Here is a 144,179-nt window from a genome sequence, read left to right as displayed (position 1 = left end):
GTTAGATTATTGACAATTCACATTGCGTATCCGAAGTCATCATGCATCTACACTCTTGAAACAGGTGTTAAAAACAACTATTGTGTTATTTTTAACACATCTGTGTGTCTAGTTAGGGATGACGCATGTTGTGTTACTTTTAACACAATCAACGTGTTGGCACTTTTAACACATTATTTTTCACCACAGTCATTATGTTAAAACGAACAACATGTGTCATCCCTAACTAGACACACAGATTTTTTAAAAAGTTATTTTTTTTTTTTACACATTGTGTTGTATTCCAATTAAATCCACTTTAAAATTCTGTAAATTACTGGGGAAGACGAGTAGAAAAAAAGTAGCTATTTATTTTATTACTACAGTGCTCCATATACAAAATCTTACTTGAAACAAAGTTTGTACATGCAAAATACTTTATTGAAAGATTTCAAACGTGTTAGTAAGATATTCAGTCCAGGGAAATCAACTCAGAAAATGTCGTACCTGAGATACAGGAGAATGGACTGGTTGAAGGATTACAGATTTCCTGCTTATTCCCTCCCATTAGCAGGAAGTTTCCAACTGGGATTTCTGGTTATTCAGGGACATTTACCATAATTTTTGCAACCCTACCTGGAAGTCACATTATACTGGCTTGCAACGTAAAGTGTAATTCCTAATGTAATCCAGCCAGTGTTAGGATATCCAACAGTTGGATTTTTTTTATTCACCTGCATTTAGAATGGCTGCCAGGGTTAGGAATGTTGTGAGGGGACTACCTAAGGCATTTAAACTAGAACAACCATTTCAGTAACATGGGCCCCCATCTAACTAATTGATTGGATTAGTTTAGCATAAAATTAATCAATCAATTTACATTCAAAAACAGATATTAAAACCAATTTAAAAAAAAGTAATCTACCTGCAGTAGAGCATGCTGGGAAATGATTATTGTAGAAACTAGCCTAACTTCTTGAAAACTTGTCTGAGACATTAAGTTTTTATAAAATCAGGGCTAAAATGTTGCCATGTCCACTCCGCATTAGCCTAAAATGGTCACCTCATTCAAATAAAGAGTAAATTGACCTTGTTTGTTTCGTATTCCTCCTGCTCACTCCACACTGTCAATTGTCACTTCACTTTTCAGAGCCAGGTTGTGGGGCCATGGCATAGATGCAAATGACTTCGGATCCACAATGTGATTGGTCAATAATCTTTCACATGTAAGGTGTGTTGTATGGTTTTCAGGAATTTACACAAAATGTGTTGAAAATGTACACAAGTCATGTTGTCAACATGGCAATTGTGTTTAAAGTAACACAACATGTCGTCCCTGACTATACACATGGGATGTGTTAAAAAATAATTTTTTCTAAGAGTGTAGATGATACTACTTTACACTGAGTGTACAACACATTAAGAACACCTGCTCTTTCCCTGACAGACTGACCAGGTGAAAGCTATGATCCCTTGTTGATGTCACTTGTTAAATCCACTTAAAATCAGTACAGATTAAGTGGAGGAGACAGGTTAAAGAAGGATTGTTAAGCCTCGATGGATTGTATATATGTGCCATTCAAAGGATGAATGGGCACGACAAAAGATTTAGAACGTGGTATGGTAGTAGGTGCCAGGCGCACCGGTTTGTGTAAAGAACTGCAACGCTGCTGGGTTTTTCACTCTTAGCAGTTTCCTGTGTGTATCAAGGATGGTCGACCACCAAAAAGGACATCCATCCAACTTGACAACTGTGGGAAGCATTGGAGTCAACATGGGCCATCATCCCTGTGGAACACTTTCGACACCTTGTAGAGTCCATGCCCAACGAATTGAGGCTGTTCTCAATATTAGGAAGGTGTTCTTATTGTTTTGTGCACTCAGTGCCCAGCATCTTAAAAGCAATAGCATGTCCTTTCCAGAAGATGGTGCCACATACTGGGTAATGCTTCCTTTCTTATTGGTCCATTCTTATAGCCATATTGCCACACTCTGTAAGATGTTTATAGGCCTACCTACTATTAGAAATACCTAATATTACTTAGTGAGATTAGTACAGTATAACGGTGTTACCTTACCATAATGAAGACACTAAGGAAAAGACAGCTTTAATATTTCAGATAGATTGTAACTTCCATCAATGTAATTGTCTGTATCACTTCCACTTTTTTTCTCGCATATATATATATATATATATATATATATATATATATATATATATATATATATATATACACACACACACATATATACATACATATATACATACATCCATACACACACACATATCCTTTTTTAAATTCTATTTCCCTTCATTACTTTCCAACCCAACCACCCCTTCCCCTATTGGAGTAAACTAGTGAACAACAACGCTTACGCCTCTATTTCCAGCCCATACATACTATATACATTTTATGGACACAGTCAAATTCTACAAGAATTATATTTTGTTTGTTTTTACTCCTGAACTTCCTCCGATCATTTTCATGATGTCCATCTGGTTTGCTTCTATATGACATATTTTTCTAACTGTGCTCTTTCACAAAAGCTTTCAACCCTTAACCTACATACTTATTATGGACACAGTATGCTTTGCATTAGTTATCTTGTTGTTATTAGTTGTTGTTATTAGTCCCATCCTTCAGCTCCATTCAACACCTCCCATCTATCTCTTAACACCATCCATATTGGATTTCTATTTGCCATATATTTTTCAACTGTACGGTGATGCTTTCCAAATGTTCTGAACCTTTTTATTCTCATTGTTTCTACAGATAGTAAATTGAAAATAAACATTTTTGCTAAAAGTATTATTATATTATTGATCGATTGACTATGACTTTTCAGATCATCCAGTAGTGCTATCAGCAGGGTTAGCTCCAGGTAAATATTGCAATCCTTTAGCCATTCCTGGACCTGTGTCCAAAAACAAGCTACAAATGGACAGTACCAAAACAAATGATCTAATGATTCTGGCTCTTCACAGCAAAATCTGCAGAGCTGGGAAGATTGTATCCCCCATATAAATAACATTCTATTGGTAGCAATAATTTTATATAATAATTGAAATAAAAAAATTCTAAGTTTTGAATCCGCCGTCGTTTTGCGTATCAGTTCATAAACACCATGCCATGGAATCGGTACGTCAAAATTCTCTTCCCAACTATTTTGCAATCTATATGGGACGGCTGTCAATCCTTTGGTCCTTAAATGAAACTTGTATACTTTTTTATTCATCACAATTTTCTTTAACCAATTATAGTCTTTAATGCAAGGCTGACAGAGAAGTTCCTTACTTCTTCCCCCTTCCACTTTCCTTTTCCATTTTTGCGGTAATGCTGCAATTATTTGGTTGTAATTTTGGGTAGAGCAGACATTTCCAAATGTTTTTGTTAGCTGCATGTGCGATTTAACTCCACCAGTCCTACCGATAATATAATTTACGAAGATTATATAGGTTTTTATCATTTAGTATATTTGAGGTTAACCACAATATTTGTTGCATTATTTGTTCTGTCGTTTCTGGAGGATTAAACTGAAATTGCAACCAATTTTCTATGGCTTGTTTTAGAAATAGTGATATTTGGGAGATTATTTCCTTTTCAAATAACTTAAAGTGAGAGGTTGTAATATGAAAAAAGGGAAAAAGGCCATTCTTGAACATTGGGTGAGACAATCTTACTAATTTGCTAGAGAACCAGTTCGGATTTAAGTATAATGTCAATGGGTGCTGAAGGTGGGTGTGGTGTATGAATCAGGCGCAGGACGCAGAGGATCAGTCCAAAAGACTTTAGTGCAATATTCAACAAATGAAATAAGCACAATAAGCCCGAAGGCGGATACACGGCGCACACAGGCGTCAAAACAAACGGCGCACTAACATGTGCAAAAGAACCTCTCCAAAACACTGGAGGGAAAATAGTAGCTCCAACACGAAACAGAAGAGCAATCACACACAAAGACACACACAACCAACGAGAACTAAATAGGACACTAACGAGGACTAACAAGACACAGGTGTACAACATCAAGACAAAACCAAACGAACATGAAACATAGATCGGTGGCAGCTAGTACTCCGGGGACGACGACCGCCGAAGCCTGCCCGAACCAGGAGGAGGAGCAGCCTCGGCCGAAACCGTGACATATAACTTCTGGATGACTGAAGCTTTTAGTGATAGGTCTAATGCTTTAATATTTAATAATTTCTGTCCTCCGAATTCATATTCATTATATAAATAGGCCACTTTAATTTTGTCTGGCTTGCCGTTCCAAATAAAATTGAATATTTTTTTTCTCACATAATTAAAAAAACTGTTTTCTAGGCATAGGCAAGACCATAAGCAAATAGGTAAACTGGGATAATACTAAAGAGTTAATCAGGGTGATTTGTCCACAAATTGACTGGTATTTAACTTTCCATGGTAGCAAGATCTTATTACATTTACATTTTAGTCATTTAGCAGACGCTCTTATCCAGAACGACTTACAGTTAGTGAGTGCATACATTTTCATACTGCCCCCCCGTGAGAAACGAACCCACAACCCTGGTATTGCAGGCGCCATGCTCTACCAACTGAGCTACAGGGGACATTGTTGCTAACTTTCTATTAAAATTCATTGGAGTGAGATAATTTTTTTCATTTGGGATATGTATTCCGAGTATATCGACATCACCATCAGACCATTTTATTGGTAAACTACATGGTAATGTAAAAATTGTATTTTTTAGTGATCCAATACATAATATAGTACATTTATCATAATTTTGTTGTAATCCAGAGAGGTTAGATCATTTATCTAGATCCTCTATGAGGCTGTGGAGGGATTCAAGTTGTGGATTTAAAAGAAAACATAAATCATCAGCGTACAATGACACCTTTGTTTTTAAGCCCTGGATTTCTAATCCCTTGATATTATTGTTGGATCTGATTTTAATAGCTAACATCTCGATGGCAAAAATAAATAGATATGCCGATAGTGGACAACCTTGTTTCACTCCTCTTGACAGTTTCTGAGAAAACTTTCTGAGAAATAGCCATTATTTATTATTTTACACCTAGCGTTACTATACATGATTTTAATACAATTTATAAGAGACTTTCTAAAATTGAAATGCTCCAGGCATTTATATATAAACCCCAGTCATACTTTATCAAATGCCTTTTTGAAGTCTGCTGTGAATAGTAGGCCTGGTTTCTCAGATTTGTCATAGTGTTCTATTGTTTCCAGTACTTGCCTTATATTATCTCCAATGTAATGCCCATGTAAAAAAAACCTGTCTGATTAGAATAAATAATGTCTGACAATACCTTTTTAATTCTATGCGCTATACATTTTGCTCGAATTTTTGCATCACAACACTGAAGTGTAAGGGGCCTCCAATTTTTTTAATGGACTGGATCTTTATATTTTCACTTGTATCCTGTTTCAGTAATAATGAAATCAGACATTTTTCTTGAGTGTCTGATAATCTACCATTTACATAGGAGTGGTTAAAACATGCTAATAACGGTCCTCTGAGTATATCAAAAAAGGTTTGGTATACCTTGACTGGTACGCCATCCAACCCTGGAGTTTTCCCGGACTTAAAGTCTTTAATTGCATCCAGAAGTTCCTCCTCTGTAATTTCATCTTCACATGTCTTTCTGTATGGCTGTTAATTTTACATTATCAATAGAAATAAAATCTCTACAATATGCTTCAACCCTGATTCTTTGCTGGGCACACAATATCAAGTGTGCCTAGTGTGGTCTCAATCAAATGATCCTAGGCTATACTGATGTACTGTTCAGTTTGAGAAGGAGGATTGTAGGTAAGCTTGCTACTGCTATAATTGATTTTAATAAAAACAAAACATTTCGTTACCCATAATGAAGCTATTTATCAGAGTTATTGACCTCACAATAAGCCATTTTCGAGTAATTTATATAACTTACATTACTATGAAGCAGCCACAGAGATGGACTGGCATGGGTGCTGAATGTAGGCTAATTCAAGAAGGCCTGAATAATTTAAGGAGTCTTCATTTTAATTTGACTTTAGGCTACTAACAACAAGAGGGCTTTGTGTTGGAGCCTATTTCTTCCTATTCAAGAAAATAAGAGGTAGGGCTACCTGTTTGACAGACAAAATTATAGTTTACTATCCATAGATTGCACCTGCGAATTCATTCAGTCACCATGCACTACTTAAATAGCTCAGTGTCAGTGAAGGGCTTGGTGTGTTAAGTTAATACCAGGGCTCAAATTGAGGGGGTATGTGAGGGTAAATGGCTAACATCATAGGCCTACCCCTTGTTAGCTTGTCACGACTCCCTCCGAAGCTGCAGGCTTCGGCATTTGTCGTCACCCACCTTCTAGCTAAACAAGCTGTGAAATGAAGAGGAAAGTAGTGACGATGCATATGGGATATCTTTGGTTTGTCTCCATGACATTCAGAGGCTGCGCTTCAACTTTCTAAATCCAAGGAGACAAAACATGTACTTTGCTTGGGAAGTAATGTGTGATTGTCACTATCAATTGACATTCAACATTTCATCATTCAATTGGTTTTGTCTTGTTCATTACACACACCTGGTTCATATCCCCTCATCAGTACCTGTATAAGTGTTCACTTTGCCCCCTTGTCTTGGTGTGTGATTGATTATTGTGAGGATGGTGAAGCTCGGTGGAGCTCTTTGTATTTTGTATCGCCGGGTTATGTTCCCCGTGTGCCTTGTTTCTATTACTGCCAGGACCGGCCGGGGGAGTGGTCAGTGTTCTTGAACTGTTTCGCGCACTGGAATGTTTTGACGCATTACTGCGTAACTCTGTTTTCCGGAATAAATCCAGTCATTCTGTGATTTACACTCCTGCGCCTGACTCCTTCAACTCACCCATCACATAGCTTAAGATTTTGGACCCAAAAAAAATGGACCTGATTATATAAGAGATCTATAATGACACTTTAGTCTACAATGCTTAATGCTAGAAACAAGCTGTGAAATGAAGAGGAAAGTAGTGACGATGCATATGGGATATCTTTGGTTTGTCTCCATGACATTCAGAGGCTGCGCTTCAACTTTCTAAATCCAAGGAGACAAAACATGTACTTTGCTTGGGAAGTAATGTGTGATTGTCACTATCAATTGACATTCAACATTTCAACAGGCTATTAAACATACTAACTAAATCAGTCAGGAGTAAGCCAGGTAGCCTAACGAGGAATGAAAATAAATTATTTAGGCTATATTATTATTTCAAGGCTATAGCCTGCCATTTAAGAAATACATTGAAGCATTTGTGGCACGCTACAGGCTGGCAGGAGTGCTCAGCATTTCAACACACCTCCTCCCATGAGTGAACTTTGATCCTGATGTTTCCTGTCATGAACTCAGATACCTCCTGCGCCTCAACCTGTTGCTTCGGCCTGTTGTTTCTGAAGTTTTACTTTGTTTTATTTTGTGCTTCGCCTGGAATAGCTAACTAACGTTTCCAGCGCTGCAGAAGCTGTGTTTATTACGCTCTGGTCCGGGACAATGTTTACAACCCGGAGTTCCAATGCAGCAATTGTTTGCTAGTGGAGGATTACAGGAATGAGGTGGCTATGCTTAGCAAGCAAATCTCAATTCTGCACAAACTTATGGGGAAAATGTAAATTGGAACTTTCTCGTTCTCACTCCTATGCTGGATCCCGCTCGGGCCTGATGGATGTTTCCCCGCCTTGTCATCAATCCCTATCCGTATGGCCTGTGCTACCTGGAACTTGCCTGCCAATGAAGTCGTATCCATCTGCTTCTCCTCCTCCTCCATCCTGTAGTGAAGTAGACAGAGAACAGCAAGAAGATTGTTCCAATCAGCGCTGGTCCCATGTCACAAGTTGAGGAAACCGAAGGCAGTGGCATGCTGCTAAGTGGATGGGAGTGACTGCGAGACGTTCGGAGCAGATTGACATGTGGAATAGCTTCGCTGCACTGGTGCCTGTTCTACCTGCGCCTTCGGTCCCATGTGTCTGCAACGGCGGTGCTGACTCCAACTACTCTGACTCCAGCAGGGGCTTCGTCATCGAGTTTGGCTCCTTTCCCTCTCTCTGGATTTGACGGGGCACTGCCTGCTGTGGGAGGTCTGGACCTATCTCCGGGAGCAGCGGGTGTATGCTATCCTGCTTCTTGTGTGCCCGTGAAAGGTTCAACGAATTGTGTGAGGGGTAGGAATGGGCGGATTTCTCCATTCCCTTGTATGCAGTAATCATGTGCCTATGAACTAGACTTATACTGTTAGCACTGAGGCGGTGTGCCCTAGTAGGAAGTCCACTGTGTGCAGCTCACCCTGCACTAACATAAATGACATGAGCATGTCTACTTCTGCTAAGCTTCCCAGTAAAGCATTGAAATTGATTAAAAACAATCAAGTATCTCTGAAAAGTGCCCACGTTAACATATGTAGCTTAAGAAACAAGGTTAATGAAATCAATAATTTGCTCGTAACAGATGACATTCATATTCTGACAATCTCTGAAACTCACTTAGCCTTTGATGATACAGTGGTAGCAATACATGGTTATAACATCTACAGAAAATACAGAAATACCAACGGTGGAGGTGTTTCCATTTATATTCAGAACAGCAATCCTGTAAAGCTTAGAGAGGATCTCTTGTTAAATACTGTTGAAGTAATATGGCTACAGGTTCATCTGCCTCACCTAAAGCCCATTCTGCTGGGAAGCTGCTATAGACCACCAAGTGCTAAGAGTCAGTATCTGGAAATGCTTGATAATGTACAGTGAGGGAAAAAAGTATTTGATCCCCTGCTGATTTTGTACGTTTGCCCACTGACAAAGAAATGATCAGTCTATAATTTTAATGGTAGGTTTATTTGAACAGTGAGAGACAGAATAACAACAAAAAAATCCAGAAAAACGCATGTAAAAAATTTTATAAATTGATTTGCATTTTAATGAGGGAAATAAGTATTTGACCCCCTCTCAATCAGAAAGATTTCTGGCTCCCAGGTGCAGGTAACGAGCTGAGATTAGGAGCACACTCTTAAAGGGAGTGCTCCTAATCTCAGTTTGTTACCTGTATAAAAGACACCTGTCCACAGAAGCAATCAATCAATCAGATTCCAAACTCTCCACCATGGCCAAGACCAAAGAGCTCTCCAAGGATGTCAGGGACAAGATTGTAGACCTGGGTCGTGGATGGGTATTCCAGCATGACAATGACCCAAAACACACGGCCAAAGCAACAAAGGAGTGGCTCAAGAAGAAGTACATTAAGGTCCTGGAGTGGCCTAGCCAGTCTCCAGACCTTAATCCCATAGAAAATATGTGGAGGGAGCTGAATGTTCGAGTTGCCAAACGTCAGCCTCGAAACCTTAATGACTTGGAGAAGATCTGCAAAGAGGAGTGGAACAAAATCCTTCCTGAGATGTGTGCAAACCTGGTGGCCAACTACAAGAAACGTCTGACCTCTGTGATTGCCAACAAGGGTTTTGCCACCAAGTACTAAGTCGTGTTTTGCAGAGGGGTCAAATAATTATTTCCCTCATTAAAATGCAAATCAATTTATAACATTTTTGACATGCGTTTTTCTGGATTTTTTTGTTGTTATTCTGTCTCTCACTGTTCAAATAAACCTACCATTAAAATTATAGACTGATCATGTCTTTGTCAGTGGGCAAACGTACAAAATCAGCAGGGGATCAAATACTTTTTTCCCTCACTGTATACTTCATCCAAAGTAACCCCACTATGTGCCCTAGCAAATATCTTCCCCAACAAGTCAGCTTTTTCTTGATCAGTTACGGACATTTTTTGACCCACAACCAAAACTGGAATTTGAGTGGACTTGCTTCTTCCAGTCATCTTCTTCAACATAGACCATACATCCCCCAGCTCAGTACCCCTACCTATTGTAGAGCAGAACTGTCTCCATGCATTTCTGTTGACAGACTTAATGACCCTATGTACTAAAGCTCTCTTCCTTTGGAAATCAAGTAGATTCTCAGGAGTCGTATATCTACGCAACACTCTGTAAGCCCTATTTCTTTCTCGAATAGCCGCAGTGCACTCTTCAGTCCACCAAGGAACCACCTTCCTGTTCTGACCCACTTCACTCACTGGTACATATACATTTGAAGCACAAAAAATCAGAGAGGTCACAGAGGCAGCACATACATCAACCGGCCTCTCTAAAGACAACTCTCTAACAGAATTTAAGCAATGATCACCAAACTTTTCTCAGTCTGCTTTATGAAAGCACAATCTTCTGAATGGTAACCTATCTGGAAAAGTAACATAAAAGTTCATGGTACACCAAATCGGGAAATAACCACTTCCAACAGTAGAATCAATCATTACATTCAACTCACACATAGATGTAATAGAGTTAGAAGCTAGTGTGAGGTCCAAGCAGGATGTAAGCCCTCTAACATCATCAACTCTTGCACCACATCCATCGATAAGACATACTAATGCTCTTGTTTCCATCATATCTTCTACAATAGTACCATTAGCATCTGTATGTGTGCTTCCCATAAACTATTATGTGCATTATTGTTGCTGCACCACATCTCTCTAGATCCCAATTCTCCTGATATTTCATCAAACATCGCTACAGATAGTTGACAACAAGGGTTGTAAAAATGGTGTAACTTAATATTACTACCTGCACTGTAGATTTCCACCATCACACATTCATATTCAGATGGGACAGGTACAGTGCATTCGGAAAGTATTCAGACACCTTAACATTTTCCACATTTTGTTACGTTACAGCCTTATTCTAAAATTAATTAAATTGTTTTTTTCCCTCATCAATCTACACACATTTCCCCATAATGACAAAGCAAAAACTGAACATTTTGCAAATGTATTAAAAATTAAAAACTTGCATATCACATTTACATGAGTATTCAGACCCTTTACTCAGTACTTTGCTGAAGCACTTTTGTCAGCGATTACAGCCTCGAGTCTTCTTGGGTATGACGCTACAAGCTTGGCACACCTGTATTTGGGGGAGTTTCTCCCATTCTTCTCTGCAGTTCCTCTCAAGCTCTGTCAGGTTGGATGGGGAGCGTCGCTGCACAGCTATTTTCAGGTCTCTCCAGAGATGTTAGATTGAAGTCCGGGCTCTGGCTGGGCCACTCAAGGACATTCCGAGACTTGTCCCGAAGCCACTCCTGCATTGTCTTTGCTGTGTGCTTAGGGTCATTGTCCTGTTGGAGGGTGAACCTTTGCCCCAATCTGAGGTCCTTAGCGCTCTGGAGGAAGTTTTCATCAAGGAACTCTCTGTACTTTGCTCCGTTCATCTTTCCCTCGATCCTGACTAGTCTCCCAGTCTCTGCCGCTAAAAAAAATCCCCAAAGCATGATGCTGCCAACACCATGCTTCATCGTAGGGATGGTGCCAGGTTTCCTCCAGATGTGACGTTTGGCATTTAGGTCAAAGAGTCCGATCTTGGTTTCATCAGACAAGAGAGTCTTGTTTCTCATGGTCTGAGAGTCTTTAGGTGCCTTTTGGCAAACTCTAAGCGGGCTGTCATGTGCCTTTTACTGAGGAATGGCTTCCGTCTGGCCACTCTACTATAAAGGCCTTATTGGTGGAGTGCTGCAGAGATTTTTTTTTATTATTATTATTATTATTTTATTTTTTGTCATTTAGCAGACGCTCTTATCCAGAGCGACTTACAGTTAGTGAATACATTTTTAGTTTTAATTTTTTCATACTGGCCCCCCGTGGGAATCTAACCCACAACCCTGGCATTGCAAATGCCATGCTCTACCAACTGAGCTACATCCCTGCCGGCCATTCCCTCCCCTACCCTGGACGACGCTGGGCCAATTTTGCGCCGCCCCATGGGTCTCCCGGTCGCGGCCGGCTGCGACAGAGCCTGGATTCGAACCAGGATCTCTAGTGGCACAGCTAGCACTGCGATGCAGTGCCTTAGACCACTGCGCCACTCGGGAGACCTTCTGGAAGTTTCTCCCAGATCAACAGAGGAACTCAGGAGCTCTGTCAGAGTGACCATCGGGTTCTTGGTCACCTCCCTGACCAAGGCTCTTCTTCCCCAATTGCTCAGTTTGGCTGGGCAGCCAGCTCTAGGAAAAGTCTTGGTTGTTCCAAACTTCTTCCATTTAAGAATGATGGAGGCCACTGTGTTCTTGGGGACCTTTAATGCTGCAGAAATGTTTTGGTACCTTTCCTCAGATCTGTGCCTCGACACAATCCTGTCTCGGAGGTCTACGGACAATTCTTTCGACCTCATTGCTAGGTTTTTGCTCTGACATGCACTGTCAACTGTGGGACCTTATATAGACAGGTTTGTGCCTTTCCAAATCATGTCCAATCAATTGATTTTACCACAGGTGGACTCCAATCAAGTTGTAGAAACATTTCAAGGATGATCAATGGAAACAGGATGCACCTGAGTACAATTTCTTGTCTCATAGCAAAGGGTCTGTATGTAAATAAGGTATTTCTGTTTTTTATTATTAATACATTTGCAAAAATGTCTAAAAACCTGTTTTCACCTTGTCATTATGGGGAAATGTGTGTAGATTGATGAGGGGAAAAAGTATTTACCGGTAATAGATTTTAGAATAAGGCTGTAACGTAACAAAATGTGGAAAAGGTCAAGGGGTCTGAATACTTTCCAAATGCACTGTATTTTACAATATAACTTCCCTTATGAACGTAGCACAACCACCACCCTGTCCAATTGATCTATCAGATCTGATTGAACAATAACCAGGAATAATAAAATCAAGATGTGGTCTAAGCCACATTTCTTGAACACATATCACATCAGGTTTGATCTCTAAATCAATTACATATTTCTTAAACTCCTGACCATTATCAATAAGGCTTCTGGCATTCCACTGAAGGATAACAAAAACCATAACTCTAACCAGTTTAACTCCCAGGGGCACTAGTAGTTCTTAAAGGGCCAGTACACCATTTTGGCCTTTGCAGCACAGGCTCTGCTGAGCCTTTTGTACAATGGATGTTTCTCAATATGCATACTACAGTGCTACGAGCATGCAAATTGGAGCATGCATCAGAGTATGAGTCCAAATCAAATGATCAAAATGGAGCATGGAGGACACTCCTCGGATGCGTATTCCGCTTGTACACATTTCAAAGCATGCATTAATGCAAGTTCAACAGAAAGTATGCACATAAATATGACGCAACCATGTAAAAAAAAACGATGCAACATTTATTTTTTGGAGCTGAATATTTATTTATGGCAATCCTCTCTCCCTATAATTTGACATTTGCGCTGCACCTGATCATAAGCTGTACAGCAAATCAGCAATCTGTTCGCTAGCTCAATGGTTTTCAAACTTTTTGCCCCGCGAACCCCAGAATGGAGTGGTTCAAAGCTTGCATGCATGCACGCATAGGGCGAACACATGCGTTGTGCGCAAATGTAGCCTGTCATTACAGCCATAAATGTGGTCCTCTGTAGCTCAATTGGTAGAGCATGGCGCTTGTAACGCCAGGGTAGTGGGTTCGATCCCCGGGACCACCCATACGTAAAAATGTATGCACACATGACTGTAAGTCGCTTTGGATAAAAGTGTCTGCTAAATGGCATATTATTATTATTATTATAAACGGTGATGTATTTTCTAAATGCAAGATACGGAAATAAGCTGCATTTTAGACCTGCATTTTGAGCTCAAAGTCATTCATGTTAGCAGTCAATATCAACTAGGGATATCATGTCACATTGTCACTTCTCTGGTGTCTAGAGCAAGCAGGATCATAAGGCCTACCAGTATGCAGCGGGGGTTGCAGGATGGAAAGCATGATCTGTCTGTATCCTTTTTCTTCCTCACAAATATTATAATTAATTTGCCAGAATATGCATCCTGGTCTCATAGACTAGACGTAACATAGTAATAGTAAATCAGCACAATCAAATTAGTATTATATGTTACGTTTGGTATGGTTACATAAGACAGATGGTTACTTAAGTCAAAAACGAAAGTAGGGTGGATGGGTGGGCGTATAATGCTTAAGTCTAGCAAACCAAAGGTATTTAGCTAATTAGCAACTTTTCAACTACTTTACTACTTTTTAGCTACTTTGCAACTACTTAGCATGTTAGCTAACCATAACCTTAACCCTTTTAGCTAACCCTTCCCCTAACCCTAACGCCAACCTTAACCCTTTAACCTAACTCCTAAACTTAACCCTAACCTTAACCCTAACCCCTAAACCCTAGCGTAGCTAACATAAGCCAGCTAGCTAATGTTAGCCACCTAGCTAGAATTTGTAACAAATTGTATTTTTTGCTAATTCATAACATATTGTATGATTTACAAATTCGTATCATATACAGTGGCTTGCGAAAGTATTCACCCCCCTTCGCATTTTTCCTATTTTGTTGCCTTATAACCTGGAATTAAATGGATTTTTTGGGGGGTTTGTATCATTTGATTTACACAACATGCCTACCACTTTGAAGATGCAAAATACTTTTTATTGTGGGGTACGTCTCTATAAGCTTGGCACGTCTAGCCACTGGGATTTTTGCCCATTCTTCAAGGCAAAACTGCTCCAGCTCCTTCAAGTTCGAAGGATTCTGCTGGTGTACAGCAATATTTAAGTCATACACCAGATTCTCAATTGGATTGAGGTCTGGGCTTTGACTAGGCCACTCCAAGACATTTAAATGTTTCCCCTTAACCCCCTCGAGTGTTGCTTTAGTAGTATGCTTAGGGTCATTGTCCTGCTGAAAGGTGAACCTCCATCCCAAATCTCTGGAAGACTGAAACAGGTTTCCCGCAAGAATTTCCCTGTATTTAGCGCCATCTATCATTCCTTCAATTCTGACCAGTTTCCCAGTCCCTGCCGATGAAAAACATCCCCACAGCATGATGCTGCTACCACCATATTTCACTGTGGGGATGGTGTTCTCGGGGTGATGAGAGGTGTTGGTTCTGTGCCAGACATAGCGTTTTCCTTGATGGCCAAAAAGCTAAATTTTAGTCTCATCTGACCAGAGTACCTTCTTCCATATGTTTGGGGAGTCTCCCACATGCATTTTGGCGAACACCAAATGTGTTTGCTTATTTATTTCTTTAAGCAATGGCTTTTTTTCTGTAAAGCCCAGCTCTGTGGAGTGTACGACTTAAAGTGGTCCTATGGACAGATATTCCTTCAGGCTCATCTTTGGTCTCTTTGTTGCCTCTCTGATTAATGCCCTCCTTGCCTGGTCCGTGAGTTTTGGTGGGCGGCCCTGTCTTGGCAGGTTTGTTGTGGTGCCATATTCTTTCAATTTTTTAATAATGGATTTAATGGTGATCCGTGGGATGTTCAAAGTTTGGGATATTTTTTTATAACCCAACCCTGACCCGTACTTCTCCACAACTTTGTCCCTGACCTGTTTGGAGAGCTCCTTGGTCTTCCTGGTGCCGCTTGCTTGGTGGTGCCCCTTCCTTAGTGGTGTTGCAGACTCTGGGGCCTTTCAGAACAGGTGTATATATACTGAGATCATGTGACAGATCATGTGACACTTAGATTGCACACAGGTGGACTTTCTTTAACCAATTATGTGACTCCTGAAGGTAATTGGTTGCACCAGATCTTATTTAGGGGCTTCATAGCAAAGGGGGTGAATACATATGCACGCACCACTTTTCCATTATTTATTTTGTAGAATTTTTTGAAACAAGTTATTCATTTAATTTCACTTCACCAATATGGACCATTTTGTGTATTTCCATTACATGAAATCCAAATAAAAATCAATTTAAATTACAGGTTGTAATGCAGCAAAATAGGAAAAACGCCAAGGCACTGTAATACAAATAGTAATTCGTTACATATCGTATGAAATGGGTGATGGACATCCACAAATCAATGCATACCATATGAAAAGTAACATATCATACTAAATGGAGTGTCTCGGATTTACATACAGAATAATGAAAAATACTCTGAGACCTTTACTGACTTTATTGTCCCCATAGGGACATTTTTTTGCAGTATCATATCCACGTTTAAAGTGGTGTTTAAATACAGTAGAAAACAAATTGACAATACAACATTCATAACAGTTACATACCAAAAAAAAGAGACTAGCCTGCCGGCCGTACTGGGTCGATAGGAACATTAGCTTGAGTTGCTTAGGAAGGATATCACAGCTGGCACAAATTATTGTCTCGTTCTGTTTTTCCTGCTGGGGGGTGCCCTATACCTGCACCCAGATGGGAGTAGTTCAAAGTCCGGGTGCAGGGGGTGGCTTGGGTCAAAAATGATTTTGTGAGCCTTGCTGAGGGCCCTGACCTTAAAGATCTCATCCAAGCCTGTCTGTTTGACTCCAAGTACCTTGCTTGCTGTGGTGATAATCCTTCTCAGCATATTTTTCTGGCTGACGGTGGTATTGCCAAACCAACAAACAATACAAAAAGTGAAAATACTCTCAATGAAATATTTGTAAAACAGACTCAGTATAGTACAGTCAACATTAAAAGATCCCAGTCTTTTGAGAAAGTACAGTCTCTGTTGACTCTTTTGGTATATCAGGTCTGTACATTTACTCCACTGAAGCTTATTGTCCAAGAGGACACCCAGATATTTATATTCCTCTACAATCTCTATGTTCTGACCTCTGATAGATGTTGCAGAGGTAGGTGTTGTTCGCTTCCTGAAGTCTATGCTCATCTCTTTGGTCTTGTTGGTATTGAGGACCACGTTTGATTCATCACACCACTCTACAAAGTGGCCATGGTGTTCCTCGTCATTATGCAACAGGCTGATCAAGGCAGTGTCATCAGCGAATTTAACTAGGTATCTGTCCGGATGGGAACTAGTACAACTATTAGTGTACAGGAGTTGTGACAAAACACATCCCTGTGGGAAGCCTATGTTGGTGGTGTGTATGTCCGACACGTGGGGACCCACCTTGACCCGCTGTGACCGCTGGCTCAGGAAGTCCAACAGCCACAAAACCAGCCCCCCATCTAAGGAGAAGTCCCTTATGAGTCTCTGTGCCAGAATGTAAGGCTGTATTGTGTTGAAGTCAGAAGACAAGTCAACAAACAGAACCCTGACATGGGATTTGGCGCCCTCTAGATGTCTATAGACCATGTTGAAGAGAGTAAGACTGGCATCATCAAGTCCTCTGCAAAGCATTTCATTACTAAGGATGTCAAGGTGACAGGGCGGTAGTCATTCAGCACAGAGGGATTAGACGCTTTAGGAATGGGTATAATTATTGAGTTTTTCCACAATACCGACACGTGCTGCTGGTCGAGCGAGGATTGGAAAAACACCAGCTAATTGTTCAGCACAGTGCTTTAACACATGTCCACTTATTTTGTCTGGGCCTGGGCTTTTGTGTGCATTACATCCCCTGAACAACTTCAAAACATCAGCCTTTTTAACAACAACCCTCGCAAACATTTGTAATGATGCTTCCATTTGTTTTACCTCCGACACAAAGTCGTCTGATTCTAATTTTGAGAAGAGCCATGTTCTGGCCTTCATGTCTCCCAAGGTCAGAATAGATTTTTCCCCTGCCTATGTGGGAGGGCACTAGCTATGGATTTAATCCCTTGCCAGGCCACCCTTGAGTTTCCTGAGGAGAGGGTCCTCTCCACCCTTTGCTTGTATGCCTCCTTGTCCACCAGTATCTGTCTTTTGATCTGACGTTGTACATCTCTTAAAGCCTGTCTATCACCCTCAGCATAAACTGCCTTCTTCCTATTAATGATGTGATTTTAGATTTTTTGATACCCAAGGCTTATTGTTAGGGAATATTTTACAGGTTTTAGTAGATACAATTGACTCAACACAGACGTTTACATCTGTCTGAAACAACACTAGGTTGGAATATGTTACATCTTCATCCCATAAGTAGTGATGGTAGCGGATGTTACAACTATCTTTAGACATATATCCAGTACCACTGTTGAGGTATATAATTATAACCCACCCAAACTAGGCCTATCTAAAAAATGAAAATGATCAATGAAATCACCAGGTCGCCTATTGTTCTGGCAAAGATGTGTCTGTAGCAGATTGCTAAACTGTATTTTATATGAATGAAATATTAACCTAGGTAGGTTACTCTGTTTTGTCAGGCAAAACCAGAGCCTGGCGCTTTCTGATCACTAATCAGGATATGTGAGCCCACCTTTGCCCGTCAATGCCTATGACTGGTCATTGGTCAACAGTCAAGACACACAACTTTTGGTTCTGAAGCACAGATTAAATGTTTTTGAAAGAAGAATTTGGTGCAATGACATAGGCCTATGTTAGTGACCTGATCGAATAAGGAAAGGTATAAATATCAAATACAAATGGTAGGCTATATGTAGCCTACTAACATATGTATGAATAACTGTTTTTAAATGATGATTCAGTTTCACACTCGCGACCCTCAAAATCCTTCTCACTGCGCTAGCTCAACCGACTTGTGTTGATTGACAGTTGGTCCAATCAGAGGGCCGAATGTGTGTTTCACTAGCCAATCTGTTTTTTTACTGTCTCTAGCTGCATGGAGAGTAGTCTAATCCATGGAGACTCTGTGCCACAAAAGGAGTGACAAACAGTTACAGATAATTTCAAGTCACCAGTCTCAAGTCAAAGTCGAGTCCCGAGTTTTGAGGCTCCAAGTCGAAGTTAGGTCTCAGGTTATTTTCTATCAAGTCGAGTCTCAAGTCATCAAATTTGTGACTTAAGTCATGTGACTCGAGTCCACACCTCTTCTGTGAGGAAAGCACATCTCGAGTCTCCCGACTCTTGATATGGATCAGAGGCAAGCCAGGATATGTTGTTGGAGAATGTTTATTTGTAGCATAGCTAGTACCAGGTTATAATGGCATGTTTTCCTAGGGTTGACTACTTGCAGGGTTGACTGAGTACTTGCAGGCTGTGTAGTAGCCCATGTAATGTTAGCCATGGATCATGACGAGTGATAGCTTAGCTAGCCAGCTAACTTGGGCAGCTTACTAAATAACCATGGATCATGATGAGAGATAACCTATAGTTACAGCACTAGCAAGTTACCTTTTGCTAGTAGACAAGTAGGGTCATTATCTATACTAATGTTAACATTATGTTCAAGTGTGTTGCAAGCTAATGCATATAATGTAAGCATAAGTTGTCTCTGCTAGCTTAGCTAGCTAGCTACTCCCATTAACAAAATGTCTATGTAGCTAAATAATACAATACACAAACGGATTAACAGTTGCAATGCAATATTAAACAAACATATATAACATTAGTTACAGAGAGTAGTTGTGATCCATGAAAGTCCAGCATAGATGAGCAGCTGACATGTTGATGATGCAATATACAGTCGTGGTCAAACGTTTTGAGAATGACACAAATATTAATTTTCACAAAGTCTGCTGCCTCAGTTTTTATGATGGCAATTTGCATATACTCCAGAATGTTATGAAGAGTGATCAGATGAATTGCAATTAATTGCAAAGTCCCTCTTTGCCATGAAAACTTAATCCCAAAAAAACATTTCCACTGCATTTCAGCCCTGCCACAAAAGGACCAGCTGACATCATGTCAGTGATTCTCTCATTACACAGGTGAGAGTGTTGACGAGGACAAGGCTGGAGATCACTCTGTCATGCTGATTGAGTTAGAACAACAGACTGGAAGCTTTAAAAGGAGGGTGGTGCTTGAAATCATTGTTCTTCCTCTGTTAACCATGGTTACCGGCAAGGAAACACGTGCCATCATCATTGCTTTGCACAAAAAGGGCTTCACAGGCAAGGATATTGCTGCTAGTAAGATTGCACCTAAATCAACCATTCATCGGATCATCAAGAACTTCAAGGAGAGAGGTGCAATTGTTGTGAAGAAGGCTTCAGGGCGCCCAAGAAAGTCCAGCAAGCGCCAGGACCGTCTCCTAAAGTTGATTCAGCTGCGGGAACGGGGCACCACCAGTGCAGAGCTTGCTCAGGAATGGCAGCAGGCAGGTGTGAGTGCATCTGCATGCACAGTGAGGCGAATACTTTTGGAGGATGGCCTGGTGTCAAGAAGGGCAGCGAGGAAGCCACTTCTCTCCAGGAAAAACCTCAGGGACAGACTGATATTGTGCAAAAGGTACAGGGATTGGAGTAAAGTCATTTTCTCTGATGAATACCCTTTCCGATTGTTTGGGGCATCCGGAAAAAAGCTTGTCCGGAGAAGACAAGGTGAGAGCTACCATCAGTCCTGTGTCATGCCACCAGTAAATCATCCTGAGACCATTCATGTGTGGGGTTGCTTCTCAGCCAAGGGAGTGGGCTCACTCACAATTTTGCCTAAGAACACAGCCATCAATGAAGAATGGTACCAACACATCCTCCGAGAGCAACTTCTCCCAACCATCCAATAACAGTTTGGTGACGAACAATGCCTTTTCCAGTATGATGGAGCACCTTGCCAGAAGGCAAAGGTGATAACTAAGTGGCTCGGGGAACAAAACATTGACATTTTGGGTCCATGGCCAGGAAACTTCCCAGACCTTAATCGCATTGAGAGCTTGTGGTCAATCCTCAAGAGGCGGGTGGACAAACAAAAACCCACAAATTCTGACAAACTCCAAGCATTGGGCTCCCGAGTGACGCAGCGGTCTAAGGCACTGCATCTCAGTGCTTGAGGCGACACTACAGACCCCCTGGTTCGATTCCAGGCTGTATCACAACCGGCCGTGATTGGGAGTCCCATAGGGCGGTGCACAATTGGCCCAGCGTCATCCAGGTTTGGCCGGTGTAGGCCATCATTGTAAATTAGAATTTGTTCTTAACTGACTTGCCTAGTTAAATAAAGGTAAAATAAAAATGCAAGAATGGGCTGCCAACAGTCAGGATGTGGCCCAGAAGTTAATTGACAGCATGCCAGGGCGGATTGCAGAGGTCTTGAAAAACAAGGGTCAACACTGCAAATATTGACTCTTTGCATAAACTTAATGTAATTGTCAATAAAAGCCTTTGACACTTATGGAATGCTTCTAATTATACTTCAGCATACCATAGTAACATCTGACAAAAATATCTAAAAACACTGAAGCAGCAAACTTTGTGAAGACCAATAAATGTGTCATTCTCAAAACTTTTGACCACGACTGTACTCTAAACGGTCAAAGGTAATGCAGTAGCACGGGAGTGTGCAGTGCTTCTCAAATGTAAAATGTATGTGTTCTCCACACATGTGGTAAATGGTCCTAGAGCCAACACAGATGCCAAACAGCACTCTGTCCTTGTACTCTTGGATTTAAGTGCTGCGTTCAACACTGTTGACCATTATGTCCTTCTGGACAGACTGGAGAGGTCGAGAGTTTTTTGTCACTCTTGATGAACATAACTCAGAGAAAATAGATATCACATGTGGCGTCCCAAAAGGTTTGATTTTGGGTCCGGTATTGTCAGTTTACAGTATATGTGTTACCCATTGGCAGCGTTATCAGAAAGCACGACATTGATTTTCACTGCTACGCAGCTGTACATTTCTGTGTCACCAGAGGATTTTAGCTCCACAGATAAATTATTAGACTGTATTGGTGATTTAAATACTTGGATGGTGCACAACTTCCTCCAGGTTTGTATCATTTGATTTAAACAACATGCCTACCACTTTGAAGATCCAAAATAAAATAAAAATTGTGAAACAAACAAGAAATAAGACACAAAAACAGAAAACTTGAGCGTGCATAACTATTCACCCCCCAAAGTCAATACTTTGCAGAGCCACCTTTTGCAGTAATTACAGCTGCAAGCCTCTTGGGGTATGTCTCTATAAGCTTGGCACGTCTAGCCACTGGGATTTTTGCCTATTCTTCAAGGCAAAACTGCTCCAGCTCCTTCAAGTTGGATTGGTTCCGCTGGTGTACAGCAATCTATAAGTCATACCACAGATTCTCAATTGGATTGAGGTCTGGGCTTTGACTTGGCCATTCCAAAACATTTAAATGTTTCCCCTTAAACCACTTGAGTGTTGCTTTAGCAGTATGCTTAGGGTTATTGTCCTGCTGGAAGGTGAACCTCCGTCCCAGTCTGAAATCTCTGGAAGACTGAATTAGGTTTCCCGCAATAATTTCCCTGTATTTCGCGCCATCCATCATTCCTTAAATTCTGACCAGTTTCCCAGTCCCTGCCGATGAATAACACACTGTGGGTATGGTGTTCTCGGGGTGATGAGAGGTGTTGGGTTTGCACCAGACATAGCGTTTTCCTTGATGGCCAAAAAGCTCAATTCTAGTCTCATCTGACCAGAGTACATTCTTCCATATGTTTGGGGAGTCTCACACATGCCTTTTCGCGAACACCAAACGTGTTGTCTGGCTTATTTTTTTCTGTAAGCAATGGCTTTTTTCTGGCCACTCTTCTGTAAAGCCCAGCTATGTGGAGTGTATGGCTTAAAGTGGTCCTACGGACAGATACTCCAATCTCCGCTGTGGAGCTTTGCAGCTCCTTCAGGCTTATCTTTGGTCTCTTTGTTGCCTCTCTGATTAATGCCCTCCTTGCCTGGGCCGTGAGTTTTGGTGGGCGGCCCTGTCTTGGCAGGTTTGTTGTGGTGCCATATTCTTTCCATTTTTTAACAATGGATTTAATGGTGCTCCGTGGGATGTTCAAAGTTTGGGATATTTTTTTATAACCCAACCCTGATCTGTACTTCTCCACAACTTTGTCCCTGACCTGTTTGGAGAGCTCCTTGGTCTTCATGGTGCCGCTTGCATGGTGGTGCCCCTTGCTTAGTGGTGTTGCAGACTCTGGGGCCTTTCAGACAGGTGTATATAAACCGAGATCATGTGACAGATCATGTGACACTTAGATTGCATACAGGTGGACTCTATTTAACTAATTATGTGACTTCTGAAGGTATTTGGTTGCACCAGATCTGATTTAGGGGCTTCAAAGCAAAGGGGTGAATACATGTTTATGTACCACTTTTTCGTTATTTATTTTGTAGACATTTTTGAAACAAGTTATTTTTTTCATTTCACTTCACCAATTTGGACTATTTTCTGTATGTCCATAACATGAAATCCAAATATTAATCCACATTTTAATGAAAGGTTGTAATGCAACAAAATAGGAAAAACGCCAAGGGGGATGAATACTTTTGCAACGCACTGTAAGTAACCAGTGTATAATTGGCCTTGCAATTTAGGTTATTGTCCTGCTGAAAGGTGGATTTGTCTCCCAGTGTCTGTTGGAAAGCAAAATTAACCAGATGTTCTATTATTTTTCTTTTTATCCTGAAAAAATCCCTAGTCCTTGCCGAAGACAAGCATACCCATAACATGATGCTGCCACCACCATGCTTGAAAATATGAAGAGTGGTACTCAGTGATGTGTTATTGGATTTGCCCCAAACATAATGCTTTGTATTCAGAAAGTTCATTTCTTTGCCACATTTTTTGCCATATTATTTGCCTTATTGCAAACAGGAGGCATGTTTTGGAATATTTTTATTCTGTACAGGCTTCCTTCTTTCCACTCTGTCATTTAGGACACCTGCATCTTTGTAGTGACTGGGTGTATTGATACACCATCTAAAGTGTAATTAATACCTTCACCATGCTGAAAGGGATATTCAATGTCTCCTTTTTTTCATTTTTTACCCATCTACCAACAGGTGCCCTTCTACCAATTGGTACTTGTAATTCACTGCTCGACTAAGAAACCTTACAGATAATTGTATGTGTCGGATACAGAGATTGGGTAGTCAATAAAAAATCATGTTTAACACTATTATTGCACACAGAGTTAGTCTATGCAACGTATTTGACTTGTTATGCAAATGTTTACTCCTGAAGTTATTTAGCCTTGCCATAACAAAGTTGTTGAATACTTATTGAGTCAAGAAATTACAGCTTTTAATTTTTTATTAATTAGTAAAAAATTCTAAAACATAAATCCACTTTGACATTATGAAGTATTGTGTGTAGATCAGTGACACAACATCTAAATGTAATACATTTTAAATTAAGGCTGTAACACAACACATTGTGTCGAGGGGTGTGAATACTTTCTGAAGGCACTGTACGTAGTCCTAAGCCAGTTGTACAGTTAACTGCCAAAATAAAGTAAATTGATTAAATGAGGGATAGAGATTATATTGAAAGCATGTGCTTCCACACAGGTGTGGTTCCTGAATTAATTAAGCCATTAACATCCAATCATGCTTAGGGTCATGTATAAAAATGCCCAGTTGCCCATTATTATGGCTACCATGGCTAGAAAGAGATCTCAGTGACTTTGAAAGAGCGGTCGCAAAGCAGCATAGGAGGTTTAAATGGTTGTGGTGTGTGCGTGTGCGTGTGTTTCTCAACCCGATTGAACACTTATGGGAGATTCTGGAGTGGCCCCTGAGACAGCATTTTCCACCACCATCAACAAAACACCAAATTATGGAATTTATTGTGGAAGAATAATCTCGCATCCCTCTAATAGAGTTCCAGACACTTGTAGAATCTATACCGCGGTGCATTGAAGCTGTTCTGGCAGCTCGTGGTGGCCCCAATGCCCTATTAAGGCGGTTTATCTTGGTGTTACCTACCATTTCTTTGGATTCCTCATGTCTAACTCATTGTTCTAAAAAAATGTTGGTCCAAATCTACTATATTTATGGAATATTATATGAATCATATAAATAAAAATGGCCAATTTGGGTGCAATCATTTAGCTTAATTTCTCAGAGATCAAATTATATTTCAACAAAATAATGTTGCTGGAATGCTAATCTTATCTGTTTCTAACAGCAGAAACTACTTCAGAACAATCTGAGATGGTTGATGTCAAAATCCTCTTTCTTGTGCTTTTGAGGTGGAACGACCCAGCATTCCTCTCCCTGGTTTTTATGATTTAGGAGGCAGAGCACTATTAGAGTTGAACCTACATACATTTGCAAGTACCTTCTTATAGTAAAAACGTATAGTAAAAACGTAGGTATAGTAGAGTTCCAGCTGATGATGCTCAGTATCTTCTCCCTGGTGTGTCCTGTCCTGGCACAGATTCAGTCTTCAGCTCTCTCACATCGTAAAATGCGAAAAGTGACAGTAGAATTGCTGGGGCTATTTTTCATTGGGACACTTTGAGTATCTTCATCCTGACTGTGCAAGCCTGGGTCTTAGAAAATTGGCTTAGCTGAGTCATGGGGTAGCTTCTATGAAGTGAAAAGCACTGAGAAGGCACTGTCAAGTTTAGAGGGGTAGCTTTAGGCAAGCGACAATATGTCTAGCCAATATTTTACTAGTCTGATACATCCCTAAAATGTGACAGTTTACAAGTGGAAAGTATAAAGGACTACCTCAGAGCTGCAAATAGACAAATAAAATGGCCTATTCACGGGAAATTGAAAACCATAGACAATGTAAAATGCAGTAAGGAGAGATTAGACTATCCACCAAACTGATAGCTAATGCCTGTGCCCGTTGCTTGCAAAAATGCCCCCTTCCTTGTAAACCAAACGCTTACTCTTACCTTGACTGGTCCTTCTAAAAACCAACCAATCTCAGAAAAGCCCATAACTCAACATTCCCAATGACTAGCACAACATCGCCTTTAAGAATGTTTTTATTTTTTATTAACAGATGAGTATTGCGTTTAATGGGGCCATCGGCATCCATGATGACTCAATTGAATCATCATTACTTTCCTCCTCCAGGACGCATCGCCGGACGCACCTTAGCTCCACTCAAGTACGAGTTCAACCTCAACACAGATCACGTCCCAAATGACACCCTATTCTCTATATAGTGCACTACTTTCGACCATATCCCTATGGCCCCTGGTCAAAAGTAATGCACTAAATAGATGTAATTTTTGACGCAACTACTGTGACAGAGAGAGCCATTCCCACTCCCCTAGGACCCCTCCATGCCTCAGGTGGTCCGCCTTACCTGACACATCCCATCCACATGCCAATACTTTACCTGAATTATTGATCAATATGGCCTAGCGGGACCTTACCCCTCTCTGAAAACATTCTTCCCCTCTACCATTCTTGAACCTGATGTATTATACAATGTGACATGCAACCCGCCAATCGCCTCTTCTCGTCATCTTCACAGGGGGTACAATAACACCCCAAATAAATACAGTTTTGGATGTAGTTATTTCAACGTGCCTGTGGTCGATTATTTACGCTGCGTAGAGAAGTGCATATTCAAACTGTGAGAATAACACAGGGGAGGATAACACAGAAGAAGAATACCTATGCTGTTCATCGACATTGCCTACAGCTCAGCTTTAAACACCCTAGTATCCTCCAAGCTCGTCACTATAAGCTCAGGGCTCTGGGTCTGAACTCCTCACTGTGCAACTGGGTCCTAGACTTCCTGACAGGCCGACCCCTGACAGCTCGAACCCAGGTGGTGAGGGTACGCAACAACATCTCCGCCACACTGATCCTCAACATGAGGGCCCGCCAGGGGTGCGAGGAACGACGAGACAGTGGTGCCAGGAAAATAACCTCCCTCAAAGTCAACAAGGAGCTGATCGTGCCTACAGGAGACAGAAGAGGGAGCACGCCCCCATCCACATCGACGGGGCCGCAGTGCACATCACTGAGGACCTGAAATAGTCCCACCCCGACACTGTGGTGAAGAAGGCACAACAGCTCTTCTTCAACCTCAGGTGGCTGAAGAAATTTGCATTGGCCCCTAAGACCATCACAAACTTCTACAGATGCACCATTGAGAGCATTCTGTCGGGCTGCATCACTGCCTGGTATGGCAACTGCACTGCCCTCAACCGCATGGCTTTCCAGAGGGTGGTTCGGCCAGGCCAACTCATCACCGGGGGCACACTGCATGCCCTCCAGGACATTTACAGCAACCGGTGGCAAAGGAAGGCCTCTGTAGCTCAATTGGTAGAGCATGGCTCTTGTAACGCCAGGGTAGTGGGTTCGATCCCCGGGACCACCCATACGTAAAAATGTATGCACACATGACTGTAAGTCGCTTTGGATAAAAGCGTCTGCTAAATGGCATATTATTATTATATTATTAAGATCGTTAATGACATCAGCCACCCGAGCCTCGGTCTGTTCACTCTGCTACCATGTAGTGGACAGAGACGGTACAGGTGCATCAGAGCCGGGACCGCAAGCCAGAGGAACAGCTTCTATCACCAGGCCATCAGACTGTTGAAAAGCCATCACTAGCAACCTGCCCAGTACTCTGCCCTGCACCTTGAGACTAATGCCCCATGTATATAGAGCAGTGGTTTCCAAACAGTGGGGGCATGGAGTTCCCCCTCCCCCCTTTTTAAAGGAACCCAGTCGGGCTTTCAACTTACTCTTGAAAGTTGTAATAGTAGAATGCACAAGGTGATGGAAGCAGGGCCCGAGTGAAAACGTTTGGGAACCACTGATAGAGACATTGAACACTGGTCACTTCATATGCTGTTTATATACTGTTGTTTACACACTGTGTATGCACAGTATGTACTGTATTCTTGACATAGCTCATCCTAATATACCTACTACTGTACACAAAGTACCATTTTCTTTTCAAAATTATATACTGTCTATACACACCATGTACTGTATTTATATTCTGGATTCTGACACTGCTCACTAATATACCCGTGTCTACTTTGATTGTTAATTGGACTCGTTCTGACATTTTCTGACATTTCTGTTTAGATTTTTTAATTAATTGTGTATTTGTTTTGTATGTATTTGCCAGACATTCTACTGCACTGTTGGAGCTAGTAGCATAAGCATTTCGCTGCACCTGCTATAACACCTCAATTTGATTTTGATTTGATTTGTGAGAAATACATTACTGAGTTCTCTTCTATCATATCTGAGAGAACTTCACCTAAAGGAAAGGAAAAACCTTTTCTCAGAGTTGCTGATGTGACTATTTCAAGTAATGACAGATATCAAAGATATTCAAAGTCAATAGATGGGGTGTTACAAAACCTAGGATGCAAAACTCTATACTCCCACCACACACACACACACACACACACACACACACACACACACACACACACACACACACAATCAGCGATTGTCATCTGCCACTTTGCACTTGAAGTGCAATGTTCTTACCCTGGGAAACCTCTCACCATAATAAGGTACAGTATCTATTATTCCATATGACATGCAAATGGTTTTAATACATCAGACAGGATAAGCATATCGGAATCACTAACTAACACCATACTGCCACATGTGAGGAAGGGAGGTGGGAGATGTGAGTTCTTCCCATCTGTGGTGTTTTAATAAGCATCCCAAAGGGCCCTATGGGCTGTGGTCAAAAGTAGTGCACCATAAGGACTAAGGATCCGTTTGGAATGCAGCCTTAGGAACCCTGTGGAGATCCCAACGTTTCCCACAGTTCAGTGCCCCACACGGGCCTTTGCTCTTGGATGAGCACACCACGTGAAACCAACTCCTGATGCACCATTTACAGTTGAAGTCGGAAGTTTACACACACCTCAGCCAACTACACTGCTCAAAAAAATAAAGGGAACACTAAAATAACACATCCTAGATCTGAATGAATGAAATAATCTTAATGAATACTTTTTTCTTTACATAGTTGAATGTGCTGACAACAAAATCACACAGAAATTATCAATGGAAATCAAATTTATCAACCCGTGGAGGTCTGGATTTGGAGTCACCCTCAAAATTAAAGTGGAAAACCACACTACAGGCTGATCCAACTTTGATGTAATGTCCTTAAAACAAGTCAAAAGGAGGCTCAGTAGTGTGTGTGTGGCCTCCACGTGCCTGTATGACCTCCCTACAACGCCTGGGCATGCTCCTGATGAGGTGGCGGATGGTCTCCTGAGGGATCTCCTCCCAGACCTGGACTAAAGCATCCGCCAACTCCTGGACAGTCTGTGGTGCAACGTGGCGTTGGTGGATGGAGCGAGACATGATGTCCCAGATGTGCTCAATTGGATTCAGGTCTGGGGAACGGGCGGGCCAGTCCATAGCATCAATGCCTTCCTCTTGCAGGAACTGCTGACACACTCCAGCCACATGAGGTCTAGCATTGTCTTGCATTAGGAGGAACCCAGGGCCAACCGCACCAGCATATTGTCTCACAAGGGGTCTGAGGATCTCATCTCGGTACCTAATGGCAGTCAGGCTACCTCTGGCGAGCACATGGAGGGCTGTGCAGCCCCCCAAAGAAATGCCACCCCACACCATGACTGACCCACCGCCAAACCGGTCATGCTGAAGGATGTTGCAGGCAGCAGAACGTTCTCCACGGCGTCTCCAGACTCTGTCACGTCTGTCACGTGCTCAGTGTGAACCTGCTTTCATCTGTGAAGAGCACAGGGCGCCAGTGGCGAATTTGCCAATCTTGGTGGTCTCTGGCAAATGCCAAACGTCCTGCACGGTGTTGGGCTGTAAGCACAACCCCCACCTGTGGACGTCGGGCCCTCATACCACCCTCATGGAGTCTGTTTCTGACCGTTTGAGCAGACACATGCACATTTGTGGCCTGCTGGAGGTCATTTTGCAGGGCTCTGGCAGTGCTCCTCCTGCTCCTACTTGCACAAAGGCGGAGGTAGCAGTCCTGCTGCTGGGTTTTTGCCCTCCTACGGCCTCCTCCACGTCTCCTGATGTACTGGCCTGTCTCCTGGTAGCGCCTCGATGCTCTGGACACTACGCTGACAGACTCAGCAAACCTTCTTGCCACAGCTCGCATTGATGTGCCATCCTGGATGAGCTGCACTACCTGAGCCACTTGTGTGGGTTGTAGACTCCGTCTCATGCTACCACTAGAGTGATTTCACAGAAGTGTGATTGACTTGGAGTTACATTGTGTTGTTTAAGTGTTCCCTTTATTTTTTTTGAGCAGTGTACTTTCCTGGATAAAGCAGTCATCAATTCAATTTAAAAGGGAAAGGTAGAATGTTACTTGATTTTTACTCACTGTGGAAAGGGGTGTGATATTTATTGGTAAATGGCATACATTATATATTACATTTTTTAAGCATACTATTACTCCCATAGACTCCCACAAGGTCCATAGCAGTCAACATGTGTATCATAAATCAATATACCATCTTGCTGGAGGAATAGTATTAGCATGAGATGAGAATGTTAGCTACCCATGGAAACTTTATGAGTAACCATGTTGTGTTGCCATAAGCGATAGCACTTCAATAACATTACAAATTATTCTATTGTGAAACTAACCATGACCATCCCCACAGGTATCCTTCAAAGTTTGGACTGTGGCTTGTGTAAGTGGATGATTGAGTTTGTTACTGGAGTGATTTATGTTTGTAACTCTGAGTGCTATGCATTGTTAGCATCCCAAATGGCACCCTATTCTCTATACACATTAGTACCCTACATTTGACCTGGGCCCATAGGGCTCTGGTCAAAAGTAGTGCACTATGTAGGGAATATGGTGCCATTTTGGGTCACAGCCATTGGCTGTATTGGATTTCATTCCACTCGTCTCAAAATATGCATACAGATACATTATCCATAATTGGGCAAAGAAAAAGTCCACAAAAGGGAAAGTCAAGAGCTATTGATCATACAGTATATGTAAAGTGGAACCTCCCTAGCAATACTCATATTGCTGATATACAGTGGGGGAAAAAAGTATTTAGTCAGCCACCAATTGTGCAAGTTCTCCAACTTAAAAAGATGAGAGAGGCCTGTAATTTTCATCATAGGTACACGTCAACTTTGACCGACAAATTTAGATTTTTTTTCCCAGAAAATCACATTGTAGGATTTTTTATGAATTTATTTGCAAATTATGGTGGAAAACAAGTATTTGGTTACCTACAAACAAGCAACATTTCTGGCTCTCACAGACCTGTAACTTCTTCTTTAAGAGGCTCCTCTGTCCTCCACTCGTTACCTGTATTAATGGCACCTGTTTGAACTTGTTATCAGTATAAAAGACACCTGTCCACAACCTCAAACAGTCACACTCCAAACTCCACTATGGCCAAGACCAAAGAGCTGTCAAAGGACACCAGAAACACAATTGTAGACCTGCACCAGGCTGGGAAGACTGAATCTGCAATGGGTAAGCAGCTTGGTTTGAAGAAATCAACTGTGGGAGCAATTATTAGGAAATGGAAGACATACAAGACCACTGATAATCTCCCTCGATCTGGGGCTCCACGCAAGATCTCACCCCGTGGGGTCAAAATGATCACAAGAACGGTGAGCAAAAATCCCAGAACCACACGGGGGGACCTAGTGAATGACCTGCAGAGAGCTGGGACCAAAGTAACAAAGCCTACCATCAGTAACACACTACGCCGCCAGGGACTCAAATCCTGCAGTGCCAGACGTGTCCCCCTGCTTAAGCCAGTACATGTCCAGGCCCGTCTGAAGTTTGCTAGAGTGCATTTGGATGATCCAGATTGGGAGAATGTCATATGGTCAAATGAAACCAAAATAGAACTTTTTGGTAAAAACTCAACTCGTCGTGTTTGGAGGACAAAGAATGCTGAGTTGCATCCAAAGAACACCATACCTACTGTGAAGCATGGGGGTGGAAACATCATGCTTTGGGGCTGTTTTTCTGCAAAGGGACCAGGACGACTGATCCGTGTAAAGGAAAGAATGAATGGGGCCATGTATCGTGAGATTTTGAGTGAAAACCTCCTTCCATCAGCAAGGGCATTGAAGATGAAACGTGGCTGGGTCTTTCAGCATGAGAATGATCCCAAACACACCGCCCGGGCAACGAAGGAGTGGCTTCGTAAGAAGCATTTCAAGGTCCTGGAGTGGCCTAGCCAGTCTCCAGATCTCAACCCCATAGAAAATCTGGAGGGAATTGAAAGTCTGTGTTGCCCAGCGACAGCCCCAAAACATCACTGCTCTAGAGGAGATCTGCATGGAGGAATGGGCCAAAATACCAGCAACAGTGTGTGAAAACCTTGTGAAGACTTACAGAAAACGTTTGACCTGTGTCATTGCCAACAAATGGTATATAACAAAGTATTGAGAAACTTTTGTTATTGACCAAATACTTATTTTCGACCATAATTTGCAAATAAATTGCAAATAAATTCATTAAAAATCCTACAATGTGATTTTCTGGATTTCTCATTTTGTCTGTCATAGTTGATGTGTACCTATGATGAAAATTACAGGCCTCTCTCATCTTTTTAAGTGGGAGAACTTGCACAATTGGTGGCTGACTAAATACTTTCCACTGTATTACTGCTAGCTGATTTACATTGCACCATAGTGGCTAACAATACATTTAGGTGGTGGTTGCAGCTCATGCCTAGTTTCCTGTAGTTCAGATGTGGCCACGTTAGATTTACAATGTGTTTCGTCAGCTGAATATTATGAAACTTCTATATTATCAAATTCCACTGATATGATGTATCAACTTGTATTTTATAGAGGCCAAGGCATTAACTATGCAATTAATAAAATACAACTAATACAACTTGAAACTCTGAAAAAATATTGAAAATGTTTTTATTTTATTTTTTATTGTTAATAAAAGAAGTATAAAAATATAAATATAAAACAATATGACTTGGCATTCAAACAACATGAATTCAGTGTGTGACTGTTACCCTACAACATACACATCCTTATTACATTGTACACCTACAGTATATGATGAAATGGCTCCACAGTTTGACGAATAAACCTAACCAACCATTCACATGAACATTGCTTGCCAAACAAAGATGGCGAATATGATATAGTATGTCCATCATGGAAAAGCAGTTCATACATATATCTATTTCAAATTTACTTTGCAGGAAAAGCTATTTTTTTCTCCAATAAACATTGATAGTATACAAGACTACTATCTCACTCCTCAGTTACAAAACACATTGTCCACACCATTGTTCACAAAATGTCCTAAAATTCAAAGGCATCTTTACTGATTATAACCAAAAACAGTAAAACAGTAAGAAATGTCACCACCAGTAGTGAGTTTAATGTTTAAGTCATGAATTCTACTTGACCAGCCATATGAATCAATGGATGGGTGGCAGGATAATGTGTGAGAGAGATTATCAATACATGTCGTTGATGATGAGCTCCTGTAGTATAGGCCTAACCGTGATCTAGGTTTCTCTCTCCGTGTCCTTCCCTATATACATGTCCGCTAGTTTTTTGAACGGCGGCCCCCAGTTGCTGAGGTAATCGTACTCCTGGTCCCCCTCCGTAGCTCCTGACTCCAGAGAGCTGAGGGACTCGGCTAGCGAGCCGCTCCCCTCATAGGCGTAGGTGGCAAGGGAGTCATACGGGGGCGCGGTGGGGTCTGAGTCGTTCTCATGGAGCCTCCCGTGAATGAAGTCTCTGACGTCGGCGTTATCCTTTATAGGTGATGTCCTCCCGAAGGGAAACAGCATCTCTGGGATGATGTCCCTGCGCAGCTTGTTAGCGTCCATCACCTCCGGGTTGCGCAGCGTGCCGATATCAAAGGCCTGGGTGTCCTCCTCTCCGCCCCCTTCATCGTTGTAGCTGACGACGTTGTCTCTCACATCCTCTTTGGAGATGATCAGAGGCTCCTTCTTCCTCTGTTGCCTCCTCAGGGCAGTGAACAGCACCACGATTACTACAGACACACACAGACAGACAGAAAAACTTGAGTATGAGATGGGAGAGGAGAGGAGTGTGCTTCGATACATGTGCCATTCATTAAGTAAACTAAGGAATACACACCGGAGAGAAAGACATTTGCTCTCAGTGACAAATACGCTGCACTGCCCCGGGCACTCACCTCCTTTAAATAAAGATTGAGCAGAACAAGCTTTTCTTTCTCTTTTCCCCTGAACATCACATTCACTGTAGAACATCTGTAGCACTTGAAAGAGCCCTTTATTTCCCTCTCTCTCAAGTCAGACTACCCGTACTCACATAATTAAATACATTTTATTCTATTTTCATTTCTGAGCAGGACTTTAAAGCCAAACTTTCCAGCTCAAGCAGGAATTTGCATCCAGAGAGTGGCGCTCTGAAAGCGTGGGATTTGTGTTGTTGATGGTACAGCTCATAATTTTCATGAAAAAGGAGCAAATGAGAATACAACTAATTCTCTCACATTGGGGCCTCCTCCTCATCCCCCTCCTCCTCTTTCTCACCTCTCAGCAGGTGCTGTAGTGCTCTACCTGCCTCCCACCCAGGTGTTAATTACAAAGCTCTTTCTGCAGGAGTGGCTCTTTAGAGGCCCAGTTACCAGGCCTTTCTGACTGATACCCTAGTGTTAGGCGGTGTGGGGTGGCATGGAGCAGTGTGATGCAGCGTGGAGGAGGAGGAGGAGGAGCGCAAACCGTTCCAGCTCAGCGTCAACTGCCTGCCTGTCTGTCTGCCTGTCTGTCAGAGGCGTAGTAGAGGTGAATTAGACAGCCTGTCAGAGGGGTTCAAGCGAGAAAACCATTGGATAATGAGCAGATGTCATGATATTTCGCTCAAGAGGCGAGCATGGGGTTCAACCTTCAGCACTTCCAATCTGCGTGAGCCAGAAGCCAGAGCTACAGTAGAGCTCTCTCCAGTGTCAGACAGACAAGTGAAGGGGGACTGTGAGGAGGAACAAGCACACCATGCAGTGGAATAAATGTAAATACTTTATTTGCTAGCGAGGGATCAGTGGCTAGGCGAGGATGCGAGCTAGATTCAAGTCGGGCGGAGATTATGGAACAAGTGTTTGTGAAAGGAAGAGAGCACACATGAACAGGTGAACACATCAACATATGAGCTGGGTCTAAGCAGTATTGAGTGAGGAGGATGAATAGCATACACACTCATTTAAGCAATAAAAACATGAGAACCTGTGCATTATCATGAATAACACAGGGCTAAGGGCTGTTCTTAGCCACGACGCGAAGCAGAGTACACAAACAAAACTCAACATCCTTAATAGGATCACGGATGATGCTGTTTAGGTAGCACTGGGGTTATGCTTGGCCAAGTGCAATACCAGGTTCAAAGTCCTTATGCCCTTGAACATAAGGACTACATATTTACTGCTTTTTGCTGGGGAAAAGACATGCACACTTGCTGTTTTGCACTTTGTGCTTTTACATACTGCATTAGCTCACAAAGGAGGCTGAAGTGGTGCTTTAGGATGCCAGGAAATAGCATGTGACCTACTTTAGCAAGGGAAAACACAAATACCTTTTTGTCAAGTGGATATAACCAATAATAAAAGCTTTCATCCCGCTGCACCATATTCATGAGGAAACACACTATTCACACATGCAGCCAGCAAAATAATGTCTCAGTGAGTGGCCCTACTTTCAACTTTCTTTAGTTGAAGAAGTTTGATGATGAAAGGAATAACACAAAGCAATAACACAAAGCAATAACACAGAAGTAGCACAGAGGATTTAAGTGCTGTCGAAGGAGCTAGCTAGTACCTGAAGCAAATGAAGTCCCTTCTCGCTCAGTAGGGTTCTATCACATTATGATCCAGGATATTTGTGGCTACAGACCAGTTCATTACACATGCAGTATAGTTTATTGTGGTAGAGTCCGACACAGCCTAGAATAATTGCTTCAGCTTTGTAATAAGTGACTTGGATTGCTGTGTCTTACTGTACTGTATGTTCAGACTTAAGAATACTACTTAAGTGCTCTGACTCTGTTTGATTTGGGCTTCTCCCAAATGGCACCATATTCCCTATATAGTGAGGGAAAAAAGTATTTGATCCCCTGCTGATTTTGTACGTTTGCCCACTGACAAAGAAATGATCAGTCTATAATTTTAATGGTAGGTTTATTTGAACAGTGAGAGACAGAATAACAACAAAAAAATCCAGTGATTGCCAACAAGGGTTTTGCCACCAAGTACTAAGTCATGTTTTGCAGAGGGGTCAAATACTTATTTCCCTCATTAAAATGCAAATCAATTTATAACATTTTTGACATGCGTTTTTCTGGATTTTTTTGTTGTTATTCTGTCTCTCACTGTTCAAATAGACCTACCATAAAAATTATAGTCTGATCATTTCTTTGTCAGTGGGCAAACGTACAAAATCAGCATGGGATCAAATACTTTTTTCCCTCACTGTATTGTGCACTACATTTGACCAGAGCCTTATGGGCTCTACACAGGGAATAGGGTGTCATTTGTTATGCGCCCATTGACTGTACCAGTGTGATTGATTGTGATACTTACTCAAGAGGATGATGACACAGAGCAGGATAGCCACCAGTGCTCCAGTGCTCAGCCCGGCAGACAGCAGAGCCTCTGTGTTGCAGGACTGCACGTTCCCCCGGCTGTCACAGGCACACACGTTCACAGTCAAAGTGCTGGTGCTGCTCTGGATAGGGTAGTCGTTGTCTGAGATCACCACGGGCAGTAGGTATGTATTCATCTCACGCCGGCTAAATCCTCCCCTTCGAGTGAGGATCCTGGCTGTGTTATCTAAGGGGTGGATCGCAGAGGGAAGGAAGAGGGGATATGAGAAATTAAAGGTTGTTTTTCATGTTTAGAACAAATGTTCTCTGTACTGATTGTAACATTGCAGCTCCATAGGTTACAAAAAAGTACATTTGTTAATACCATTCACACCACTAAGACCAGATAATGGCCAGATAAAAAGCATAAGGCTAACATTTAGCTACCTTCATTGTCAATGATAGTGAAATTTGGATTGGAGGAACTTATACTGAAGACAAACTTATGTCCAACAAGGGGCTCATCGGTGTCAACTGCACTTATCGTCTGAATCAGCTGTGGATAGTGAAACAAAAAGGCATTAGAAAACATATGTTTCTTCAGGCTTTTCTTCAGCATTTGTAGTATTATAATGTCATACATCTAATGTACCTGTCCAGACTTGACATTTTCACAGACAAATGTCTCGTAATACATGGCAAATTCAGGTGCATTGTCATTTACGTCCAGGACCCGTATGAACACTGGGACTCGAGTGGTTTGGCGAGGGTTATCTAAACAAGATGTTTGAAAACGTGTTAGTAGGCCCATACAGTAGACCCCTCAAATTAAAATCTGGACCTTGAAGCCAGTTCCACTGCTTTTTTTATTTCTTCCCCTCTAATCAGGGACTGATTTAGACCTGGGACACCAGGTGGGTGCAATTAATTATCAGGTAGAACAGAAAAACAGCAGTAGTCTGGACCTCATAGGGTAAGATTTGAATACACCTGCAGTAGACATTAGCAGATTCATTTTAAAAATAACATACAGTGCAGACCCCTTGACTTTTTCACATTTTGTTACGTTACAGCCTTATTCCCCTCATCAATCTACACACAATACCCCATAATGACAAAGCAAAAACAGTTTTTTAGTAATGTTTGCAACCCCCCACCACAAAAAAGGGAAATATCACATTTACATAAGTATTCAGAGCCTTTACTCAGTACTTTGTTGAAGCACCTTTGGCAGCGATTACAGCCTCGAGTCTTGGGTACGATTCTACAAGCTTGGCACACCTGTATTTGGGGAGTTTCTCCCATTGTTCTCTGCAGATCCTCTCAAACTCTGTCAGGTTGGATGGGGAGCGTCACTGCACAGCTATTTTCAGGTCTCTCCAGAGATGTTTGATCGGGTTCAAGTACGGGCTCTGGCTGGGCCACTCAAGAACATTCAGAGACTTGTCCCGAAGCCACTGCTGCGTTGTCTTGCCTGTGTGCTTAGGGTCATTGTCCTGTTGGAAGGTGAACCGTTGCCCCAATCTGAGGTCCTGAGCGCTCTGGAGCAGGATTTGATCAAGGATTTCTCTATACTTTGCTCTGTTCATCTTTCTCTCCATCCTGACTAGTGTCCCAGTCCCAGCCGCTGAAAAACATCCCCACAGCATGATGCTGCCACCACCAAGATTCAACGTAGGGATGGTATTGGCCAGATGATGAGCGGTGCCAGAGTTCAATCTTGGTTTCATCAGACCAGAGAATGTTGTTTCTCATGGTCTGAGAGTCCTTTTGGTGCCTTTTGGCAAACTCCAAGCAGGCTGCTATGTGCCTTTTACTGAGGAGTGGCTTCAGTCTGGCCACTCTACCAAAAAGGTCTGATTGGTGGAGTGCTGCAGAGACGGTTGTCCTTCTGGAAGGTTGTCCTTCTGAAGCTCTGTCAGAGTGACCAATGGGTTCTTGTTCACCTCCCTGACCAAGGTCCTTCTCCCCCGATTGCTCAGTTTGGCCAGGCAGCCAGCTCTAGGAAGAGTCTTGGTGGTTTCAAACTTCTTCCATTTAAGAATGATGGAGGCCACTGTGTTCTTGGGGACCTTCAATGCTGCAGACATTTTTTGGTAACCTTCCCCAAATCTGTGCCTTGACACAATCCTGTCTCGGAGCTCTACGGACAATTCCATCAACCTCATAGCTTGGTTTTTGCTCCATGCACTGTCAACTGTGGGACCTTATATAGACAGGTGTGTGGCTTTCCAAATCATGTCTAATCAATTGAATTTACCACAGGTGGACTCCAATCAGTTGTAGAAACATCTCAAGGATGATCAATGGAAACAGGATGCGCCTGAGCTCAATTTCAAACAGTGCTCCACGGTGGGGTTATGGTATGGGAAGGCATAAGCTACGGACAACGAACACAATTGCATTTTATCGATGGCAATTTGAATGCACAGAGATACCGTGAAGAGATACTGAGGCCCATTGTAGTGCCATTCCTCCACCGCCATCACCTCATATTTCAGCATGATAATGCACGGTCCCATGTCGCAAGGATCTGTACACAATTCCTGGAAGCTGAAAATCTTCCAGTTCTTCCATGGCCTGCATACTCAACAGACATGTCACCCACTGAGCATGTTTGGGATGCTCTGAATCGACGTGTACGACAGCGTGTTACAGTTCCTGCCAATGTCCAGCAACTTTGCACAGCCATTGAAGAGGAGTGGGACAACATTCCACAGGCCACAATAAACAGCTTGATCAACTGTATGCGAAAGAGGTCGCGCTGCATGAGGCAAATGGTGGTAACACCAGATACAGACTGGTTTTCTGATCCATGCCCCTACCATTTTTTAAAAAGGAATCTGCGACCAACGGAAGCATATATGTATTCCCAGTCATGTGAAATCCATATTTTAGGGCCTGATTGAATTTATTTCAATTGATTTATTTCCTTATAAGAACTGTAACTCAATAAAATCTTTGAAATTGTTGCAAGTTGCGTTTTATATATTTGTTCAGTGTATGCCCCGACTGAACACAATCTACGGGAACAGTTCCTCTTGGGTCTTGAAGAGGGTGCCCTAACTCGTGACCTGATGACCTATGCCCGCTGTAACTTGGGACTGTGCTTTGACGACTTACGCCTGAAGGCCATGCTACTGCAAGAGGAACATGGTAGCAAAAAGTGGGCTGAGATAAAATGTTCTGCTGTTGCAGAGTCTCGTTCGCACGAATCTGACTGAAAGCAGGCCCTTAAACACTTGGGATGCCGAAGGTAATCCAATCTGCTATCGCCGCAAACAGGCTGGAAACATAGCTAGGTTCTGTAGGGGGCTCTCAGAATCTGGGCCGGCTTTAAACTAGCCAGCCCTGCTGCTAAGGTCCGAGCGGTAGGGTCAGCTGGTTTTGCCAACTCAACTTTTATTGGAGACTGTCCAACAGTGGACATTTGTATAGATGGAGTTAAGCTCACTGGGCTATTAGATACTAGCTCTTAGGTCACCCTTATGCAACAGCAACTATTGAACAAACACTTCCCTAACAGCAAGATAGGGGTGGGAGAGGCTTCTTCAATTCTGACCCTCAAAGCTGCAAATGGCCTAGACATTCCATATGTAGGTTATGCAATCATGGATTTTTTAATTGAAGGTGTCAAGATACCAAACCTTGGAGTTGTGTCAAAGACTAATGTTCAACTAACCCCCTGATCGGGGGCATGAACGATGAACGTTTTTAATGCATGTTGGGATACTTTATTTCAAAGCCAAGAGTGGCCAGTGTCTTTGTCCTGCCAGAACCCCAAGTCCCAACAGACCTGGAGACAAGCCTTTGCCACCTGCCAACAGACCATCGGCACCAGTGGAGGGGATGAGTCCCTGGGTTACGTCTGGCCCGCCAACCGACGAGGAATCCGTGTTCCAGCCAGGAACGAAGTTGTGCTATCGGGATGTGCCCGGATGGGCCCGCAGGGCAGTGACTCTGTGGGCTTGTGGAGGCCTTACCGGACCCAGATGCTGTAGGGGTGGCAAGAACACTGGCTGTGGTAAAAAATGGGAGAGTTCCAGTTCGTATTTTCAATCTGCACCCTTTCAGTCTGTCTATAGGCCACTACCGGAATCTGCAGAGTGTCAGTCGTGTTGATGAGGTGGATGTACATGGACCTGGAGATCTGAGCCTGATGCTGGAGGGTGTAGTCCAGGTGGGCGTCGTGGAGCCCTGCACAGTCCTAGAAGATGTGGAGTCCAGCTTTGATGTGAGCAGCCTGATGGACAGACCAGACCTCGCTGAATAACAGCAAGCAGAACTCAGTGCTCTGCTGCAGAAGTGGGAGAAGGTTTTTGCTGCTAATGCTGAAGATTTTGGAAGGACTGACATTGTTCAACACAGAATACCTTAAGGTTTCGGCCCTTAAATTGTATAATCTGCAAAAGCTCCAGTCCTTGGGTTGCTTAAATAGCTGAAGTGAGTAAGGTATACTTTGAGCGCAATAAACCTTTTGACCACTAGTGGGGGAAGTTGGCATTTTTGTGTAGATTAAAGTAAGTGGAACTTTGTGACTCACAAGGATTATTTTTCCCTTCCCAGAGACTCACCACACTCAACAAAGCAGAGTGGTTCACGACCCTAGACCTAGCCAGCGGATATTGCCAGGTGGAGATGGACCCACAGGACCGCAAAAAGACGGACTTCACCACACATGTAGGGCTCTATGAGTTTGACAGGGTGCCCTTTGGGCTTTGTAATGCACCTGCCACCTTTGATAAAACAATGTCTCTGTGGGCAGATCACAGAGTCCCATTTAGTCTATCTTGATGAGATCATTGTCTATACTTCTGACTTCTCATCCCACTTGCAGCACCTTGACAGGGTCTTTGAGAGACTTGAGACATGGACTGAAGCTGAAACCTAGAAAGTGTAAGTTTCAACAGCAGGTAAAATTCCTGATGCATGTGGTAGACAGGAGTGGAGTCATGCCTGACCCAGACAAGATGTATTCTGTTACTGACAGGGCCACCTCGACCACGGTCAAACAGGTCAAGGCTTTCCTTTCCTTTCCTAGGCCTAGCGGGGTACTACAGACGTTTTGTATAAGGATTTGCTAAGATTGCACGCCCCTTCCTGCTGACAAGAGGTCAGGGATCAATAAGGTCAATTGGTCGCCAGCCTGTCAATCCTCGTTTGAGCAACTGAAGGCAGCCCTAACCCAGGACCCAGTCTTGTCTTTTTCCTACTCTTTGTAGTTTACACTGATGCCAGTAACCAAGGGCTTGGGGCAGTCCTAGCTCAAATGCAAGATGGCCGTGAGCGTGTGATAGCCTACACTAGTCGCAGCCTGCACCCAACTGAATGTAATGATGCTAACTACAGCTCTTTCAAGTTAGAACTCCGGGCCTTGAAATGGGCCATCACAGAGAAATTTCAGCACTACCTGACGGGGACTAAGTTAACTGTTTTTAACAGATAATAACCCAGTTGCTCATCTACAAACTGCCCAGCTGGGTGTCGTGGAGCAAAGGTGGGTTGCCCAACTCCCCTCTTTTGATTTCACTGTGAAGTGTCGTTCTGAGTAAGAGAACACTAACGCTGATGCCCTGTCTAGGTTCCCTCCAGTCTCCTTGCCCACAGGAAATGTGACCAGCTGCATGCCGGCCGGCATGAACCTGACCACTGCTGTGACAGCACGAGGTCCACAGGAGGACTCTGAGCTGCCGTGGGACGATTGAAAAACCTGGCAAGAAGGTGTCCCTGATGTTCAGAAAGTCAAGTGGTATGTTGGAATGGGATTGATGCCAGGGAGCCTAGAGAGGAGAGCTGTGCCCCAAAAAGTAAAATGTCTGTTCCAACAACAGAGGAAACTAAAGATCTGTAAAGATGTGCTGTGCCATGAAGTAATTAACTCTAACACCCATGAGCAACTCTCCCAGATTGTCTGCCCAGCATCTAGGTGCAGAGAGGTGTGGAGGAAGTACCATGTGACTGCCGACCCAGGAGTGGAGCGGACCTTGTCCAGCATTCGGCGACACTTCTACTGGCCATGCATGGAGGAGGAGGTATGGCGTTTCCACTCTGGATGTGTTGTCTGTAGCCTGCAGAGAGACAGGGTACAGGCCAGGGCCGCCTTAAACCCCATTCCAGTGTCCTTCCCCCTGGAAGTGGTTGCCCTAGACTACCCCTCCCTCAGTAGGCCCCTAGATAGTTATCAAAATATCTCAGTCATGATTGACATGTTTACCTGATATGCATGGGCTGTCCCTACTCGTGATCAGACAGCAAAAACCACAGTCGGAGCAGTGTGGTCCCATGCAGTCCAGACATTTTGGGTGCCCCTCCCATTTCCACTCTGATATGAGCCCAAATTTTGTGTCAGCTTTGATGCAACAAGTCTGTGAAATGTATGGCATCTCTAAGAGTAGTATGACCCCATACAATCCAGCAGGGAATGGCAGGGTTGAACGGATGAACAAAACATTGTTGAACATGTTGCGCACCTTGGAGGCAGAGAAGTGGAGTAGGTGGCCAGAGCACATCCCAAGCTATTTCAAGGCTACAACAACACTATGCATAGCTCCACAGGCTATGTACCGACGTATCTCATGTTTGGTTGCCACTTATGACTCCCAGTAGATGTTAGGCGTAAATCCCCCTAAGCCAAAGCACAACCCCAGTGAGTGGGTTAGTGACCATCACCAAAGGTTGACCTTTGCTTATGACCTAGCCAAAAATAAAATGGGGGACACAGCTGAGCAACACAAGAAGGACTATGACTGCAAAGCACAGGCTTTATCCGTACTTCCGGGTGAGCGGGTGTGGGTGCGAGACAGGAACAGGCAGGGACAGGGTGAGCTGCACAGCTGGTGGAATCCAGAACCCCACGTAGTTGTAGGTCAAGTAGCCGACACCGGGGTCGTATACAAAGTCCGACCAGAGAAGGATGGGAAAGAGAGAACCCTACACAGAAATGCCCTTAAACATTGTATTGCCCCAGAAGGTGAAACCCCTGAACAGGAACTTACACCCATAGTTGAGGCAGAGGCTGGAGTAGACCCCCCATTCTATGTTTTTTTATGTTGTCCCTGCTGCTGAGCCCCATGAAGCAGATGTTATACCCCTGCGCTCCACTTGGGCTAGCCTTGGACAACCACCAGCTCATTAAAGTTTGGGGATGTCACGCTGCTGTGGACACTAAACTTTGATTTAATTGGAAAGGCTCACATTGTTGCAGACTGATTTTCCTACACGATTGCCTGAAACATTGATTATTCCATTATATTGTATTTTCATGTTTATTTGAGTTTTCTTCCTAATACTCACTCCCGCCGTGAATGCTGAACTTCCTAATGAGGACAATTCGGTCTGATAAGCGGCCCTTTGAGCCAACCGAAACTGTGGGCGCTACCCGTGTGGACCTATGGGGCTGGGACAGTGGTTGTCCATCCTGGTTGTGACCAGATATATGCAGATGTGGAATGACTGGAGCGGAACGCTGTGGATATCACGCAGGAAGATTGTAAGTAGACTTGGTCTATTTTATGTAGTGGAAGATGCACCGATTATAGTGCCGGCTATGGGTCCTCGCTGGATTTGCTGCTGTGCTCGGTTGGTCAGCTATAATGGCTAATATTAGTTAAGTTATGTGGTGATTTAGCGTTATTTGCACATTGCACCGTTTATACTTGAATATTACACAGATTCCTTGGTTTGAGATTTTATACATTTAAAACTCTTGCCAATTTTGCACATTCTTGCCAGAGTGCACGTATCTGTGGGACAAGGCTCTGTGTTTTAGAGAACTCCAACGCTTCTGGGCTGCAGATGTTTTATTCTAACTTATCTGAGTTCCTCATAACCACACCTAGGTGGCGTAGTTCAGCTACATTACATATACCCTTTGGCTGCCTGACACATGCATAGACATTTTTTTGCAAAACAAGGTAAAGAAAAGGGATTATAATCTTACTTATTTCAGTTGCAACAACAGAGATGTTATGCCATTTGGACATCTCCCTGTCGAGGGCTTTCAGTGTTGTAATGGTGCCATTTACAGAATCAATGTTGAATAGTCTCTCCAGATCGGTATGGCGGTCAATGGAGTATCTGCAGAGAGTAATACAAATACATAATTTGATTGTGTAAAAATATCCACATTTTTTATATACCCATATCTACACATTAAACAAATTAAAGAATCTGGACATTATTTATTTCCCCCGACAGTAGGCCATTTGCACAAGGCTGTCCCTGTTTCTTGTAATCAATTCCATCAAGTCCCCTGTAGCTCAGTTGGTAGAGCATGGCGCTTGCAACGCCAGGGTTGGGGTTCGTTTCCCACGTGGGGCCAGTATGAAAATGTATGCACTCACTAACTGTAAGTCGCTCTGGATAAGAGCGTCTGCTAAATGACTTAAACGTAAATACCATTACATTAGAGCATAATAACACACGCCTCTATGAGAAAATACATTACAAATCACCCATTGTTGGTCCCCACATTCCTCTATTTCCTTTGTCAGGAAATGATGAATCCTTCTATACTACTGTCTCATTCATCACTGTCAACTTACATATTCCACTGACATTTCATGATTTGCAACACAATCCTCCCATGCTGCACAAGCAGAGACTGGCATGTCTCCATGTTGGAGACAGACAGACAGATACACAGACATATACACAGACAGAAAAAGACACAAACAGACAGGCACCATATGTGTGGAATGGCAGAACAGAGCAGTGTGAATCGATAGAGCAAATGAGGCTCTTTCACTTTGACTTTGTGCCGCTACCGCACTGGGCTAGTTTACATAATTATGTGGATATAAACAGGGTCTGTATTCTCTTCACAGTGCCACAAACTTCCGCTGGGAAATCACCAGGAGGGACCCATGAATAATTTGCTTTTCTTCAAACCTCCCTTCCCCTCTCCCTCCCTCACTCCACACTGACACTAGGATAAACTGATGGATTAGATTTAGCCAAGCTAACCATATTTCCACCCCCCCAAAAAAACAGATTAGAGGAAACTTTGAATTGTTGTTATAGACTTGATACCACACCAAGAATCATTTGTTTCTCTTGCTGCGTTTATTCTTACACCATAACCGTCCATTAGGTCATAAAACAATCAAATTACCTCAAACGGCTTTATTCAGCAGGAGAACATAAAATCAAATCAATCTAATTTTATTTGTCACATACACCGAATACAACAATGAACTGCTTACTTACGAGCCCTTACCCGACAATGCAAAGTAAAATAGTACAAAAAGTAGCAAATAAAAACAGTAACACAATAGATAACAAAAACAAGGCTATATACAACAAGTACCGGTACAGAACCAATGTGCAGTGGTATGAGGTAATACAGTTGAAGTCGGAAGTTTACATACACTTAGGTTTTTCAACCACTCCACAAATGTATTGTTAACAAACTATAGTTTTGGCAAGTCGGTTAGGACATATACCTTGTGCATGACACAAGTAATTTTTCCAACAATTGTTTACAGACAGATTATTTATAATTTTAAGTTGTGCTTTGCTGCAGGAGGGACTGTTGCACTTCACAAAATTGATGGCATCATGAGGAAGGAAAATGATGTGGATATATTGAAGCAACATCTCAAGACATCAGTCAGGAATCTTTTTTTTATTTTACCTTTATTTAACCAGGTAAGCCAGTTGAGAACAAGTTCTCATTTACAACTGCGAGCTGGCCAAGATAAAGTAAAGCAGTGCGATAAAAACAACAACACAGAGTTACATATGGGGTAAAACAAAACATAAAGTCAAAAATACCACAGAAAATACACTGCTCAAAAAAATAAAAGGAACACTTAAACAACACAATGTAACTCCAAGTCAATCACACTTCTGTGAAATCAAACTGTCCACTTAGGAAGCAACACTGATTGACAATACATTTCACATGCTGTTGTGCAAATGGAATAGACAACAGGTGGAAATTATAGGCAATTAGCAAGACACCCCCAATAAAGGACTGGTTTTGCAGGTGGTGACCACAGACCACTTCTCAGTTCCTATGCTTCCTGGCTGATGTTTTGGTCACTTTTGAATGCTGGCGGTGCTTTCACTCTAGTGGTAGCATGAGACGGAGTCTACAACCCACACAAGTGGCTCAGGTAGTGCAGCTCATCCAGGATGGCACATCAATGCGAGCTGTGGCAAGAAGGTTTGCTGTGTCTGTCAGCGTAGTGTCCAGAGCATGGAGGCGCTACCAGGAGACAGGCCAGTACATCAGGAGATGTGGAGGAGGCCGTAGGAGGGCAACAACCCAGCAGCAGGACTGCTACCTCCGCCTTTGTGCAAGGAGGAGCAGGAGGAGCACTGCCAGAGCCCTGCAAAATGATCTCCATAGTCAGAAACAGACTCCATGAGGGTGGTATGAGGACCCGACGTCCACAGGTGGAGGTTGTCCTTACAGCCCAACACCATGCAGGACATTCGGCATTTGCCAGAGAACACCAAGATTGGCAAATTCACCACTGGCGCCCTGTGCTCTTCACAGATGAAAGCAGGTTCACACTGAGCACGTGACAGACGTGACAGAGTCTGGAGACGCCGTGGAGAACGTTCTGCTGCCTGCAACATCCTCCAGCATGACCGGTTTGGCGGTGGGTCAGTCATGTCAGGAGACCATCCACCACCTCATCAGGAGCATGCCCAGGCATTGTAGGGAGGTCATACAGGCACGTGGAGGCCACACACACTACTGAGCCTCATTTTGACTAGTTTTAAGGACATTACATCAAAGTTGGATCAACCTGTAGTGTGGTTTTCCACTTTAATTTTGAGGGTGACTCCAAATCCAGACCTCATGGGTTGATACATTTGATTTCCATTGATACTTTTTGTGTGATTTTGTTGTCAGCACATTCAACTATGTAAAGAAAAAAGTATTTAATAAGATTATTTCATTCATTCAGATCTAGGATGTGTTATTTTAGTGTTCCCTTTATTTTTTTGAGCAGTGTATATATATAGTGTGTGCAATTGTAGCAAGTTATTAGGCAATACATAGGCCATAGTGCAAAATAATTACAATTAGTATTAACACTGGAATGATAGATGTGCAAGAGATGATGTGCAAATAGAGATACTGGGGTGCAAATTAGCAAAAATAAATAACAATATGGGGATGAGGTAGTTGAGTGGGCTAATTTCAGAAGGGCTGTGTACAGGTGCAGTGATCGGTAAGGTGCTCTGACAACTGATGCTTAAAGTTAGTGAGGGAGATAAGAGTCTCCAGCTTCAGAGATTTTTGCAGTTCGTTCCAGTCATTGGCAGCAGAGAACTGGAGGGCATGGCAGCAAAGGAGGTGTTGGCTTTGGGGATGACCAGTGAGATATACAGTGGGGGAAAAAGTATTTAGTCAGCCACCAATTGTGCAAGTTCTCCCACTTAAAAAGATGAGAGCGGCCTGTAATTTTCATCATAGGTACACGTCAACTATGACAGACAAATTGAGAAAAAAACATCCTGAAAATCACATTGTAGGATTTTTAATGAATTTATTTGCAAATTATGGTGGAAAATAAGTATTTGGTCACCTACAAACAAGCAAGATTTCTGGCTCTCACAGACCTGTAACTTCTTCTTTAAGAGGCTCCTCTGTCCTCCACTCGTTACCTGTATTAATGGCACCTGTTTGAACTTGTTATCAGTATAAAAGACACCTGTCCACAACCTCAAACAGTCACACTCCAAACTCCACTATGGCCAAGACCAAAGAGCTGTCAAAGGACACCAGAAACAAAATTGTAGACCTGCACCAGGCTGGGAAGACTGAATCTGCAATAGGTAAGCAGCTTGGTTTGAAGAAATCAACTGTGGGAGCAATTATTAGCAAATGGAAGACATACAAGACCACTGATAATCTCCCTCGATCTGGGGCTCCACGCAAGATCTCACCCCGTGGGGTCAAAATGATCACAAGAACGGTGAGCAAAAATCCCAGAACCACACGGGGGGACCTAGTGAATGACCTGCAGAGAGCTGGGACCAAAGTAACAAAGCCTACCATCAGTAACACACTACGCCGCCAGGGACTCAAATCCTGCAGTGCAAGATGTGTCCCCCTGCTTAAGCCAGTACATGTCCAGGCCCGTCTGAAGTTTGCTAGAGTGCATTTGGATGATCCAGAAGAGGATTGGGAGAATGTCATATGGTCAGATGAAACCAAAATATAACTTTTTGGTAAAAACTCAACTCGTCGTGTTTGGAGGACAAAGAATGCTGAGTTGCATCCAAAGAACACCATATCTACTGTGAAGCATGGGAGTGGAAACATCAGGATGCAAATTTCTGTTTGAAAAAGCTAGCCTTTGCTTTCCTAACTGCTTGTGTATATTGGTTCCTAACTTCCCTGAAAAGTTGCATATCGCGGGGGCTATTCGATGCTAAAGCAGTACGCCACAGGATGTTTTTGTGCTGGTCAAGGGCAGTCAAGTCAGATTAGAACCAGGGGCTATATCTGTTCTTAGTTCTGCATTTTTTGAATGGGGCATGCTTATTTAAGATTGAGAGGAAAGCACTTTTAAAGAACAACCAGGCATCCTCTACTGACGGAATGAGATCGATATCCATCCAGGATACCTGGGCCAGGTCGATTAGGAAGGCCTGCTCGCTAAAGTGTTTTAGGGAGCGTTTGACAGTGATGAGGGGTGGTCGTTTGACCGCGGACCCGTTACGGACGCTGGCAATAAGGCAGTGATCGCTGAGATCCTGGTTGAAGACAGCGGAGGTATATTTAGAGGGTAAGTTAGTCAGGATGATGTCTATGAGGGTTCCCATGTTTACGGATTTAAGGTTGTACTTGGTAGGTTCCTTGATAATTTGTGTGAGATTGAGGGCATCTAGTTTAGATTGTAGGATGGCCGGGGTGTTAAGCATATCCCAAATGGGTCTTCCAAATGGACAATGACCCCAAGTTGTGGCAAAATGGCTTAAGGACAACAAAGTCAAGGTATTGGAGTGGCCATCACAAAGCCCTGACATCAATCCTATTGAAGATTTGTGGGCAGAACTGAAAAAGCCTGTGCGAGCAAGGAGGCCTGTAAACCTGACTCAGTTACACCAGCTCTGTCAGGAGGAATGGGCCAAAATTCACCCAACTTATTGTGGGAAGCTTGTGGAAGGCTACCCGAAACGTTTGACCCAAGTTAAACAATTTAAAGGCAATGCTACCAAATACTAATTGAATGTAAGTAAACTTCTGACCCACTGGTAATGTGATGAAAGAAATAAAAGCTGAAATAAATAATTCTCTCTACTATTATTCTGACATTTCACATTCTTAAAATAAAGTGGTGATCCTAACTGACCTAAAACAGGGGATTTTTACTAGGATTAAATGTCAGGAATTGTGAAAAACTGAGTTTAAATGTATTTGGCTAAGGTGTATGTAAACGTCCGACTTCAACTGTATGTACATGTAGGTAGTGGTAAAAGTAACTAGGCAATTAGGATAGATAACAAACAGAGTAGCAGCAGTGTATGTGAAGAGTGTGTGTGTGTGTGTGTTTGTGTGTGTGGCGTCAATTTGATATGTCTCTGTGTGAGTATGTTTTGGAGTGTCAGTGTAAGTATGTGTGAGTAGAATCCAGTGAGTGTGCATCGTCAGTGCAAGAGAGTTAGTGCAAAAAAGGGTCAATGCAAATAGTCCGGGTAATCATTTGATTAACTGTTCAGCAGTCATGGCTTGGAGGTACATTTTACATTTACATTTCATTTAGCAGACGCTCTTATCCAGAGCGACTTACAGGAGCAATTAGGGTTAAGTGCCTTGCTTAAGGGCACATCGACAGATTTTTCACCTAGTCGGCTCGGGGATTAGAACCAGCGACCTTTCGGTTACTGGCACAACGCTCTTACCCACTAAGCTACCTGCCGCCCCCGAGATAGGTAGAAACTGTTCAGGAGCCTTTTGGTCCCAGACTTGGCGCTTGCCATATAAACAATCAGTAAGTCAACTAATCACCAATCACACATAGTCAATCAATCAACCACATCCTCTGGATGAACATAATCTATAAAAAAGATGAGACAGATTAGTTCAGTGTATGTATGTGTAACCGAGTTGGATTAGTAACCTCGCTCCTCAGGATGACATTCCACCACACGTGCCATTGAATTGTTAACTTTATACTGTTACGCAAGCAGTGTGACCCTCGTCACATGATCACTTACTTGACTGGGTTGTTGTCAGCATCGGGGTCCCTGGCTGACACCACACCAACAAAGCTGCCAGCGGCTGTATCCTCGTGCACCTCGATGATGTAAGGGTTCCTGCTGAACACTGGCGGCTCATCCACATCCTCTATTGTCACCCGCACCATGGCGTCATCTTTGAACGGAGGGTTGGGACTGTACATGAACCTGGGGTCCAGATAGGTGTTGGTAACCTCCACTTTAAATGAGAATGTCTTTTTTTTCTCGTAATCCAGTTGCTATTAAGAAAATGAAACAGATACATGATCAATAATTATTCAATATAATTAATATACTATCATAACTGTACGTCCTTTCATAACTGTAGGTTTAATTGATAAACTTGGTGGATTCTTGGTTGAAGTAAAAACGAGTGAATGAGTAAAGTATAGTGGAGCTCCCCACCTATACTCTATACAGCTTTATATTGTTCATTCTCAAGGCCTACACTCTTAGAAAATGAGTTTAAAAAATAACACATCCTTGTGTCTAGTTAGGGACCGACACATGTTGACACAACATGATTTGTGTAAATGTTTCAACACATTTTGTGTCAATTCCTGCAATTAATGTGAAAAAGCTGAAAACCATACAGATGTGTTAGATTATTGACCAATCATATTGCAGATCTGAAGATAAAGGTAAATAACATTTAAACTAATCCAATCAGTTAGATTTTTTGCACCCGTTCCTGAAATGGTTGTTCAAGTATAAATGGCTTAGGTAGTCTCTTCATAATGTTCCTAACCTTGGCAGTCATTCCATAGCCACAGAAAGTAGGGGTGCTGAGGGTGCTGCTGTACCCCATAAATATACAGTGGGGAAAAAAAGTATTTAGTCAGCCACCAATTGTGCAAGTTCTCCCACTTAAAAAGATGAGAGAGGCCTGTAATTTTCATCATAGGTACACGTCAACTATGACAGACAAAATGAGGGAAAAAAATCCAGAAAATCACATTGTAGGATTTTTTATGAATTTATTTGCAAATTATGGTGGAAAATAAGTATTTGGTCAATAACAAAAGTTTCTCAATACTTTTTATATACCCTTTGTTGGCAATGACACAGGTCAAACGTTTTCTGTAAGTCTTCACAAGGTTTTCACACACTGTTGCTGGTATTTTGGCCCATTCCTCTATGCAGATCTCCTCTAGAGCAGTGATGTTTTGGGGCTGTCGCTGGGCAACACGGACTTTCAACTCCCTCCAAAGATTTTCTATGGGGTTGAGATCTGGAGACTGGCTAGGCCACTCCAGGACCTTGAAATGCTTCTTACGAAGCCACTCCTTCGTTGCCCGGGCGGTGTGTTTGGGATCATTGTCATGCTGAAAGACTCAGCCACGTTTCATCTTCAATGCCCTTGCTGATGGAAGGAGGTTTTCACTCAAAATCTCACGATACATGGCCCCATTCATTCTTTCCTTTACACGGATCAGTCGTCCTGGTGCCTTTGCAGAAAAACAGCCCCAAAGCATGATGTTTCCACCCCCATGCTTCACAGTAGGCATGGTGTTCTTTGGATGCAACTCAGCATTCTTTGTCCTCCAAACACGACGAGTTGAGTTTTTACCAAAAAGTTATATTTTGGTTTATCTGACATTCTCCCAATCCTCTTCTGGATCATCCAAATGCACTCTAGCAAACTTCAGACGGGCCTGGACATGTACTGGCTTAAGCAGGGGGACACGTCTTGCACTGCAGGATTTGAGTCCCTGGCGGCGTAGTGTGTTACTGATGGTAGGCTTTGTTACTTTGGTCCCAGCTCTCTGCAGGTCATTCACTAGGTCCCCCCGTGTGGTTCTGGGATTTTTGCTCACCGTTCTTGTGATCATTTTGACCCCACGGGGTGAGATCTTGCGTGGAGCCCCAGATCGAGGGAGATTATCAGTGGTCTTGTATGTCTTCCATTTCCTAATAATTGCTCCCACAGTTGATTTCTTCAAACCAAGCTGCTTACCTATTGCAGATTCAGTCTTCCCAGCCTGGTGCAGGTCTACAATTTTGTTTCTGGTGTCCTTTGACAGCTCTTTGGTCTTGGCCATAGTGGAGTTTGGAGTGTGACTGTTTGAGGTTGTGGACAGGTGTCTTTTATACTGATAACAAGTTCAAACAGGTGCCATTAATACAGGTAATGAGTGGAGGACAGAGGAGCCTGTTTCTGTATGATAAATTGGATTAAGGAATAAAGACAGACACCAATGTTCAGTTCAATAGCCTTGTTAAGCCTTGTACAAATCCCTACGCGTGGAGTCTGGGGAACAGTCCAACTAGTCGATTACCTATCAACTAGACTCCGTAACAGAGCCTCTTAAAGAAGAAGATACAGGTCTGTGAGAGCCAGAAATCTTGCTTGTTTTTAGGTGACCAAATACTTATTTTCCACCATAATTTGCAAATAAATTCATAAAAAATCCTACAATGTGATTTTCTGGATTTTTTTCCCTCAATTTGTCTGTCATAGTTGACGTGTACCTATGATGAAAATTACAGGCCTCTCTCATCTTTTTAAGTGGGAGAACTTGCACAATTGGTGGCTGACTAAATACTTTTTTCCCCCACTGTATATATGTATATATATATATATATATATATATATATTTTTTTTTTAAAGGTTATTCGCAAAAGTAGTGCACTGGGCCTTTACTACTCCTGTATCAGAGCTGGTCCTGGCCATTCTGCCACTCTAGGCAAGATTAAAATATTGCCGTCGCTCGCAAAACTAGAATAGTCTCAGTAAGCAAAATCACGTTAAAAAGATGCCTATTTCAGTTAGTTATTTTTGGCCACCTGTGAGTGGAAGTATTGTACCAGTTTAAATGGTCTATGGTAGAGGTACATTACTACCTCTGATAAGGAATACATGGCTACCATATCCAACAACAGTCCATTCTCGTGTATCTCAGGTACAAAATTGTCTGTTGGTTTCCCTGGACTGCATATCTAACTAGCACTAACACGTTTAAAGTCTTTCATGTAGGGTATTTTGCATGTACAAGTTTGTATGTGGAGCACTGCATTAATTAAATGGTTAATTTTTCTAGAAGTCTTCCTCAGTCATTTACATAATTTTAATAGTGGATTTAAGTGGAATGCAATACAATACACTGAATTCGGAAAGTATTCAGACACATTGACTTTTTCCACATTTGTTACGTTACAGCCTTCTTCTAAAATTGATTAAATTGTTTATTTTTTTCAATCTTCACACAATACCCCATAATGACAAAGCAAAAAAATGGTTAATAAAAAATTAAAAATAATAACTTATATACATAAGTATTCAGACCTTTTGCTATGAGACTCAAGATTGAGCTCAGGTGCATCCTTTTTCCATTGATCATCCTTGAGATGTTTCTACAACTTGATTGCAGTCCACCTGTGGTAAATTCAATTGATTGGACATGATTTGGAAAGGCACACACCTGTCTATTTAAGGGCCCACAGTTTATTGCGCATGTCAGAGCAAGCATGAGGTTGAAGGAATTGGCAGTAGAGCTCCGAGACAGGATTGTGTCAAGGCACAGATCTGGGAAAGGGTACTGCAGCATTGAAGGTCCCCAAGAACACAGTGGCCTCCATCATTCTTAAATGGAAGAAGTTTGGAACCACCAAGACTCTTCCTAGAGCTGGCCGGTCGGCCAAACTGAGCGATCGGGGGAGAAGGGCCTTTGTCAGTGAGGTGACCAAGAACCCGGTGGTCACTCTGACAGAGATCCAGAGTTCCTCTGTAGAGATGGGAGAACCTTCCAGAAGGACAACAATCTCTGCAGCACTCCACCAATCAGGCCTTTATGGTAGAGTGGCCAGACGGAAGCCACTCCTTAGTTAAAGGCACATGACAGTCCGCTTGAAGTTTGCCAAAAGGCACCTAAAGAACTCTCAGACCATGAGAAACAAGATTCTCTGGTCCGATGAAACTAAGATGGAACTCTTTGGCCTGTATGCCAAGCGTCATGTCTGGAGGAAACCTGGCACCATCCCTATGGTGAAGTATGGTGGTGGTGGCAGCATCATGCTGTGGGGATGTTTTTCAGTGGCAGAGATTGGGAGACTAGTCAGGATCAAGGGAAAATGAGCGGAGCAAAGTACAGAGAAATCCTTGATCAAAACCTGCTCCAGAGCGCTCAGGACCTCAGACTGGAGCGTAGGTTCACCTTCCAACAGGACAACTACCCTAAGCACACAGCAAAGACAATGCAGGAGCGGCTTCAGGACAAGTCTCTGAATGTCCTTGAGTGGCCCAGCCAGAGAACGGACATGAACCCGATCGAACATCTCTGGAGAGACCTGCAAATAGCTGTGCAGCAACTCTCCCCTGCCAACCTGAGAGCTTGAGAGGATCTGCAGAGAAGAATGGGAGAAACTCCCCAAATACAGGTGTGCCAAGCTTGTAGCGTCATACTCAAGAAGAGTCGAGGCTATAATCGCTGTGAAAGGTGCTTCAACAAAGTACTGAGTAAAGGATCTGAATACTTATGTAAATGTGATATTTTCTGTATATTCTTTCATTATGGGGTATTGTGTGTAGATTGAATGCACTGTATATGTAAAAAAAAAAAAACATTTTTTTACACATCCGTGTGTACACTTAGGGATGACACGTTACATTTAACATAATCATTCTGTTAAAAAATGTACACAACGTGTTCAATGTGACAACACGGTGACTGTGTTGAAAGTAACACGTCGTCCCTAATTAGACACAGACGTGTTGTTTTTAATACATCTGTTCTAAGAGAATAGATACATGATGACTTCTGATCCACAATGTGATTGGTCAATAATCTAACACATCTAGGGTGTGTTGAGAGGTTTTCAGATTTTAACACAGTAATTGCAGGAATTGACACAAAATGTGTTTAAGAATGTACACATCATGCTGTGCCAACACAGTGATTGTGTTAAAAGTAACATGACGTGTCATCCCAGATGTGTTAAAAATAACTAAGAGTGTACTCTATCAATAACTGGTGGTGAATTTGAATATTCTTTAGTGCACCTTCAGATATAAAGGACTGCTATCAGGGTGTAATTTTTCATCTGAGCGTATGTATACAGTACGTACGCACCATCCACTTTTCACTTAGGTTCTTCAATTTGCATAATTTGCTGAGGCTCTGAAAAGTATGGCCCTGGCTAAGAAAAGAAAAGCTAAACCTGGATTTCAAAAGTCTCAAAGACTCTTTATATAAATTCCCAGGAGGAATAAGGGTCTCTTGACAGCGAATAGAATTAAGTACTTTCATGAAGATGATAATAAAAGACGGGTTTAATTCAGAGAGAGGATCACTCTGTCTGCACACAAAGTGGTATCTTGTGATTTGAAGCAGGGTCATAGGAGATGAAAACATGAGAGCGTTGCACTCAGGAGTTTATGGGCTACCTTTTTCACCCTGATAATGCCCTCCTGTGTGTTTTGGTCAGTGATGATGGTGAACATGTCCTGTCCTTCTCGGTCGACGATGCTATACAGCATCTCAGAATTCCGCCCCACATCCGCATCGTTAGCCTTGATCCGACCTATGGCAGCTCCTATTTCAGCCGACTCCAGAGTGCTCAGACGAAATGTATCTGGGGAGATGAAGAAAAAATATGATTTATAAAAAAGAACAGAATAAGCACTGAGACTGAGTTGTGTCTCCCAGATTATTTGCACTCTGGGACAATGTGATTCTGTATGTTTTTAAAATGTTTGTTTACCTGATTCTCCAGGGAAATGCTAAGCTGTTTGTTAGTTTTTCTATAAACTTTCAAATTCAATTTAGTATTGTCGTTTTTTGTGCAATTTTCCTTGTGTGGGAATGTTTGGGTATGTTATCATTAGTTGTGGGACTCCTTCAGAAAGGATTATTTCGTACAGACGGCTCTCTTTGGGACTATGATGCCGTCCTACCTGTAGGCTACATACAGTACATAGCACAACATCTGCTTTTCAACAGACATTAAAGTTTCAGTATAGTGGTAGTAAATGGCTTATTGGTTATGTCTTAACACCTTATCTGACACTGACAGTAGACAGAGGTCACAATATATTGTTGAGAGGCCTACAAGCTAGAAGAACCAATGTCAACTCGGTTCAAACAGTGTTGCACAGTTATAAAGCACATACATGTACAGTATAGCATTGTGTGCCTTCATGAAAAACAGAAGGTCAACAAGGAGAGTGGAATGGAGTCTTACGGTTGGCGAAGCGGGGTGGGCTGTCGTTCTCATCAGAGAGGGTGATGCTGACTGTGGTGGTTCCTGATAGCCCACCCATCTGGCCAGCCATGTCTTTAGCCTGGATCACAACCTGGTAGTTCTCCTTCGTCTCCCTGTCCATGTTGGGCAGGGCTGTCCTGATCGTGCCTGAGTGAGAAAATAGACTACTATCAGTATATATAAGTATGACTGGTGTATGATTGGTCAGGTTTAACATGAGTTGAAAATAATAAAGATCTACTTAATTTAGAATAAACAATAATCTCCATTGCCAGTAATCAGTATGAGCGCAATATATTACAAATATTGTTGAGTTATCAAATGAAGGCATCAAAAGCTGAACACCAATGTATATTTACACCACACCAACAGTTCACGACAGACATTACCCCACAAATAAAATATCATTGCTCTTGATTCAGACAAGAGAGGAAACCTTTCACCTCAACTCACTTCTCATTCACAAAAAAAAACACCCCATACTGAGCGCTGCTGGGTCTCTTTTTGCAGAGAGATACACACATGATCCCTCCTTTCAAGTGTTTGCGTGCCCATTTTGATTGTTGGGAATAGCTTACCATTGTCTGAATCAACTGAAAAATAGGGTTGACCCTGTAGAATACTGTACACAAGCTTGGCACTGTTCCCGTATGTTTGATCGTCAGCATCTGTCGCGGTGACTTGTATAACTGATGTGCCTGTGGAGGAGAAGATAGAGATAAAGCACATATCCATACATCCAAGATAAAGCACATATCCATACATCCAAGATAAAGCACATATCCATACATCCAAGATAAAGCACATAGCCATACATCAAATTTAAGTACACATGGAGCAATTATTAGGAATGCTCTAGCATGCATATAATAGTCATTATAACCACAATTCAATTTGATGAATTAATTTGAAATGTGATCCAGCTCAAAGGGAGGCAGAAGTTGTGAGACATTGCCCAGTGAAATATGCACAACAAAAACATCCCAATATAATCATCTAATAAAATAAAGGTGCAAGTTGGAATCAAATACGGTTCTTGAGAGCAATGGCATCGGGCCTTCAAACTCATCTCTGGACCTCAAAGCCAGTTCCACTGCATTTGTTTCATTGTTCCCCTCTAATCAGGGACTGATTTGGACCTAGGATGCCAGGTTGGTACAATTAATTATCAGGTAGAACAGAAAACCAGCAGGCTCTGGACCTCGTAGAGTAAGAGATGAATACCCCTGCCATAGGGGAACCATTTTAGGGTCTCTGAATAACCATAAAATGGGATGGTTCTTTGAAGAACCATACAAAAATCCAAAACCAGAGATGTTTTGGCCCTCCAGGGCGAGAATGCAATACTTCTGCTGTAGGTTTTTAAGCCTTATTTGCATATTTCCCAGGGTGACTTCTGAGTAAATTTTTGTTACCAGTACCACCCAGGACTGTGTATGCTAGTGACAGAGAGATGGTTGTTACATTCATGAATTTTCAGTCCTGTGGCCTTCACCAAGTGAGAGCCTAAGTGAATATATTGTCATCAAAATGTAATTCTTTAAAGCTCATGAACAGTCAAAATCATGTTTTTCATGAAATTGGATGATATTTGAAGGAAACCAGATCAAAGTATGATGAACAAAGTATGAAAATGACGGTTGCGTCTTCATTAATCAAGTTTGATCATAAAGTTACTGTTACCCTCCCCCATGTCAAACACTTGGAATCATTATTAAGAGGACAAGGTGACATCACCTTAACTCTCATTTTAATACACCAATGGTAACATGATATTCTGTCACATAATTTAAATAAGTACTGCCTCGTATCCAACATTAGAGAAGGCATGTTTGCAAAAGGGCGTGGTTTATATAGCTAGATAACTCCTCTACTGGTGTCTAATGCATATATTAGGGCCTAATTCATTTATTTCAATTGACTGATTTCCTTCTATGAACTGTAACTTAGTAAAATCTTTGAAATTGTTGCATGTTGCATTTATCATTTTTTTCAGTATAGTTAATTTAACACCTGAATCAACACTAGAAATGTTACACTGAGAAATCAACACTAGGTTACACAGGCCAATTTAAAAGCAACACCAGCCGGCTTCAGTCCATTCATAGTAACACAAAGTAACATCACATCAACATCAAAACTGCTTACACAAGGATATGAACACTGGCGATTTTGCTGTGTAGTGTATGGATTAGAGTTGGGCAATGTTCACCTTTGTCATTTCCTGATTATGTACTCATAAAACATTGTGATATACAATGGTATCTGCCCCTATTGGCCAACCATTAAAAATATATAATAATCCACTGAAAACCACTGTCAATTGTCAATTGATTTCGAACGGGCTGTCTTCAAAATTCAAAAGGCACTCGCACATCTGAGCTATCTTTTTTGCAGGTGCCTGGTAACAGTTGTATAAGATGAGAAAAAAAAAAACGGGCTGTCTAGATAGTAAATGCTTTATTTGCCTCATCCTCCTCTCTTAATATTGTTTGTTCAATCTCTCATAAAGCTGCGAATGAGATTAGTCTATGCCTAGGCCTATAGACTCCGGCTTTCATTCTTGTTCTTTTTGAAAGCGGCAACTTTAGGACAACACCTTACATTTTACATTTACATTTTAGTCATTTAGCAGACGCTCTTATCCAGAGCGACTTACAGGAGCAATTAGGGTTAAGTGCCTTGCTCAAGGGCACATTTACGTCATTTAGCAGACGCTCTTATCCAGAGCGACTTACAAATTGGTGCATTCACCCTATAGCCAGTGGGATAACCACTTTACACTTTTTTTTTTTTTTTTTTTTTTGGGGGGTGGAAGGATTACTTTATCCTATCCCAGGTATTCTTTAAAGAGGTGGGGTTTCAAATGTCTCCGGAAGGTGGTGAGTGACTCCGCTGTCCTGGCGTCGTGAGGGAGCTTGTTCCACCATTGGGGTGCCAGAGCAGCGAACAGTTTTGACTGGGCTGAGCGGGAACTATGCTTCCGCAGAGGAAGGGGAGCCAGCAGGCCAGAGGTGGATGAACGCAATGCCCTCGTTTGGGTGTAGGCTATTAGAATATTTGGGTGTAGGCTAATATTTGGGTGTAGGCTATTAGAATATTTGGGAAATAGGCTACTGTTCATAACTTTAACTTAAAGCTTTTATGATAAGTCTAGCAGTAGGATAGGTTGTTGGCCATTTGGTTTTCAACCTCACATGGAGGGATATTTTTAGGCCTGCACAGATAAATTATTTTTTAATAAGCTTAAACTTGATTAAACTTGTCATTACATTTTTCTATAGATTATTGATATTGTTTTTTTCTCTTTCATTATTAGAGAGAAACAATATTTTCTGACTGGATATTTTTCGCTGCTTTGGTGGAATTCTCCATTCTGTCTAACCTACATTCCTCTCTTACGTTCTGTATATAACATGCACTATATATACAAAAGTATGTGGACACCACTTCACAGTAGTTGATTTGGCTATTTCATCCACACCCGTTGCTGACAGCTGTATAATTAAGTGATAATGCCAGAGAAGCCGGTGTTTGGAGGATATATTGGCAGGGGTGTTGCAAACCGTGAATATATATCCTCCAAACACCATCTTCGAGGGCATTATCACTTTTATACAACATTATTTTTATGAATTTATTCATACTATTTTATCCTTCCACAAGATATAGTCCCGACACAAATCTAGGGTTGCTACCCAAGCTAGCTGGTTTGTTTGTTCTATCGGTTCGGTTACCAGAGACGCGACCCAGTTGTTCTGTCTTTTTGTTCTGTATCTATGTTGTTCGTTCTAAATGTTCCATTGCTATACTGGCTGGCAACATTATTATCCCTTGCTTGCTAACTGAAGCTGTAAAGACTGTAAACTTTCTTTATATATATCCATTAAAATGATGCCAGCTGATTCATGATTTCGACTGGCTGAGAAACACTGCCTGCCAAGGTCGGAGAGACAGACAGCAAGGTTTATACAAATCTCCGCTGTTGAAAACTAAATGTTAGTCTGAAAGAAATGTGATATAATGTCTAAATAGTTTTTATAGTGGAGATGAAGTTTATAAATTGCCTGGGTGGGCTGATGAGACAGTGGATTGCGCAGTCAGACGGAACAGAGTAAATAGGCATTTTAACGTCATAGATTTACAGTAGCCGGTGGTAACTTGTGGAATAGACACCAGCTGGAATGCGGTTTTAACCAATCAGCATTCAGGATTAGACCCACCCGTTGTGTAAAATTCGAGCACACAGCCATGCAATCTCCATAGACAAACATTGGCAGTAGAATGGCTTTACTGAAGAGATCAGTGACTTTCAATGAGGCACCGTCATAAGATGCCACCTTTCCAACAAGTCAGTTCGTGAACTTTCTGCCATGCTAGAGCTGCCCCGGTCAACTGTAAGTGCTGTTATTGTGAAGTGGAAACCTCTAGGAGCAACAACGGCTCAGCCGCGAAATGGTAGGCCACACAAGCTCACATAACGGGACCGCCGAATGCTGAAGCGGTTAGCTTTCCATGGCTGAGCATCCGCACACAGGCCTAAGATCACCATGTGCAATGCCAAGCGTCGGCTGGAGTGGTGTAAAGCTCACCGCCATTGGACTCTGGAGCAGTGGAAACGCATTCTCTGGAGTGATGAATTGCGCTTCACCATCTGGCAGTCCGACGGACGAATCTGGGTTTGGCAGATGCCAGGAGAATGCTACATGCCCGAATGCATAGTGCCAACTGTAAAGTTTGGTGGGGGAACAGTAATGGTCTGGGGCTGTTTTCCATTGTTCGGGCTAGGCCCCTTAGTTCCAGTGAAGGGAAATCTTAACGCTACATCATACAATTACATTCTAGAAGATTCTGTGCCTCCAACTTTGTGGCAACAGTTTTGGGAAGGCCCTTTCCTGTTTCAGCATGACAATTTCCCCGTGCACAAAGCGAGGTCCATACAGAAATGGTTTGTTGAGATCGGTGTAGAAGAACTTGACTGGCCTGCAAAGAGCCCTGACCTCAACCCCATTGAACACCATTGGGATGACTTGGAACAACGAAGCATGTGCGTAGCTCTTTCTTCATGGGTTGCGATGCAGGCGAAGCCTTAGTAGTTGCGTGAGGCGTGTTCCTGTAGGATAGCGGGAAGCTGTTAAAGCATTGGTGTAGTGTCCCTTGATCCTAAGATGCTTTTATTAAGGCATGTTTCATGGTATGTACGAACATCTTCGCCAGCCTGTTCGTTGATGGGTGATAGGGTGCGGACCTGATGTGATGTATGCCAATAACCTGTAGGAAAGTCGCCATTTCTTGGGACACTAGCTGCGGCCCGTTGTCGCTAACAAGTTGGAGTGGTGATCCGAACCGATTAAACACAAGCTTCTCGATGGTCTTCTCAGCAATAATAGACCCCATGATGGCCACCTGCTATGAGAATCCACGACCACTACAAACATTCTGTAAAACATTCTGTATTATTAAAACAAGACCCAGATGGCAAATATAAAGATCCAGTCTATCTATCTAAAAAACTGGAGGCCTCTTACACTTCAATGTTGTGATGCAAAAATACTAGCAAAATGCATAGCACTCAGAATTAAAAAGGTTTTACCAAGTATTGTTCATCCTGATCAAACAGGTTTTCTACATGGACTAAATATTGGAGGTAATATTCGACAACTACTAGAAATATTGGAACAACATGAAACATTAAGTAGCCAGGCCCGTTATTTATAGCAGATTTTGAAAAGGCCTTTGATAAAGTAAGACTGATTTTATTTATAAATGCCTGGATTTTTTCAATTTCGGTGATTCTCTTATAAAAGGTGTAAAAGTAATGTATAACAACCCCAGGTGTAAAATAGTACATAGCGGCTACTTCTCAGAGAGTTATGAATTGTCAAGAGGAGTTAAACAAGTGTGTCTGCTGTCACCATATCTATTCATTATGGCCATCAAAATGCTAGCTATTAAAATCAGATCAAATAACAACATTAGAGGATTAGAAATCCAAGGCTTAAAAACAAAGGTGGCCTTGTATGCTGATGACTCAAGATTTATATTAAGTCCGCAAGCTAGATCCCTGCAATGTCTCATTGAAGATCTAGATAACTTTTCTGGACTCTTTGTACAATATTACGTATTGGATCTTTTACATTGCCCTGCAGTTTACCTATAAAATGGGCTGATGGTGAAGTAGACATACTTGGTATTCATATCACAAAATATATAAATGTGCTCTTCACAATGAATTTCAATAGAAAACTTGTAAAAATAGACAAGATCCTCCAACCATGGAGAGGTAAATACCTGTCTATTAATGGAAAAATTACACTGATTAACTCCTTAGTCATATCTCAGTTTACTCACTTACTTATGCCACTGCCTACTCCTGATGATACATTTTTCAAATCATATGAGCAAAAAATATTTCGCTTTATCTGGGATGCTAAACAAGACAAGATAAAGCGTGCCTATCTATATAATGAATATGAACTGGGTGGGTTGAGAGTATTAAATATAAAAGCACAAAACCTCTCTAAAAGCTTCACTTATACAAACGTTTTACTTGAACCCTAAATGGTTCTCAAGTAGATTACTAAGAAAAGATCATCCATTGTTTAAAAATGTCCTTTTTGCCTTTGTGCAGATTGCCATGTCTCATTTTCGATGAATTGAAAATGAACCTTTTTCAAAGTATCTCTCTTTTTCATACAAGTAGGGCTGGTGGCCTCGCAGTTGGGAGCTTGGGCTGGTGGCTGATAGGTCGCTGGTTGGGGTCCCCGTTTTTTACCTTGTGGGAGATCTGTCGACATGCCCTTGAGCAGGGCGTTGACCCTGGTTGCTTCTGTGGGTCGCTCTGGATGGGAGTCTGTTAGATGACTGAATGTAATGTAAATGTTGAGCAGCTTCACTGCAAGTAGATTGTATGTTTTAATATTTAATAAAAAATAAGAAAATACAAATATCTGTCTTCGAAATCGACGTGTATGCGTTGCCATGCCTCCTCCGGCCAATTCCACGGATGAAGATGTGCAAGTTGAGGTACATTGCGAACCTTCTGACATGAGGAACATGTTTTCGCTGCGATTTTCTTCATAAAAACTATTGCATAATGACCTGAGTGTAGTGTTGCAACACTGGTTTTCCTCAGGGAAGGCAGACAACTGAACTGAACTGTATTGATAGCTTAGTTCCCTTCGATAAGAAAGTTCTGGAGCATCCCCTGTGGTTCTACCTTTGATGATGTCCATCACTTCAGATAACACCGGGTCGTTTCTGGTGTTTCTCCACACTTGTGTTTAAGTGACTGGTGCGTTTTCCACTTGTCTGAAGTAGAAGATGTCCACTTGGCGTGACTCTGCTTTGACCACAGGTAGTGTTAACCTGGATAGTCCATCTGCGTTTGCATTGCAGTTCTGACTTGCGGTAATTGATGTCGTAGGTGTGTGCTGACAACAACAAAGCCCACCTTTGCATTCAGTCTCCATGTGTCATTGCATCCACTGACGGCCAGTCCAGTGTGATTTTCTCCAACCACAAACGTCCCAGTAGTGATGCATAGTTTCCTTTCACAATGTAGAGTGGCATCTTTTCAGTTTGTCCATTTAACTGAATTGTGACCTCAGTGATGCCTCTCATGGCGACAAATTCACCTGTGTAAGTCTTTAACACGATGTGTGCTGGCTGAAGTGGAAGGTGTTCCAGTGTCTTTTTGTCAAACTGTGTCTGACACAAGAGATACAGCTGCCCCTGTGTCAATCTCCATATGAACCGGCTGCCCCTCTAGCAAGGGAGAGACATAGTAGCCGTGCAGCCCCCCATCAACAGTCAGTATATTCAGTGTGACTTCCTCGCCTGATTGGTCACTTGCTCAACAGCCTAAACATGTCTATTTTTCTTGCATTAAAATGTCTCTTCTTTTCAGTCTTTCACGTTTTCCCTGAGCTCTTTATGTTTCTGCAGGCTCGTTCGACGTGGCCCTTTTTACCACAGGCTCAGCAATCCATGTCCTTATGCCAGCATGTAGACGCCTGATATTCTGCTTTGCCACAGTGGAAGCATGTGCCTTGATTTCCCTGTCTCTGATTTTCAGTTGCAACTCTGTGCACTTTTCCTGATGAAATGAACTGCTGAGCCTCTTTAGCAGCTAGTTCCATGGACACACTGACTGTAATAGCCTTTGCCAAGGTCAGATTACTTTCAGTCAATAGTCTCGTGTAGCTTCACGCCTTAGCTCACATGCTAGTCTGTCTCTAATGGTGTCATTTAGAACATCATTAAACTCACAGTGCACTGATAGTTTATTTAATGCAGCAGCAAACATGTGTCACTGATTCTCCCTCTTCCTGATTTCTTCTGTGGAACCTTTCAGCAATAACTTGTGGTTAATTACCTTGCCTGTTTGGCTGTAGCAGACTATGGAGGAAATTAAATGTCTTTGGCCCCATAACACTAAATAATTTAGGCACAATTTTGTCCTCATCAATGTCATTTGCAAGAACAAAATATACAAACTGTTCTGTGTATGAGCTCCACTGCTCAATACTTTCATCAAATGTTTCCCACAATTCCAGCCACTATTCCAGTCACAGTTAACCAGTCAATGATTCCATCATTATGTGAACACGATAGAGGACCATTATTTGCCATATTGGCAAGTAGGTTTTTATTTAACTTGCAATTACACATTCTATTCATTTGTGGGCTCATAATTGGAAATGTATTCCAGTTTGCCCGTTTGTTTGTATTTGTGCCTACTGGTTAATATATATATATATATATATATTATCTTAATTCATTTTAGTGCAATGAGGTAAAACCTTCACTAAAGATTCAACCTTCCACTATTACGTAAGCATATTATGGAGTGAATAACATGATTTGATTTCCAGTTAATTATCTCTGCCTTTGTGAACTAAGTTTAACAAATAATTGTCATTCACATTTCTTCATAGAAATATAGCATCACAAAAGGACCAACTCAGACAAAAGCAGTTGTTTTTACTCACCTACGTCAGACATCTCCGGGACACTGGCGAAATAGATGTATTTTGAGAACTTTGGCTCATTGTCGTTGATGTCGTGGATCTTGATGTTAAATTCAGTATCAGCCTCCAGTGTCTCGTTGGTCCTCTTGTCCACCACCTTAGCGTGGAGTGTGTATATGGCCCTCTCCTCCCTGTCCAACCTCTTAGTGGCGTGAATGTCACCTGAGTTCTCGTCTATTAGAAACAAGCTTCCCACCCCGTCTCCAGTTAGAATGTACTTCACGTTACCATCCCCTCGGTCCATGTTGGAGTGCAGCTGTGGATAGAAAGAAAGAAAAGCAGTGTGAGAGATTTATTTTGCGATGGAGAGAGCAATCAGAGTCGGTTAGGAAATTTGAAATGTACACAAAACAAAAATAGCAAGTACAGTTGGCAGGTTTATGTAAATAACAGATTCTACATGAAATTCACCATTAAAGCTTTATATCTGCCTTGGATTACTTTCTCTGGACATATATTCATATACAGCCAAGCTAGCTATAACATAATAATAATAATAAGCCATTTAGCATTTATCTTGAGATTTTGATTATTGCTCACTATATTAGCCTTGGATACATTCAATCCACAGACATTTGATTTCAGATTTGTTTTATTTACTCTTGGCTGACAATCACCATCCCTCACAATTTCTTTACATTTGTACATTTGAGAAATGGAAAAACAAGAATGCTAGCACAAGCATGCTAGCTCAGATACTGATCTAAAGATAATGGTTCTTGTTTGGATCTTATATGGTTCTTGCATGGACCATGTATTCCACCTGTTTTGGGAAAATAAAATGAAAAAACAACATGGTTGCTCCGAGACTGCTCTGTTTGACACAGAATATCCATCTTGAATCTTGTATTCCAGCTGTTTCTTAGCAACGTGAGTGTGTACTTAAAGCTTGTCCCTCAAATTGATTGCAATGCTTCTTAGCCTAATTGTAACTGGCCCCTGAAGTGGCCATTTCTAAAGCAGGATGTGCCCTGTCTGATCAAAATAATCACATTCTGTGGGCAATTTCAAACGGACAACCCATGAGGAGTCCTGTATTCATGTTACAACACCCACATCAATATACTCCCACATGAACAAAAATAGTATAGTATACTATTGTATGAATACTACAGTATTTATACCATAATATACCATAGTATTCCCATCGGGTTTGCTCTTAGTGGGACTATCGTCTGTTTTTCAACAGGACAATTACCCAACACACCTCCAGGCTATGTAAGGGCTATTTGACCAAGAAGTAGAGTGATGGAGTGCTGCATCAGATGACCTGGCCTCCACAATCACCCAACCTCAACCCAATTGAGATGGTCTGGGATGAGTTGAACCACAGAGTGAAGGAAAAGCAGCAAACAAGTGCTCAGCATATGTGCAAACTCCTTCAAGACTGTTGGAAAAGCATTCCAGGTGAATCTGGTTGAGAGAATGCCAAGAGTGTGCAAAGCTGTCATCAAGGCAAAGGGTGGCTACTTTGAAGAATCTCAAATATAAAATATATATTGATTTGTTGAACACTTTTAAGGTTACTACATGATTCCATATGTGTCATTTCATAGTTTAGATGTCTTCACTATTATTCTACAAGGTAGAAAATAAAAATAAAGAAAAACCCTGGAATGAGTAGGTGTGTCCAAACTTTTGACTGGTACTGTATATAAAATATATTCCGGACTGACATTGCTCATTCTGATATTTCTTGATTTCTTTATTTGTATTATTTTATTATAATTTTGTATCTTATTTGTGTGTATTGTTTGTAATTTCTTCACTGTTGGAGCTAGAAACATAAGCATTTTACTGCACCTGCGATAACATCTGCAAAATATGTGTACGCGACCAATCAAATTTGATTTGATTTGAGTTCAGATCATGGAATTCTGAACACATCATGCGTATACATTTAAACATGTCTACCGCGCTATATATAAATGCCAGTAAGCATTCTGCAAAAGGAGGTATAGGCAAAATATGATAATAACAAAACAACTTGATGGCAGTAGCTAGCTAACTAGTGTAACTCGCTAACCTCTGTAGCTAGCCAGGAAGCTAGCAAAGCTAAAGGGATTGCAAACAGGTAGGTATAACCATCTATATAACTAGCCTAACAAACATGAGTTTTTCTAAATATTATCTAATTGGCTAGCATTTATAAGGCCAGCAAAAACATTCCTCATACACTAGGAAGCTATTACCTCCAATGTTATAATGAAAAGGTGCCTCTCGCTTCCAAAACACACATTGAAGACTTGTGGAGACTTGTGGGCGGAATGCTGATGACGTCGCTCACTGTATGCACTTTCAATACGTCCAGACTGAACATAATCAGACCGCAATGCCACTTTTGTGTGTCTAGACCTGTTTTTTACATTTACATCTACATTTTAGTCATTTAGCAGACGCTCTTCAATGCAAACATTTTATTCTGATAGCAGAACTTGCATGTACTGTAAGTGTCAAGTGTATGCATGCCCCAAGTAGCCTACAAGACCCAGCGACATGAAAATGAAATCATTTCATGGAAAGAAATAAGGGAAATCAATACATCACAAGAAAACAATACAACATATATTCTTGTACTTTTGTTTCTGCTAAGCTTGGTCCAATGTACCATCTAATTGCCTCTTTCTGGACTATTCATCGTCTTGAAATAAATGTGCATCAAGTAAGTATGATGAGTGACTGGCTTGAAGCTCATTACTGCACTGCTGATACTACAGTGTCAGAGGCTTATATTTAGCACGATATCTCATGAGCCATCGCATCCTAAATGACAAGCAGTGAGGGACACAGCATCATAATATTCATGAATATTAATATCAACATACTGAGGGAGAAACTCATTATTTTCTGCAATCTGAAAACCAGGATCAACAACAATGCAACTTTGGGAAGAAAGTGAGAAATATGCAAATAGAACCCTGTTCCATATTTAGTGCAAGGCTCTGGTCAAAAGGAGGAATAGGGTTCCATTTTGGGACACTGACTATGAATACAGCTACAGTCTGAATAGTTTTACTCATGATGTTCATTGCAGAACATTGAAGAATATGATCAGCCAATATAATAATTTCAACATAAAATGTATAGTGGCTACTCTTCAAATGTGTTCAGAATCTCCTAAAGTCCTTTTTCATTTACCCAGTGTTCTTTACTTTCCTACTGCACATTCAGCTGATGACTCCTGCAGTATGGCTCTGTCCCAAATGGCACCCTGTTCCCTATATTGTGAATACTTCTGACCAGGGCCATTTGGGACATAGGCTATGCTTCTCAGACTCAATGGTTAATCACATTAAGAGAGAGAATTGACAGAATGAAACCATCAAATAGAGACCATCAAATAGAAGGGAAGAGGGAACATCATACAATGGAGCCATCCTGTCAGGTCTGCCAGCTAATTGGAGTTTGACAGTCCTTAGACAACACAGGACTAAGATATTACTGTATACAGGCTTGCACTTATTGAATTAGAAAAGGCAGAAAATACACAACACGCTCAGACGGTAAACACTAAAAGGTAATTATTGGAGGTCCGTTTATGGGCAATCTCACAAGCCACAAGTTTACAGTACACTGTCTGTCAGTCTGTCTGCCAGTCTGGATATCTGGCAGGCTGGAACACTAGTATGGAGTGGACAATATATCCTTATACTGCATGTATTGATGCAGTATTATTCAGTCCAGTGATTTATGCATTATTATGAATAATGCAGTATTATACAGTCGATTAATGCAGTATTATACAGTCAATTCTTGCAATAGTATGGAATCGATTAATGCGATTCATGCAGTATTACCGATTAATGTAGTATTATAGAATCGATCCATGAGTAAAATAAGTAACATAAAGTATATGACTTGCTATGATATTTCCTATTTATGACCTAGGCTATATAGAAACACTGCCATTTATATGAACTTGTCCTCCAGAAATGCAATATAGTTTGGCAACAAAATAGAATACATATAATTCAACAGGGATGCATTGGAGACGATTCAAGGTAGCACAGATAACTAGGTAATTAAAATACGGTATTGTATTTGCCTAAGTCAGGCTTGGTGGATAACAACCAAATTATGATAACTGTACTATATTACGTATTGGATCACTAAAAAATACAACTTTTACTTTACCGTGTAGTATATATATTAGTGCATTTGGAAAATATTCAGACCCCTTGACTTTTTCCACATCTTATTACGTTACAGCCTTTCTCTAAGATGGATTAAAATAATATTTTCCTCATCAATCTACACACAATACCCCATAATGACGACGTGAAAACAGGTTTGTAGAAATGTTTGCACATTTATTTAAAAAAATAAGAAACTGAATTACCTTATTTACATAAGCATTGAGACCCTTTGCTATGAGAGTCAAAATTGAGCTCAGGTGCATCCTGTTTCCATTGATCATCCTTGAGATGTTTCTGCAACTTGATTGTAGAAATGTTGAAAGGCACACACGTGTCTATATAAGGTCCCACAGTTGACAGTGCATGTCAGAGCAAAAACCAAGCCATGAGGTTGAAGGAATTGTCCGTATAGCTCCGAGACAGGATTGTGTCGAAGTACAGATCTGGGGAGGGGTACCAATAACCTTCTGCAGCATTGAAGGTCCCCAAGAACACAGTGGCCTCCATCATTCTTAAATGGAAGAAGTTTGGAACAACCAAGACTCTTCCTAGAGCTGGCCGCCTGGCCAAACTGAGAAATCGGGAGAGATGGGTCTTGGTCAGGGAGGTAACCAAGAACGCGATGGTCACTCTGACAGAGCTCCAGAGTTCCTCTGTGGAGATGGGAGAACCTTCCAGAAGGACAACCATCTCTGTAGCACTCCACAAATCAGGCCTTTATGATAGAGAGGCCAGACGGAAGCTACTCCTCAGTAAAAAGGCACATGACAGCCAACTTGGAGTTTGCCAAAAGGCACTTAAATGACTCTCAGACCATGAGAAACAAGATTCTCTGGTCTGATGAAACCTAGATTGAACCTTTTGGCTTGAATGCCAAGCGTCACGTCTGGAGGAAACCTGGTACCATCACTACGGTGAAGCATGGTGGTGGCAGAATCATTTACATTAAAAAAAAAACATTTTAGTCATTTAGCAGACGCTCTTATCCAGAGCGACTTACAGTTAGTGAGTGCATACATTATTATTTTTACCCCCCTGTGGGAATCAAACCCACAACCCTGGCGTTGCAAACGCCATGCTCTACCAACTGAGCTACATCCCTGCCAGCCATTCCCTCCCCTACCCTGGATGACGCTGGGCCAATTGTGCGCCGCCCCATGGGTCTCCCGGTCGCGGCCGGCTACGACAGAGCCTGGATTCGAACCAGGATCTCTAGTGGCACAGCTAGCACTGCAATACAGTGCCTTAGACCACATGCTGTGGGGATGTTTTTCAGTGGCAGGGATTGGGAGACGAGTCAGGATCGAGGGAAAGATTAATGAAACAAAGTACAGAGCGATCCTTGATGTAAACCTACTGCAGAAAGCTCAGGACCTCAGACTGGCTTTTTCCTTTTTTTTTGGGGGGGGGGGGTAGATCAGCTTCCAGATAGATTGTAACTTCCATCAATGTAATTGTCTGCATCACTTCCAATCACCCATGTAAAAAAAAAAAAGTATATATATATATACACACACACACACATACATATCCTTTAAAAATATATATATATATTCCCCTTTATTACTTTCCAACCCCACCACCCTTTCCCCACTTGGAGTAAACTAGTGAACAACAACGCCTAGGCCTCTACTTCCAGCCCATACCCACTATCTTCTTCTTAGCAACTCTGCCTAGAAGGTCAGTATCCCGGAGTCGCCTCTTCACTGTTGACGTTGAGACTGTTGTTTTGCGGGTACTATTTAATGAAGCTGCCAGTTGAGGACCTGTGATGCGTCTGTTTCTCAAACTAGACACTAATGTATTTGTCCTCTTGCTCAGTTGTGCACAGGGGCTTCCCACTCCTCTTTTTATTCTGGTTAGAGCCAGTTTGTGCTGTTATGTGAAGGGAGTAGTACACAGCGTTGTACGAGATCTTCAGTTTCTTGGCAATTTCTGGCATGGAATAGCCTTCATTTCTCAGAACAAGAATAGACTGATGTGTTTCAGAAGAAAGTTATTTGTTTCTGGCCATTTTGATCCTGTAATCGAACCCACAATTGCTGATGCTCCAGATACTCAACTCGTCTCAAGAAGTCCAGTTTTATTGCTTCTTTAATCAGCACAACAGTTTTCAGCTGTGCTAACATAATTGCAAAAGGGTTTTCCAATGATCAATTAGTCTTTTAAAATTATAAACTTGGATTAGCAAACACAACGTGCCATTGGAACACAGGACTGATGGTTGCTGATAATGGGCCTCTGTACGCCTATGTATATATTCCATTAGAAATCAGCCGTTTCCAGCTACAATAGCCATTTACAACATTAACAATGTCTACACTGTATTTCTGATCAATTTGATGTTATTTTAATGCATAAAAAAATTGCTTTTCTTTAGAAAACAAGCACATTTCTAAGTGACCCCAAACTTCTGAACGGTAGTATATATACACAAAAATATATGGGGGATTGGATATGATGCAGACAATAACACTGATGGAAGCTACAATATATCTGCAATATTAAAGCTGATCTACCACCCAAGAAAAAATAAAGAAAATAAAGTATTGGTGGTTCTCTTTTCTAAAGTTATTGTTGCACAAAATGAGCATTTGACAGAAGAGTATTTTTAATGACTAAAAGCTAGAATCCTTAGCTGCTACATCCATTTTTGGACTTATAAATTAATGATACAGTATATACCCATTTATTCTTGACGAATATAACTTAGATGCCTCATGAGCTAAGTTCAACTGTCGTACCCCATCAGAACACAAAATATAAGCTTGTTTTATGCCAATGTTTGTAAACAACTATAAGTGTAAACAAACACTGTATAGCCTCAAAACATGGTTAAAATGTTTCATATAATGGATGGTCAGCCCTTGCATCCATAGCCCTATTACTTTTCTCCAGCCCCATCCCTTAGCTTTTTTTAACAAAACAAGGGCTGGGAGAAGGCTTTCTTACTGTTTCAATGAAGGATTGTAGCTTTAATTCCCCTTGCACAAACACAGATAAATAGTCAGTAAAGCAACAAAGTCATTGGCAATTCTTGTCAGGTCTGTAGTGAGCATTGCTTAGTGCTGCAGAGGGGAGATATGAAAATAGAGCCCCAAACGGATACAGAATAATTATTCTCTCTCTAGTTGTCCTTGTTCTCCGGGATTATACACATTCAGTAGTGTTTTTTCAGTTTCTTCAATTTTTCCTATGATCAGTAGAGTGCTCAGGGGAACTGGAGAGCGGCAGCATTTGTTTACAAAGCATCACAGACTACCAAGAGGTTAAAAGGGGTTTTGTCCACATCAATAGCTGGGATGGAACAGCTTGTGATGTGAGCCACTGCACCCCTACAGAAACAAACTCCAGACACAAAAGCCTTCTGATTGCATTGCACTGCATTGCAAGTGTTCACACTTCAGAAAACATACTGAACAAGTATGCCTTCCTCCACGAGGACTTGGCTTGTTAAATACCCTCCCTCATGCTAATGGATGTCTGAAATGGGTCCCTGAAGATCAGGTGATAGTGAATCAGCAACTCCAAGACGCACATGTAGTGGAGTTTGACAAAAACACACATGGGCCCATTTTCATAATGCTGATTTAGTATCAGGTCCCCTGTCCATGTAATTATATTAATTGATTATCATCTCAAAAGGAAAAACTGATACGCTTTCAGCAGTCCTACTTTGAGACACTTTGTGAATATGGGCCATTCTTTGCACGGTATTTGTTAACCTTGAAGAGAAGCCATTTTAGCACCATGTACAGTTCCACCCTGTAGTCGTCAGTATAATCCTCCATGATGTACGGTATGTATAATGAGCCCTAAAAGCCTGTCAAGTATTGAGACAATATATACCATGCAGTGTTAATTTTGGCAGCCATTTTAGATTTAGTCTTAAAATACCTTTTAGTTTTAGTCACATTTTAGTCATTTTATCCTTCATTAGTTTGAGTTATCAATCTACTAAAACTCTGGAAAATCCATCTAGTTTGAGTCACATCCATTATAGTCACATGATAGTCAGTGAATCTTTTCTATTAAATAATGAATACTTAAGCTACCACTATGTCGTGATGTGACGTGACTTACTTAAATGTATGACTGTTATTTATCTAATCACCTAACTATGTTTAATTGTCACTCGATTAAATTAATCATGTAACAATTAACTGATTAGGAATTTGGGGCACCAGGGAAGAAGTTGTTTGACAAGTTAGCATCTCCCGAATTAAACTCTTAGAAGATACAGTGGGGAAAAAAAGTATTTAGTCAGCCACCAATTGTGCAAGTTCTCCCACTTAAAAAGATGAGAGAGGCCTGTAATTTTCATCATAGGTACACGTCAACTATGACAGACAAAATGAGAATTTTTTTTCCAGAAAATCACATTGTAGGATTTTTAATGAATTTATTTGCAAATTATGGTGGAAAATAAGTATTTGGTCAATATCAAAAGTTTCTCAATACTTTCTTATATACCCTTTGTTGGCAATGACACAGGTCAAACGTTTTCTGTAAGTCTTCACAAGGTTTTCACACACTGTTGCTGGTATTTTGGCCCATTCCTCCATGCAGATCTCCTCTAGAGCAGTGATGTTTTGGGGCTGTCGCTGGGCAACACGGACTTTCAACTCCCTCCAAAGATTTTCTATGGGGTTGAGATCTGGAGACTCCAGGACCTTGAAATGCTTCTTACGAAACCACTCCTTCGTTGCCCGGGCGGTGTGTTTTGGATCATTGTCATGCTGAAAGACCCAGCCACGTTTCATCTTCAATGCCGTTGCTGATGGAAGGAGGTTTTCACTCAAAATCTCACGATACATGGCCCCATTCATTTTTCCTTTACACGGATCAGTCGTCCTGGTCCCTTTGCAGAAAAACAGCCCCAAAGGATGATGTTTTCACTCCCATGCTTCACAGTAGGTATGGTGTTCTTTGGATGCAACTCAGCATTCTTTGTCCTCCAAACACGACAAGTTGAGTTTTTACCAAAAAGTTCTATTTTGGTTTCATCTGACCATATGACTTTCTCCCAATCCTCTTCTGGATGCACTCTAGCAAACTTCAGACGGGCCTGGACATGTACTGGCTTAAGCAGGGGGACACGTCTAGCACTGCAGGATTTGAGTCCCTGGCGGCGTAGTGTGTTACTGATGGTAGGCTTTGTTACTTTGGTCCCAGCTCTCTGCAGGTCATTCACTAGGTCCCCCCGTGTGGTTCTGGGATTTTTGCTCACCGTTCTTGTGATCATTTTGACCCCACGGGGTGAGATCTTGCGTGGAGCCCCAGATCGAGGGAGATTATCAGTGGTCTTGTATGTCTTCCATTTCCTAATAATTGCTCCCACAGTTGATTTCTTCAAACCAAGCTGCTTACCTATTGCAGATTCAGTCTTCCCAGCCTGGTGCAGGTCTACAATTTTGTTTCTGGTGTCCTTTGACAGCTCTTTGGTCTTGGCCATAGTGGAGTTTGGAGTGTGACTGTTTGAGGTTGTGGACAGGTGTCTTTTATACTGATAACAAGTTCAAACAGGTGCCATTAATACAGGTAACGAGTGGAGGACAGAGGAGCCTCTTAAAGAAGAAGTTACTGGTCTGTGAGAGCCAGAAATCTTGCTTGTTTGTAGGTGACCAAATACTTATTTTCCACCATAATTTGCAAATAAAATAATTAAAAATCCTACAATGTGATTTTCTGGATTTTCTTTTCTCAATTTGTCTGTCATAGTTGACGTGTACCTATGATGAAAATGACAGGCCTCTCTCATCTTTTTAAGTGGGAGAACTTGCACAATTGGTGGCTGACTAAATACTTTTTTTCCCCACTGTATATGTTATATATATCGATTAAATAATTACCTCTTATCAGTCTCATTCTGAACGTTGCATAATCCTTGAACCTGCAAGAACCCTAAGATTATTGATGAATCAGCAATACACAAATTGGCTTAATTATTTATTTACTAACTACAGTGAGGGAAAAAAGTATTTGATACCCTGCTGATTTTGTACGTTTGCCCACTGACAAAGAAATTATCAGTCTATAATTTTAATGGTAGGTTTATATGAACAGTGAAAGACAGAATAACAACAACAAAATCCAGAAAAACGCATGTCAAAAAATTTTATAAATTGATTTGCATTTTAATGAGGGAAATAAGTACTTGACCCCCTCTCAATCAGAAAGCTTTCTGGCTCCCAGGTGTCTTTTATACAGGTAACGAGCTGAGATTAGGAGCACACTCCTAATCTCAGTTTGTTACTTGTATAAAAGACACCTGTCCACAGAAGCAATCAATCAATCAGATTCCAAACTCTCCACCATGGCCAAGACCAAAGAGCTCTCCAAGGATGTCAGGGACAAGATTGTAGACCTACACAAGGCTGGAATGGGCTACAAGACCATCGCCAAGCAGCTTGGTGAGAAGGTGACAACAGTTGGTGCAATTATTCGCAAATGGAAGAAACACAAAATAACTGTCAATCTCCCTCGGCCTGGGGCTCCATGCAAGATCTCATCTCGTGGAGTTGCAATGATCATGAGAACGGTGAGGAATCAGCCCAGAACTACACGGGAGGATCTTGTCAATGATCTCAAGGCAGCTGGGACCATAGTCACCAAGAAAAAAATTGGTAACACACTACGCCGTGAAGGACTGAAATCCTGCAGCGCCCGCAAGGTCCCCCTGCTCAAGAAAGCACAAATACAGGGCCGTCTGAAGTTTGCCAATGAACATCTGAATGATTCAGAGGAGAACTGGGTGAAAGTGTTGTGGTGAGATGAGACCAAAATCGAGCTCTTTGGCATCAACTCAACGTGTTTGGAGGAGGAGGAATGCTGCCTATGACCCCAAGAACACCATCCCCACCGTCAAACATGGAGGTGGAAACATTATGCTTTGGGGGTGTTTTTCTGCTAAGGGGACAGGACAACTTCACCGCATCAAAGGGACGACGGACGGGGCCATGTACCGTCAAATCTTGGGTGAGAACCTCCTTCCCTCAGCCAGGGCATTGAAAATGGGTCGTGGATGGGTATTCCAGCATGACAATGACCCAAAACACACGGCCAAAGCAACAAAGGAGTGGCTCAAGAAGTAGCACATTAAGGTCCTGGAGTGGCCTAGCCAGTCTCCAGACCTTAATCCCATAGAAAATCTGTGGAGGGAGCTGAAGGTTCGAGTTGCCAAACGTCAGCCTCGAAACCTTAATGACTTGGAGAAGATCTGCAAAGTGGAGTGGAACAAAATCCCTCCTGAGATGTGTGCAAACCTGGTGGCCAACTACAAGAAACGTCTGACCTCTGTGATTGCCAACAAGGGTTTTGCCACCAAGTACTAAGTCATGTTTTGCAGAGGGGTCAAATACTTATTTCCCTCATTAAAATGAAAATCAATTTATAACATTTTCGACATGCGTTTTTCTGGATTTTTTTTGCTGTTATTCTGTCTCTCGCTGTTCAAATAAACCTACCATTAAAATTATAGACTGATCATTCCTTTGTCAGTGGGCAAACATACAAAATCAGCAGGGGATCAAATACTTTTTAGCGAGAGAGTTGGTCAGAGACAAGACGCTCAAGTGTTTTGAAAAGAAAAGAAAGGGATATCGGTCTATCATTTTTCACGTCAGAGGAGACAAGGGAAGCGGTTTCCTGAGGGGAGCGACTCGGGCAATTTTGAAGTCAGAGGGGTAAGTGGTCAAGGATGGGCCAGTGGTCAGGGATGAGTTGATGAGGGAAGTGAGAAATGCGAGAAGATCTCCAGAGATGGTCTGGAGAAGGGAAGAGGGGATGGGGTCAAGCGGGCAGGTTGTCGGGCAGCCGGACTTCAGTATTCACAGGATTTCATCTGGAGAGAGAGGAGAGAAAGAGGTCAAGGCGTAGGGTAGTTCTGTGTGAGTGGGACCAGTGGACTCAATAGGTTGAGTGAATGAGGAGAGGAGGTCGTCAACCATCTTTTCAAAGTGGTTGACAAAGTCATCCGCAAAGAGGAAGGGGAGGGGGTGGAGGATTAAGGAGGGAGGAGAAGGTGGAAAAGAGTTTGCTAGGATTAGAGGCAGAAGCTTAAAATTTAGAGTGATAGAAAGTGGCTTTAGCAGTGGATACATAGGAAGAGAAAGGTAGAGAGGAGGGTGTGGAAGGATGATAGGTCCTCCGGAAGTTTAGTTTATCCATTTTTGCTCAGCTGCCTGCAGCCCTGTTCTGTAAGCTCGCAATGAGTCATTCAGCCACAGAGCAGGAGGGGATGACTGAGCCGGCCGGGAGTAAAGGGGACAGTGCGAGTCATAGGATGCGGAAAGGGAGGAGAGTAGGGTTGAAAAGGCAGAATCAGGAGACAGGAGGGAGAAGGATTTAGTAGAAGGGAGAGATGATAGGATAGAAGAGGAGAGAGAAGTGGGAGAGAGAGAGTGTGAAGATTGCGATGGTGCATAACCATCCGGGTAGGGGCTGAGTGGCTAGGGTTGGAGGAAAGGGAGACAGAACAGGAAACAAAGAAGTAATCAGAGACCTGGAGGAGGGGTTTCAGTGACATTAGTAGGCGAACAGTCTCTAGTAAAGATGAGGTCAAGCGTATTGCCTGCCTTGTGAGTGGGAGGGGACTGGGAAAGGGTGAGGTAAAAAGAGGCAGAGGGGAAAGAGAGAGTTGTAAAGAAATAAATCGAAGGCAGACGTCAGAATGTTGAAGTCGTCAATTACGAAGAGTGGTGAGCCATCGTTGGGAAATGAGCTTATCATGGTATCAAGCTTATTGAGGAACTTTCTAAGAATACCTGTTGGGCGAAAGATAACAACAATGTTAAGCTTGAGTGGACAAGTGACAATGACAGCATGGAAATCAAATGAGGAGATGGACAGGTGAGAGAAGGAAAAAATTGAATTTCTCCACTTAGGAGAAATGAGTAGCCCTGTGCCACCACCGCGATGACCAGATGCTCTCTAAGAGAAAACGTAGTCAGATGAAGAGAGAGCGGCTGGAGTAGCAGTTTTCTCTGGGGTGATCCATGTCTCCGTCAGGGCCAAAAGGTCAAGGGACTGAATGGCAGCATAGGCTGAGATAAATACGGCATTCTTGACCATAGATCGGCAGCTTCAAACACTGCCAGAGACCAGGAATTCCACATGGGTTGTGTATGCAGGGTACACAAAATTACAAGGGTTGCAGCCAAGGGGTGGGGAGCGTCTGTAAAGCCTACAGGTAGAGGAGCAAACTGAAATCGAAAACACACACAGTTGCAAAAGCTACAAAAGAGCAAAATTAGATCATCTGAAAATCACTAGGTAAGATACTCAAGTGAGAGAGTGGTGTGGAGCCCTCCTCTCTTTCCTTCCTTCCTCGAATAACTCTGCAGAACAACTCGGCAGAACAGTCTTTGTTTCGGTGGCGGTCTTAGTTTTGCGACACGACCGCTGCTGACACGGCCACCGCTGAGAAAACAGAGGAGACTGAAGTACAAATACTAATTGCTAATTGCCTTGCAAAGGTGGAGAGCACACCTCCTGGTACTAATTGCTGATTTCCTAGAATAGGAGAAACCACAATAAAGCCACTGTTTATGAAAACAACAAGTCACAAATTGCCCTGTCCCTTAATCCTGGTTGATGTGTCAACAATCATCTGCAAGTTAATAGCAGTCAGCAGTTCACACACCAAGTAGGCTACTGGGAAGATAGGCAGCACTTAAAGTAGATCCGCTTGTATACCTTAGCTGGCAACATTGATATAGTTGCAGATTGTAACCAATGCCAACCATAATTAACCATATAGTGTATAATAAAGCCTTGACTACAGGTTAAACAATGTACAGCTCCGATTTTCTCCATCATAACCATCAAGGGGGGTAAGTAACAGTGGTGTCCTTGAAAAGGGGAGAATTTAATTGAAGCTTTCCAAAAATGCCAGAAGTATTAATGTACTCCTAATATTCAACAAATAGCATTTGTTTTTCCCATAGGAAAAAAGCAACCACAACTCGCATTTGCGGACCGTGGCGCAAGAGTGGCAACTCAGATGAATGAATAACAGAACACATGGGAAAATAGAGCTTCCAATGTGCTCAAAGGAGCTTTACATCAAATTAAATGGCCATTAGTCTCATGTGGAATTCTTGTCTCGTCACATTTCCGTTGACAAAAATGAAAAGTAATTTGCAATATTTACCGTTTGTTTCCAGGGCATCTCATTTTGTTATCGTCATAGTTTTAGTCAGGAAAAATAGGTTGTTGCCTAGATTTCTTTGTCATAGTTATTGTTGACAAAATTAACACTGATACCATGAAAAGTATACATTGCATCCAATGGTTTAGTAAACCTCCTCCACTTTGTCATGGTAAATCAAAACATTATCAAGTAAGCTGAAGAAAGGACTCTTATGGAAAAACCACATGAGTTCACGTGGAAAATCAATGTTTTGCACATGTAAAAAAACAACAACAACATGTGAAACCATGTGGTTTTGGAACACTTCACATGTGATGATATTTCACATGAAGTTTCACGTGGATATTTTCCAAATGAGATTTCACAGGTGATGCCCTGCAAACAAAAGTTAGTAGTTAGGATGTCCCCGGAACCTCACGCCCTTGCAGTGTTTTCAACTTACATATTGGACACACTTTGACATACATGATTTCATTTTGTATGTTAATTTATATAGTAATTATTATTCAATGTGTCCTCACCTAGGATTTGAACTCACAACCTCTTAGTTCACTGCATTCCGATCTTCCTGCTATGCCACCATATATGTGTCAATAACTGATTTTACCTCTATTCCTACACTTTGGACTTCAAAGTAAATCTCAGCTTTGTTAACCTCTTCATCACTAGGCACCTGGCTAAAGTGCCTGCCTCAAATGCATGCCCAAATTGAATAGAGTATATCTCCAAAACGACAAGGGCTATCAACATAATATTGGTAGCAAAAGAAAGTTAACACATGTGAGATGTATCTTGAAGTGAAATAATGAATGTGGGTATTACTGTGTCAGAGTACATGAAGCTAGAACACAGCATAAATTGGGAGGTTTTGATTCCGCCTGAAAGTAACTTCAGGTTTTATAGGGAATAATCTATTGGACTTATGCAGCTGCAGCCCCTAAACACTATGGGACCATAGCCCAATATCTGATGAGTACTTATGTGAAGTTTGATGCCAATAAAGTAAAGTAAACCAAAGTTGTAGGGGTTTTAGTTGAAGTATGTTTAGGCAGATTACCAAATGGAGACATTTGGGTAGATTTGGGCACCATCAGTGCCATTTGACTTTTATCAGGTACCAGACAGCAAAAGGCATTTAATTTCACTAACATATCACTATATGTGTACATTCCATCAAAATACAACTGTTTTGATGTTGTTTCCCATGTTCTCCCAGACCTCTATACGTGTTCCCATAAAAAAAAACCATACAATGGGAAAGTTTGACTCCAAACTGAGCAGATTTATTAGAAACTATAAACAACACATTTAAAAACAAAAATTACACACATCCCAAAACTATAAACAATGATATGGTGTCCTTGGGTGGGTTGTCACACAAAATGTAGACCCTTTTTTCTCTTCTCTATTATGCCACCTATCTTCTTCTTCCTCTTCTTCCTCCCCGACTCTTGGAGTGGCAGGCCTACCTCCACCACGCTGACTTGGATGCGCTGACTTTGAGAAAGCTTTTCCTTTTCTTTTGGGTTGAGGGCTCTTTACAGGGGACTCAGTGTCCGATGAAGACCGTGGCCGAGGGAGGGGAGCAGAAGTGCGTTGTCTAGACAAGCGGCCAGGCTGAGGAAGAGGAGGCTCTGCCTGAGGAAGGGGAAGCTGTGGCTGAGGAGGCAGATGCTCTGGCTGTGGCTCATCACCCCTATAATCATCTTCACTGTACAAACAAGACAAAAGAGAAAAGAAAATCATGACTAAAACACACTTGTATTCATTCATTGACAAATCTGACTCAAAACAGTCAGATATATAAAATAAATAGTTAGAACTATGAGAATGTTGACTAAAGTGATAATTCAGTGACAAGAAATAATACACATAGCGTTCTATTGTAAGTCAATTTGCGCGTGGGCCTCTAAGCTAAGCTAGCGCTAACTTATGTTGAGCTTCAGTTACTCAAATATATATTTTAGAATGTATGTTTTGTACTCATACAATATAAATTAGTAATAGTAGTATTAGAAGTAATAAATAACAATGGGATTACATACTCTTCTGATGCTTGAGTAGGGCCCTGGACACGATAACCTTCGTTCTCGTCGTTGGGGTCTGGTTCGTCCGGTCTAAGCAGGTCCTCGTCGTCTGATTCAGAGTAAATGGGCATACATGGAGTCCAACTTTCATCTGTTACAATTAATAACGCCTCTGTAACTGTATATTTGTTACTAGAGCCTGCCATATTTGAATAAACTTTGCGTTTTACCTCCGAAATTCTAGTGTTGTGGTGCGCTCTGCGTACCCGTGCGTAATGCAGCAAGTCAACTAATATGAGACAATGAGGTGCGCACCTGGATATTTCAACAACCGGTTGGTCGATTTTGACATGTGACCCCTCTATCGAAAGCTCTGGATCTGTAGAATTAAATGAGAACAATGACAAACCACCGGGATTGCATCATATATCCAGAAGATGGCGACAAAACAGTGCCTGTTGTGATTGAACCAAACTACTGACTTCATCTTCAAACACATTGTTGGCCATGTAAAACGATGGAAACTCATTTAAATCGACTCAGAATGAGAGAGAGACCCTAGAGTATCTTTTCAAGTGGTTTTATTCGATCAGACACTACTTTTGGTAACAGAAACCACAAAGGTAAGACGCAGTTTGTTGTTGTGATAAAAAAAATGGAAGTTTGTTACTGACGTTCTTTGATTAATAGTTTCGTGAGTGTTGGTCATAGAGGAACACGGCTATCACTGTTGGAATCTGTGAGGTAGCAGCTTTTGAATGGTGTATCATTTGTGTAGATAGGTTGAGCAAAATACGTTATCTGTCTACGAATATACGGGCATGCACGGTTTCAAAATACAGCACTGGTTTTGCTATATGCTCATATATTTGCTTGGAGTCTGAATATTATTTAATTTGGGCAACAACAGTTTAGCTAGATTCACAGTTGAGACGCTTCTCGTTCCAGTAGTGTACAACATTCAGGTATTCACACGTTTAAAAACCGTACTATGCCATTGTTTGAGATTGCGGGAGGAGTACCCCGGATATGGGGAACCTCGTGATGAAGAGGTTAAACATACACTCAAGAAAAACTATTATAATTTCATAGTGATTCAGGAGTAACATTGAAAAACATAATAGTATGCCCCACCAACATTAGACAACTATACAGAAAACTTCAAATTGCTGAAATAGGTAAATTAAATCAATGATAGTCAGATTAACTGATAACTAAAATAGCAGTGCAGATGGCACTCTTTTGCTAAGTGCAGAGATGTATTATAGGTAATGAATCTGTAAGGGAGTTCTGAAAACGCTACAGACTGTGGCACAGCACAAAATGTGAAATAAATAAGCCCAGAAGGCTTGGTGCTGGGCCTTTAAGTGCCTGTCCTTAGGCCCAGGCTTTTCACCACTCCTTCTCTCAGACACCAATTCCAGAGTGAAGCTGATGGAATTAGCGATAGCGATCAACACTAGCTTCTTCAGTAAAGCCAGCATGTGGGCGTATTTTTTTCTCCCCCTTTATTTATTGCGGCCTCATGTCATTCTGGCAGTTTGATTGTGAATGATATTGGACACCGGACGCATGTGATTGCTGTCATGCCAGGAAACTTGCCAGTGTGCCAACCAGAGACCATCAAAGAGTCAGGAAGAAAGCCAGAATGCAGCAGTCACTGACAACATCAATGGATAGCCTCTTTATAGCGGGGCCTGTTTTGTTGCCTCATCACGTATAACACAGTGAAGTGAAATATCCTTGGCCTGGCTTGATTGATTCATTGTTTTCTCTCCAACACCCCCTTTCCCTCAATCTTTTTCTTTTTGTTGTTCCCCTGTCTCTCTCCAACGCGTCAGGACGATGCTATCTGCCAAGCTGGTAGTCATATCCTCCTACTCCACCCTGTACCGTGACACTTGTTTACTCTTGAGGATGTGGCATGTGATGAAAGCCAGCTTCCTCTGAGAAAATTGGCTTTCGACAGTCACCTCGTTCCCCTCCCTCAGGATGATAACTGTAGCGTCGTCTCTAACACTGCAACTAGCTCTCTGTGTTAGCACTAACACTGGTGGCTTGACAAGTCGCTCCTCTGATCTAAAGTAGGGGGTTATAGCTCTGAGAAATATTTCTGTTTTTGTGCTGTCTTATCGGTTGAAGAGCTGTGTCAACATGACAGAGGAGGCTCTCAGGCCCTTGGCGATGTGAGGTACTGGGTCAGTGATTTTGTCTAGCCGTTATGTCCGCCCTCATGTCGTGATTTGGTTATGCTGTCTGTTGTTATCCCTCACATATTGGAACATCTATTCCTCCTCCATGTGTCATGTTAAATCACTAATTTGAGTGACTGAGTCTTATTTTTTGATTTCTCTATTCCCACTTGGTTGTTTTTTAATTGTTGTGTGAATGAGAGATGAATGGCTGGAATTAGTTGCAGATTGCTGGGAGATGGAGCCCATTCCCTTAACTTATGGTTATTGACTTAACAAGCTGATCTTTACATTAAGGGAGTACTCAAGGGGTGCACTCCTCTCTAATTTCTATGGCCTAACTATTGAAAGTGATGTAAATACAACAGGAACAGTCTTTGACATAATCGATCATCTCAAGGCAGCCTAAAAAGAATGTCCCATAAAAATGGCACATAAAACCCTTACCTTGCCAACATACTGGTTGTCATTCCCTGTGTACTCCTCTAGAAGAAAGAATTGATTCCACATCCATCCTCGTTTGGAGCGCTGGAGTATCTTTCCATCATCCTTCTCCGGCAATGTTCCCAACAGATTCCCAGTATTTCCAGGTGCCACAGGCAGGGCAGTGATTGGCCGCAGAATGGAGAGCATAAGTAGCATCAGTAAGTGATTGGTTATCATGGTATCCAATCACGTGGGGAAGGAGTTCTGTATGACTAATGAGTTATGGTAATGAGCTTCTGGTAGGATGCACGCTGGAATGCAACGTCACCAAATCAGGCATTGTAGTCCTTTTCCCTTTGATAGCCTATTGATAGGAAGAAGAAAAACAAGGATGAATCAGAGAGATAACACAACAATGATATTGAATTCAGGTAGACATAATTTGTTTCAATATCCCCCCAAAGGTAATAGCGCCTGCCTGTGTCCAATATTAAGAGAAAATTGGCTTCAAAGCTGTTTAGCGTTGCCAGTATTGTAATTGCTACCGTTTTATTCCATAGATACAAAATAATGAATTATATGCTCTGCAAAATGGAATTAGACATTTCCTCAAATGCATTAATTGATTCTCTTAGCAAAGGAATTGTAGTTTCAAATTGCGTCTCAAACAGTCTGCCATTTGATCTAGTATTAGCTCTGATAAGCTAGCTCAAACCTGCTAGTTTCAAACTGCTAGTTCCAGTAAAAAACATGTGACAGTAGTTTTAGTTCATTCAAAAATAAGTTACAGACTCATTCCTAAATACTACAACTGTTTAGCTGGCTAGCTAGCTAGATGACGTGAACTTGCTGTTTTATCCATAGTTATTTTGCTTGCTAGCTATCAGCTGGCTAGCTAGTTCGATTAAACAGTCGTGAAATGACAACACATGTATCATTTCTGGAAACAAATGGCATTGAAAAAGTAAATGAAAATACAGCCAGCTAGAATTAAATTAAAGCTAGCTAGCTTGCTAGCTACTTAGCTATATATACACATTACCAGTCAAAAGTTTGGACACACCTACTCATTCAAGAGTTTTTATTTATTTTTGTACTACATTGTGGAATAATAGTGAAGACATCAAAACTATGAAATAACATATGGAATCATGTAGTAACCAACATTTTTTTAAACAAATCAAAATATATTTTATATTTGAGATTCTTCAAATAGCCACCCTTTGCCTTGATTCAGCTTTGCACACTCTTGGCATTCTCTCAACCAGCTTCATGAGGTAGTCACCTGGAATGCATTTCAATTAACAGGTGTGCCTTCCTAAAAATGTATTTCTGGAATGTCTTTCCTTCTTAATGAAAACGACAGTCCATCATTACTGTAAAACATGAAGGTCAGTCAATACAGATAATTTCAAGAACGTTGAACGTTTCTTCAAGTGCAGTCACAAAAACCATCAAGCGCTATGATGAAACTGGTTCTCATGAGGACCACCACAGGAATGGAAGACCCAGAGTTACCTCTGCTGCAGACGATAAGTTCATTAGAGTTACCAGCCTCAGAAATTGCAGCCCAAATAAATGCTTCACAGAGTTCAAGTAACAGACACATCTCAACATCAACTGTTCAGAGGGGACTGTGTGAATCAGGCCTTCATGGTCAAATTGCTGCAACAACAAACAAAAAACACAATTAAAGGACACCAATCAGAAGAAGAGACCTGATTGTGCCAAGAAACACGAGCAACGAATATTAGATTTGTCCTTTGGTCTAGAGTCCAAATTTGATATTTTTGGTTCCAACCGCCGTGTCTTTGTGAGACGCGGTGAGGGTGAACGGATTATCTCTGCATGTGTATTTCCCATCGTAAAGCATGGAGGAGGAGGTGTTATGGTGTGGGGGTGCTTTGCTGGTGACACTGTCTGTGATTTATTTAGAATTCAGCATGGCTACCACAGCATTCTACAGCGATACGCCATCCCATCTGGTTTGGGCTTAGTCGGACAATCATCTGTTTTTCAACAGGACAATGACCCAACACACCTCCAGGCTGTGTAAGGACTATTTTACCAAGAAGGAGAGTGATGGAGTGCTGGATCAGATGACCTGGCCTCCACAATCCCCCGACCTCAACCCAATTGACATGGTTTGGGATGAGTCGCACCGCAGAGTGAAGGAAAAGCAGCCAACAAGTGCTCAACATATGCCGGAACTCCTTCAAGACTGTTAAAAAAAGCATTCCAGGTGAAGCTGGTTGAGAGAATGCCAAGAGTGTGCAAAGCTGTCATCAAGGCAAAGGGTGGCTATTTGAAGAATCTCAAATATAAAATATATTTTGATTTGTTTAACACTTTTTTGGTTACTACATGATTCCATATGTGTTATTTCATAGTTTTGATGTCTTCACTATTATTATACAATGTAGAAAATAGAAAAATAAAGAAAAACCCTTGAATGAGTAGGTGTGTCCAAACTTTTGACTGGTACTGTATAACTCAACCACAGTTTTCCTAGTCTGCTTCATATTCAGCTTAAGTTAGCCTTCTTCCTGTGTATTGATGAAATGGTGACTGACCACTAACAAAGCTATATCTATGAGTATGTGTTCCATAAGAAAAACTGTCTCTCATGTGCAGAGCTGTGTTGTATTGGTAACACTCCCTGGCACAAGTCACACATTTGATTCTCCATCGGGTACCGGGGTTCAATCCCAGCATCCACCCTCTTTAATATTTCATTTTTGGATCTCATTAGCTTAATTATTTGATTTGCATTCATGGTATAGTATTAATATACAAATGGCGGTGCTTCAGTTCCATCAATGGAAACAATAATACTAATTTGTTCACAGACAAAAGCAGGTTCCTTTGTTCGTTCAAATCTAATACCTTCATTGACATTATTTTCTTTTTTTCAGATTGTTGTGGTGGAATTATAAAATCTGGTCCTTGTTTGTTCACGGTCCCTCGTTAGATACACAATAAATGCTTGTCAGGATGGTGCTGGCACTACGGCCTTTCCACCAGCCTCCCACTAAATGGGCTCTTTTAGAAAAGGAGGACAAGATTTATTAGGATTAACTTCCCAAAGCAATAAATTATGTATGAATCCCCAAATTACCTATCAAGGCAGGCCCTGATGGGGACTTTGCTTCATCTAGGTACTCTATAGCGCGTGCCATGAAGTCAATAATACCTTTAGAAGTCACTGCCAGCAAGCCAATTATTCTCATCAAGCATGGGAGACAGTTTTTTTATATATTCATATATGTGTGTGTGTAGGGTATTATTAAGACAGTTTGGAAACAAAAGGGGGAGCCCATTACAGGTAGGTGGAGCCCATTTAGTGGGAGGCTGGTGGAAAGGCCATAGTGCCAGCGCCATCCTGACAAGCATTCATTGTGTATCTAACGAGGGACCGTGACCAAACAAGGACCAGATTTTATAATTCCACCACTTTTGTTCAACAATCTGAAAAAATAACCCTAACATCAATGAAGGCATTAGATTTGAACGAACAATGGAACCATGTTTTTGTCTGAGAACAAATTAGTATTATGGTTTTCATTGATGGAACTGAAGCACCGCCACATGTAAATTAATATTATCCCATGAATGCAAATCAAATAATTAAGCTAATGAGATCGAAAAATGAAATATTAAAGAGTCTTAAAGAGCTCTGCGGAATGTAATTCATGTCATTAGAGATTGAGCTAATGCTTGTATTGACTCAAACCATGACTCTCATACAGACAGGTTATGTCTTGTATCCAAATGTTAAAAGGTTATGACAATATCAGAGAGAGACAGTTGAGATTGGGAATACTGGTATGGTCTCAGCTGTCATCCAAGGTCAAGACTTCAAAATATTAAGCGGAACTAGACCATTAATGTTGAGTCAGCGAGACCACCATCTAGCAGTTTCCCAGATGTCTAATCTCGGTAAAACACCAGAACATAAACCGATCACTAATTTCAGTAAAATTGGCAATACATGAGGACAAAGTCATAATTTTCACAACACATGAGCTCGACAACATGCATCAACCAATAAAATGTGATATCGACTGTGGTTCTCTCTCCCCATACCACCAGATACAGAATGAAACCAAGAAGATTGGGGGACGTCGTGGGGTGCCAGTAAGCCATAAGCTGATGATGATGTGCTGTTATCACTTCACTACGTGCCCAGGGTTTGCCATGAATATGACAGGCGGAAGGCGGGCGCAGCATCCCAGAAATCGGGAAACATTGTCTGGAAATTAATCTGGGCTGATTCCCGTGATTGCATTTTCTAATTATCATTCAAGGCTGTCCTTGAGTTTTAATAGCATTCTGGATATTAAGCTTTGATGCACCATGCCTATTAAGCATTAGGCCAGTGTGTCTTTTTAGAATTCCTCCAAACCCTCCATTAAAGGATGAGCTGAGCAGAGTGTACTGACTGGATTTCTTGTCCAGATGCTATAGACTCCTCTCACTGAATTATCTAGACTTGATTAGTCCATTAAATGCCTGCAGTGTATTAAAAAGTTGTTTATGATTAGATTAGGTGGTAGAAAGCTTGAGAGGCTTGGCATGCAAACAGAAATCGTTAAATATGCTCTTACAAGTTAAGTCTTTGAGTAGAGCGTTTAATTTATGGTTGTCCATTCTGGCAAAAGCTAGTGGAATAAACACTCTTTCTATAACGCGCACGCACACACACAGACGGTCAGTGGAATTGCGCTCGCCCTTTATACTGTATGAGTATCCTGGGTGCATTTCCACTGAAATCCAAAAACCTGTCTGCAACAGCAGCCTTAATAGGGAATACATAACCACCCGGAGCCCAGCCTGGACCATTCCATTTTACAATAGACTGCTCCCTAGACCTTTATAATAAAGTGGACACTGATGACCACATCTCCCTCTGCAAGAATCAAACTTAAATCACATACATACTGTGTCTTGCTTTGCCATCATCAAACTCACTGAAGGGCACTAAGGGATACCTTACGTACCACCAGTGGTCTACAACCCATCATTTGAGAATATCGTGGTTATGACATTACATCATTCAAAAAAAAATATGATAAAATACAACATATTCTATATTTGGTTTATATGATGTCCCTGTGGATGGATCGATCTTAAAAAGACAGAGAGAAACCAAACGTGGTACTTCTTGCAAATCTAAACATTTTAGAAAAACTGTGCACTTGAGTTTTAGGCAGTTGTGGTCTATTGCGGTCAAGGGATATTGATAGTAACTATAAATGGCTGTTTTGTGATTGACAGTAGGCTCTTACCTACTGATTGCACACTGACAGACCACCACAGAGCCTAAGTGCTACTACAGTAGGGCAGTGACGCAGCTGTGAAAAAGCAGCACACCTGTAAAAGTGTCCACTTGGTGGAGCCCTAGACCTTTCCAACATCGCTAGCATCCCGGCTGCCGCTGCGGTCTCTGGCAAGGCTCGACAGCCCTTTACAGATGCTCTGAAATCTGCAGCATTTTTTTAATTCACTCTTCACTTTGTAACTTGAATACTGGTCCAAAAGGGGGTAGACTTCTTAAATATGTGAGGCCATAAACAGACAATATCATTCCCATTGAATAAATCATCACTGTAGATAGTTATAGAGTTAGAGCTGTAATTTTGATCCGAATGTGACACAATAAGGGGAAGATTATAATTTATTTCAAAGTTTATTTTGCAGTACATTTATGAGTTTATTGATCATATTTTATATTATGTGTTTTGGATGAGCCCACTATACAAAATTCACTTTGTTACAGGATCCAAGCAATTTCGAACAATGACAACCCTTCAGGACCTCATAATAAAAACTTTTGATAGACCTTTTTTATATCCAACATGTTAATTTAAAGATCGGTCCGTTATGTTTACATTTGAGAGCCATGCAGTGTGTGTGGGAGGGCAGGGATTTTCGTTTACTCATTCCAACACTGAAAGGCCAGTACATATCTGACAATAATTTAGAGAACATGTTAGTGGTTAGTTTGTGTTAAACAATAATGGCATTACACAAACGACCAAGTACAAAATGCACCCTAATAAATCACCTGTGTGACTATAAAGCTGTCTCTACCAAGCCCCACAGAACACAGCAGCAGAGAACGAGAGGAAGAGAGGGAGAGAGAGAAGAAAAGAGAGAAGGAGACAGACAGACAGACGGACAGAGAGATGCGTTCTTTGCTTAGGGGTACATACGACATCCTAACATACTCATTACCCCTCTAAGTGCAGTGCTCAAAACCCAATGATCAACCCCTTCACCCTTCCATGCATTTGAGCTGAGATAGGATCAGTAGTACAGTGCCTAACCATCAATTCTGCTCACACTTAATTACAGGTAACGTTTTGCCATCTCTACCACACACACACACACACACACACACACACACACACACACACACACAAACACCTCTGGCAGCTGACATAATAGTCTGAATATCACTTAGCTTATTGGTGAAAGGCTGTTCATTAAAAACATCTAATCAGAGTTATACACTGGAGGAAGTAAACTGCCGTTAGCGTTCACATCTGTAAATCCACTGCATGCGCAAACACAATGCCAGTCCTATTTTGTTTAAGAAAAGTATCTGAATACATGGAGCTACTGTTCTTCTTCTATCACTTTCTATGTTGGAGTTTCCTAAGACTGCAGTGGTTTTATAGAGATGGAGAGGAAAGTTGACCCCATAGATTTGGTAGGACTAAAACTTATTCAACACAGAGGTCCCAGATATAACCCTTTGATTTAATGTTATTTATAAGCATGGCAGGTGTCCAAAGTAAAGAAAACTGCACGTTAACAACATGATTTAATTATTTACCTGTTCGCAACGATCCAGCACCTATCTATTGCAGGTGGGTTGTTTCATCCCACCATCCAGAAAAGTGAGGCAAAATATCCTTTAAAACAGCACAGAAAACCAGAAACCTTACCTTTTGTATTTACAGCTTAGTAGTGTCCATCTGTGTTTCTGAGTGTCATGCTACTCTGTCCCTACTCCTCACGTAGCAGTGCTTAGAGGTGGCGCTTATTCTGAATCCTCTCGGCTGCACTTACATTCCAAGACTGACAACAGTGCTGCGAGAGCTAGTGTGTGTGCAAGTGTCTGTTCAGCGTGCTTCTCTCCCTCCCTCTACCTCGCTCTCTTTCTCCACCCCCTGCCTCTCTTTTTTCTCTTCTCCCCCCACCCTCTTTCTTCCCAACCTCTCTCTCCCTCCCCATCTCTCTCCCTCTTTTTCTCTATCCCTATCGGTCTCTCTCACTGACTCTCTCTCCATCCCCCCCACCCCCCCTCTCTCTCTGCATCACTTCTTGCTGTGGATGTCAGGGAGGCTGAAGCAGAGAAGAAAGAAAGAGAGAAAGAGAAAGAACAGAAAAAGGAGCAAAAGCAACAAGGGGACAAGGAAAGGGAGAAGGGAGAAAATAGTGTCCTTACTCCCAGCAGTTGACTACAGCAGCAGTGGGATTGAGGACGGCGGAGGTTCGGAGGCTGAAGGGGGGTGGACTCCTGAATGCAGAGAGAAAGGGAGAAAGGCAGCTATGTAGAGGAGGATCCCTAGTCTAAGCTAGGATGTACTAAACAGACCAGCTACTCTGATAGATTGACTCTGATGTCTAAAGTAATCGTCCCGATCTAATCTCCTTTCAATGACAGTGGAATGAAGGAGAAACCGGCCATAAGTTGTAAATAACCCTCTCAGAGGTGGGGATGTTTCTCCATCTCCATCGCCGCCTGGTGACTTGGCCGACCGGCCGGCAGTGAAACTTAGTGTGTGTGAGCAGGAAGTCCTTCCGAGCAGGCAGCACTCCGTCATATCTTTTCATTATGTGCTTCGTCTTGGATGCATATCAATATATCTCTTCCACATTCCCTTTTGAAAGTGATATAGCATTTTAATTTAGTTGAGGGAAATGGAGAGAGATAATATATCATCACTGTGGTGTTTGATGCTGAGGACAGAGAGAGAGAGAGGGAGAGAGAGAGAGAGAGATTGAGAGACAAGAGTGGGACAGAGAGATGGAGAGACAAGAGTGGGACAGAGAAGGCATCACATGCCAATACACATACATGTACCTTGAGCTGATAAATGATATGTGATGGAGAAACTTTGCAATGCATGGGTTGCCACTCAGGTTCTGCAGTCTGAATTAAATATTTAAGGAAAGCAGCAGCAGTTCCGCTAGCTCTCATCCCAGCACAAGTTGTATCTCCCACTATCAGTGTGGATAGATGATTAACTCGACGTCCCTATGGGCCTTAGTCAAAAGGTGTGCACTATGTTGTGAATAGGGTGCCATGTGTGATGCAGACAAATTGCACCTAATAAATAAATCAAAATGCAAACAGGCTAAACTAATTAACACAGGCACAGGCACTAAGGTAGCCTTTCTCTGATGTGAAGCCAAGTCCACATCATTCACAATTAACAGTTGTGTTGTTTCTGCTGTCATGCTATATATACAGGGTAGCTGTCTGTGTGTGTGTGTCAGTGTGTGTGTGTGTGTGTCAAGTGTGTGTGTGTGTGTGTGTGTGTGTGTGTGTGTGCGTGCGCCTGTGTACGTGAGTGCGCATGTGGTATGGATGTGTGCCCAGGTGTGTGTGTGTGTGTGTGTGTAACAGGCCAGTGTAAAAACCAGGCCATTTTGTACATATACAGAATATGTGTTTTAATGTACCTGTTATTTACATCCCTGGGAGGTTAATTATGTTGTTATTATTGAGTCCAAACAACTCCGTGCAAACATCAGGAAAGAAATCAGCCGCATTGTTTGTCTGACTCTGGTTTACACCTTAAAAATAAATAAGTTTGAAGCAAATAAGGTTCATGAGATAGATGAAATAGGGGAACTATTGTAGGGTCCCTGAAGAACCATAAATGGGATGGTTCTGTAAAATAACGTACAAAAATCAGAAATCAGAAACCAGAAATGTTTGCCCCCCCCCCACCGAATCAGAATTGAAGAAATGCGGTAAGGTTTTAAGCCATATTTGCATATTTCCAAGGGTGCCTTTGAGTGTTTTTTAGAGTACCTAGTACCACCCATTACTACAGTGGGGAAAAAATGTATTTAGTCAGCCACCAATTGTGCAAGTTCTCCCACTTAAAAAGATGAGAGAGGCCTGTAATTTTCATCATAGGTACACGTCAACTATGACAGACAAAATGAGAAAAAAAAATGCAGAAAATCACATTGTAGGATTTTTAATGAATTTATTTGAAAATTATGGTGGAAAATAAGTATTTGGTCAATAACAAAAGTTTCTCAATACTTTGTTATATTCCCTTTGTTGGCAATGACACAGGTCAAACGTTTTCTGTAAGTCTTCACAAGGTTTTCACACACTGTTGCTGGTATTTTGGCCCATTCCTCCATGCAGATCTCCTCTAGAGCAGTGATGTTTTGGGGCTGTCGCTGGGCAACACGGACTTTCAACTCCCTCCAAAGATTTTCTATGGGGTTGAGATCTGGAGACTGGCTAGGCCACTCCAGGACCTTGAAATGCTTCTTACGAAGCCACTCCTTCGTTGCCCGGGTGGTGTGTTTGGGATCATTGTCATGCTAAAAGACCCAGCCACGTTTCATCTTCAATGCCCTTGCTGATGGAAGGAGGTTTTCACTCAAAATCTCACGATACATGGCCCCATTCATTCTTTCCTTTACATGGATCAGTCGTCCTGGTCCCTTTGCAGAAAAAACAGCCCCAAAGCATGATGTTTCTACCCCCATGCTTCACAGTAGGTATGGTGTTCTTTGGATGCAACTCAGCATTCTTTGTCCTCCAAACACGACGAGTTGAGTTTTTGCCAAAAAGTTATATTTTGGTTTCATCTGACCATATCACATTCTCCCAATCCTCTTCTGGATTATCCAAATGCACTCTAGCAAACTTCAGACGGGCCTGGACATGTACTGGCTTAAGCAGGGAGACACGTCTTGCACTGCAGTATTTGAGTCCCTGGTGGCGTAGTGTGTTACTGATGGTAGGCTTTGTTACTTTGGTCCCAGCTCTCTGCAGGTCATTCACTAGGTCCCCCCGTGTGGTTCTGGGATTTTTGCTCACCGTTCTTGTGATCATTTTGACCCCACGGAGTGAGATCTTCGCGTGGAGCCCCAGATCGAGGGAGATTATCAGTGTTCTTGTATGTCTTCCATTTCCTAATAATTGCTCCCACAGTTGATTTCTTCAAACCAAGCTGCTTACCTATTGCAGATTCAGTCTTCCCAGCCTGGTGCAGGTCTACAATTTTGTTTCTGGTGTCCTTTGACAGCTCTTTGGTCTTGGCCATAGTGGAGTTTGGAGTGTGACTGTTTGAGGTTGTGGACAGGTGTCTTTTATACTGATAACAAGTTCAAACAGGTGCCATTAATACAGGTAACGAGTGGAGGACAGAGGAGACTCTTAAAGAAGAAGTTACAGGTCTGTGAGAGCCAGAAATCTTGCTTGTTTGTAGGTGACCAAATACTTATTTTCCACCATAATTTGCAAATAAATTCATTAAAAATCCTACAATGTGATTTTCTGGAATTTTTTTCTCTCATTTTGTCTGTCATAGTTGACGTGTACCTATAATGAAAATTACAGGCCTCTCTCATCTTTTTAAGTGGGAGAACTTGCACAATTGGTGGCTGACTAAATACTTTTTTTCCCCCACTGTATATTTTCTGGTGACAGAGACATGGTTGTTGCATTCATTCATTTTCAGTCCTGTGGCATTCACGTGTATACCTTGTAATTAAAACTAAATGATTTAAGACAATACAATACGTATTTCATAAGGCCTTCTTTTAAGTGCCTAGTTTTACCCTAATACAGTCGCCTGAAACTCATATTATTGGAATCCAGCCAGAGTCGGGATATCCAACATCTGGAGAAAAAAAATCACCTGCAACCTGCATTCAGAATGAATGCCAAGATTGGGAAGACTAAGATATGGGACTACCTTAATTAAACATCTAAACTGGAACAACAATTTCAGTAACGGGTGCAATAAATCCAAGTTACAGATTGGAATAGTTTAGAAAAATATACAGTAACAGTGAAAAGTGTTTTAAACACTTCTTTGGTTACTACATGATTCCATATGTGTTATTTCATAGTTTTGATGTCTTCACTATTATTCTACAAGGTAGAACATCGTAAAAATAAAGAAAAACCCTTGAATGAATAGGTGTGTCCAAACTTTGGACTGGTTCTGTTTGGTACTTATATTTGAGCAGCATAACATTAATGAATCAGTCAATGCACATGCAAAAACATAGGCATTGAAACAAACATATATTTTTTTTAACCTGCAATAGACCAAAACTCTCTCACACACACTGCCAACAAATAACTCCCCTAGGTGCAGTACTTACAGTATAACTCTAAGTACATCAGTAGCTAGCTTAGTAAAAGTATTCCACTGCCTTTCAAACTGTTTTCTTTTCAAATCCATGTCACTTGCCCTCTATTCTTCTACCACCACTTGGTACAGTGTCTTCAGTTATTACTGTGTAGTGAGGAGTATTTGTTGCATTAAATCAACATTTTTTATTCCAGGGGCAGCAACAGCTATCTGAAGTAAATGCATTTCAGGGATGCTATCCCAATTGTCCTCTGCATCCCAAATGGCACACTATTTCCTATATAGTGCATGACTTTTGACTAGAGCCCTATGAGCCTACATTAAAAGTAGTGCACTATAAAGGGAATAGGGTGCCATTTGGGTCTGCTCCTATCAGCATCCATTTGGGTCTGCTCCTATCAGCTTACACCCCCTTTCACCTCCACAGAGCTCCCTGATCCTTATTGAAGCTGTGATCTTTCATCAGACCTCGCCAGGAGTATATGCCAGGAGGTGGTGTGTAGGGGCTAATGGCACCGTATTCCCTATTTAGTGCACTACTTTTGACCAGGACCCATAGGGTTCTGGTCAAAAGTAGTGCACTATGTAGGGAAAAGGGTGCCATTTGGGACAAAACCATGGTCTGTAGAGAAAATATAGAATCACACAACAAGTTGAGCTTACAGTGAAATCCTATAGTTTCTCTACAGACCATTGCTGGCACCATATTCCCTTTATTAATGGTAGGTTTATTTGAACAGTGAGAGACAGAATAACAACAACAAAAATCCAGAAAAACGCATGTCAAAAATGTTATAAATTGATTTGCATTTTAATGAGGGAAATAAGTATTTGACCCCCTCTCAATCAGAAAGATTTCTGGCTCCCAGGTGTCTTTTATACAGGTAACGAGCTGAGATTAGGAACACACTCTTAAAGGGAGCGCTCCTAATCTCAGTTTGTTAACTGTAAAAAAGACACCTGTCCACAGAAGCAATCAATCAGATTCCAAACTCTCCACCATGGCCAAGACCAAAGAGCTCTCCAAGGATGTCAGGGACAAGATTGTAGACCTACACAAGGCTGGAATGGGCTACAATACCATTGCCAAGCAGCTTGGTGAGAAGGTGACAACAGTTGGTGCGATTATTCGCAAATGGAAGAAACACAATCTCACTCGGCCTGGGGCTCCATGCAAGATCTCACCTCGTGGGGTGCAATGATCATGAGAACGGTGAGGAATCAGCCCAGAACTACACGGGAGGATTTTGTCAATGATCAAAGCAGCTGGGACCATAGTCACCAAGAAAACAATTGGTAACACACTACGCCGTGAAGGACTGAAATCCTGCAGTGCCCGCAAGGTCCCCCTGCTCAAAGCACATATACAGGGCCGTCTGAAGTTTGCCAATGAACATCTGAATGATTCAGAGGAGAACTGGGTGAAAGTGTTGTGGTCAGATGAGACCAAAATCGAGCTCTTTGGCATCAACTCAACTCACCGTGTTTGGAGGAGGAGGAATGCTGCCTATGACCCCAAGAACACTATATCCACCATCAAACAAGGAGGTGGAAACATTATGCTTTGGAGGTGTTTTTCTGCTAAGGGGACAGGACAACTTCACCGCATCAAAGGGACGATGGAAGGGGCCATGTACCGTCAAATATTGGGTGAGAACCTCCTTCCCTGATGTGTACGACAGTGTGTTCCAGTTCCCGCCAATATCCAGCAACTTTTCACAGCCATTGAAGAGGAGTGGGACGACATTCCACAGGCCACAATCAACAGAATGATCAACTCTATGTGAAGGAGATGTGTCGCACTGCATGAGGCAAATGGTGGTCACACCAGATACTGACTGGTTTTCTGATCTACCCCCCTACTTTTTTTTTTTAAGGTATCTGTGACCAACAGATGTACACTACATGACCAAAAGTATGTGGACACCTGCTCATCGAATATCTCATTCCAGAATCATGGCAATTAATATGGAGTTGGTGCTGCTATAACAGCCTCCGATCTTCTGGGAAGGCTTTCCACTAGATGTTGGAACATTGCTGCGGGGACTTGCTTCCATACAGCCACAAGAGCATTAGTTAGGTCGGGCACTGATGTTGGGCGATTAGGCCTGGCTCGCAGTTGGCAATCCAATTCATCCCAAAGGTGCTCAATGGGGTTGAGGTCAGGGCTCTGAGCAGGCCAGTCAAGTTATTCCACACCGATCTCGACAAACAATTTCTGTATGGACCTCACTGTGCACGGGGCCATTGTCATGCTGAAACAGGAAAGGGCCTTCCCCAAACTGTTGCCACAAAGTTGGAAGCACAGAATCCTCTATAATGTCATTGTATGCTGTAGCGTTAAGATTTCCCTTCACTGGAACTAAGGGGCCTAGCCCAAACCATGAAAAACAGCCCCAGACCATTATTTCTCCTCCATCAAACTTTACAGTTGGCACAATGCATTGGGGCAGGTAGCATTCTCCTGGCAGCCGCTACACCCAGATTTGTCCGTCGGACTGCCATATGGTGAAGCATGATTCATCACTCCAGAGAACGCGTTTCCACTGCTCCAGAGTCCAATGGCGGCAAGCTTTACACCACTCCAGCTGACGCTTGTGTGCGGCTTCAGCACTCTGTGGTCCCATTCTGTAAGCTTGTGTGTCCTACCACTTCGCAGCTGAGCTGTTGTTGCTCCTAGATGTTTCCACTTCACAATAACAGCACTTACAGTTGACCGGGGCAGCTCTAGCAGGGCAGAAATTTGACCAACTGACTTGTTGGAAAGGTGGCCCCGTGTAGCTCAGTTGGTAGAGCATGGCGCTTGCAACGCCAGGGTTGTGGGTTCGTTTCCCAAGGGGGGCCAGTATGAAAAATGTATGCACTCACTAACTGTAAGTCGCTCTGGATAAGAGCGTCTGCTAAATGACTAAAATGTCAAATGTGGCATCCGATGACGGTGCCACGTTGAAAGTCACTGAGCTCTTCAGTAAGGTCATTTTACTGCCAATGTCTGTCTATGAAGATTGCATGGCTGTGTGCTCGATTTTATACACCTGTCAGCAACGGGTGTGGCTGAAATAGCCAAATCCACTAATTTGAAGGGGTGTCCACATACAATATGTAGTGTATATCTGTTTTCCCAGTCACTTGAAATCCATAGATTAAGCCTAATGAATTTATTTCAAATGACTGATTTCCTTATATGAACTGTAACTCAGTAACACCTTTGAAATTGTTGCACGTTGCTTTAATATTTTTGTTCAGTGTAGTTAGCTAGGGTTTGAAGTAGGTGTATCTACCAATCTTATTTGTATTTGTTCAATGCCTCAATTGGTTTTATAAACTATATTGGATATATGGCTGTACAGATTCGAATCAACCCAAGATGATGAACCCTGAAGATGGGACAAAGTGCATGACAAGGTGGCCCAGAGGAAGCCAGCTGTTCTCAACCCCTACATTGCCCCTAGGAACATACAGAGAAGGAACTGCCAGGTGTGTCATAATAGCCCGGAAGTAAAGCCACACTGAGAGCCAAATTATAAATGGGATACATTGAATAGATGGAGCACGGTGGGAAAAAAACGCATTAAAACGCATTAAATGTATTTTCATCATTCAATTAAATGTGTTCATCATTCAATTAATACATTAAATATATACTCTCATGGTAGTTTGTATTTATTTTATAGTTTTCATGGGTCCATTATTTTCCCATTAACGTCTTATAGCAACCGTATATTCTTGGCAGCCCTGGTGTGAAGGGGAAGGAATGGCAGTGCATACCGTCATATGACCCTAAATATTTTGATGTGTAATTTGGAATTATAATTTCAGAGGACCAGTGCTTCTATAGCGAACAACAAAAGTGTGATGTTTGGATGTGATGTTGTTAGACTAGCCTACATATCCTTGTTTCCTCTTCAAAGTGCACTGGTGCACAAGTGATAGGTTACATTTTAGGATGGTAGGAAAGGTATATGTCTGACTGTCCCTATTGTTGTGTTTTCTATGTTTTGTTTAGGCCTATGTGATAAGTGTTAAGATTTCCTCTTGTAGGACAAACATGAATCTGGGAACTTCATTAATATAATGTGGAATGTAATGGGTATATGCTCTTCTCTATTCGCTACAGAAAATTGTAAAGGAATAACGTTAGGAAACAAGAATGTCAACCTGCAGCAGTCAAATGATTTGGCATAAATAGAAGCAAGCGCCAAAAGCTTGATAAAAAGTGTAAAACAAATGTGACTCAATTCAGGAAATCAGGCGTATGTCATGCGTCACTACTTCACAGGACAGGCATTTGAACGTAAACATAGTTTTTTATCAAAATGCGTTTTTTGGCAGAAATGCCTAATGGAATGTGAACTTTCATGTGCCTTAATAACTAACTTGTATGACATCTGTAAATACAAATAAAATGGGTAAATTACTAGCCCAGTTGGTTTAGCCACGGAAAAAGACAGAAACCTTCCCGCTAGCCATGATTGGCTGAGATAATGTATGGGCTGGACATGCCGAGAGATGAGTTTGGATTGGTCTGCCATGTAGCACGCTTCTGTCTATAGCTAACGTGCTGCTCAGTATGTGTAGGTAATCCTTTCTATCGCATAGTTTTTGAAAGATATCACTAAGAACTGCAAACGTGTTGCTAAGGCTCTCCACTTTCTGGAGGACCTAGTTTTGGAATGCCGGTGGAAGCAGAGTATGATAGCTAAGGAGATGGAGAAAATTCAGGTATTTGATTGCAAATGCGAAGCGAGTCGAAAAGAGAACACAGAAGGCTTCTGTGTTGTATAAAACACCTGTCTCCGGATTACATCTTCAAACTAAGGGCAACCATGGCATCCGTGACAGAGAGGGAGAAGTGTACATCCATGTATACGGGTAAGATAGTCTAGCTAGCTAGATTTTCAGATATTATTTGTTTCTAATTTTGTCTAGAAGTTGTTTTCATTGCAAGTTAAAGCATACTGTTAGCTAGCTAGCTAACATTAGCTGGCTGGCTCACTAGCTAACGTTAGGTGTTGATCTGTATCTCAGAGCCATTTGCATTGCTATTTACAGCCTAATGTTAGCTAGCTAGCTAAAATTAAACCTAGTAGTTGGTTAGCTTTAGCTACCTGTAGATTCATGCAGGGTAGTAACGTTATGAGTTGGGATTGGTTCATTGTTTAGCTAGCTACATGTCTAAACAAGGACTTCACTATGCAAGTAACCATTTCACTGTACCGTTTACACCTTCTGTGTCCTGTGCATGTCGGTTTGAGTAAAAATGACGCTGGAGGAGATTGCTGCCATTTTACAGCCCTCTAATCAATTATGCTATTATGTGGTTTTTTTCGTGTTATTTGTAATTTATACTGTACATAATGTTTCTGCCACCGTCTCTTATGACGAAAAGGAGCTTCTGGATATCAGGACAGTGATTACTCACCTCGTATTGGACGAAGATTTTTTCTTCAATGAGTCGGACGCAAAGGATATTCAACAGACACAAATCCCTGTCATTTGCATGAGAAAGAGACAGAGATATTGTGGACGTAGGTCGGGGTGCCTTATAAGGATCCGACGGCGAGCAAGTAATCTGCCTCTTCCATCAATCCTATTAGCCAACCTACAACCATTGGAAAACAAAATGGACCACCTAAGATCAAGAAAATCCTACCAACAGCACATTAAAAACGGTAATATCTTATGTTTCACCGAGTCATGGCTGAACGACAACATGGATAACATACAGCTGGCGGGATATACGCTACATCGGCAGGATAGAACGGCTGACTCCGGTAAGACAAGGGGTGGCGGTCTGTGTATATTTGTAAACAACAGCTGGTGCACGAAATCTAATACTAAGGAAGTCTCGAAGTTTTGCTCGCCTGAGGTAGAGTATCTCATGATAAGCTGCAGACCACACTATTTACAAAGAGAGTTTTCTTCTATATTTTTCATAGCTGTCTATTTCCCACCACAAACCGATGCTGGCACTAAGATTGCTTATGGCCTTATACAGCTCACTGAGCTCCTAGTGGCTGGGGACTTCAATGCAGGGAAACTTAAATATGTTCTACCTAATTTCTACCAGCATGTTAAATGTGCAACCAGAGGAAAAAAAACCTCTAGACCACCTTTACTCCACACACAGAAACGCATACAAAACTCTCCCTCGCCCTCCATTTGGCAAATCTGACCATAATTCTAACCTCCTGATTCCTGCTTATTAGCAAAAACTAAAGCAGGAAGCAGCAGTGACTCGGTTATTCAGGAAGTAGTCAGATGACGCAGATGCTAATCTACAGGACTGTTTTGCTAGCACAGACTGGAATACGTTCCGGGATTCTTCTGATAGCATTGAGGAGTACACCACATAAGTAACTGGCTTCATCAATAAGTGCATCGATGACATCGTCTCCACAGTGACCGTACGTACATACCCCAACTAGAAGCCATGGATTACAGGCAACATCCACACTGAGCTAAAGGGTAGAGCTGCCTCTTGCAAGGAGCGGGACTCTAACCCGGACGCTTATAAGAAATCCCGCTATGCCCTCTGTCGAACCATCAAACAGGCAAAGAGTCAATAAAAGACTAAGATTGAATCGTACTACACTGGCTCCGATGCTCGTCGGATGTGGCAGGGCTTACAAACTTTTACAGACTACAAAGGGAAGCTCAGCCGTGAGCTGCCCAGTGACACGAGCCTACCAGACGAGCTAAACCACTTCTATGCTCGTTTCGAGGCAAGCAACACTGAAGCATGCATGAGCGCATCAGCTGTTCCGGATGACTATGTGATCACGCTCGCCGTAGCCGATGTGAGTAAGACTTTTAAGCAGGTCCATATTCACAAGGCTGCAGGGCCAGACGGATTACCAAGATGTGTACTCCGAGCATGCGCTGACCAACTGGCAAGTGTCTTCACTGACATTTTCAACATGTCCCTGACTGAGTCTGTATTACCAACATGTTTCAAGCAGACCACCATAGTCCCTGTGCCCAAGAACACTAAGATAACCTGCCTAAATGACTACCGACCCGTAGCACTCACGTCTGTAGCCATGAAGTGCTTTGAAAGGCTGGTCATGGCTCACATCAACACCATTATCCCAGAAAGCCTAGACCCACTCCAATTTGTATACCCCCTCCAACAGATCATGCAATCTCTATTGCACTCCACACTGCCCTTTCCCACCTGGACAAGAGGAACACCTACGTGAGAATGCTATTCATTGACTACTGCTTAGCGTTCAACACCATAGTGCCCTCAAAGCTCATCACTAAGCTATGGACCCTGGGATTAAACACCTCCCTCTGCAACTAGATCCTGGACTTCCTGACGGGACACCCCCAGGTGGTAAGGGTAGGTAACAACACATCTGCCACGCTGATCCTAAACATGGGGTCCCCTCAGGGGTGCGTGCTCAGTCCCCTCCTGTACTCCCTGTTCACCCATTCCTGCATTGCCAGGCATGACTCCAACACCATCATTAAGTTTGCCGACGACACAACAGTGGTAGGCCTGATCACCGACAACGATGACACAGCCTATAGGGAGGTGGTCAGAGACATGGCCGTGTGGTGCCAGGATAACAACCTTTCCCTCAACGTGATCAAGACAAAGAAGATGATTGTGGACTACAGAGAAAAAAAGAGGACTGAGCACGCCCCCATTCTCATCGATAGGGCAGTAGTGGAACAGGTTGAGAGCTTCAAGTTCCTTGGTGTCCACATCACCAACAAACTATCATGGTCCAAACACACCAACACAGTCGTGAAGAGGGCACGACAAAGCCTATTCCCCCTCAGGAGACTGAAAAGATTTGACATGGGTCCTCTTATCCTCAAAATGTTCTACAGCAGCAACATCGAGAGCATCCTGACTGGTTGCATCACCACCTGGTACGGCAACTGCTCTGCCTCCAACCACAAGGCACTACAGAGGGTAGGGCGTACGGCCCAGTACATCACTGGGGCCAAGCTTCCTGCCATCCAGAACCTCTATACCAGGCGGTGTCAGAGGAAGGCCCTAAAAATTGTCAAAGACTCCAGCCACCCTAGTCATAGACTGTTCCCTCTGCTACTGCACGGCAAGCGGTACCGGAGTGCCAAGTCTAGGTATAAAAGGCTTCTTAACAGCTTCTACACCCAAGCCATAATACTCCTGAACAGTTAATCTTGGCTACCCCGACTATTTGCATTGTCCCCCCCCACCTCACCCCACCCCCTCTTTTACGCTGCTGCTACTCTGTTTATTATCTATGCATAGTCACTTTAACTCTACATACATGTACATACAGTAAGGGAAAAAAGTATTTGATCCCCTGCTGATTTTGTACATTTGCCCACTGACAAAGAAATGATCAGTCTATAATTGTAATGGTAGGTTTATTTGAACAGTGAGAGACAGAATAACAAAAAAAAATCCAGAAAAAAAATGAGTGAAATAAGTATTTGACCCCCTCTCAATCAGAAAGATTTCTGGCTCCCAGGTGTCTTTTATACAGGTAACGAGCTGAGATTAGGAGCACACTCTTAAAGGGAGTGCTCCTAATCTCAGCTTGTTACCTGTATAAAATAACACCTGTCCACAGAAGCAATCAATCAATCAGATTACAAACTCTTCATTATGGCCAAGACCAATGAGCTCTCCAAGGATGTCAGGGACAAGATTGTAGACCTACACAAGGCTGGAATGGGCTACAAGACCATCACCAAGCAGCTTGGTGAGAAGGTGACAACAGTTGGTGCGATTATTCGCAAATGGAAGAAAGACAAAATAACTGTCAATCTCCCTCGGCCTAGGGCTCCATGCAAGATCTCACCTCGTGGAGTTGCAATGATCATGAGAACGGTGAGGAATCAGCCCAGAACTACAGAGGAGTATCTTGTCAATGATCTCAAGGCAGCTGGGACCATAGTCACCAAGAAAACAATTGGTAACACACTACGCCGTGAAGGACTGAAATCCTGCAGCGCCCACAAGGTCCACCTGCTCAAGAAAGCACATATACAGGCCCGTCTGAAGTTTGCCAATGAACATCTGAATGATTCAGAGGAGAACTCGGTGAAAGTGTTGTGGTCAGATGAGACCAAAATGGAGCTCTTTGGCATCAACTCAACTCGCCGTGTTTGGAGGAGGAGGAATGCTGCCTATGACCCCAAGAACACCATCCCCACTGTCAAACATGGAGGTGGAAACATTATGCTCTGGGGGTGTTTTTCTGCTAAGGGGACAGGACAACTTCACCGCATCCAAGGGACGATGGACGGCACCATGTACTGTCAAATCTTGGGTGAGAACCTCCTTCCCTCAGCCAGGGCATTGAAAATGGGTCGTGGATGGGTATTCCAGCATGACAATGACCCAAAACACACGGCCAAGGCAACAAAGGAGTGGCTCAAGAAGAAGCACATTAAGGTCCTGGAGTGGCCTAGCCAGTCTCCAGACCTTAATCCCATAGAACATCTGTGGAGGGAGCTGAAGGTTCGAGTTGCCAAACGTCAGCCTCGAAACCTTAATGACTTGGAGAAGATCTGCAAAGAGGAGTGGGACAAAATCCCTCCTGAGATGTGTGTAAACCTGGTGGCCAACTACAAGAAACGTCTGACCTCTGTGATTGCCAACAAGGGTTTTGCCACCAAGTACTAAGTCATGTTTTGTAGAGGGGTCAAATACTTATTTCCCCCATTAAAATGCAAATCAATTTATAACATTTTTGACATGCGTTTTTCTGGATTTTTTTGTTGTTATTCTGTCTCTCACTGTTCAAATAAACCTACCATTAAAATTATAGACTGATCATTTCTTTGTCAGTGGGCAAACGTACAAAATCAGCAGGGGATCAAATACTTTTTTCCCTCACTGTATGATCTCTGTAATTGAAAACAAAGGTTTCTGTACCAAATAGTAAGTTCTGCTTTTCTGATGTATCAAATACTTATGTCATGCAATAAAATGCAAATTAATTACTTAAAAATCATACAATGTGATTTTCTGGATTTGTGTTTTAGATTCCGTATCTCACAGTTGAAGTGTACCTATGATACAAATTACAGACCTCTACATGCTTTGTAAGTAGGAATACCTGCAAAATCGGCAGTGAATCAAATACTTGTTCTCCCCACTGTATGTATTCACCCCCTTTTCTACAAAGCCCCTAAATAAGATCTGGTGTAACCAATTACCTTCAGAAGTGATGAAACCAATTTTTCCCGCTGCATTATGATGTCAGGGCTGTGACATAGGGTTCAGCCAGGAGTTGATGGACAGTCGGAAGAGCGAATGAAACAGTAAGAGGGACATCCCAGCTTCAAGTGGTGTCAGATTTCACATCCTCTTTCACACATGTACAGTGGGGAAAAAAAGTATTTAGTCAGCCACCAATTGTGCATGTTCTCCCACTTAAAAAGATGAGAGAGGCCTGTAATTTTCATCATAGGTACAAGTCAAATATGACAGACAAAATGAGGGAAAAAAATCCAGAAAATCACATTGTAGGATTTTTAATGAATTTATTTGCAAATTATGGTGGAAAATAAGTATTTGGTCAATAACTAAAGTTTCTCAATACTTTGTTATATACCCTTTGTTGGCAATGACACAGGTCAAACGTTTTCTGTAAGTCTTCACAAGGTTTTCACACACTGTTGCTGGTATTTTGGCCCATTCCGCCATGCAGATCTCCTCTAGAGCAGTGATGTTTTGGGGCTGTCGCTGGGCAACACGGACTTTCAACTCCCTCCAAAGATTTTCTATGGGGTTGAGATCTGGAGACTGGCTAGGCCACTCCAGGACCTTGAAATGTTTCTTACGAAGCCACTCCTTCGCTGCCCGGGCGGTGTGTTTGGGATCATTGTCATGCTGAAAGACCCAGCCACGTTTCATCTTCAATGCCCTTGCTGATAGAAGGTTTTCACTCAAAATCTCACGATACATGGCCCCATTCATTCTTTCCTTTACACGGATCAGTCGTCCTGGTCCCTTTGCAGAAAAACAGCCCCAAAGCATGATGTTTCCACCCCCATGCTTCACAGTAGGTATGGTGTTCTTTGGATGCAACTCAGCATTCTTTGTCCTCCAAACACGACGAGTTGAGTTTTTACCAAAAGTTATATTTTGGTTTCATCTGACCATATGACATTCTCCCAATCCTCTTCTGGATCATCCAAATGCACTCTAGCAAACTTCAGACGGGCCTGGACATGTACTGGCTTAAGCAAGGGGACACATCTGCCACTGCAGGATTTGAGTCCCTGGCGGCGTAGTGTGTTACTGATGGTAGGCTTTGTTACTTTGGTCCCAGCTCTCTGCAGGTCATTCACTAGGTCCCCCCGTGTGGTTCTGGAATTTTTGCTCACCGTTCTTGTGATAATTTTGACCCCACGGGGTGAGATCTTGCGTGGAGCCCCAGATCGAGGGAGATTATCAGTGGTCTTGTATGTCTTCCATTTCCTAATAATTGCTCCCACAGTTGATTTCTTCAAACCAAGCTGCTTACCTATTGCAGATTCAGTCTTCCCAGCCTGGTGCAGGTCTACAATTTTGTTTCTGGTGTCCTTTGACAGCTCTTTGGTCTTGGCCATAGTGGAGTTCAAAGTGTGACGGTTTGAGGTTGTGGACAGGTGTCTTTTATACTGATAACAAGTTCAAACAGGTGCCATTAATACAGGTAACGAGTGGAGGACAGAGGAGCCTCTTAAAGAAGAAGTTACAGGTCTGTGAGAGCCAGAAATCTTGCTTGTTTGTAGGTGACCAAATACTTATTTTCCACCATAATTTGCAAATAAATTCATAAAAAATCCTACAATGTGATTTTCTGGATTTTTTTCCCTCATTTTGTCCGTCATAGTTGACGTGTACCTATGATGAAAATTACAGGCCTCTCTCATCTTTTTAAGTGGGAGAACTTGCACAATTGGTGGCTGACTAAATACTTTTTTTCCCCACTGTAGATTAGATATACTGCTGTGTCCGGGAGAATCAGGGCTACCACTCAATGCAAGCCATTTCGATCTACGGTGTCCACAGGTCGATTTATGATCATTCAGATCATTCAATAATGTGTGGATATAGTTCTAAACTTGAAGAACTCCATTCTTCCAAGAGCTCACTGAGTTTGAATGAAGACCTATAGAGGTAAGTACACTCACACACACACACACACACACAACACCAGCTTGATATGTTCCTTGTCACCTATCTTATCACCCACAGTAACAGCCCTGGTGCTCTTTGTCTCTCACTCTATTCTTTCTTTTTCTATGCTTGTCCTAGGCATGAGAAGAGCAGACAAATCAGAACTGAGGAGGATTGTTACAGCAGCCCCATAAGGAACATCTGATGCTGCGCTGACTTATATCTACTGGATGCTCTCCTGCTCAAACTGTCAAATCAAATCAAATTGTATTTGCCTCATGCGCCAAATACAACAGGTGTAGACTTTACAGTGAAATGCTTACTTACAAGCCCTTAACCAACAATGCACTAACTAAAAAAATAGACAAGTAAAACAAGAGCAAATAACAAAAGAGCAGCAGTAAAATAAAATAACAGTAGGGAGGCTATATACAGGGGGTACCGGTACAGAGTCAATGTGCGGGGGCACCGGTTAGTCGAGGTAATTGAGGTAATATGTACATGTGGGTAGAGTTAAAGTGACTATGAATGGGTAGCAGCAGCGTAAAAGAAGGGTTGGGGTGGGGGGGGACAATGCAAATAGTACGGGTAGCCATGATTAGCTGTTCAGGAGTCTTATGGCTTTGGGGTAGAAGCTGTTAAGAAACATTTTGGACCTAGACTTGGCGCTCCGGTACCGCTTGCCGTGCGGTAGCAGAGAGAATAGTCTATGATTAGGGTGGCTGGAGTCTTTGACAATATTAATGGCCTTCCTCTGACACCGCCTGGTATAGTGGTCCTGGATGGCAGGAAGCTTGGCCCCAGTGATGTACTGGGCCGTACACACTACCCTCTGTAGTGCCTTGCGGTCGGAGAACGAGCAGTTGCCATACCAGTGATGCAACCTTGATGAAAACCTGCATTCGAGCAGGTAGCGTTCTCCTGGCATCCGCCAAACCCAGATTAGTCAGTCGGACTGCCAGAGGATGAAGCGTGATTCATCACTCCAGAGAACACGTTTCCACTGCTCCAGAGTCCAATGGCGGTGCGCTTTACACCACTCCAGCCGACGCTTGGCATTGCGCATGGTGATCTTGTGTGTGGCTGCTCGGCCATGGAAACCATTTCATGACGCTCCCGACAAACAGTTCTTGTGCTGACGTTGCTTTCAGAGGCAATTTGGAACTTGGTAGTCAGTGTTTTTACGCGCTACGCACTTCAGCACTTGGCGGTCCCATTTCGTAAGCTTGTGTGGCCTACCACTTCGCAGCTGAGGCGTTGTTGCTCCTAAACGTTTCCACTTCACAATAACAGCACTTACAGTTGACAGGGGCAGCTCTAGCAGGGCAGAAATTTGATGAACTGACTTGTTGGAAAGGTGGCATCCTATGACGGTGCCACGTTGAAAGTCACTGAGTTCTTCAGTAAGACCATTCTACTGCCAATTTTTGTCGATGGAGATTGCATGGCTGTGTGCTCGATTTTATACACCGGTCAGCAACGGGTGTGGCTGAAATAGCAGAATCCACTAATTTGAAGGGGTGTAAGAATATATCCAGGCCAGCACAATACAGTTTGGGTTGGCCTAACTGTGAAAGACCAATATGGGATATTTTTTATTTTAGGTCAATCAGAGTACATGTCATTTCTCATAGCAGTTTTCACACAGGGTGCCTTTTTGGCGAAATTAGAGTATACCCACTTCCCCAGGCATCACAACACCATATCTTGTAACAACATTGTAATTACAGAGTTAGTTGTTAAAGATTGTTACATTAAAGTACAATGTAACTACAATGCAACTAAAATCTTTATAAAAAAGGTATAATTTCTCCTAGTTAGCCTATTGTCAGCAAAGGTTTTTACATTGTAACTACATAATAATTATAAAGGTTATACACTACTGGGTTTCACTTTACATTAACCTCTACAGGACGGTTGAGCTAACGTGCGCTAATGTGATTAGCATGACTGTTGTAAGTAACAGAAAACTTTCCAGGACATAGGCATCTTATATGGGCAGAAAGCTTAAATTCTTGTTAATCTAACTGCACTGTCCAATTTACAGTAGCTATTACAGTGAAAAAATACCATGCTATTGTTTGAGGAGAGTGCACAACAACAAAAACGTATCACGGCAACTGGTTTGATACATTCACCTCTGAAGGTAAATAATGTACTTACATTCAGTAATCTTGCTCTGATTTGTCATCCTGAGGGTCCCAGAGATAAAATGTAGCATAGTTTTGTTTGATAAAATCAATTTTTAAATTCAAATGTAGGAACTGGGTTCTACAGTTTGAACCCTTGCTGTCTCTGGCTCCACACCCACCCCGCCCCCGGCCATCTAGATGTGTGAAAGTTAGTGTATAAGCTAATGATCCATCATGTATGACATTCCAGGGAGTGTGTAAACTTTCATTTTGTATTACCATATCATTTTTGTATGTTCTCAATAGTTATGTACTTGAAAATGCATCAATTGACCAATTTGGCACATTTGGGCAGACTTAATACAAAATAGTCCAGTAAAAAAAAATATGCACTCACTAACTGTAAGTCGCTCTGGATAAGAGTGTCTGCTAAAATGACTAAAATGTAAAATGTATTGCCATGCTTCACTGGATCAATCTGAAACTTTGCACACACACTGCTGACATCTAGTGGCCAAAATTGCGCCTAAACTGCAATATTATCTTGTGGCCTTTCTCTTGCATTTCAAAGATGATGGAAAAAACAGACTTAATGTGTTAAATTCTATTACATTAATTTATTTCACATTTCCACAAACTTCAAAGTGTTTCCTTTCAAATGGTATCAAGAATATGCATATCCTTGCGTCAGGTCCTGAGCTACAGGCCGTTAGATTTGGGTATGTCATTTTAGGCGAAAATTATAAAAAAGGGTCCGATCCTTAAGAGGTTAAGTTGCTTGCTCCTGGGTAGGTACATGATAATTACAAGTATATCCTATGTAACATCATACATTACACTTGATTCGATATAGCCTTTGACCCAGGTCATAATATAAAAATACACAAATTGAAAATGACCAGTATTTAATGACAGGGTGTGCCTTGTTACAATTGTTGTTACCAGGTCCTAGCCTATTTATCAACCCTGGTATTACATGTAGAAATGATAGTAGTGGGCACCTTGTAGTTACATGTAACAAGGTCAGATCTTGGTTCGAGTTATTAACATGGTAATTCAAAGGTGACTTTCAAACATGTAATTACAAAACATTAGTTACATAGTGGAACAAGAAAATGTGTGATAAAATCAGTAATTACACATGTGGAATAACCTTCTGCAAATTGATGTGTAATTACACATTCCTTGTTCCAATTACACATTCCTTGTTCCAATTGTGTAATAACTGACAGTGCTACAACCGTATTACCATGTAATTACATGGTAACACATGTAACGATGATGTTGCTTATATATTTATTACTGTGTAGTTACATAGTAATAGGGGCAAACTAATGTAAAGCGTTACCAACATAATTACTAACCATATATGGCTGCACACATAAGGTATAAGACATAACTCCTGCAGCATTTCTAATTGTTTAATGACACTACTACTTTTACAACTTGCATTTTACACGTTTGTGTTTCGTTTTCCATTCATTGTTTATAGATTAGCAGTTGTTTACAAAGTATCTATATAGAAATTGCATCAATCTGCTGGTACCCCTCTTTGCCAGCTGAGCTGCTCTCCATGTCCCAAATTCTCTATAGAGAACTGTGTCTTTTTCAGAAATTTAGTAAATCACGAAGCTCATTAAAATTTTCCTGCGAAGTAGGAAAACTTTATTTAACAACAGCGTGACCAAATTAAGATGCGAGATCTATAGTACACTACTTTCGACGAGTGCCCTATGGGCCCTGGTCAAAAGTGGTGCACTATGTAGGGAATAGGCTGCCATTTGGGAGGCAACCAATATGTTGAATATTACGCTTTTCCTGCACTCAATGCCCTCTGTCTATCACACTGGTCTAAACCTGGAAATAATCATCAGTCTTTGTTAGTTACATTAGATCAATTACACCCTCAGGTTCTGTCTGAGATACGGTGATCCACGGCCCATATAAGATGAGTGTGACAGGGGCTATCTATGGGAATGTCAGATCTGACCAATGGCCCCTAACCCTCCACCAGGGATGTTTTCCACCCAGTCCCTTTCTTCCAGAGCCAGGCTGCATCTTAAATGGCACCCTATTTGCTATGTAGTGCACTACATTTGACCAGGGCCCATCAGACAAAGGATGTATCCCAAATGGCACTCTATGCCCTACCCTATTCCCAATATAATGCACTTTGTAGGGAATAGGGTGCCATTTGGAACAAATCCCCAGTCCCTCTGCTGCATCCATCCCACCCTACTGGTTCCTGTATTTAGCTTTTCTGATGTATGAGAGTATCCTGTGTTTAAGCTTTTGTTTAAATGTAACTGTGCATTCTGCATAATTCAGTCTCGTGGACTGCAAGCATGAATGAAATAAATCAAATCATGTGTGGAAAGGCTGTTTTCACAAGGAGGATGTGAGTCGGAAATGGTGTAGTCATGGAACAAATAGAAGCAGATTGTACAATGAAATGTTAATGAATTCTGAAGCCCTTGTTCTAATGCCGATCATGAGAAAAACAAAAGAGGTGTTCAAAAAAATGGTATCGCCTGAAAATGATGTGATAACGTATTTTATATTCTGTTGACTGCATGGCTTCCAAGGGGGAAGAAACTCTCATCCCCTCACGGGACTATGAGTGAAATACAGCCACATATCTGGAAAGACATACATATGATGTTGTTTCCCAAATAATTTCATGCCACATTAGGGGTAAAACCGGATATACAATTGAATGGACACAGTGAGTCAGATGAGTATATGTTCTAGCACTGATTTCCCACATCAGTGTTTCACATTAGCAATCTGTTCACTCTGTGGAATTTTTTTATATGAAATAGTCACCCTCCAGAACTCAGAATAAATACAAATAGATGAGTGTATAAAATGCATCCTTGGCATCCCATATTTTTGCAGGTAGTTAGCACTGAGAAGGTGAACTAACTTTGCTGAAGGGCGCTGGGCTAGTGGCCTATGCAAAATCATCCTCATTGACCCAGTGTTCTCCAGTCCACAAGCCCAATTCCTCATCTCCCACGATTACACTCACCTCCAGGACAAGCAAGATAAGAAAGCTGATGAAACTCTAGTCATGCTATCTTATCGCCGCTACAATTACTGATTTATAACTTCAATATTACCTTGAAGACTACATCTCCTCAATGGCATCTATTCTCTACTTCCATTATGTCCTCTTGCAATTTTTCTGTTGCCAGGGTCATACACCTCCTCCAATATTACCCTTACATTCACATTTTAGTAATTTAGCGCACGCATATCCAGAGTGATTTATTCCCTTACAACAACATTTCCACAATGGCATCCATTGTCTACTACCTTTATATCATTTTGCAATTTTTCTATTGCCACAATCATACTGTATGCATCATTCAATTATAACTCTTCCCTGCTAGTGTATTTAGCAGACAGCTAGCAGCAGAGAGTAGCATATAAAACTACTTTGAGAACAACTCAATTTCCACAATGTACCTTTCCACTTTCCTGTCTGACTAGCAGTGACAATAGACTACCAAACCTGACTCACCCATTAAAAAGAGGGTTGCAAATTTCCTCGCTATGGGCTGCCAGCATTCTGCTCTTGTCTTAGTATTTTCTTTGAGAAGTCATATACAGACAAATAAAATCAGGAAGTATCGAACTACACTGTTCTCTCACACTGGCTGCTCTGACAATGCAGGAGACAAGCTAGGCAGGAGTGTGCACGGCATGTCTACTTGTGGAACAGAATGTGGCTATGAAAGAGACTTCCCTGGCATATAGAAAGAGAGAGCATTAAGAAGAAAGATGTGGAGCGACTAAAAAATAGATAGAGGCTGGGTTTTGTGTTGGATGAGACCTCTGAGATACAGGGCCTTCGGAAAGTATTCAGACCCCTTGACTTTTTCCACATTTTGTTACGTTACAGACTTATTCAAAAATGGATTAATACCCCATAATGATAAAGCGAAAACAGGTTTTCAGAAATTTTTACAAAGTCTATTCCAAATAAAAAACAGAAATACTTTATTTACATAAGTATTCAGACCCTTTGCTTGCTATGACACTAGAAATGTAGCTCAGGTGCATCCTCTCTCCATCGATCATCCTTGAGATGTTTCTACAACTTGATTGGAGTCCACCTGTGGTAAATTCAATTGATTGGACATGATTTGGAAAGGCACACACGTGTCTATATAAGATCCCACAGTTGAAAGTGCATGTCAGAGCAAAAAGCCATGAGGTCGAAGGAATTGTCCTCTGAGACAGGATTGTGTCGAGGCACAGATCTGGGGAAGCCACTCCTCAGTAAAAGGCACATGACAGGCCGCTTGGAGTTTGCCAAAAGGCACCTAAAGAATATCAGACCAGGAGAAACAAGATTCTCTAGTCTGATGAAATCAAGATTGAACTCTTTGGCCTGAATGCCAAGCGTCATGTCTGGAAGAAACCTGGCACCATCCCTATGGTGTAACATGGTGGTGGCAGCATCATGCTGTGTGGATGTTTTTCAGCATCAGGGACTGGGAGACTAGTCAGGATCGAGGGAAAGATGAATGGAGCAAAGTACAGAGAGATCCTTGATGAAAACCTGCTCCAGAGCGCTCAGGACCTCAGACTGGGTTGAAGGTTCGCCTTCCAAAAGTACAATGACCCTAAGCACACAGCCAAGACAACGCAGGAGTGGCTTCGTGACAAGTCACTGAATGTCCTCAAGTGGCCTAGCCAGAGCCCGGTCTTGAACAGGATCGAACATCTCTGGAGAGACCTGAAAATGGCTGTGCAGCAATTCTTCCCATCCAACCTGACAGAGCTTGAGAGGATCTGCAGAGAAGAATGAGAGAAACTCCCCAAATACAGGTGCGCCAAGCTTGTAGCGTCATACCAAAGAACACTCGAGGCTGTAATCACTGCCAAAGGTGCTTCAACAAATACTGAGTAAAGGGTCTGAATACTTATGTAAAGTTTTTTTTTTTTTTTTTTTATAAATTACCTAGAATTTCTAAAAACCTGTTTTTGCTTTGTCATTATGGAGTATTGTGTGTAGATTGATGAGGGAAAAAAACAATTCAATACAATTTAGAATAAGGCTGCAACCTAACAAAAAGTCAACGGGTCTGAATACTTTCTGAAGGCGCTGTACCTACAGTACCAGTCAAAAGTTTGGAAACACCTCATTCAAGGGTTTTTCTTTTATAAAACTATTTTCTACATTGTAGAATAATAGTAAAGACATCAAAACTATGAAATAACACATATGGAATCACTTAGTAACCAAAAAAGTGGTAAACAAATCAAAGTATATATTTTACATTTGAGATAGCCACCCTTTGCCTTGATGACAGCTTTGCACACCCTTGGCATTCCCTCAACCAGCTTCATGAGGAATGCTTTTCCAATAGTCTTGAAGGAGTTCCCACATAAGCTGAGCACTTGTTGACTGCTTTTCCCTCACTCTGCGGTCCGACTCATCCCAAACCATCTCAATTTGGTTGAGGTCGGAGTCAATTGTGGAGGCCAGGTCTTCTGATGCAGCACTCCATCACTCTCCTTCTTGGTAAAATAGCCCTTACACAGCCTGGAGGTGTGTTGGGTCATTGTCCTGTTGAAAAACTAATGACAGTCCCACTATGCCAAAACCAGATGGGATAGTGTATCGCTGCAGAATGATGTGGTAGCCATGCTGGTAAGTGCGCCGTCAATTCTAAATAAATCACAGACAGTGTCACCAGCAAAGCACCCCCACACCATAACACCTCCTCCTCCATGCTTTACAGTGGGGAAATACACATGCGGAGATCATCCGTTCAACCACAACGCGTCTCACAAAGACACTTTGGTTGGAACCAAAAATCTCAAATTTGGACTCCAGACAAAAGGAAACATTTCCACCGATCTACTTTCCATTGCTCATTTTTCTTGGCCCAAGCAAGTCTCTTCTTCTTATTCGTGTCCTTTAGTAGTGGTTTCTTTGCAGAAATTTGACCATGAAGGCCTGATTCACAAAGTATCTTCTGAACAGTTGAAGTTGAGATGTGTCTGTGACTTGAACTCTGAAGCATTTATTTGGGCTGCAATTTCTGAGGCTGGTAACTCTAATGAACGTATCCTTTGCAGCAGAGGTACCTCTAGGTCTTCCATTACTGTGGTTGTCCTCATGAGAGCCAGTTTCATCATAGCGCTTGATGGTTTTTGCGACTGCACTTGAAGAAACGTTCAAAGTTCTTGGAATGTTCCGTATTGACTGACCTTTATGTCATAAAGTAATGATGGACTGTCGTTTCTCTTTGCTTATTTGAGCTGTTCTTGCCATAATATGGACTTGGTCTTTTACCAAATAGGGCTATCTTCTGTATACCCGCCCTACCTTGTCACAAATCAACTGATTGGCTCAAACACATTAAGGAGGAAAGAAATTCCACAAATTAACTTTTAACAAGGCACACCTGTTAATTGAAATGCATTCCAGGTAGCTACTGGTAACTTTTAGCAACTGTGGATAGTTGTTTCCAATGTTATTTCACGCTTAAGAGTACCTGTAATTAAGCCAGCTAGCTACCCACCATTCAGCTGTTTTTCTAACCTCATTATCTGAAGCATTAACGTTAGGTAGTTAGTAGCTACTGTACTTAATTACAGCTACTGATTGCAGAAGACCAACGTCTTCTTGTCTGCCACCCAGACAGCTGGCGTCGGGTAAGTTTGGCGTTATGCATAGCTTGGGCTTTGTCGAGTAAGGCTTAAACTATGTATTTAGATTGTAGTTGGGTATTGTAGCTAGGCATCGTGGGTTGTCGTGGGTAGTTGTTGTATGTAGTTATTGTAGGTTAGGATTGTATTCGGCGGTGCCGGGTGTAGCACGAAGCTAGCTAGCTAACTCACCTCCTGGACTAGCTGGCGAGTAGCTATTGGCAACGGTAGCAACTAAATACAATATCCTTTTAGCGAGCTACATTCGTTCGCAGCGACGCCGTTTTTCAAACTAAGTCAACACAGCAGCCATTGCTAGCTAGCCAACACTACCAGCTAGCTGTACTGTAGCAGCTAAATACAATATATTTGTGCTAGCTAGCCAACGTTTAATTATTACTGCGTTATGAAAGGAACTAGACACGGACACGAATTATCTGTTTAGTGTGTTAACACACTATTGGTAGTTTAGTGTAACCAAGTATTGGTGCTAAACTGTGTGTTATTGGATGCTAGCATGCTAGTTAGCTATGGCGTCATAGTTAGCTAGCTGAATAAAGTAAGTTGAGTCTATTCCTTGAAACATTGAACCGCTGTAGTTTACAACAATTCTAATTTCTAAAGTGGAAGTTGGGAGAGTTTTATTCGGGTGGTTCAGTGAAACAATTATAGTTTCTGAGGTGGAAGTTGGGAGAGTTATATTTGGGAGTTTTTTGGTGAGGGAGGCCCTGCTCTCTCCTTTCCCAGATGTTTAGTTCATTTCATTCCGATCTCCTCTGCATTATTGTAGCCATCTGCTACAGCCTGTCAACTATGCCTCTGCCTATCCCTGTTCTCTCCTCTCCGCACAGGCTACACAAACGCCTCACACCGCGTGGCTGCTGCCTCTCTAACCTGGTGGTCCCTGCACGCACCACACACCTGGAGTTCCAGGTCTCAGGCAGCCTCTGGAACTGCCGTTCTGCTGCCAACAAGGCTGACTTCATCCCAGCCTATGCTACCCTCCAGTCCCTCGACTTCCTGGCGCTGACGGAAACATGGATTACCACTGAAAACACTGCTACTGCTCTCTCCTCGTCTGACCATGTGTTCTCATCTGGTCAGAGGGGTGGTGGCACAGGAATCCTCATCTCTCCCAAGTGGTCATTCTCAATTTTTCCCCTAACCCATCTGTCTAGCTCCTCATTTGAATTCCATGCTGTCACAGTCACTAGCCCATTTAAGCTTAATATCCTTGTCATCTATCGCCCTCCAGGTTCCCTTGGAGAGTTCATCAATGAGCTTGACGCCATGATAAGTTCATTTCCTGAGGATGGCTCACCCCTCACAGTTTTGGGGGATTTCAACCTCCCTACGTCTACATTTGACTCATTTCTCTCTGCCTCCTTCTTTCCACTCCTCTCCTCTTTTGACCTCACCCTCTCACCGTCCCCCCCTACTCACAAGGCAGGCAATACGCTTGACCTCATCTTTACTAGATGCTGCTCTTCTACTAATCTCACTGCAACTCCCCTCCATGTCTCCGACCACTACTTTGTATCCTTTTCTCTCTCGCTCTCCTCCAACACTACTCACTCTGCCCCTACACAGATGGTAATGCGCCGCCGCAACCTTCGCTCTCTCTCTCCCACTACTCTCTCCTCTTCCATCCTATCATCTCTTCCCTCTGCTCAATCCTTCTCCCTCCAATCTCCTGATTCTGCCTCCTCAACCCTCCTCTCCTCCCTTTCTGCATCCTTCGACTCCCTGTGTCCCCTATCCTCCCGGCCGGCTCGGTCCTCCCCTCCAGCTCCGTGGCTTGATGACTCATTGCGAGCTCACAGAACAGAGCTCCGGGCAGCTGAGCGGAAATGGAAGAAAACTAAACTCCCTGCCGACCTGGCATCTTTTCACTCCCTCCTCTCTACATTTTCTTCATCTGTTTCTGCTGCTAAGGCCACTTTCTACCACTCTAAATTCCAAGCATCTGCCTCTAACCCTAGGAAGCTCTTTGCCACATTCTCCTCACTGCTGAATCCTCCCCCCCCTCCCTCTCTGTGGATGACTTCGTCAACCACTTTGAAAAGAAGGTTGACGACATCCGATCCTCGTTTGTTAAGTCTAATGACACTGCTGGTCCTGCTCACACTGCCCTACCCTATGCTTTGACTTCTTTCTCCCCTCTCTCTCCAGATAAAATCTTGCGACTTGTGACTGCAGGCCGCCCAACAACCTGCCCGCTTGACCCCATCCCCTCCTCTCTTCTCCAGACCATCTCCGGTGACCTTCTCCCCTACCTCACCTCGCTGATCAACTCATCCTTGACCGCTGGCTATGTCCCCTTCCGTCTTCAAGAGAGCGAGAGTTGCACCCCTTCTCAAAAAACCAACACTCGATCCCACTGATGTCAACAACTACAGACCAGTATCCCTTCTTTCTTTTCTTTCCAAAACTATTGAGCGTGCCGTCTTTAGCCAACTTTCTTGCTATCGCTCTCAGAATGACCTTCTTGATCCAAACCAGTCAGGTTTCAGGACTGGTCATTCAACTGAGACTGCTCTTCTCTGTGTCACGGAGGCTCTCCGCACTGCTAAAGCTAACTCTCTCTCCTCTGCTCTTGTCCTTCTAGACCTGTCTGCTGCCTTTGATACTGTGAACCATCAGATCCTCCTCTCCACCCTCTCCGAGCTGGGCATCTCCGGCGCGGCTCACTCCTGGATTGCGTCCTACCTGACCGGTCGCTCCTACCAAGTGGCGTGGCGAGAAGCTGTCTCCGCACCACGTGCTCTCACCACTGGTGTCCCCCAGGGCTCAGTTCTAGGCCCTCTCCTATTCTCCCTATACACCAAGTCACTTGGCTCTGTCATATCCTCACATGGCCTCTCCTATCATTGCTACGCTGACGATACACAACTAATCTTCTCCTTTCCCCCTTCTGATAACCAGGTGGCGAATCACATCTCTGCATGTCTGGCAGACATATCAGTATGGATGACGGATCACCACCTCAAGCTGAACCCTGGCAAGACGGAGCTGCTCTTCCTCCCGGGGAAGGACTGCCCGTTCCATGATCTCGCCATCACGGTTGACAACTCCGTTGTGTCCTCCTCCCAGAGTGTGAAGAGCCTTGGCGTGACCCTGGACAACACCCTGTCGTTCTCCGCTAACATCAAGGTGGTGACCCGATCCTGCAGGTTCATGCTCTACAACATTCGGAGAGTACGACCCTGCCTTACACAGGAAGCGGCACAGGTCCTAATCCAGGCACTTGTCATCTCCCGTCTGGATTACTGCAACTCGCTGTTGGCTGGGCACCCTGCCTGTGCCATTAAACCCCTACAACTCATCCAGAATGCCGCAGCCCGTCTGGTGTTCAACCTTCCCAAGTTCTCTCACGTCACCCCGCTCCTCCGCACACTCCACTGGCTTCCAGTTGAAGCTCGCATCTGTTACAAGACCATGGTGCTTGCCTATGGAGCTGTGAGGGGAACGGCACCTCCGTACCTTCAGGCTCTGATCAGTCCCTACACCCAAACGAGGGCATTGCGTTCATCCACATCTGGCCTGCTGGCTCCCCTTCCTCTGCGGAAGCATAGTTCCCGCTCAGCCCAGTCAAAACTGTTCGCTGCTCTGGCACCCCAATGGTGGAACAAGCTCCCTCACGACGCCAGGACAGCGGAGTCACTCACCACCTTCCGGAGACATTTGAAACCCCACCTCTTTAAGGAATACCTGGGATAGGATAAAGTAATCCTTCTACCCCACCACCCCCCAAAAAAAAAATTTGTAAAGTGGTTATCCCACTGGCTATAGGGTGAATGCACCAATTTGTAAGTCGCTCTGGATAAGAGCGTCTGCTAAATGACGTAAATGTAAATGTAAATGTGACTAACTCATGAAGCTGGTTGAGAGAATGCCAAGAGTGTGAAAATCTGTCATCAAGGCAAAGGGTGGCTATTTGAAGAATCTCAAATATAAAATATATTTTGATATGTTTAACACTTTTTTGGTTACTACATGATTCCATATGTGTTATTTCATATTTTTGATGTCTTCACTAATATTCTACAATGTAAAAAATAGTAAAAATTAAGAAAAACCCTTGAATGAGTAGGTGTGTCCAACCTTTTGACTGGTATTGTATGTAAATCAAAACAACAAAACAGTTATTTTATTAATGATGTCTGAAATGCCATCCTTCAACATGATAAAAAAATAAGAACACATATTTTGTTTTTATCAAGGACTGGAAAAGATGCATTGTTGATCAATTTTCAGGTCAGGCCGACATGTGTAACCTAATACTGTGTAATACATGTAAAAAAATAAAAATATCACAGCCCAATACAGTGGCTTGCGAAAGTATTCACCCCCCTTGGCATTTTTCCTATTTTGTTGCTTTACAACCTGGAATTAAAATGGATTTTTTGGCGGTTTGTATCATTTGATTTACACAACATGCCTACCCCTTTGAAGATGCAAAATATTTTTTTGGGTGAAACAAAAAAAAAATAAGACAAAAAAACAGAAACCTTGAGCGTGCATAACTATTCTCCATCCCCAAAGTCAATACTTTGTAGAGCCACCTTTTGCAGCAATTACAGCTGCAAGTCTCTTGGGGTATATCTCTATAAGCTTGGCACATCTAGCCACTGGGATTATTGCCCATTCTTCAAGGCAAAACTGCTCCAGCTCTTTCAAGTTGGATGGGTTCCGCTGATGTACAGCAATCTTTAAGTCATACCACAGATTCTCAGTTGGATTGATGTCTGGGCTTTGACTAGGCCGTTCCAAGATATTTAAATGTTTCCCCTTAAACCACTCAAGTGTAGCTTTAGCAGTATGCTTAGGGTTATTGTCCTGCTGGAAGGTGAACCTCCGTTTCTTATTTTTTTCTTTAAGCAATGGCTTTTTTCTGGCCACTCTTCCGTAAAGCCCAGCTCTGTGGAGTGTACGGCTTAAAGTGGTCCTATGGACAGATATACCTATCTACGCTGTGGAGCTTTGCAGCTCCTTCAGGGTTATCTTCGGTCTCTTTGTTGCCTCTGATTAATGCCCTCCTTGCCTGGTCCGTGAGTTTTGGTGGGCAGCCCTCTCTTGACAGGTTTGTTGTGATGCCATATTCTTTCCATTTTTTAATAATGGATTTAATGGTGTTCTGTGGGATGTTCAAAGTTTCAGATATTTTTTTATAACCCAACCCTGATCTGTACTTCTCCACAACTTTGTCCCTGACCTGTTTGTAGAGCTCCTTGGTCTTCATGGTGCCGCTTGCTTGGTGGTGCCCCTTGCTTAGTGGTGTTGCAGACTCTGGGGCCTTTCAGAACAGGTATCTACATACTGAGATCATGTGACAGATCATGTGACTTCATTTAACTAATTATGTGACTTCTGATGGTAATTGGTTGTGCCAGATCTTATTTAGGGGTTTATAGAAAAGGGGGTGAATACATATGCACGCACCACTTTTCCGTAATTTATTTTATATATATATATTTTTTTAAACAAGTTATTTTTTTAATTTCACTTCACCAATTTGGACTATTTTGTGTATGTCCATTACATTACATCCAAATAAAAATCCATTTAAATTACAGGTTGTAATGCAACAAAATAGGAAAAACACCAAGGGGGCTGAATACTTTTGCAAGGCACTGTAAGTATGCCTGGCCCAAGCCAGAACGGGCCACAGCGCAGGAGCCTATCTTCTGTTTCTGTAGTGTAAAGCAGCTTGATGCAAGTACACCACCTGGATGCTATTTTTGTCAATAGCCTTACATTAATTTGGTCGTTCCACCAATTCGGAGCCTTTTGAGAAGTGTTACGTGCTCAAAAGAAAACATTTGATTTCACCTATTTTTTTACATTCTGTCATAAAGAGCACATAATCAACTTAATAAAAAACATGTTTTGCCACCTCGAGGTTAAATATATATATATATATATTTTTAAAGACTATAGTAAGTGCCTATAAGTGACAAATAAAGTAACATGGTTGACCTTAACAGGGTTGATGATTTCATCTTAAATCAACCATAAATCTCCTAGTGACAGGTGGAATGCAAGCTTGTTGTGTGCAACAACGAGGGGCAATTGAGTGGAAGCTTCACAAAAAATGTACAATTGTTAAAACATTTCTAGCCTGTCTATCTATAGGCAACAGGGTTCAGTTTTCCACCACAAAACACCAGAAAATGCCCAAAAAGAGTAGAACCAGCGTACCTGCTTTTACACTATGATTTGACCATTAGATGTTCTTTGTTTCTTAAAAAAAAAAAAATGGTTTTACCATATTAAAACGAGAGTTCAGTTCATATAATAGGGTTGACCTTAAAATGAAGGACAGCTAATTACATTTATTAAATAAATAATAATCTTCAGAAATGACTTTTTCAAAGCAACAAAATAACTACAGCTTTACAATGATGGTGAAAATTCAGAAATGTTGGGGTTCAGAGGTTTAAAATCTTCCTAGAAGTCACAGAGGGTGCATGGAGGTGCACTTTAGCAAGTCTTTATTCACATTGAAAATCTGATTTATTGAAATCACCCTGTGGTCTATGTTAAAAGGCACTTAATTTTCTATGACAGGCTTTAAAAATTCCATAGGGACGCATACTTAAAATATCAAAGGGACGCAAAAGGCACTCTTTTTGTGGAACGACCAAATGATTGCCTATTGTGCCATAGTTTTCTGTAAAATGTGCTTCTCTGATTATGGGTGAATCCTGTATTAACCACAGAGGGTACGCAGGTGCTGTCGGATCCTGGATGTCTATCACTGGCTAAGAGACAGACCCCAGAGGGACCTCCCAAACTGTGTCTGTGTGTGCGCGTCACAGACTATGCCTGCTGGGAGGGTTAACGCTCTTCGCTCCAACACCAGATGCTTTCCCTGGCTGAGGGATATTCCACGAGTACCACTGGAATAACTCAGGCTTTTATATTTTGATATGTTGCACATTATCATTCACAGCCTCGATTCTTAGAGCCTTCAGAGAGATAGGGACAGGTTCCCTCATACTGTCCGATAGATAATAAACTACTGCTATAGATTTGTCTGGGAAGAAAATTACACAACATTATTGTTTTTACATTTAAAAAAACAACATTTTTAGTCATTTAGCAGACGCTCTTATCCAGAGCGACTTTTCAGTTATTGAGTGCATACATTTTCTTTTTTTATTATTATTATTTTATTTTCATACTGGCCCCCCGTGGGAATCGAACCCACTTCCCTGGCGTTGCAAACACCATGCTCTACCAACTGAGCTACATCCCTGCCGGCCTTCCCCTCCCCTACCCTGGACCAAATGTGCGCCTCCCCATGGGTCTCCTGGTCGCGGCCGGCTATGACCTAGCCTGGATTCGAACCAGGATCTCTAGTGGCACAGCTAGCACTGCGGTGCCTTAGACCACTGTGCCACTCGGGAGGTTGTTCAAGTACATTAAGAGTAAGACAGCTCCAGAGTCGTGTCCTTGGCTATAAAAACTTTGCTTGCAGACAGAGTGACCTCTGGTCTCTAAGCCACTGCAACCCTCCAAGCAGCATGATACTTTATACACAGGCTCAGTCCCGAATGGCACCTTATTCCTCTGTGGTCCTCTGTAGCTCAGCTGGTAGAGCACAGCGCTTGTAACGCCAAGGTAGTGGGTTCGATCCCCGGGACCACCCATACACAAAAAATGTATGCACGCATGACTGTAAGTCGCTTTGGATAAAAGCGTCTGCTAAATGGCATATTATTATTGTATTATTATTATTCCCTACATAGTGCACTACTTTTTACCAGAACCCTATGGAAAGTTTTGGAATATATAGTGACTCAGGTACCATTTGCAACAAAATCACAATCACCACAGTCCCCATCCCACTGGGAACTATCACAGTCATTACCAATGTGGTAGCCCTATACAATGTGTGAAAAACAGCTAGTGCCTCTCCAATTACATAAGGAAATGAAACATCCAAATATGTATCAACAGAGAGCAGTCTTGTTAATTAGCAGATACAAGTGTCTTTTTTAATCATTTGGACCGCCTGCTAGTCATGGCGAGACAGCTCTTTCGGAGATAGTGCCAAGTAATGGCTGCTTTTTTCCTTATTAAAACGGGAGGAAAAGACTGAACATCAAACAATGACGCTAAAATAATGAAGACAGCTATGTCACCGCATTGCAACCCAGACTTGGTCTCCCATCTATTTCACTGGCTACGTTCCGAATGGTACCCTACTCCCTACATAGTGCACTACTTTTATCCAAGTCCCATAGACCTCTGGTCAAAAGTAGTGCACCATGTACGGAATAGCTATTTGGGACATAACCACTGTCTGAGAACTGTCTGGTCTCACAATGTTTCAATATGTGACGTTTCGGGGGAAAAAAATTGTCTGAATGATTCTGGATTATCTTGACTATTTTGTGTATTATATATATAGATCCAATTGAGTAAATTTAAATATTTTTTTAAAACTTTAAAAACAAATCTGCAGGACTGATATAGGCATTGCTCTCTCCCCTGACTTCATTCAGAGAAAAGAGCATTTGTGCCAGCCAGACAGATAAGTGCAGTGTACTGTACAACTAGACGACTAATACATGAGAAGTGTGCTGGAGATATACACTCATAGATCACTGCCCAAGCTACAGTTCCTTCCACCGAAAAACAATGGGCAATTTCTATTTTCCCTCCCTACTCCTCGTGTCACGTTTGCTTTATTTGTGTATATACCCATCTTTATTGCTCCAGCCGGATGACTGGATTGTGGAGATCATGGTGGGGTAATTCATCACAATGCAAGATGGCAACATAAGTGTCCGAGATGGCTGCTCATACATCATTGCCATGTTTGCCTGTGGATGATTCAATTTCAGGTTTGTCATCAGGTTCCCACAGATGGGGCGCAGAGGGCCAGTAGAGTTTAATGTGTACGGGCGTATGTGTGCACGTGTGTGTGTGCGCAAGCGTGCGTGCGTGTGTGCGTGTGTGTCATATCCGAGGTGCAGTAGGTGTTGATTTGTGTCTTATTGCAGGAGATCCAGCAGGGGACACTGGAGAGAGCTTGTACAAGTAGAAGTATTGGTTCCCAACACATTGTTAGTAATGTTTTATATATGTAGACACATACAGTAATTGGAATATTGATGGGATTATTCACCCATAAACTTCCAGATTTTGATTAAATGTTGATTAGATGGATAAACCTGTAATAGGCCATCCTTCTAATTATTAGGGTATTTTTTTTGGGGGGGGGTGGATCAATTTGATTCACATTGCCAATTTAAACATTTCTAAAGAACATGGATTACTGATAATGGAAATGCCCCCCATATATTTGTATTCCCCAATAAGAAGCAGTGCAAAAGGTAGTTCCAAATGGGTAGAAAGAGGCTCTGAAGGCCACCATGGACACGTCTAAAGTCAGCTGTATTTCTATCATTCATGCAGCAATCAAAAAGACACCGATGACACACACGACACTGATCCTGCATGGTGCATCAATTTCACTAGGAGGACTGAGAGCTAGCTGGCTTAAGTTTGACAGACTAATTGCGTTTATCTTGGCTCTCTTCCGGTGGAGACATCTCTCTGCCTGTCTTTTTATGAGTTATTGTTTGCTGATCTTTCTCGCAAACTCATTGAGTATTCACAAATAATTGGTTTCCTTCTAAAGAAAAATCCACAAATGTGACTTTGTTCAAAGGATTTGCTGTGTGCCTACAGACTCACCCCTTTGTTCATTTGCAGCGAGCTAAGAAGACCTTCCCAGTGTGAGGGCACACTAAATGTCTAAATGTAGGACTTTATTTTCTCCTCATTGCTACTAGTCTTGGAAGAGAGTGAAAAGTCCCCAGAATTGAAAGAGTATCATACAAATTATATCTTCACTCTGACGCTCTCCAACGCTCTCTTCAAACATCGGACATAAAATAACTCCTGTCAGTTCGATCAATCAGGAAACGTAAAGTAACAAAAGGTTGAGAATTTGGCAGATACTTTTCAAATAGTAAAAATATACAGTAATAGTCAGATGTTTGGACACACCTCGACTAACCTGTGCCCCGCACATTGACTCTGTACCGGTACCCGCTGTATATAGCCTCGCTACTGTTATTTTACAGCTGCTCTTAAGCAATAAATAGATAATAAAAAAATAAAAATAGCTAAACACTTATTCTTTGTCAAAACTGCATTGCTGGTTAAGGGCCTGTAAGTAAGCATTTCACTGCTGTATTCGGCGCATGTGGAAAATACAATTTGATTTGATTTTGACCTACTCATTCAAGGGTTTTTCTTTATGTTGACTATTTTCTACATTTTAGAATAATAGTGAAGACATTAAAACTATGAAATAACACATATGGAATCAGGTAGCAACCAAATAAGTGTTAAACAAATCAAAATATTTTATATTTGAGATTCTTCAAAGAAGCCAACCTTTGCCTTGACGACAGCTTTGCAAACTCTTGGCATTCTTTCAACCAGCTTCATGAGGTAGTCACCTGGAATACATTTCAATTAACAGGTGTGCCTTAAAAGTTAATTTGTGGAATTTCTTTCCTTCTTAATAAGTTTGAGCCAATCAGTTGTGTTGTGACAAGGTAGAATATAGCCCTATTTGGTAAAATATCAAGTCCATATTACAGCAAGAACAGCTCAAATAAGCAAAGAGAAACGACAGTCCATCATTACTTTAAGACATGAAGGTCAGTCAATTCGGAAAATGTCAAGAACTTTGAAAGTTTCTTCAAGTGCAGTCGCAAAAAACATCAAGCGCTATGATGCAACTGGCTCTCATGAGGACCACCACAGGAAAGGAAGAACCACAGTTACCTCTGCTGCAAAGGATAAGTTCATTAGAGTTAACTGCACCTCAGATTGCAGCCCAAATAAATGCTTCACAGAGTTCAAGTAACAGACACATCTCAACATCAACTGTTCAGAGGAGACTGCATGAATCAGGCCTTCATGGTCGAATTTCTGCAAAGAAACCACTACTAAAAGGACACCAATAATAAGAAGAGACTTGCTTGGGCCAAGAAACACAAGCAATGGACATTAGACCAGTGGAAATCTGTCCTTTGGTCTGATGAGTCCAAATTTGAGATTTTTGGTTCCAACCGCCGTGTCTTTGTGAGACGCAGAGTAGGTGAACAGATGATCTCTGCATGTGGGTTCCCACCATCAAGCATGGAGGAGGTGGTGTGATGGTGCTTTGCTGGTGACGATGTCTGTGATTTATTTAGAATTCAAGGCACACTTAACCAGCATGGCTACCACAGCATTCGGCAGCGACACGCCATCCCATCTGGTTTGCGCTTAATGGGACTATCATTTGTTTTTCAGCAGGACAATGACCCAACACACCTCCAGGCTGTGTAAGGAGAGCGACGGAGTGCTGCATCAGATGACCTGGCCTCCCCAATCCCCCGACCTCAACCAAATTGAGATGGTTTGGGATGATATGGACTGCAGAGTGAAGGAAAAGCAGCCAGCAAGTGCTCAGCATAGACTACCGTTCAAAAGTTTGGGGTCACTTAGAAATGTCCTTGTTTTCGAAAGAAAAGCAATTTTTTTGTCCATTAAAATAACATCAAATTGATCAGATATACGGTGTAGACATTGTTAATGTTGTAAATGGCTATTGTAGCTGGAAACGGCAGATTTTTTATGGAATATCTACATAGGCGTACAGCGGCCCATTACCAGCAATGATCAGTCCTGTGTTCCAATGGCACGTTGTGTTTGCTAATCCAACTTTATCAATTTAAAAGGCTAATTGATCATTAGAAAACACTTTTGCAATTATTTTAGCACAGCTGAAAACTGTTGTGCTGATTAAAGAAGCAATAAAACGGGCCTTCTTGAGACTAGTTGAGTATCTGGAGCTCAGCAATTTAGGGTTCGATTACAGGCTCAAAATGTCCAGAAACAAATTTCTTCTGAAACTCGTCAGTCTATTCTTCTTCTGAGAATTGAAGGCTATTCCATGTGAGAAATTGCCAAGAAACTGAAGATCTCATACAACGCTGTGTACTACTCCCTTCATAGAACAGCGCAAACTGGCTCTACCCAGAATAGAAAGAGGAGTGGAAGGCCCCGGTGCACAATTGAGCAAGAGGACAAATACATTAGAGTGTCTAGTTTGAGAAACAGGCGCCTCACAGGTCCTCAACTGGCAGATTCATTAAATAGTACCCGCAAAACACCAGTCTCAACGTCAACAGTGAAGAGGCGACTCCGGGATGCTGACCTTCTAGGCAGAGTTGCAAAGAAGAAGCCATATCTCAGACTGGCCAACAAAAAAAAAAAGATTAAGATGGGCAGTCTGAGATATGGCTTTTTCTTTGCAAATCTGCCTAGAAGGTCAGCATCCCGGAGTCGCCTATTCACTGTTGACATTGACACTGGTCTTTCTATGCTTGACATCATGGGAAAATCAAGAAATCAGCCAAGAAAAATGGTAGACCTCCACAAGTCTGGTTCATCCTTGGGAACAATTTCCAAACACCTGAAGGTACCACGTTCATGTGTACAAACAATAGTACATAAGTATAAACACCATGGGACCACGCAGCCGTCATAGCACTCAGGAAAGACACAAGTTATGTCTCCTAGAGATGAACGTACTTTGGTGCAAAAAGTGCAAATCAATCCCAGAACAACAGCAAAGGACCTTGTGAAGATGCTGGAGGAAACGAAAAAGTATCTATATCCACAGTAAAACGAGCCCTATAATCGACATAACCTGAAAGGCCGCTCAGCAAGGAAGAAGCCACTGCTCCAAAACCGCCATAAAAAAGCCAGACTACGGTTTGCAACTGCACATGGGGACAAAGATCGTACTTTTTGGAGAAATGTCCTCTGGTCTGATGAAACAAAAATATAACTGTTTACCCATAATGACCATCGTTATGTTTGGAGGAAAAAGGGGGCTGTTGCAAGCCGAAGAACACCATCCCAACCGTGAAGCACGGGGGTGGCAGCATCATGCTGTGGGGGTGATTTTCTGCAGGAGGGACTGGTGCACTTCACAAAATAGATGGCATCATGAGGAAGGAAAATTATGTGAATATATTGAAGCAACATCTCAAGACATCAGTCAGGAAGTTAAAGCTTGGTCGCAAATGGACAATGACCCTAAGCATACTTCCAAAGTTGTGCCAAAATGGCTTAAGGACAACAAAGTCAAGGTATTGGAGTGGCCATCATAAACTCCCTGACCTCAATCCTATAGAAAATGTATGGGCAGAACAGAAAAAGCGTATGCGAGCAAGGAGGCCTACAAACCTGACTCAGTTACACCAGCTCTGTCAGGAGGAATGGGTCAAAATTCACACAACTTATTGTTGGAAGCTTGTGGAAGGCTACTCGAAACGTTTGACCCAAGTTAAACAATTTAAAGGCAATGCTACCAAATACAAATTGAGTGTATGTAAACTTCTGACCCACTGGGAATGTGATGAAAGAAATAAAAGCTGAAATAAATCAATTCTCTCTACTATTATTCTGACATTTCACATTCTTAAAATAAAGTGGTGATCCTAACTGACCTAAGACAGGGGATTTTTACTAGGACTAAATATCAGGAATTGTGAAAAACTGAGTTTAAATGCATTTGGCTAAGGTGTATGTAAACTTCCGACTTCAACTGTAATTGTAAAAGGGTTTTCTAATGATCAATTAGCCTTTTAAAATGATAAAATTGGATTAGCAAACACAACGTGCCATTGGAACACAGGACTGATGGTTGCTGTTAACGGGCCTCTGTACGCCTATGTAGATATTCCATTAAAATCAGCCGTTTCCAGCTACAATAGCCATTTACAACATTAACAATGTCTACACTGTATTTCTGATCAATTTGATGTTATTTTAATGGACAAAAAAATTGCTTTTCTTTCTAAAACAAGGACATTTCTAAGTGACCCCAAACTTTTGAACGGTAGTGTATGTGGGAACTCTTTCAAGACTGTTGGAAAAGCATTCCAGGTGAAGCTGGTTGAGAGAATGCGTGTGCAAAGATGTATATACAGTATATATGTTGTTATTGTTTCTTAAGTTAAGCTCCCCTCCTCTTTATCCTCATTTACAGTGGCAGTTCTCAACAATGCTCTAACAAACACAATGGATGGCGTATTAAAAGTAACTAGTTGGTTGTTTCCAATGAGCTGTCATAGAGCTTCCACTGTAATCCCCTCACCCTGTAAGCACAGAGATTCTGCATTAGCCTGTGGATGACAGGTATTTAGGAGAGGTCACTGGGTGCTAATCCTGCATTCACATACAGTGGCTTGCGAAAGTATTCACCCCCCTTGGCATTTTTCCTATTTTGTTGCCTTACAACCTGGAATTAAAATGGATTTTTGGGGGGTTTGTATCATTTGATTTACACAACATGCCTACCACTTTGAAGATGCAAAATATGTTTTATTGTGAAACAAACAAGAAATAAGACAAAGAAACTGAAAACTTGAACGTGCATAACTGTTCTCGGGGTGATGAGAGTTGTTGGGTTTGCGACAGACATAGCATTTTCCTTGATGGCCAAAAAGCTCCAATATGTTTGGGGAGTCTCCCCGAACACCAAACATTTCCTTATTTTTTTCTTTAAGCAATGGCTTTTTGTCTGGCCACTCTTCTGTAAAGCTCAGCTCTGTGGAGTGTACGGCTTAAAGTGGTCCTATGGACAGATACTCCAATCTCCGCTGTGGAGCTTTGCAGCTTCTTCAGGGTTATCTTTGGTCTCTTTGTTGCCTCTCTGATTAATGCCCTCCTTGCCTGGTCAGTGAGTTTTGGTGGGCGGCCCTCTCTTGGCAGGTTTGTTGTGGTGCCATATTCTTTCCATTTTTTTTATAATGGATTTAATGGTGCTCCGTGGGATGTTCAAAGTTTCAGATATTTTTTTATAACCCAACCCTGATCTGTACTTCTCCACAACTTTGTCCCTGACCTGTTTGGAGAGCTCCTTGGTCTTCATGGTGCCGCTTGCTTGGTGGTGCCCCTTGCTTAGTGGTGTTGCAGATTCTGGGGCCTTTCAGAACAGGTGTATATATACTGAGATCATGTGACAGATCATGTGACACTTAGATTGCACACAAGGTCTGAAGGTAATCGGTTGCACCAGATCTTATTTAGGGGCTTCATAGCAAAGGGGGTGAATACACATGCACGCACCACTCTTCCGTTATTTTATTTTGTAGAATTTTTTGAAGAAAAATAATCATTTCACTTCACCAATTTGGACTATTTTGTGTATGTCCATTACATGAAATCCAAATAAAAATCAATTTAAATTACAGGTTGTAACGCAACAAAATAGGAAAAACGCCAAGGGGGATGAATACTTTTGCAAGGCACTGTAATACCCAACATGGCTTCATGTAAGAAATGCCCTATTTAGACCAGAGGAGGCTGGTGGGAGGAGCTATAGGAGGACATAATCATTGTAATGACTGGTATGGAATAATAATAATAATCATCCTAATAATAAATGTATTATCTATAGTTATTTTCATTACAAACAAGAATCTTAAAGTCACTTTGAACACAAAAACAAAATGTAGGGATCTGGCAGTTCATGGTTAATGGTCTTCCACAGCTTCAAATGTCTTGAGGCAGTTCAGAAAGGAATATATGGAACGTTATCAAACGTTTCACTCAGGGTAATTAATTCCATTCCAGCCATTACAATGAGCCTGTCCTCATATTGCTCCTCCCACCAGCCTCCTCTGATGTAGACCCATAGTAACCCAACCATCACTTGGGTAAAGAATAAGCACCGTTTTCAAGTGTTTTGTGCTCTTAAAATGTTTATATTGGCAAACTTTGTGCTTTCCGAGGGCAGTATTGCAGACATAAACTATGGCCTATCCTTTGAGTTTCCCTACAGCAAATGATCCAGTGTTAAATCAACACTGAGAGAGTGGGACCGTACACAAACTGGAACCAATGTTAAATTAGCACACTATTTAGTGTTAAACCTTATACAAATATTTCCCAGAGTGCCTTGCCTTTTGAGTGCATTGTAGAGTTACCACCCATGACTGTATTTGTTAGTGACAGAGACACGATTGTCGCGTTCATCAATTTCCGGTTCTATGGACTTCACCAAGTGATATCCAGAGCGAATATGTTATCATATAAAATATATTTAATAGTGATGGGGAATCGAGCTTCATGAAACATTGAGGTTTTCCAGCCAATTGTGTCGAAAATAGGTTCATTACCGGAGACTTCGATCAACGCAGTGTACACTAGAGGCACCTGCTGGTCAAAATAATTTACAGCACCAAGTTAGTATAGATGACTTCCTACACTCCGTAGCACATGTGCAGCATAGCCTTTTTGTCTTCTACCAAACCAATACCAAACCAATTTGTTGGTTGTTTGACGAAACAAAGCTTGACATCATTGATCTTATGCTTGCTTTTGTTGCCTATTTTCTCTTGTCTATTTTTGATTTAATAACTGATTGACTGCTTATGATTTATTGACAACATTTATTGAATTGATTAACTTGAATGCCTTTTGAATTATGTCAATTTATTTGTTTTTTCCTAAATTCATTACAGTTTACAATGTTCAACAAATTCAAATTCAATGTATTATTAATTTAAAATTCCCAACGATACTTCCTCCACACGTCTTCTGGTGTGGTGATGAATGGTTCCTGGTTCTGCTCTGGTTCTGTGAGAGGGATAAGTGTAGAGGATGTAAGGGAGAAAGGGATGGAGAGGGAGCAGGGGGGTGTTATGTCCATAGGCCTGGTATGGTGGCGGCAGGTAGCTTAGTGGTTAAGAGCGTTGTCCAGTAACCGAAAGGTCGCTGGTTCTAATCCCCGGGCCGACTAGGTGAAAAATCTGTTGATGTGCCCTTGAGCAAGGCACTTAACCCTAAATGCTCCTGTCAGTCGCTCTGGATAGTCTGCTAAATGACTAAAATGTAAAATGGTGTTGGAGCAGGAGCTATGTGGTGGCAAGGCTGGACGCTGGAAGACTGAGGTAACAAACGGGGCCCAGATCCACCTGGCCATGGAGAACTCACAGTTTGTAGGTGTGTTCAGTGCGAGTACCTCCATGAGGGCAGCTCTTATTACGTAACTTGTGGCGTCTATAGATGGATTCCCTAGTAGGGAGGCAACCATGAACAGCCGTCTGGGGAAAGTCCTTCTGTTCGGAGTGTATTGTCAAGGTCATGGTGATGGGTTATTGGGGGGGAGGTCCAGGTCTGGTGTTGGCTGTGTCATTGCAGATTTGGATGAGTGCCTGTTGAAAACCTGTACTGTCTTGGTGATGGGAGGTGTGAAGGCGTTTCAAGGGGTCTGGACTGAGGCTGGCTGGTTTGCTGCTGTGTGGGATCAGGGGCCGTTGGTGAGTAAGGAGGGGAAGAAGATTTCTCTGAGAGGATAGGGGGTTTGGCGGGTCGAGTTTGCTGGCATCGGGGTTTGGGTTCTTGGGTGGTCTTCTTGTCTGGTCTCTTGTTGGTCTGCTGTTTGTCTGGTCTTTTTCATTTAGTAATTTTAGTTCAGTTGGGTCGTCGTCGTCGTCATCTAAGAACTTGAGTAGTGTGGTGAGTGGGTTTTCCGGTTGTATGACCTCTCTCAAAACCAGGTTCTGAAGAAATGGCCCCCGTTTCCCACACAGGTTGCAGGAGCATGTGGAGGTACAGTCTGAGATGGGGTGGTTGTCTTTACAGATCTCACAGATGATGGCTGTGCAGGCTACTGCCAGATAGCCCAGGCATGCCATAGTATTGGACAAAGCCTCTGCTGTTTCCCAGCATGATGGTGCTGGTGAGGTGTTGGACTCCGCACACTCAGGTTGCGTCCGGTCTTCGTGCCCCAGTCCAGACATTGTATTCATCAACGACCCTCCTAGCCGCTGACTTGAGGGTGGCGAATGTGCTTAGCCTAAGGTCGATGTCCACACGCGGGAATCCAATTAGCATAATACAAAAATCCCCATCAAAATCTGTCTAGAGATATTGTTTTAGCACTGGATGCGTCTCAATCCACCGTATCCGCCTATGTCGCACTTCCCCACCTGCGGTGAAAGGTGACAGAGCTAGAGCGTTGTTTGTCAGACCATGAGACGTCCCGAAAATCGGTTTGGCCTATAACTCCTCTATGGAAAGATGAGACTCTCACGATGGTGTTTTCCGTTTTGCTCTACGATCATCCCAAGTGTCAGGAGACTCATCTGAAGTCGGTTGGACAACTTCTGTCTGTAGCGTCCAAACCCTTTGGGCTACTTTGGGCACACTAATATGAGCCCTCTGTGCAAAGGTGAGAATCTCACGAACACGTAATGCCCAAGGATGCCCACAGGCCTCACAAGACTCGTCTGAAGGTCCCCCGGTACCAGATGAAGAAATGAATGCTAGTATACAGTGCATTCAGAAAGTATTCAGATCCCTTCCCTTTTTCCACATTTTGTTACGTTACAACCGTATAATAAAATGTATAAAATTACATTTTTTTCCCTCATCAGTCTACACACAATACCCCATAATGACAAAGTGAAAACAGGTATTTAGACATTTATACAAATGTATTAAAAAAAATCCACAATGTACCTTTTCACTTTCCTGTCTGACTAGCAGTGACAATAGACTACCAAACCTGACTCACCCATTAAGAGGGTTGCAAATTTCCTCGCTATGGGCTGCCAGCATTCTGCTCTTGTCTTAGTATTTTCTTTGAGAAGTCATATACAGACAAATAAAATCAGGAAGTATCGAACTACACTGTTCTCTCACACTGGCTGCTCTGACAATGCAGGAGACAAGCTAGGCAGGAGTGTGCACGGCATGTCTACTTGTGGAACAGAATGTGGCTATGAAAGAGACTTCCCTGGCATATAGAAAGAGAGAGCACTAAGAAGAAAGATGTGGAGCGACTAAAAAATAGATAGAGGCTGGGTTTTGTGTTGGATGAGACCTCTGAGATACAGGTTCTTCGGAAAGTATTCAGACCCCTTGACCTTTTCCACATTTTGTTACGTTACAGCCTTATTCTAAAATGGATTAAATCTACACACAATACCCCATAATGAGAAAGCGAAAACAGGTTCTCATAAATTTTTGCAAAGTCTATTCCAAATAAAAAACTGAAATACTTTATTTACATAAGTATTCAGACCCTTTGCTGTGAGACTCGAAATTGAGCTCAAGTGCATCCTGTTTCCATTGATCATCCTTGAGATGTTTCTGCAACTTCATTGGAGTCCACTTGTGGTAAATTCAATTGATGCGACATGATTTGGAAAGGCACACACACCTGTCTATATAAGGTCCCACAGTTGACAGTGCATGTCAGAGCAACAACCAAGCCATGAGGTCGAAGGAATTTTCCGTAGAGATCCGAGAGAGGATTGTGTCGAGGCACAGATCTGGGGAAGGGTACCAAAAAATGTCTGCAGCATTGAAGGTCCCCAAGAACACAGTGTCCTCCATCATTCTTAAATGGAAGAAGTTTGGAAACACCAAGACTCTTCCTAGAGTTGGCCGCCCAGCAAAATTGAGGAGGTGACCAAGAACCCGATGGTCACTCTGACAGAGCTCCAGAGTTCCTCTGTGGAGATAGGTGAACCTTCCAGGACAACCATCTCTGCAGCACTCCACCAATCAGGCCTTTATGGTAGAGTGTCCAGATGGAAGCCACTCCTCAGTAAAAGGCACATGACAGCCCGCTTGGAGTTTGCCAAAAGGTACCTAAAGACTCTCAGACCATGAGAAAGAAGATTCTCTGGTCTGATGAAATCAAGATTAAACACTTTGGCCTGAATGCCAAGCGTCACGTCTGGAGGAAACCTGTCACCATCGTTACGGTGAAGCATGGTGGTGGCAGCATCATGCTGTGGGGATGTTTTTCAGCGGCAGGGACTGGGAGACTAGTCAGGATCGAGGGAAAGATGAACGGAGCAAAGTACAGAGAGATCCTTGATGAAAACCTGCTCCAGAGCACTCAGGACCCAGACTGGGGCGAAGGTTCACCTTCCAACAGGACAACGACCCTAAGCACACAGCCAAGACAACACAAGAGTGGCTTCGGGACAAGTCTCTGAATGTCCTTGAGTGGCCCAGCCAGAGCCCAGACTTGAACCTGATCTAACATCTCTGGAGAGACCTGAAAATAGCTGTGAAGTGACGCTCCCCATCCAATCTGACAGAACTTGAGAGGATCTGCAGAGAAGAATGGGAGAAACTCCTCAAATACAGGTGTGCCAAGCTTGTAGCATCATAACCAAGAAGACTCGAGGCTGTAATCGCTGCCAAGGGTGCTTCAACAAAGTACTGAGTAAAGGGTCTGAATACTTATTTAAATGTGATATTTCCTTTTCTAAAAACCTGTTTTTGCTTTGTCATTATGGGGTATTGTGTGTAGATTGATTAAAAAACATCAATTTAAGAATAAGGCTGTAACGCAACAAAATGTGGAAAATGTCAAGGGGTCTGAATACTTTCCGAATGCACTGTATATGGAGTGTTCAAGAGCACAGTGGTCTCCATCATTGGGAATTAGAACAAATATGGAACTACCCAGACTCGGCCTAGAGCTGGTCGTCCGACCGAACTGAGCAACCGTGCAAGAAGGACCTTGGTTAGGGAGGTGACCAAGAACCTAATGACCACTCTGACAGAACTACAGACTTCCTTGGCTGAGATGGGAAAAACCTGCCAGAAGGACAACATTCTCTACAGCACTTCACCAATCTGGGCTTTATGGCAGAGTGGCCAGACGGAAGCCAATACTGAGAAAAAGACACATGACAGCATGCCTGGAGTTTGCAAAAAGGCCCCTTTAAAGACTGACAGCATAAGGCAAAAGATGCTGTGGTCTGATGAGACAGAAATTGAACAATTTTGCCTGAATACAAAGCGCTGTGTCTGGCGAACACAGCGCATCACCCATCTAACACCATCCATACCGTGAAGCATTGTGGTGGCAGCATCATTCTATATAGATGCTTTTCAGCGGCAGGAACTGGGAGACTGGTAAGGACGCAGGGAACAATTAATGGAGCCAAATACAGGCAAATCCTTTGATGAGAACCTGCTTCAGAATGCAAATGACCTTAGACTGGGGCGAGAGATTTACATTCCGACAGGCCAATGACACCAAGCATACAGCCAAAGCAACACTGGAATGGTTTCAGAACAAGTCCTTGAGTGCCCAGCCAAAGCCCAGACTTAAATCCCGTTGAAAATCTGTGGAAAGTCCTGAAGACTGCTTTTCACCGCCACTCCCCATCTAACTTAACAACACTTGAAAAAATCTGTAAGGAAGAATGGGAGGAAATCCCCAAATCCAGATGTGCAAAGCCGATACAGACATACCCAAGACGACTCAAAGCTGTAATAGCCACCAAAGGTGCTTCTACAAAGTATTGATTCAGGGGTGTGAATACTTACTAAATATTTATATAATTAATTTCTAAAAACATGTTTTCACTTTGTCTTTAAAAAATCTACCTGCGTGGCATGCTGGGAAATATGATACTGTTGGGGTGTGGTTTCAATAGTGTGCAACTGCAGCCCACAATTTGGGGCGTTCCTGCATTAACGCCACCTACTGTGCTGGAGTGCCCCTGACTCCCGCCTGTCCTAGCTTAAAAATTGACCAATGGAAGTAGATGTAGGAATGCCCACATGTACATACAGTTGAAGTCAGAAGTTTACATACACCTTAGCCAAATACATTTAAACTCAGTTTTTCACAATTCCTGACATTTAATCCTAGTAAAAATTCCCTGTTTTAGGTCTGTTAGGATCACCACTTTATTTTAAGAATGTGAAATGTCAGAATAATAGTAGAGAGAATGATTTATTTAGGCTATTATTTATTTCATTACATTCCCAGTGGGTCAGAAGTTTACATACACTCAATTAGTATTTGGTAGCATTGCATTTAAATGGTTTAACTTGGGTCAAACATGTGGGGTAGCCTTCCACAAGCTTCCCATAATAAGTTGGGTGAATTTTGGGCCATTCCTCCTGACAGAGCTGGTGTAACTGAGTCAGGTTTGTAGGCCTCCTTGCTCGCACAGGCTTTTTCAGTTCTACCCACACATTTTCTATAGGATTGAGGTCAGGGCTTTGTGATGGTCATTATGGCCAAACAGTTCCATTTTTGTTTCATCAGACCAGAGGACATTTCTCCAAAAAGTACGATCTTTGTCCCCATGTGCAGTTGCAAACCGTAGTCTGGCTTTTTTATGGCGGTTTTGGAGCAGTGGCTTCTTCCTTGCTGAGCGGCCTTTCAGGTTATGTCGATATAGGACTTGTTATACTGTGGATATAGATACTTTTGTACCTGTTTCCTCCAGCATCTTCACAAGGTCCTTTGCTGTTGTTCTGGGATTGATTTGCACTTTCGCACCAAAGTACGTTAATTTCTAAGAAACAGAACGCGTCTCCTTCCTGAGCGCTATGACGGCTGCGTGGTCACATGGTGTTTATAGTTGCGTACTATTGTTTGTACAGATGAACGTGGTACCTTCAGGTGTTTTGAAATTGCTCCCAAGGATGAACCAAACTTTGATTTTCCCATGATGTCAAGCAAAGAGGCACTGAGCTTGAAGGTAGGCCTTGAAATAAATCCACAGGTGCACCTCCAATTTACTCAAATTATGTCAATTAGCCTATCAGAAGCTTCTAAAGCCATGACATCATTTTCTGGTATTTTCCATGCTGTTTAAAGGCACAGGCAACTTAGTCTATGTAAACTTCTGACCCACTGCAATTGTGATACAGTGAATTATAAAAGTGAAATAATCTGTCTGTAAACAATTGTTGGAAAAATTACTTGTGTCATGCACAAAGTAGATGTCCTAACAGACTTGCCAAAACTATAGTTTGTCAACAAGAAATTTGTGGAGTGGTTGAAAAACAAGTTTTAATGACTCCAACCTAAGTGTATGTAAACTTCCGACTTCAACTGTACAACGAGCTGAAACAAGCCACCTGCGATTCCCAACAAGGCAGCTTCTTGTTATTGTTGCTAGCTATCTGACCGTTCAGAATCATAACAACTGCCACATCGATGCGCATGCATCATTTTCGTGACGTTGTCAGTTAACCTGTCTATAACACTCACAACACATTTTACCTCAACACTGAGATTTTAACACCCACACATTTGATGTGTGGTCATTGATGGTGGTCATCTTCAAGATACATGTGCCCCACTTCCAAAGAGATGAATCATTATGGCGATGATGTTAAAAATAATAATGAAAAGGTTGATGATGGTGACAATGGGGACTGTCAACATGTTCTGTTATTTCTGATTGGTTGGACAACAATGAAAGCTAACATAAGTGAGCAATGTTCACCCAGCATGCCCCCTAGATGCGGCCATGTACATTCGAATTGTCATATGAAGACAGCACCTGTGTTCTTTACAATAGGTAATGACCAATTTAACATGTACGGCCTACCATCCAAGCTTTCCCCTTCCATAGAAAATAAAATCCATAAGACAAGACAGTAGGTGCACTACGGAGATTCTCCATATCTGGGGCAAGGGAAGGGCAAAAATGACAAAATACAATTACAAAATACCATAAAGATCAATGTATCCAAATAAACTACAAAATACTTGTACTTTCTAATGTATTTAATAAAAATACATGTATTTTGTATTTTAAAATACATTTGCAAGTAGTCAGCCCGAAAAGCTACAACATTCACAGCAGTGTTGTAGTACTTGAGACCGGTCTCGAGACCACATATTGAGTGTCTTGGTCTTGTCTCGGTGTAGGATACATTTGTACTCGGTCTTGACTCGATCTCAGACCGTGAGGACTCCTAATTTCTTCCCGAGACCAGCGGAGTTAAAAACTCATAATTATCAGCTCCCATTCAGTCAGCGCATAAACGCTTCGTCAGGCCAAATATATACACTATTTTCTTAAATCATTAATATCTTAACAGCCTTATCTATTATAGACATATTTGCGCAGCGGCGAACCTATAGGCAGGCCTTCAGTGTGTGACAGGTTCGTGATTCTGAAAGGACAGCAACCGTAAAACCAGAGCACTCATGTAAGAGAGTGCACTTTTTGTAAAACACAAAAGGGCCAGTGGTGTAGTGGAGGGTATATGCAGGTATAAACAGTATACCCAGTTTTTTATACTCACTTCTTAATCCCTACTGATGCGTATCAAAGTAGTGTAGAGGAGGTATGACTTATTCATTATGTAAGTAGTACAATAGAGAAATCCTTCACATGCGCACCTCACACATAGCCTAGTTTCAGCGGAATATCATCTGCAGGCAGCAAGTGTGCAGCTTTCAACTGGTTTTGGCATGGAGCAGCTCCCAGAAGAATGACATCGGCAGCCGGTAGGGTAGGAAAGACATTTCAACTTATGATATCTACCAGTAAATAATAACTAAGGCAACAATGGTTATGCAAACCAGGTATTGAAAAAGTTTAGTCTGAAGTGTTGGTTAGTAGGCTATTAGTGATGTGCAATTGTCATCATGTGCTGTTTGCATCAGGAGCGTAGACATGGATGGGCCTGGGTGGACACAGGCCCACCCACTGGGGAGCCAGGCCCTGACAGGCCCACCCAATCAGATTGATGACGTTTAAGCATTGTTGTGTATTGTTTTCTATTTTTAAAAAGTGTAATTTTGAGAGTGAAAATCTGAAAAATCTTAAGGAAAAAACTCAGGAAAAAAAAAAAACAGGAAACCGAGGATCTTTCACACAGGGTGCTTTTCTTTTGCTCGGCGGGCAGTATGGGAACATTTTGGGGGAAGAATCAGTATGCCCACTTCTTCAGGCACCACTACACCACTGCATAGGGCTGATGGAAAGACAGCAGTCAAGCACAGCATAATGTTAAATGATAAGCAGTCCATCAACTCAGACATAATAAGCCAGTAGGTCCCAATCATAATAATTCAAAAACATATAAAATTACCAGTTTATGCTACAAAACCAACTTAAGAGGTTTTAAAATAGGTTATATTTGACTCAACGTTCCATGACGTACACTAAGGCATTGTTGGCAGAATAGATGGATGCTGTTCAATGCATGATTAATATAATTCACCAATACATTTCTTGGTAGTCCCGAAAAATATTGCTATCAGGTTGTAAATCACAGCTGGCCTGGTACATTGTTTGCTGCCTCCATTCGGGATGCACCGTTTTGGTTTCAATTACTCAATATTCTGGACAAAATTCACATCACATGTCAGTCATAACGTGGCTAATAGGCTAGTGTATCTATTTATGTAGGAAGCTAAAAACACGGAGACTAATGTTAGCTAGATAGCTAGCTAGCTGCTAGGAGGATGTCATGTCATGCCATTGGAGGAGTGGTTGAGTGACTAACATTTTCCCCTTATATCATTTTTCGGTGGCTATACACAGCTAGAGATACAGGTGTCATTTGGTTAGCTTGCAAGAACTTGAAGGAGTGTTATCCAGTTAACATAGCTCTTGTGTTAGCAAATTCACTCTGGCTATCTACTCCGATTTCAGAGCACTCTCCTCTGAGTGTGCCAGAGCGCAGAACAATATGACCGGTGTAATTAAACATAGGCAAAGTAATAGTTAGTCAAGAACGCTCTAGATAATATGTAGCGAGGAGTGGTCAGAGTATGTTGTTCTCTCATTTGTGTCTGGAAGTAGCTAGCTAGCAAGCTAGTCAATTTTAGCCAGTTAGCTTGGGTGCTTGGTTGGGACAAACATGCATTGGCAGGCAAGCTGCAGAAGGATGAGAATGCTACAATTTTCCATTGTTTATCAGGTTTGAGAGGTTTATCAAATGTTTCTTTGTTAGATTTTAGCTCATCTTGCTCTGGCTAGCATTATTTGTTGATCTTGTTGTTGTTGATGTGCATAACTGAGGGAGAGAGAGCCTACCTTTTCATGGTTGTTTGATCAATTGGACTGTTAAGTTCCCAAATGTAAGAGGACTCCCATGGTGTTTTCATATTTGCAGAAATCCATTCAGGTGTATTTTGTAGCTTTTGGCAAATGCGTTCTAATGATCTAGTCATGCTGTTGCAACTGCCTGTAAACACACAGTCCAGTTCAAAGTGAATGATGGCAGGCCCCTGTGGCGAATGGCTTGTTTGTATAAGGGCCTACTGTAGCTCTGATGGCTATAGTGCACGTCTGTGCATTTCACAAATGCCTTAGTATATCTAATAATTTATGAAAATGACCATATCTAAGAGGTCGCTTGTCAGAAAATGTTTTTAAAAAGTGTCATATTCTTCCTGGGCGTGTAAATGAACATATTTGAATAACATTTCGTGTTGCTAAAATACTGTCAATTCCACTTTACATGCAACAATATTTCACACACATGTTATTTTCAAAGCGAGGCTAACAACAGCAAGCCTGTTACAATAAAAAACAATGTTCCACTTACCAGATGATGATTATTTGAAATGTAACTTCTTGTTGAAAGACGTTAACAAATTAGCAACAACAACCTATTTGATAACACCCGCTGCAGCCGTTGAAAACTAGCTAACAAAAGCTAGCTAGCTAGCTAGACCGTGGGAAAACTACTGCTTGCTATTGTGCAGTGTCCTGTTGGCCTTCAAGAAGGTAGAAGTTCCATACGTTTTTGTAAAAACGGTCCCACCCATTAAGTCAAAATGTGATTGATTGATTCCACTGTCACTCCAACATTTTGCACTAATAGAGTTGATTGGCAGATTTAGCTTCTGATGACCTAGCCAATGGCTGGCTTAACTAGCTAGATTTATCTCCCCAGTGACCAGCAAAGAAAAATCCTGATTGGATATTTTTTTCTCTTCGGTGTTAACCCTTTCCTTTCCAACAAAAACTGAAGAGATTAAATCGGAACATCATTGAAAATAATAATATAATTATAATTATATTATTATAATAATTATTTTATAAATCCTTAGCCCTTCTCTGAAGGCGTAGAAGGCCCATTGTTCCCCACTGTGTTTGGGTTAGTAATAATTTGTAGAGTGGCTCTATTTTCCCTCAGCATGCATTTTTTCACTATTCTGAATGTCTAAAGAATCCATATATTTTTTTCTGAAATACTTGATATTTTGAACTGTTATTATGGTGATGATTTAACAAAATTACAATCGTGGTCTTGAATTGGACTTGCATTTTTATGGTCTTGGTCTTGAATCGGTCTCACTTTTGGTGATCTCGAACACGACACTGATTCACAGTAAAGGATACAGAAACTTGTTATGACTGTGATATGTTGTTGTTTATCTACCTTTAATTGAATGCACTGACTGTAAGTCATACTGGATCATGTCTGCTAAATTACCTTAATGTAAATGTGTGTGAAAATGAACATCCCAAAATGAACTGCAAAGGACACTGGGTATTATTATTGGCCTTGTTTCGGGGCGGAGCTCATTAGAATAATATTCTGCATGCTTTGTATTTTTATTTATTTATATTTAGTTCATTTAGCAGATGCTCTTATCACACCACAGTTCCATCAGACACTGTTTTTGTAGTAGATTAAGCAACC

At 42.1% G+C, this 144,179-nt stretch overlaps 1 protein-coding gene across 2 annotated transcripts; it reads right to left on the bottom strand.

The window, feature by feature from the left end:
• Positions 1-32,355: 32,355 nt before the first annotated feature.
• On the bottom strand, positions 32,356-143,241 carry LOC121549970 (cadherin-10). Of its 2 annotated transcripts, none has more exons than XM_041862001.1 (12): positions 143,076-143,241; positions 84,424-84,766; positions 65,430-65,724; positions 57,015-57,134; positions 56,416-56,583; positions 55,619-55,806; positions 50,215-50,474; positions 43,970-44,106; positions 36,683-36,804; positions 36,478-36,586; positions 36,029-36,277; positions 32,356-33,466 (listed from the first exon to the last, which is right to left on the bottom strand). In XM_041862001.1, the coding sequence occupies exons 2-12, from the start codon at positions 84,637-84,639 to the stop codon at positions 32,973-32,975; spliced, it is 2,358 nt and encodes a 785-aa protein (XP_041717935.1). In that variant the 5' UTR covers positions 84,640-84,766; positions 143,076-143,241; the 3' UTR covers positions 32,356-32,972. The 2 variants fall into 2 exon arrangements, with proteins under 2 accessions (XP_041717935.1, XP_041717934.1); XM_041862000.1 differs by lacking the exon at positions 143,076-143,241 and adding an exon at positions 91,356-91,546.
• Between the last annotated feature and the right edge of the window lie 938 nt (positions 143,242-144,179).

The sequence above is a fragment of the Coregonus clupeaformis genome, chromosome 34 (assembly GCF_020615455.1).
Source record: "Coregonus clupeaformis isolate EN_2021a chromosome 34, ASM2061545v1, whole genome shotgun sequence".
Taxonomy (NCBI): domain Eukaryota; kingdom Metazoa; phylum Chordata; class Actinopteri; order Salmoniformes; family Salmonidae; genus Coregonus; species Coregonus clupeaformis.
The sequence above is the reverse complement of the archived record's forward strand: the minus strand, read 5'-3'. Positions and strand labels throughout refer to the sequence as shown.

What these genes read in the sequence shown, in the direction of transcription:
- LOC121549970 (XM_041862001.1), bottom strand. Translation starts at nt 84,639, where the DNA reads ATGATAACCAATCACTTACTGATGCTACTTATGCTCTCCATTCTGCGG. An exon ending in GCATTATCAGGGTGAAAAAG is followed by an intron (nt 50,475 to 55,618) that starts GTAGCCCATAAA and finishes TTTTCTTAATAG; the next exon opens with CAACTGGATTACGAGAAAAA. An exon ending in GCTGACAACAACCCAGTCAA is followed by an intron (nt 44,107 to 50,214) that starts GTAAGTGATCAT and finishes TACTCTCTGCAG; the next exon opens with ATACTCCATTGACCGCCATA.